The following is a 142018-nucleotide window of genomic DNA, read 5'->3' on the forward strand; positions in this document are numbered from 1 at the left end:
AAAATCACATCAGATTTCAGAGACAGTTTGAAAAAGTTAATCAGTTAATGATTTTGAGTGTTGATTACACGTTGAAATGACAATATTTTGAATATATTGGGTTAAAATATTAAAATTAACTTCTCTTGTTTTTTTATTTTGTTAATGTGACCACTACAAAACTGAACATGGCTTGTGGCTCATTTTTATGGCTAATATTGTATTTCTATTGGAAAGAGATCCTTCTTTTTAAAATGATATTCTAGTTTAATAATAATAATCTTTAAGATGATGTTTTAGTTTCATTAATTGAAGATGTACTTTTTCAATGGCTGTCGGCCTATTTGTTAAACGATGAAGGGGGAAACCCTAAATCTGAATAATAAAAATTGATATTTACGGATCATAAATTGATATTCATTGATCATTATTATTTTTTAATTTTTTAGTTGCAGATGGACACAATATCTTTATTTTATTTTTATGTGGTGCTGAGGATCGAACCCAGGGCTTTGCACGTGCTAGGCGAGTGCTCTACCGCTGAGCCACAACCCCAGCCCTTCACGGATTCTTGATACTCACTTATTCTGGGTGACATGCTTCTTAGTCCAGTGTGCGATCTGTCACAGGATGCTGCAGATTGGGTAATCTGTAATTCACAGATTCATACGATTCCCAGTTTCAGAGGCTGGGAAGGCCAAGGTCATCTGGTGAGGCCCTTCTTGCTCTGTCATAACCTGGTAGAGGCATCACCTGAGGGAGGTGAGAAAGCCCAACTCGCTTTCATAACACACTCACCCTCTGGATCCCTAATCCACTCCTGTGATAACATCGATCCGTTCATGAGGACAGATCCCTGGTGACCAATCACCACCTCAATGTCCCACCTCTCGACCTTGGAGGATTAAGCTTCTAATACATGAAGTTTACCAATTACAATATGTAATAATCCATTCCGTCCTTCCCTGAGGTCGCGCAGGGCTGCGCAAAGTGAGGTGAGGCAGTTGCCTAAAATCACAACAACTTCAAAGAGGCCGAGTTGGGACCCAAGTCATGCTGGCTGGCTTCAGAGCCACCCTTTTAACCACTAATTCCACAGGACAAAGCCTTACCAGGAATAGTGTAAATCCGTCTGAGAAAGCAATGGCCAAATCATTTCAGTTGGTGAAATCTCTAGTACATTCTTACATATCAATGAAGCATCTGGCTCTTTTTTTTTTTTTTTGACTTTTAAAGAGCGGCTATAAACAGACACGCATTTTTTTGCAGCAATTTCAGCTTTCATGAACCCAGCACAGGCAGTGTTTTTCTGACATCCGCCTGCAACGTTATGAAGTTAGCTTTTACTCTTTGCCACTAATTATATTAACTATTTTTAGGGCAAATTGTCAATGCACCATACTTATTCATGCTGCCTACATTTCCAATTTGTTTTTCTTTAGCCATGACTATTTATACCTGAAGTGTTGTGTTTTGTTTTTTGTTTTTTTTTTTTTAGAGACATTCTCATTATTCTGTCAATGGTAAAGGTGGGGCTTGTAATCAAGTTACAAAACACACTGGGAGGGAAAAGATGACATGTGGTTGCCATGGGGATATTATTGATAACTATTGGATTGCTTCTCAAATGTGAATAAAAGGCCACTTTAACGTTTCAAATAATACAGTTGAAGAGGAGGGAGGAATTTGAGGTCACCTAAGGGTCTGTTGAGAAACAAGCACGGGGTGTCAGGCAAGCTTCATAACCATGTGACCCTGCGGCCAGTCTTGTAGCCATTGTAAGCCTCAGTTTCCCCATCTATGATATGGGGATATTAACATCCACCTTCCCTGGTGAATTAAATGAGATAGAGATTGTAACTTTGACCTTTGAAGCTACTTTTATAGCATGGTAGTTTGGTTAATGACTATCTTTATTCTCCAGATGCCTCCAAGGGTGTACAGTGTATTTGAGCACATCTGGCCTTATTCCAACAGGCATTTTTCTCTTCCAATCTCTACCAGGACTCTTGACTCTTCACTTACATGAAGGGGTATAAGGATAGAAAGAAGGAAAACCCGTGAAGTCCCCTCCTTCTATGTGCTCTCTTTCTCTCTCTCTGGGTCACTTTGGGCAGCTCTGGCTATAGAAAGCCGTGCTGAGGCTCATAATGAAAGATCTCTACAGCACACCTCCAACGTCCACTTCCCCAAGGATCTGTGTGTCCACACGCCCCTTCCACTGCACCTGAAAGTATCTACATCCATTCCCTCCTTGAAATCATCCATCTTGGATGTAAGTGCAGCTGTTCACCCTGCTTCCTGAATCTAAGGTTCCTTACCTCCCTTTCCTTCCATGATGGTGGATGAGGAAGGATGGGCTCCAGTTGATAGCTTTCCTAGCTCAAGTCCTCATCATCCAAAAAAATTTTTTTAATGCAGCCCCCATATATCATACTTGTTTGGAGAAGAATAAACCCAAACCTATCAGCTATCCCCCTCTTGGGCTCAGGAGGGAGGCTTCTCATGCAAAGAAAACTTCTCAGGGTCAACCACATATGTGAAGCTAGAATTTAGTTGAGCCCCTGCCGTGTTTCTGGACCAAATAAGATTTTAGAGGGAGGGCAACTGGGACCTAGTGCTTAAGGAGCTGGCCCAAAGGTACTGACAGTATCTGAGGCAGCCTTTCTTCCAGGTTATATTTTTTTCCTTGGGATGAATACACCTGCCTTGTATTGAAAGTCTGGAGACTTCCTCAACTACATACACCCACAGCCAGCAGGTCCAGGCGCATACTTAATGTCTATTGAGTTGAATTATTAGTGTCTCTCTCAGCAGCCAGGAGAAGGGACCACAAATTTCTTTGCTTCTGCATACTTTGTTCTTTACATGGGGGCAGGCACTGTGGGTTCAGTCCCCAGGTTTCTGCTCTTCCTCTCGGAGGTGTGCATGGTGTAGGCGCTTAGGTCCTTCCTTTCTGGACTCTGTGTGACCCCAGGCCTCACCTAGATGCTCCCCTAGGAGCTCTTCCAATTGGTTCCTGGAGAGACCCAAGGGCTAGACCAAGCTGAGCCTTTATTTCTGGGCTTCCTGTGTTTTTGCTTTTGTGCCCACTTCGTCATATAGATAGGACTATAGGCCATTATTTCTGAAATGCATCTCCTATTCCCTGAATTATTCCTTCAATCATTCAGCTATTGAGTCACAAGCACATCCAGGCCACCCCAGACCTGCCCACGCCGCCCTCCTAGCAACAGTCTGCCCCGCCCCCCGTGCCTTTGCCCCGCCCCGTTTCCAGTGCGCACGCTCAGAGCCTCCCTCAGAGCCCCGCCCTGGCCGGGTGCACAAGAGTGACGTAACAGTCCGCGACGCTTTCGGAAGGTAGATTCCTGGGGTCCTACCGATTGTTACTCCCTGTCCCAGCCGCGCCGCTATGGCTTCCGCCGGGGTGGCCGCGGGGCGACAGACCGAGGATGCGTTACCGCCCCCGTCCGAGCCGCAGCTGCCTGAGACCAAGCCGCTGCCGCCTCCTCAGCCGCCGCCTCCCGTCGCTGCGCCCCAAACGCAGCCGTTGCCGGCACCGCGGCCTCAGTCACCCGCGGGCGTGAAGGAGGAGAACTACTCCTTTTTGCCTTTGGTGCACAACATCATCAAATGGTAAGGGCCTAGGAGAGGACGAGCCCCCCGCACTCCCTCTCGCTTCCGGTCTCGCCTGTTCAGAGCTGCGAGAGGCCTGGGCGCGCTGGGTGGCCTCTGTGTCCAGAGATGAGGAAACCGCGACCCCGGACCGGAAGCGGCCTTCGCTGAGACCACCCAGAGTTACTGCAGAGTTGAGCGATGGGCTTAGAAAGAAGCCAACTAATTGACTCAGTGCACACGCTCTGGGGTCCAGGTGCTCAAGTTTGCCCCTTTGCCTTCTTGAGCAAGTTAAGCTCTCAGCCCTAACACGGTTCATACAGGTTGCAGATCCCTTATCCGAAATGCTAGGGATCAGAAGTGTTTCCTACTTTGCATATTTTAAGGATGATGAAGTGTTTGCATATACCTCATGAGATATTTGGGGGGGAGGGGACCCAAGTTCCCAAAAGTAATATATAAATATATATTATATATTACTTAAAATAATATATAAGTATAAAAAGTAATTATATATGATATTTTTTAGTTCACCTGTGTTTTGATTGCAACCTGCCACAAGAATTCGAGTGTGGAATTTTCCGCTTGTGGCATCGTGGAGGCAGCCAATTTTTTGCATTTTGATGCATTTCGGATTTGGGGCTTTTGGATTCGAGAGGCTTACCCCTTACTCCATTTGGTTCCTGTTTTCAACATATACACATCATCTCACCCCAAATTCTATGAGTTTACACAGTAAAACGGACCAACTTTTTAACTCCACAGGGCTTACCATTAGAAGGAAAGATATGAATGTGGATAACCTATAATTTAAAAAAAATGAGAGAGGAAGAGTGTCACAGGAAACATTATAGAAAAAAGAGACACTTACGTTGCCCTAAATGATTAGATTCCTGTACTAACTTTGTTCTAAGATGGTACCAAAGGATGCGGTCTTTATCCTTTTGATCAAAAAATCTCTCTTATCCCCATGTTTGCCTAGGTTATTTTTTAAGTCATTCTTTTGCACTTCATTTAAAAAATATATGTATTTTTTTAGTTGTTGATGAACCTTTATTTTATTTATTTGTATGTGGTGCTGAGAATTGAACTCAGTGCCTCACTCATGCTAGGCAAGCACGCTACCACTGAGCCACAACCCCAGCCCTAAAAAATATGTATTTTTTTAGTTGTAGGTGAACACAATACCTTTATTTTGTTTTTAAGTAGTGCTGAGGATCAAACCCAGTTCCTCACACGTGCCAGGCGAGTGCTCCACCGCTGAGCCCCAGCCAGAAGACTTCACATACAGTCTTGTTGCTTAAGGATGGGGACATATTCAGAGGACATAACATGCACTTTGATATTTTGCTGAAATGGAATTGCCTTTTGCCACCTGAAAATCTTGAGTGTTAATGCGCCAGCTTCTTTAAGGTTTAGGTAGCCTGGATTCACTTGCCATGAGATGGCCTGGTGCTCTCCCCCTACAACTGCAAAACCTTTGTTTTCACATACATCCTCACTTTATTTGGCTTCACTTGGAGTGAAAATATCCATAGGGTAAGGCAGACTGTTCTGTTTTCATCAACATGTGGCAGTGAAGTAGCATTTCTCAGCCGCAGTGAGTTCAAAGCAGAGTACAGATGCAAACCCACCAGTCTCAGATCAGTGCTGTATTATCCAGCCAGAGACTATAGTGCATACCTGTCATCCCAGCTATTGAGGAGGCTGAGGCAGGAGGATTGCAAGTTCAAGGTCAGCCTTGACAACTTAATGAAACCCTATCTCAAAATATAAAGTGCTGGGGATGTAGCTCAGTGGTAGAGTGCTTGGGTCCAACCCCAAAGAGGGGGGTTATCCAGATTAACCTAAATACACTGGTTAAGAAAAATATGGAAAAACAGAAGCACAAAAGCTATGCATTTACAGAGATAGCTTTTGGGCCCCCTAAGCATGTGTGTGTATATGTATATATATATATATATATATATTTTTTTTTTTTTTTTGAGACAGGGTCTTGCTAAGTTGCTCAGGGTCTCATTAAATTGCTGAGGCTGGCTTTGAACTTGCAGTTCTCCTGCCTCAGCCTCCCCAGTTGCTGGGATGACAGGCATATGCCACCACAACCAGCCCTAAGTGTGTATTCTTGAGTTCAGGTAGAGCAGTTGAGTTGGACTGACATTAAAAAGGGAGCAGTAAAATATACTAGAGAGAGCAGATTTTGAAGTTAGATAGTCCTGGATTCAAGTCTGTGTGCTGACACTTGCTTGCCTGATCATCTTGGTAAATAATCTTCCCAGGCTATAATTTTTCTATCTTTAATATGTCAATAATGGATTTCAAACAGTGGATTCAAATTAATAGCTCTGTAATGTACTATGTGGGTTACTTTCAGCAGACAACTCCTCTGATCCCCTTTTTTGCCTGTGAAATAGGAACAGTAATACTTAAGTCATAGAATTGTTGTAAGATATACTCAAGAGTGTACCTGGGAAAGATGGTGGGTTCGTCACATGTCGTTTTGTGTAAAAGGACAGTAAAGGGACTTTTTTAAAAAGGATAAAATCAAAAAGAACAGGACAGGAGGTGATTGCCACAATACAGATGGTTAAGGGCTAACTCACCTACAATTCTGAAGCAGCTGTCTTTGACCATGGCTTTCTCCCAGATCCCAGAAACTGACTGTGCCAGCAGTCTCTGGAAATTGGACATTAAGGAGGAGACTAAGGATAGGAGGATTACTTAGGAGTCTAGAATATTCAGCCACTCCAAGCAGCCAAGAGACTACTTCCCATCTTGGCAGACAATTAAAAGGATTGCTTTTCCCCAAGATTTATTCTCCAGAAGGAATAATACAGGAGTGCCTGGATTGAGAGGCATCTGGCATATTGCAGGGGTAGGGAGTAGCGAGCCATCCTGAAAATAGAGAAAGTTCACCCCCTCAATAGTAACACATCCCTACCCTTTTTCTCCAAACCTGGCTTTTAGCTTGGACAGCCAAAGAGAAAGAGGTTCTTCTTATGAGATGTCTGACCAGCCCTAGTGAAAAGACATTGCAGAAGAAAAACACAGAGGAAAAGACTCTTTCTCCCACCAAAAAGCTGATCAGTTCATTTGAAGAAAGAGACTGTCACTATGGGAAGAAACTAGGATTCAGTCTGGAAGCCTTTGGTGTGTTACGTATTTGAGTTTATGGGCTAATGAGGGAAGGGGATGTGAACTGTGGTAAGGGCAGGGGAGCCAGGGCCAGGAGACCTCAGAAAGCCTGGAGGAGCCAGAGGCTTACAGAGGATGATGCCAGTGATAAGTCTGAAATGAGAGGGAGGAAGGGTGGCATAGGAATAGCGTGGAGGTGGGAAATGAAGCCAAGAAATAGCGTGGACTCTTGGAGCTGACTCTCCAGTTTGGTGGCACTGAACATCATCCAAGCTAGAAGGGAGTCAGGATGGAGAGCTGAAAAAGAGGGAGGAGCCAGGGTATACTATAGCACATCTTCTGTAGGAAGCAGGACTTTTGTCCTATGAGGTTTGCTTGGAAGCCAGGTGGGACATGGGCCTGGCAGGCCTGGCCCCAGGTGATGAGGGCTGGGACCAGACCTAGTCACCCAGGGTGGCTCTCCAAGGTCCTTCAACTCCTCGTTTTTCAAACTTCCCCAACAGTCCATTCTTGAGGGATGAATAAGGAAGTAAACAAAGTAGCAAATATAGCCTTTCCTGTTCTTATAAAGAATTCAGCTGATTATATCAGTCTTTTCTTTTAATTATTTCCTAAGTCACAGTTGCACAGTCAGAAGCACAGACAGATATAACTGCTATGAATACTTAAGCTTCCTTCCAGGGATTATATGTGTTTGTCTTTTCAAATATGTACACAAATGGAGACCATGTGCTTTGTACTGTGCCTTTTCACTCATTAGTCTGCTGTGGGCACCTTTCTGTACTGCACATAGAGATCTGCCTCATTAAGGCCACTGCAGAGAATTCCGTCTCATGGATGTACCATAACTTATGTAACTAGTCTGCATGTGTGCTTTTAGGTGTTTTCTAATTTTTGCTGTTGCCAGCAGTTCTGGGGTAAGTAAGCATCCTTTTGTTTCTCTACATTTATGGTGAGGTAAATCCTGAGCAGTGGAATTGCTAGAGCAGAGAAGGGCACATGCATTTTTTATTTTGATAGCTACTACTTGGTTTACAGTGCTACATCATTTAGCTTAACTCCTCCAAAGCTCAGTCCTGTAGACGGGGCTGCTTCAATTAACTTAAGAATTCTTTTAACCAAAAGTGGCCCATAAATCTGCTACCCCAAAAGCATTAAAAAAAAAAAAATTAAAGTGGTAGATGGATTCCAAGAGTACATACAAATACGAGATGAAAGTGATCCTTCCCCTTGGCCCCACCCAGCTTCCTCCCTCATCCCAAAACTCATACAAGTCCATCTTATGAACATGCCATCACTTGTTAACCTGTTCTCCCCTCAAGGACACTTGTTGTGCCTGGGCTTTTGTGTTGGCCTCCAGTTCTGCAGTTGGCCTCTTTGTCATCCTGTTGATCCTCAGGAGTCTCTGCAGGGGAAAGTTCTAGCAATGGGATATACAAATTTAAAATTTGATCACTATTAGGAAATTCAGAAACATTGTGTCAGTTTGTGCTTCCAAACTGTACTTGTGTCTTCTCCCACACCACTGCTGTCACCATCCAACTTTTAACTTTAGCTGATTTGACAGGTCAGAAATTATAGACTGATCTCTTTCTTTTGTTAATTTAGAAAAAAATCTTTTAATATGCAATTTTATGCATCATTTGTACTTTCCCCTCTTTTTGACTTTTGTACAGTAAGGAAGTGATGCCTTTGTCAGATATTACAAATAATCCCTCAAGTTGTTGCTTCTTTTTCCATCTTTGTTCACAATCTTTTTTTTTTCTTGTGTTTTATTTCATTCAGTGTTGCATAATTTCATGTAGTCAGAGTTGTTAAGCTTTTCCTTTCTGGCTTCTGATTTTTGGCCTTCTGAGGCCTTAAGTCTGGGGATGTGGTTGGTGGTAGAGCTTGCCTGGCATGCATGAGATCCTGGGTCTGATCCTCAGCACCACAAAAAAAAAAAAAAAAAAGGAAAAGGAAAAAGATAAAAGGCCTTGACACTCTAAAATGATAGATATTAATTCCCTTTTCCTAAGACTTTTATGATTGTGGTATATACTTTGAATTTTTGGTGCTTCTGGAACTTGTTTTGGTGGAGAGTAGGGGAGCCAGCTCGCCACCTCTTCCCACAGCCATTTAGTGGATATTCCTTATTGTGCCTGCTGGGGCTGCTGCCCTTATTATGTATTGATTTCCCATATGTTTTCTGATGTACTTCTCAACACTCTGTTCTCTAGTACCAAACTGTTTTAGTCCTAAAATCCTCATGGTACCTTTACTTCCCATTTAAGGTGTACTTGTCCCCCCCTTGTTCTTGCCTGGTTTCCCCTGCAACATCTCTTACCTTCCCAGCCCAGTTTCCTAGTAATGTATCGAGATGGCAGTTCTTTTGATTTTGTGGACCATTTTTGTCTTGAACCTGCTCACTTACTCTCAAACCTGTTGAGACCATTCATCAGCTAGACCTAATCTCATTTTTTAGATCTAATAATCACTTCTTAATTAATCTCTTTGCCTTTAAACTCTCTTCTCTAATTCATCCTGTACATGCTATCAAGTTAGTTTTTCTCTACTCAAAATTCCCTAGGTTCCCCCTTCTCATCCCAAATGGAGCCCAGACCTTTAGCCCTCCACTCAGGGATCCCAGCAGACCACCTCACTTGTCGTGCCTGGACCACCCATTGCAAAACCCAGAACAGGGACTTTTCCACTGCAACTGCCTTTAGGGGGATGAAGTCCTCATGGGAATGCTGCATGTTCTTTAGGGGCTTTCTCAGAGGCCACCTCCTATGCTTGGAGAACTCTGTAAGCCAGACCTCCCCTGTACCCCAGGACCCTGCCTGGCTCCCAGAATCTCCACCTGGGACCACCCTGCTTGGAGTGGGAACTCTTGTTCCTCCTGGCATCTTCCCATAGTTGAATGAACAACTGAAACTCTACATTTATTTTATTTTTAAAGAATAAGGAGCCAGAATCAGTGGCACATGCCAGTAATCCCAGCAATTCAGGAGGCTGAGGCAGGAGAGTCCCAACTTCAGCAATTTAGTGAGACCCTGTGTCAAAATAAAAATTTAAAGAGGCTCTATCCCTATAAGACAGTGCTAGAATGCCCAAGTTCAGTCCCCAGTACTGAAAAACAAGCACCAAAAATAGATAAAAAGAAGAATAATGCGTATAAGAAATATAAATACCAAGTCTTTTGAGACCTTTCTCTGTATATATAAAAGCTCTATAATAAAAGGAGATACATAGTAAAAGAAGCAAGAAATGAGATAAGTGAGACCAGGGAAAGATACAATGACTTTTCCTTTAAATTTACCAAATCTCATCTGAGTCTGGAACTGTGTGTCCCAGCCTAGGAATTCTGAGTTGTGCTGGTCCTGCCTGCTTGCGGGTTCAGCCCACCCAGTTAGAGTAGTCAGTCGTTAGGGGTACTTTCAAACATTTTCCTTTAAAATGTCTGAGGTTGCTAGGTGGGTACAGGGGAGCCATCCTTGACCCCACAGAGGGAATTCAAGTGATGGCACACCAAGCTGTCCCTCCCAGCTGACCAAGCTTTTGAAACAAGTCCTTTTGGAGTGGCAGGTCAGTGAGACCTCAGAGCCCCAGCAGAACCTCCTCCATGGGAACACGGTGTTATTGACCTGCCTCTTCCCACACAAGGTCTGTTTTGATCCTCCCACCCTCCACACCAGCTGAGGCCTGCTCCAGGGCTGAGCCATGGCCCCTCCACACTTATGCAGAGGAGCAGGGCACGCCCACACCAGCAAGGTCTGGGCGCAGCTCCTGCAGCCTGTGCTTCACACCCTTGTCCTTCAGCCCTGTCCCAGGGAAGAGGATGAGTGCTCAGACAGAAAGGGTTGGGTCCTGCTCGGAAGAGCTGCTTCCTGGCCAGCTTGAAGCCTCTTCACTCCTCTGCCACTTCATTTCTGTCCCTTTGATATCACTGACCCAGAAGACCGCAGGCCCCATGAAGTCAGCCTTCCTGGCCAGCGCTTACTTAGCACAGTGGGAGAAATGCTGGGGGCAAAGGGGAGGGGCAGTTCTGGGAAGAGTGGGAAGGCGAGCCTTGAGCCTGGAAGGCTAGAGGCACTTGTGGGTAGCAGTGGTGGCCCCCTCACAGTTCAAACTTGCCCAGTGGGTGTTTTCTGGGAGCTGAGGGCCAGCTGGAATTTTTAAGCAGCAGTGATCTATGCAGGTAGGTGAGGCAGAGGGCATGGAGGGGAGGGCTCAGTGTCCAGGAAGGCAGTGGCAGTGGGCAGTCTGCAGGGTCTCTGGAAGGTAGAGTGGGGGGACACAGAGCAAGTCTGAGAGGACAGCCTCGAGTTCACCAGTGGCATGGGTGTGGCCCACTTTGGATGTTATGGGTTCCCAGACTCCAGGGAGGAGATCATCAATGACAACGGGAAGGAGCAAGCCAGAGGCAGGTAGGAGGGCTGGCAGGAGGTGCTCTCTGCATCCACAGAGCTGGGAGTGGCTATCAAGTCCAAGGGCATTTGGTAGAGCAGCTTTTTTTCCAAAAAAACCTTTTTCAGCAGCAGAACCTTTTGTTGTTACTCCCTGAAGAGAATGCAACATGAAGCAGGAGTGTGAGGCTCCAGGGCTGTTTGGGGGCTGGCCAAACTGGGGCAGAGGAACACAGCTGCTAGGGAAGGAACAGCCAGCACACCAGGAGGATGGTGTGCAGGGAGTGTACGTCATTACAGCTTTTCTGGGGGTTGTTTTGTTGTATTTTTTTCTTTGACATGGAGTCCAAGTTTCCCAGGCTGGTCTTGAACTTTCCATCCTCCAGGTCAGTCCCCTACCCCCAGTAGCGGGGATTACCGGTATACCACCTCACCCAGCTGAGAGGGCAGTTTGGTGATATTTGTCAAAAATTACAGAACTTTTGACCCAGATTTTTCACTGGTGGGAAATTATCTTACCAAAATACTTGCACAATACATAAAGGTGTAGGTATAAAGTGCTCATTGCCATTCTGATAAATTGCAGGCATTCCAAACACATCAACAAATAATTTAGCTGTATAATTTATATATTATATAATTTATATATGTTAATACAGAAAGATCTCCAAAGGTGCATTGTTAAGTGGGGGGGGGGGGGAATAGAACCAACTATGGCCACATTTCTGTCAAAGTACAGAAGAAGGGTATGCGCGTATTTTTATACTGTGTTTTAAAGTGATCTGAAATAGTATGCATTACCTACCAACACAGGTTACCTCTGGGACATGAGATTAAAGGGGTTTCCTTTTTCTAAGTCTTTGTGCCTATCACTTTTGAATTTTTTCCTTCAAGCACTTATTAATATTAAAAAAATACATAAAAGTTTTGGAAGGATGAAGCTACCGAAGTTAACGTAGTAGGAGGAGAGGCTGGAGCAGAGGAGAGCTCAGGACACTGGTCCACAGTGGAGCCACTGGAACAAGGCAGGGTTGTGTAGCTGAGGGTGATGGAGGTTTTGAAGGAGGATAAGAGAAACCAGGTCACATGCCACCCAGAGGTCAAAAGAAGTGACCATCAAGTTTGAGAGGAGGTTGGCTTCAGTTGATACCATGGATTTCTTTTGCTTCTAACTTGCCAGTGGACACACTATCCTGTTGTTGCTCTTTTGCATCTGTGCTATAAAAGAAATCAAAGAACAAAGAAAATGAAGTTGTGATTCTTAAAAGTGTCCACCTAAACCTGTGGTTTTTATGCGTTTGGAGATACATATCCAGGTATCTCTGGCCTGCTGGAAGGACACTCCGAGTACCACCTCAGCGTAATATTTTTGTCCGCTCCTTTAAAAAGCATAGTAGGTGGGACCAAAGTGCCCCGACTTTGCCCTTGTTTGTGTGATTATTATCCTTCTTGACCTAGTCTCGCTCTCTCTTTTTTTTAACCTTCTAAAGTTGGATGATGACTAACATTGAGGACAAAGGCAGGCCCACTTAGAGCTTTCTGCTTTTATTCACTCGATATTTGGGCCTGCTCCTTTTCTTTGGGCCTGGGTATTTCACAGTCATTCTGGCTTGGCAGGTTCCCACTTGGTTCGAGCCAGTTCTCGAATAATAGCATGTGAATAGCGTGTTTTCCTCGCCCCAGGACTTGTGTGCTATTTACTGCACCAACTAGGGCAGGTGAGCAGCTCACAGAGGGGCCCTCTTTCAGCTCCGCTCCCCTCTAGGCAGCTTTTTCTGAAGACCTTCTCCTCTCCGATAAGTTTACTGGATAAAATATGGGAAACTTGGAGATTTGGGGGTTTTCAGAAATAAGCATCTTAAACATGGCCCACTTCAGAATTTTCTTTTGGGCCAGATTAGGCCCTAAAGCTTAGTTTGGCTTCAACAACTGGATTACCATAACTTTCTTCCACATTTTAATCTCATGTATTTTTAATTTGTTTTGTTTTTACTGTTTTGGAAAGTTTTATGTGATGTGAATCAGTTTTCTTAAAGCTGAATTTTAATTTCAAAATTTCCTTGGGACTTAAATTCGTAACAGTGTGTTAGCTCACATGCCATCCAAGTATAATGCTTTCAAGATTCCAGATGGTTTCTATCTGGATTGTGGATTTGAGCTGAGAGTTAAAAGATGCTCCCTGGCTGGGAGTATAGTTGAGTGGTAGAGTGCTTGCCTAGCTTGCAGGAGGCCCTGGATTCCATCCCCAGCACCACAGAAGAGTATTGCTCCCTGTTTGCTTCCTTCCAAACCATTTGCCGTCCTGATGAGCTCCAGTTACCCCTCCCTAGCAGCTGAATTAAGGTCTAGGAGCAGGGGAGAGCTCAGGACACTAGCTCTAAATTTCTAAACTGAGGGCATCTAACGACAGCAAGAAACATTGGCTTGGCCACTCATTCCCTAATAGAGATGATTGATTCTCTAAGTTTCACCTGAATTTAGACCTGTTGATAAATAATGAGCAGATCCTGGTGGCCGTCTGATTCGCAAGGTGTGAGAAGTAGCTGGTGGATCTGCAGGAAAGATAGGTATTCTGTCTGCGTAAGCAGAGAAATGATGAATAATAAACATGAATTAGCACCATCTGGGTTGAAATTCCCCACCAGGGATGAATGTTTATTAAAAAATACATGATCATTGACAGTTTCCCCCACGCGTCTGTGTCTTCCTTTTAGAGAACAGCTTATGGAATTGGCGTTTCGTTTTTAGTCTCAATTGCTTTTGCCAAAACTCATCCACTAACTTCTGGGAAATGCATAGGTGCCACTGGTGGGCCATTTCTCTGATATAAGTTGAGGGTTTTCATCCTTGTTTTGCTTTAATTTAGTAGTGACAGGGAAGGTGGGTCTCTGTGCAACCAATAATAGCTGGGAGATGAAGTGAACGATCAGCCTTCAAAATGAGCTTGACCCTGAGGGCCAGGAGTTTGCATTGCTGTGGTAGGAGAAAGCCTGAATCTGCTGAAAATTTCCAGTATTTATAACTGATGTAAAATGTATGAATAGCTCTGTGGAAATTAGTCTTTATATTAACAGGTTCAAGTGAGCATCAAATCTTGGCTAACATTAGCTGTTACTAGCTGCAAAGTCTCCGATTGGCTAGAAATGGCTCAAGTTAGACAAAATGTGGTATATCAGCATTTTGGTTTGACATGAATCAGTTGATGATTGGTAATGGTTTATTTGTTCAACATAAATTTGTGAACTTATTTGCCAAGCATGCATTTCAACAAATACTTCTTGAGAGCCTGTGGGGTCCAGTGGTCAGGGAGGGGAGACAACTGTGGATGAGGGCCGGTGGTGGACTGAAGAGCAGGAGTGTGCTGGACAAGGGGGTGTTGTAAGAGAGAACTGGTCCCTGCCTTCTGGGGTGCTCGGCCTCATTGGGTCAACAGACACATCACACAAGTGTTCAAAAAAATATCGTAGGATGCAGCCCAGGGAAGCCAGGTGTGGGTGTGAACTGTGAGTGCTAATGACTGTCTTCTGCCCTCCACAGCATGGACAAGGACAGCCCAGATGTCCACCAGGACCTGAATGCCCTCAAAACCAAGTTCCAGGAGATGCGGAAGCTCATCAGCACCATGCCGGGCATCCACCTGAGCCCTGAGCAGCAGCAGCAGCAGCTGCACAGCCTCCGGGAGCAGGTCAGGACCAAGAACGAGCTCCTGCAGAAGTACAAGAGCCTCTGCATGTTTGAGATCCCCAAGGAGTAGAGGCCGCCAGTGTCCAGGACCCAGGGGAAGGCAGGGGAGGCAGCCGGCTTCCTTGCCCACATTTCCTCTGGACTCCAGCTCTGAGCCCGGCCTCACCAGCCACAGGCTGTACATACCCATGTGGCTAAGGCATGCTGACTTGAGCCTCTGCCACTGGAAGCCAGAGGAGTCCTGAGGCAGGGGGGAAGGGCTGCCCTGCACTGGGGAGGGGCCATCTGCTGTGTGTCTGGGTCCCTCCTGCAGATCTGAAGAGCACAGTAGGAAGGAGGCGGCTCCTTCTTGCTTCCTGCCCTCCCGCTCCTCCCACCTCCGATACAATCAGCATGTACCAGGTACATATTGTTCCAGTTAGCAGCCGTTTGGTGAAACATTTGCATAGAATTCACTGGACAAATTAGGCCTGTACTCATATGGCATGGATTTAATATGATTAAAGAAGACTGTGAGAGAATGAGCCTTGTTCTCAAAGGCCAGAGGGTGGGTGGCTTTCTCTCCCCTCTCCAAAACAGTTTGGTTCCTTTTATGTTTGAGCCAGTGAGCGGAGGTGTCCCCTCAGAGCCCCCCCACCCCAGGCTGCCCCTGACTCCAGGCTCCCTCTTCCTTTCCATTTGGCTCTTGCTGCCATGTCTTCTGTCACCTTCAGTTAGTGATGGAGAAGAGCCAACTTTCCATAGCCACAGTGCCTCCTCGGGGATGGAGAGGGCCGGACCTTGGCTGGCAGGCTCAAATAGAGTTTTAGATCCCAGAGCAGATCTCCCTGTGATACCCATTGCCCCAGCTCAGACCATTATTTCCCCTCTGGGCTTCTCACCACAGACAGCCCTGTTGGCTGTCCTGCAAACAAAAGGGTTCACAGTGCACTTTTTGTTGAGAAGGGGGCTCTTAGTGGCAATTGGGATGTCCCCTCAGCCAGGTGTGACAAGGGAGTTCGGGATGGGTTCTGATGGGATGGGCGGGCTAGGTCTAGAAGTTACAAGGCCAAGTTCTAGTTCTTACATGTTTATAAACAGCCCTCACTCCCCCAGCTCCATGATTTTTTTCTGATGGGACACTATGTGTGCTCTCCCCTTCTCTGCAGGGGGTATGACAGCAGTTCTTCCCCTGACTCTTAAGAGTGAGGTGAGAAGTAACTGAATATTGATTGCATCTAGAAATGGGCACATAATCTGCTGACCAGCTCAGGGGCTTAGCAGGTGCCCGTTGACTGGCCTCATTGGCAGACGTACTGGTTGGAGATGTTTTCAGCAGGGGTTCTAGTGCTGTCAGCCTGCAGCCACCTGTCAGAAGATGGCTGGCCTATTGGGAACCTGGGACTGTGCAGAGGAGGATGTCAGGTTTCAAAGACAGGCTTTGGCCAGAAGAGTAGGCTCTGAGTTTAAGTGGGTGGCCACCTATTGCACCAGTTCTATCTTGGGACTGTTATTTAACTGCATCAGTTATTCTTAAAGTTTCAGAGTAGCAAGTGGGCCAGTTTTAAGGCTCTGACCAAATACCTTGAAACATGAAGCATGTAAAAATGCAAGACCTTCAGGGCCGTTCTGGAGTCTGAAATGGAGATGGTGTGTGGGGGGGAAATGAACTTCTCTGTTTTCCATGATTTGACTTGTGATATTTTTCCAATGTATGATTAAAAGTACTTATTGCTCTATTGCCGGGACACCCTGGTTTTTTGTGTTTGCTTTTGCAGTGCTGGGGGGTCAAACCCAGGGGATCATGGTTTTTTATGCCCAGGAATTCATGGTGTATCTTGCATAGTTGAGAGGAAAGTATTCACTTTGCTGAGACAAAGAATAAAATGTGAACACCCTCTGCTCCTTGCCCCTCTCCTTGTAGTGCAGTTAAACAACATAAAAACAGTAATTGCTGGGCACAGTGGTACTTGCCTGTAATCCCAATTACTCTGGAGGCTGAGAGACAGATGGCCATCCAGGGCAACTTCATAAGACCTGTCTCAAGATAAATAAAAAAAGATCTGGGGATGTAGCTCAGTGGTAAGGTACCCTGGTTTCAATCTCCAGTACCAAAAAAGAAGAAGGAGAAGAAGAAGAGCTCTTCCTCACGAGCAGCATCTGTCCCACAGGTGGCCTGTGTGAGCCACCTCTGGGCCATCCCTCCTCCCAGGGAGGTGGGGGGGTGGTTGTTTGGTAACTTTTGGTAATTTGAGGAGGTCTAGTACTAGCAGGGAGTGGCCCTCACCAGAGCAGGGCCAAAGTCCCTTCCCTAGGACAGTTTTGAGTCTCCTTCACAGGGAGCTGAGCACCCTCTAAGAAGCCACCAGTTGTGTGGGTTACTGGGTGGCAGGCACTTGTGCTACTTGTGTCACATTGAATCCCCACAGCTACTCCATGTGGAGGGCCTTCTCTGTGTTTCTCAGGTGATGAATCTGAGCTTTAGCAGGTGTCACTTGCTTCAAGCTTACACAGAGCTGGGTCACGAGTTACAAGCAGATGGCCTTAACCACTGAGGGACACAGCAAGATGCAGAGGTCTGCTGGAGGCGGTGGGGATCTTAACTATCTCTAGTCATGTAACCCTGGGGCAAGAGGACAAGGGTCCAGCACAAGCCTGCTCCCCATGGGTCTCTCTGGTTCCATTTTCTTACTTGTGACAGCCAGGCCCGAGTGTCAAACAGTCTGCATTTCAAGTTTGACCAGCTTCTGTAGCTTGGGTCTGCCCTGTGATGAGTGAGAAATCAGTTCTACAGAAGAGGAAATCAGAGTGTTCACTCAGAACACCAGGCCCAAGGTGACTGGGCCAAAGGAGAATAAGCAGGTAGATGGCTAGAAAGATTTTTTAAGGGGATCCCTGAAATCCTTGTCTGTCCTGATTTTCTAGAAGCCCCTTCAAATGGAAGTTTTTTTGGTTTCCTCCCCCATGAGGCTTGAAGCTGTTTCCAGAAGGGCAGGGTTATTTTCCTGTTCTGGAGAAGGTGATGTCCAAAGTCATGGCAGCTGAAACCCAGCCTCCTCCCTTCTCCCCCAACCCCTTCTAGAAGCAAAGAAAGCCGCGTTTTCCATGTTAAATTATTTTATTTTATATTAAAAAACAACAACAATAACTTTAGAGTTTCACACACACACAGTATAAACACCTGGATAAGATTTTGTTCATGTCCATGTTGACAGCGGAACTACTATTAAAGTGCAAGGTTTCTGTTTTGTTTTTCCTTTGTGCAACTTCACACACACACATGTAAACAAGTCTCTTGGCTATGACTTGACCCACGCACCCCCGACAGTTTTTTCTGGAGGACAGAGGCCTTTGCCAGCTGTTACCAGCAATGGGGAATCACAGACAAGATAATGCCCCCAGGGTCCTGACCCTCAGGCTAAAGCCCGGCAGGACCGGTCACTTGATGCCCAACAGTGGCTGGTGAACTTCACCCCCTCCCTACTCTCTGGTCTCTGGTTAAAAAAAACCGACAAATGCCCCCTCTGCTGGGCCACCATCCACGTTGTGAGGGTGGGAGACGCCAACAGAGAGGCTCAAAGGTGGGGGAGTCCAGGTCTTTGCCAGTTCTCCTTCCTTCCGGAGCAGATGACCGTCCCTTCTCTGTTTGGTGGCGCCTTCACAGTGCGCGAGGCCGGGTTTCGCGAAGGGAAGACACCAGTCCGCGTGCACTCGCGGCCCGGGGCGCGCCCAGGCTGGCCCAGGCGTCGAATTTGACTTACACAAAAAAAGTCCTCCTTGGATTGTGTCGCCGGCGCGGTGGGGGGCTCCTAGCTAATGACGCAGCGCTCCTTGTCCTTGGCCTGGCCGCCGCCGCTGGCCTTCTCGCGGATGTACATGAGGTCGCTGTGCACGCTGGGCCTGCGCGCGAAGGGCGCCACGATGCCGAAGGCGTCCCCCGGGTCGCCGCCGCCCCCGCTGCCGGCCCGCAGCAGCTTCTTGTTCCGCAGCGCCTTTTTGTGCAGCACGTCGCAGTACTGCACCGACACCTTGCGGTGCAGGTCGGGGCTCATCTCGCTCGGCAGCTTGGCCATGGCGAAGAGCGCGCGGAACATCTGGTCTAGGCTGCTGTTCTTCTTGGCTGAAATCTCGAAGTAGGCGCAGCGCTGGGGGTCGTCGCCCACCAGCTGCTCGATCTCGCGCTGCCCCACCTCGCGGTAGAAGTCCCGGTCCCCCTTGTTCCCGCAGATGACCAGGGGCACGTCCACGTTCTCCTTAGTTTTGTTCTTGAGACAAGACTTGGTGTCCAAGATCTGCTGCTTGAGCCTCTGCACCTCCTCGAAGGAGTCGCGGTTGTCCAGGCTGAACACCAGGATGAAAACGTCTCCTGCAGAGCGGGGACAAGGGACGGAGAGGTGAGGGCGGCTGCCAAGGGGCTCCCGCAGCCGCGCGAGGCGCGCGGTGCGCTTAAGCGCAAAGCTCAGCGCTCAGAAGTGGGACCCGCCCGCCCGCCCGCCCGCGCCACCAGCCCGCCCTCGCAGGTTAGCCTGGACGGGTCTCCACGCCCTCCCGCCCGCGCCCGCCGTCCGCTCCGGCTCCCCGCAGCTCACCTGTGAGGATGGAGAGGCGCCGCATGGCTGGGAACGGGTGGTTGCCGGACGTGTCCAGGATGTCGAGCTGGTAGACCTCGCCGCGGATGGAGTAGAACTTGCGGTGGAAGTCCTCGATCGTGGGGGTGTAGGCATCCTCGAAGCGCCCGGTGAGAAAGCGCGACACGATGGCCGTCTTGCCTACCTTGGACGAACCGAGGATGACCATACGGTAGCAGTTCTTGGCCGGGATACTCAGCTCCGAGTCGGTCGGACACATCTTCTTGATCATCGCCGCCAGTTTCATTGGGTGGAGGGGCCGCAGGGCGGATGCGGGGCCGAGAGAAGTGCTGAGGGCTACCGAGGGCGTGAGGGTGGACACGCCGGAGCGGCAGGGGACTCTGCTCGGGCTCAACTCGCCTGCAGATCGTCTCCGGCTCAGGATAGGGCTCAGGACAGGGCTCCGGACAGGGCTCCGACTCAGGCTAACTCTCGAACACAGGCAGCTCGCTCTGGCTCTGCTCCTCCCGCCGCCGCCTTTATATGCAGCCGGTGGGGGCCGCCCCGCCCCGCGCCACCCTGCGCCCTCCCAGCCTCAGTGCGTCACGCCCCGCGGGCGCCCTCCTCTGCTTCCCCGCACCCGCTCCTGCCCGCGACCTCAGCAGCTGCACTGCTGCTGCCCAGTGGGCGCGCGAAGGAAACCGAGTCCGGGCTGGGGGCTAAGGGCGCGCGAACCCACCGCACAGGGCACAGCGGCTGCAAGGGGCGTCCTGGTCCTGGTCCTGGCTGTGCCTGACTTGGTGACTTCGGGCTAGGACCCCCAACACCCCCGCACATACACTTAGTTTTTCTTTAGGCCTCAGTTTCCCCCGAAAATAACGACAATAATCCAGCAAGAGCAGCGTTTTCGGGCTTCGGGTGAGAGCCCCTAACGCCAGACCCTTCCCCTGGGGCGAGCGCTTGTTCCTTGGGGGTAGTGGCCCAGCGGTGGTGGCTTTTGCAGGCTTCCTGAGCTGAGGCCCGCGCTGCACTCTCCGGCCGCCAGAGGGCAGCAGAGGACCCCGCCCGCAGCACGGGGAGCCGGCAGGTGGGTCGCAGGGCTGTAGGTGGGGACCGAAGGGAGCAAGGGGGCGCCAAAATTGGGGCGCAGTACTGAGGCCCAGCAAGAGCCGACCCTACTCCAGCGCTCTAGTGAAGATTTCAGCCTGTTCCTTTCTCCCAACCAGAGACACTCTGTGGCCTGGAGGGGTCCTCAGCCAGGGGCAGTCCCCACCGTTTTCTGGTCCTTGACCCCAAAGATCCAGACTCACCTTTCCTTGGTCCGCCCTAGGTCAGCGTCGTAGCCCCTACCCCACGGCACTTTGGGCTTTTGCAGTCCTGCAGACTAACGTTCCCTTTTGATAGTGGAGGGACCCGGGGCACAAAGCCACAGAAGCGGCCTCCGAGCACTGCCAGCCTCCTGTCCTCTCTGGGCCTCAGTTTCCTCTTGTGGAAGATGGTGGTTCTGACTGGGGGGCGGGGGGGGCATGCAAACACTCCAGGAGGGCAGGACCCGATCAAAACAATAACAATGTGTAGTCAATGGCCCGTGAGTCCCGTGAGTGGAGACTGGCAGCTTCTGGCAGGTTGATCAGTAACCAGAAGTGGGCTGGCTCTCCTGCAAGCCCCAGAGCAGGCTGTCTAGGGCCAACTGCAGCCCCGAGATCCTGGAGGGTCGGCCACTCTGGCTAAGATAGGTGAAGCCGCTCTTTCAGTCTCGTATCTGATTTGGGAGAGACCCAGGAAGTATTAACCGTTCCCAGCACCCAACAACGGGGCTCTGGGTGCCAGCCCCATGTGCCCAGCTCTTCACCGAGTGCCAGTGGAGGGGCTTTCAAAGGCCATCGCAGCAGACCCTTGCCCTCCTCTGCTGAACCAGGATTCTATTCCCATCTCACCATCTCTGTGGAATGGTGCAGGACGTCCACCCCCAGGGCTTACGCAGAGCCTGGAGTGTTTCTTCGGGGTACAGCCCTGTTCTAAATGATGCTGCCCTTCCTCCCAGCAGCCTTGAGTGGTAGGACTATTACTCTCTCCATTTTACAGGAGAAGTGAGATGCAGGAGTCCCCAAGCTACTAACCATGGCGGCCTTACACCCACCAGTGCAGAGGCCTGCCGCTCTGCCCGTCCCTGTTCCTCCGCAATGGCTCCAGCTCAGTTCTCAGCCCAGCAGGGTACCCACCCTCAGAGGATCCTCTGGCTTCCCCCCCAGGTCTCACTTTTGAGGTCAGGTGTTTCCAGCAGACACCACAAAGTGGACCCCCCCCCCCACGGACTCATCAGCCAGATCTAGGGAACATCAGCAGCCCACTGGCCAGCTGGGGCTGGTTCCCCACCACGATTCTTAGTCCTTGTCCCTGTTGGGGCGTCCTCTTCCTCCCCCCCAATCTGGAGTGAGTGTGTCCTCTTGAGCTTGTGAGAAGGAGCCACACCCGGGCGAGCTGCAGGACGCTCACTGCAAAAAGGGGCTTGTCGAGGTGCGAGCGGGAACTGGTCCCCTCCCCTGTGTCCTGTGCTGGGCCCTGACTCAGGATGACTGGCCAGGGCTTGGCGTCAAGGTGGACCTGTGCCGTCATTTTCCCAGATTCTCCAGTCCTAGGAGTGTCCACTTGATAAGAGCGGAGGGTCCAAGAGGGGCAGGACCCAGGATCTGACCCAGCTGCTACCACGGAGACCCAGGAAGCAGGGCCCCACCTGGATCTAGAGCCTTCCTCCCTTCCCTGTGACAAGGCTGAGCCTGATGGCAAACCCCCCGAGTCCCTTCTAACTGGAAAGTGACCGTGGTGGGTCCCAAGCAATCGTCTGATTCTTGGTGGCTTTTAGACCCAACACCCCACCCCCCATGGTGCTCGGTCATGGGGGGCTCCTTCCTCTAGATCAGCAAATTCCCCCAGCGGAGCCCTCTGAGTGCCCCAGAGCCCCTGTGGCTGGCCCCAGGGACATCCCACTCCCCAGACACAGGTGGGCACAGACGGCTCCTTTTCTTTTTTTAAAAAAACGACGATCTCTTCCAAACCATTTCAGAGAGAACCAGAGAGGGACAGGAAAGGCAAAGCCCCTTGTGCCACACTCCAGGGAACCCATCTGTCAAAGTCACTGACTTGCACTACAGCAATTTTCCTGCTCTGAATGGAAGGGGAACTGTTAGCCTACCACCAAAATGTTGGGGTGGCCATGGGGGTGAGAGATGGCCCTCCAGGCAGGAAACGTTGGCCACACAGCCTGATCTGTCAGTGCCTCAGGGGCCCCAAACCCTGGCCTCTCCCCCCAAGGGTGCACAATGGTTGACACCCCTTAATAGCTCAGAGCTGTTGCTTGGGGGCACCCCAAAGCAATTCTCATCTCAGGGCCTTTGCACTTGCCATTTCCAGAAGCCTGGAGAGCTCTCCCTTCAGTTTGCTGCCTCTGGCTTTTAGGTGTTAGGTCAAATGTCGCCTCCTCCTCCGGGAGGCCCAGCCTGAGCACCGTGGCTAAAACAACACCTCCACCATCATGTCACTTCTGAGGTTGGGGGTGTGACATATTCTGCTGTCTGATCATTTTTTTTTTCCTTTCTTGGTCAGTTACTATTCAATCTGTCCAATTTTCTCTCACAGTTTTTGAAGTATTAGTTTGAATCATATGATAATACTGTCTATTAGAAATGGCCTAATGTGGGCAATTCTGCAGGGTTCCACTTGACATGACTTAACAGTCCAATGCAGAACTCTGACGTCAATGGCTGGAAGAGAGCCCGCCGACCCCGGGAGCTGTGTGCCTCCGCCACGTCTTGTGCTCCCACCAGACAACTCTGCTCCCAGCTAAGCTGGCTCTGCCCATCCCAGGACATCCATCCGTCCACACGTCAGCCACACGTTCCTTGGAGCGTCCCTCGTTACTCCTGGATCTGGAATGTCCCTCAAAGGTCCAAGGGTTGAAGGCTCGGTCTCCATCCAACCCAAGGTGCTATTAGGAGGTAGTTGGACCTTTAGGAGGTGGGTCCCTGGGAATGTATCTTTGAAGGGGATATTGGGGCCCTGGTCTCCTCTTCACAGGCTCCTGCCATGATACACTGGGCCACCCCGTAGTACAGACAAGTGAGATCACGAATCAAAATAAACCTTTTCTTCTTTTAGAATGATTACCTCAGGTACTTTGCTACAGTGACGGAGAGCTGATTAACACAACCCCCACTGATTGTGCCAAGCGCAAAGTTAGTCCCAATGAAACCCCTGGTGATAGGAGAGGTTGAAGGCGCGGTCTCCATCCAGCCTTTTAAAGAAGTTATCACTGAGGGAGGGAGGAAGTGCTGGGGAGTGATATTTGCCAAATTATTTTGTTATCTTGTGTGCGTGTCTGAATACGTAACAACAAATCCTATCATTATGCACCAATAAAAAATTCCCACTGAGATGGAAATGTAGAGTGACTCAGACACTATGAGAAACAGTCTAGAAGTTAATCAGATTGTCAGAGTTACGGTATTATCCAGAAATCCCATCCCTAGGTATAAACCCAGGAGAAATGAAAACATACGTCCGTATGAAACTGGACACTAATGTTCAGTGTTATTTATGTGGCTTGCAGGTGCGTACAGCCCAAGTGTCCATCAACCCATGCATGGATAGACAAAATGTCTGTCCACAGAATGAAATATGTTCAGAAATTAAAAGGAAAGAGGTATCAGTACAGTTAGAATGCCACATCAAAGACGTGCTGAAATTTAATCCGTATTGGGGGGTATGGAGGGCAGAAACTTAATTCAAATAGGTTCATGGACTAGAACCTCCAAAACTGTGAGCCACAATCAACCTTTTCTCTTTATAAGTTGATTATCTTGTGTATTCTATTACAGGGATGGAAAGCTGGCTAGTACACCATCCAATATGGAGCTTCCCAGCCTGAGCCACATAAATCTTCATTCTTTATAAATTAGTCTGTGGTATTCAGATTCAGCAATTTTAAAAAACCATACACAAAGACAAATAATGACACATGAGACAACATAGACAGACTTCAAAGTCAGACACAAAAGGACAAATCTTGTGATTCATTTGTATGAAACGTCCAAAAGAAGCAAATGCAGAGAGAGGAAGCACATGGGTGCTTCACTGATGCAGGAGAGCACCCTGGGGGGACAGCGAGGGCACAGGGGCTGCTTCTTGGAGTGATGAAGTGTTTCACAGTGACTGTGTGTAAACTAAAAACCATTGAATAGCCCACACTGAACAGGTGAGCTGTCCGTATGTACAGGAATCCTGTCCCTCAGGAGGCCAGGGTCGGCCATGGATGGCCTCCTCCTCACCCTGCAGACCTGCTGCCACCCGGCAGCCAGAGGGACCCTGTCACCTGCTACTCAGTCAAACCCCCTGTGTGGCTGCAGAACCCAAGCCCCCCCCCAGGCTTTGGGGCCTTGGCACACACTGTTCCCAGGGCTGTCACCCAACTTCCCCGCCCTCAGACCTCACCCCACCCGCAAGAGGGCTCCCCCTAGATTGAGGATGTGGTGGCAATGACATAAATGTGCTCCAGTGACTGTCCCCAGGGGAAGTGCGCCCCGCAGGGCAAGGCCTAAAAACTGTCCCTTGCCTGGTTCCTAGAGAAGCTCCTATCACTGGATGGGTGTGTGGGAGGGTCGTTCTGGGTGGGGGTGGAGGTGACCTGGGAGCTGAGGGACTCTGTGGAGAGGAAGGGCTGCAGCAGGCAGGACTCCTGCCAAGGGGAGGCCCTGCACCCACCCTGACCCTGGGAGGAGGCCCAGGCTCCCTGGAGGGTGTCCACTGCGGCCCTGTGTGCACGGTGGGATCCTGGGTCCCTCGCTCTTTCTCTAAGTGCCCAACCAAGCCATGACCTCGGGGCCTGGGGGACAGTAACTGGGGATGTTAGGAAAGGACGGCCCTCAGACCCTGTCCCGTGCAGTCCCTGAGCCTGACCGAGGGCCTGAGGTCACAGGTGGAGGGAGGGTGGGGGTGACAGGCACAGGCCCACTCAGAGCCCTGATCCCAGGAGCCCTTCTGGGCCCTCCCGGGGGGCCCACAGAGACCCTGCAGAGGGATGGATGTGGGTTTCACACTCAAGGGCTGAGGGTGTCCGGCACCTGGGGTGTTCACCTGTTGGGTCTGGGGCCTGATGTCCAGGGGGCCAGCTGTCGGACAGGAGGTGGCCACACTGGTGCCAGGAGGGGTGGAGGGGGAGGGTTCCCCTGTGGCCACCTCCGTAGTCCTTGCAGCCCCTCCTGACCCCACACTCAGGGTCACCTGAGCCCCACCTGGCACCTGCCCCACCCTGACAGGGCCTGCCGGTCACCCGTGTGGTCGGCAGCTCAGGTGGACACCCCCTGTGGCCACTGCGTGTCCAGTAGCGAGGTGGCAACTCTGGGGGATGGCAATGTCTTCTCCCCAACCAGACTGGGGTGGCCAGGGGCACGCCCACACAGCGCCACCCTCAGGTCTGCAGACTCTGGCTGGACCCACCAGAGGAAGGGGACAGTGAGGAGTGTCCTGGGAGGGCTGGGGTGGGGGAAGGTGCCCGGGGGAGGATGTGGCCACCGCCGGGAGAACCACTGAGTGCCTTTCCCGTGAGGCCTGGACAGCGGTGCCACCTCAGCACTGGGACGATCCAGAGGGAGGGCCTGCCTGGCCGGAACCTCAAGGGATACCCAGGCCCTGCCCCACCCTCCAGGAGCCCACAGCCTGCCCCTTCCCCACGAGGACGAGGATGAGGGTGGAAAGAGACCTGGAGGGGTGCCGGGGTCAGGGGGTCTTTATTGGTGAGTGTGGGCACAGTGGGGACGGAGGGGCGGGGGCTCAGTGGCCACACGGCAGCATGTCCAGGGCCCCCGAGGCAGTGGTTTCCAAGGCACTGGAGCAGCCCACGCGGGGCCCAGCAGGAGCAGTGGCCCAGCACACTCTCCCCGAGCGGGCTGCGTCCTCGCAGTGGGCAGGCCCTGGCAGAGCTGCTGGGGACCGTCAGCTCCTCCGGTGAGACCTGGAGGCCTTCTGCCGGTAGATCTCCGCGGTGAATGGCCTGCGGAGCAGCGAGGGCTTCAGTCGGCCGGCCAGGGCGGGGACCCCGCGCCAGGCACCAGAGCCCTGCCCCTCCCTGCCCCCATGCCGGGGGGACCCGGTCCTTCCTGTCCCCCAGAGCTGCTGGGAGCCTTCAGAGAGAGGGAGAAGCCACATGGGGCCAGAGTCGCCTGCCCAGGTGCCCGGGTCTCGCAGGCCCTGGACGTGTCCCCTCTGAGCTTCCCAACCTGTGGCTGGCGTGGCCCAGTGGGCAGAGGCTGCAGAGCTTGCCTGGCCACAGGGCAAGGCCGATCACACTGACCCCTGCCCTGCCGGCCCCTACTCACTCCTCATACTGGACGGCCACCACGTAGACGAGGGCCACCATCGCCGTCAGCAGCAGGCCCGTGGGACTGGCGTGTCTGTGGGGACAGATGCATGGTCAGTGGGGGCTGACACCGGGACCACTGGGGACAAACGAGCTGAGCTATTTCTGAGCCCAGCTTCGTGAGCTGGACCTTCCAGTGCCCCATCCTCAGGGTCCTGAGTCCTGACCGCCTCTCCATCGGCCTGTCCTGGACGGCTGGGTCCTCCTGGGGCGGAGCCTGCACCCCTTCCCTGTCTCAGGCCAGGCTGGAGCTCGGGACACGGGGAGCCTACTCTCTTGTGCCCAGGAGACTCTTCTGGGGAAGGAAATGCTCCCCCGCCTACCAGGGTCAATGTTCTTAAGAAAGAAGAATTTTCTAGAAAGCTTTAGTGCTTCATGGATACAATGCCATTGATCATTAATATGCTCTGAGTCTTCTTTAAAATGTTGGCTCAGTACCAAAATAAATGAAAATTTACTTCTCTCTCAAAAAAATAAGTAAATAAATAAAATAAAACACCCTCCAAAACCTGGGAAAAAAGAAAAGAAAGCTAGTCTGGGCCCTCCAGAGCACACAGCCCGTGGGCAGTTCCGGCCACCTGAGCCCCAGGCCCTGCCCACAGGAGCATGGCCACAGCCCTGAACGCTCGGGCTCCACTCCCCCCCACCCGAGCTCTGGCCAGGCCGCCTGGGTGGTGGGTACGCAGCCTGGCCCACCCAGGCCCAGCTGAAGCCCCCGCCCTGGCCCGGAGGATGTGAAGCCCCAGGCAGCGCGTGCAGTGGGCCCAGGCCTGGCCAGAGCATCTGTCACGGGCTCTCTGCTGGTGACCAGCCTCTGACCTTGCTGTGCCGGCGAGTGCTGGCAGCTTGTTAGTGACGACATTGAGGAGCCTCTGAGCATCTGCCTCAGGTTTCCAGAAATAGCTGCTGTCAAGCTGTCCCCCAGGCTATTTCTACAGCTCCCTCTGATCCCACCAGCTCCCGCAGGGCCAGGCTGCTGCGTCCAGATCAGCGGGAGAGAGATGAGGGCTTGCCGTGGGGCCCAGTCAGCCCAGGAGGAGGCAGCGGGCAACACGAGCCAGGCCTCAGGCTCTCCCTGGCTGCCCTCCAGCCAGCCAGCACGGGCTCCCCGGGCAGGGGCAGCCCCAAAGCAGAGGTCCCTGCAGGGACCCTCTGCCCTTCCCACTCCCTGGCACCTGGACCTCACAAGTCTGTCCGTCTGGGAGCTCTGGGAGGAGACAGAGCAGATGCAGATACAACAAAATCCCGAGCCCAGGGTCCAGCGGCATCCTCCCTGTGGGCACTGAGGAGGACAGAGCCCCGGCCTTGCACAACATGGAATTCGAAGCCTGCCTGACCCCACAGCTCAGCCCCCACCTCTGCCATTATCCCTAGAGTGGGCTCACTGCCACATGGAGATGTGACACCAGAGACATTTTCGGGGTAGACATGGAGTCTGCCCCCCCTGGGCTTCCCTCCACACCCCACTACGCCTTCTAGAACCAACAGAGCAGGCACCAGGCATCCCGGGGAATGGAAGGCTGGCAGGAGCAGGCTGGCCGGCCCCAGGGCACACCTCTGGTGGCCCCAAGCTTGTGGTATCCCCAGGGACCGGGGGTGGGTGTGGCCTGGCAGCTCCTGTGAGCCGCGGGTCCCGAGCTGAACTCTCTGATCTCGGCCTGTGTCTTCCCAGAGAACCAGGTCCCCAGAGGTCAGCTGGGCTCTAAGCTGGGACTCTTCGTCTCCTCTGCCCCACCACTCACAGGACGTTTTTGGGGTTCAGACTTGGAACTTGGAGTGGCGGAAGGCCCGGGGGCTGGAGTTGAGCCCTCCTCATCCTAGCAGGGGTGGCTTTTCGGCCTCTCTCGCCCTGTGAGAGGGCCACAGGGAGCCCTGTGATGGTCACCTGCTCCTCCTGGCTGAAGAGCCACTGTCTCCTGCTGGGCTCAGGGAGAAACCTGGTCCTTGGCCATGGTGCCCGACTCAGGGCGTCCTACAGGCCGTGACTGACTTGGAGGGGAGGGCCGGCTGGCTGGTGTGACACCAGGTGGACCTGCCTTGGCCCAGTCTCCTTGCCTGTGGACAGGCCCAGGCTCATTCACACGAGTCACCTGTTTGGGGTCAGCCCCTAGGAAAGTGCTCCCCTGCCCACCAGCTGGCTGCCAGCCATCACAGCAGGGTCCACAGTTCCCTCCTGTCGCTCTGTGGCCAGGGCCGGGCCTGCCCTCAGTCTGTTTCCCACCTGTTGTGGGAGGGGCTGCACTGATCCATCTTCACCTCCTTCCACAACTCCAAAATGAAACAGACCCCAGCACCCAAAGGAGTCGCTGGAGGGGCCCCAGGGAGGGGCTTGGAAAGCCCTTTAAGAGCCTTCCCCAGCCTCAAGACCCCGGGGAGAAGGTCCCCTGGCAGCCACTGCACCCAGCACAGAGGCAGGTGGGACCCCCGACTTGCACCTCAGACCTGCAGTGTGAGCAGGATGCCACCCCTCCTCAGACCTCAGCCAGCACCCCAAAACACGCCCCACTGCCCCCAGGGCAGATGGCCCCAGGGCCTATGGGTGGAGTGGGGAAGGGTGTGGTCGGATCTGGGGGGTGGGACAGTCCCGTTAGCCCAGATGGAGAAAGGTATGCACTCTGAAACCCCTTCTTCTTCTTCTCATCGACACCAAGCTTTCCCATCGGAGGCCACCTAGGTCCAGCTTGGCCTCCGGACACCCTAATGTGGAGACCGTCCTGCTCTGCAGATGAGGACACACAGGGCCCAGAGGGACCCAGCCCCTGCTGGAGGGGGCTGAGATGGAGGCCTGGAGAGAGCAGGGGCTCTACACCATGTCCAGCCTCACGTCCCTCAGGAACCCCTCATCCTGGTCCACCGGGTGCCATGCCTGGGTGCTCAGCCATGGGGCCCTGGTGGACGGATGGGCTGTGGGCATCCTGGAAGCGGCCCTGCTGGGCCCTCGTCTGGCAGATGGGTAATGGCTCATCTCTAATGAGCCCTTGCCTCTCCTCAACGCTGTGTGGCCGACGTCCTTGGAGGCAGCTCTCAGGTGTCGTGTTCCAGGGTGACTTTCACTCTGGGCCCCAGACAGCTGGGGACATGTGTATGGGTGCTTCCCTTGGAGAGAAGGGCCACCGAGTGCTAATTCCAGCACAGGGGGTTTGGAGAACAGAGGGAGCACCTTAAGGTGGGTTTGGAAGGCCTGACCAGGGGTGGAGTGGGGGATCTGGGCAGGAGCAGCAGCATGTGTGTGTGTGTGTGTGTGTGTGTGTGTGTGTGTGTGTGTGTGTCGGGGAATCGGGAGGCTGCCAGCAGGACCCGGGGAAGAGGCCTGTCTCACTCTGAGCCCTCCCTCAGGGTCCTTGGTCCTCTGTGTGCTGAGTGAGTCTGGGACAGGCACATCTGCCCCTTATCAAAGTCCACTGCCCGGGTCCAGGCAAGAGGGGCTGTGCTGAAGGCAAGTGGGAGGGACGGTCCTCAGGTGTGCTTATAGGGCTGGGGACCCTGTGGTCTGGGTGTGGGTGAGGGCAGGGTGGCTCCCAGCCAGACCCGCCAGCCCCTTCTAGCTTCTCGTCACTGACCCTAGCGGCTGTGGTCTCAGGAGGGAACGTCTTGCTCCTGATGTCCACTCTGCGAGATCTAATCTTTTGGGGTCCTTCTGGTTTCTGAGAACACCTACAACATTCTAGACAAATAATTTTCAAATGTTAAATAAAAGCAGAAAAGATGCTTCCTGCAAAAAACTCTCCTACAGAAAAAAATGGACTGATCTGAGCTGCCAGGCAGGAGCGGGGAGGGCACGGTTGGCAGAAGCAGGCAGAGGGCCACAGCACAGCCTCCTTCACCACAGGTCTGGTTAGTGCCCACACGGACCACGGCAGACCGAGGTCCTGGGCCCACTTGCACTGGCACAAGGCGGCTCTCTGTGGGAGGAGGGCATCTGACCGCCCGGGTTCGGACCGGCTCCCCTGTCGGGAGCGCCCTGGAGGACTAGGGGCTTCGCTCAGCCAGGGCTGGCTCTGGGCCCCTGGGCAGCTCCGTGGCCCCTCTGGCATGTGGGACCAGCACATTGCTTGGGGATTTCTCAGCCCTAACGTGCCAATTCAGGGCTCAGCACACACCAGCCCCAAGACAGAGGACACTTTTTACATTTTCAAACAGGTGAAAGAATCCAAAGAATATTTCAGGACACATGAAAATGACCTGAAATTCCAACTTCAGTGTCCACACATGAAGCTTCGTGGCCCATGCCACACTGCAGCCCACGTCTCTGCACGCACTTGGGCTACAGGGCACAGCTGAGTGGCTAGGCCCTGCCTGTGGCCCTGAACTCCCTGGCCTTTAGAAGAAAGCTCACCAAGCCCTGTTCAGGGAGGTTGTTCCTGTTGCCACAGATAAGACTCCTAAGAAATCAGAACCGATGTCCTTGGCTCCCTGAATGACCTCCCCCTCGGGGGCCCGGCGGGTGGGGCGCAGGCTGGTACTCACAGGACGGCCCAGCCCAGGTAGTTGGCCGTGCTCCCCCAGTACATGGGGTTGTCCACGATGTTGAAGGGGAATGTGGTCACTCTCGCCTCCTTGAGGATCCCAAAGTAATCACCTGTGGATGAGCAGGCGGGACGGGAGGGTCACCGGGCCATTTACATCCCCTAGACTTACCATTCCTGAGGAAGGTAAGACAGGGCCCTCCATCAGGGGGACAGGCTCAGCACACACAGCATCAGAGGGCCCCCCAGCAGCCGCAGATGCTGGGAGGGTGCGAGTCCCCAGGGTCTGGGTTGCTGAGCCCCACCCCACATCAGCACCTGCTCACCCCTCTATCTGCGAGCTCCCCCATACTGGCCTGGCCCTTCTTCCTGCCTCTGTGACTTTGCAAGTGCTGTCCCCTCTCCTGGGAACATGCCTTTCCCTGCTCTTAGTATTAAGCCCTGGGCACTTCTTTCCATAGCTCCAACCCCCCCAACCCTGGCCAACGGCTCTCCCTCAGGGGGAGACCCAGGCCACCTCAGGCTTCTTGCAGGACTGCTCTGGGCAGGAAGAAGTGACCAGGGATCACAGGCACAGCAGTCATCACAGGCTCCGTCCCGCGGTTCAATAAAGAACGCCCCGCGCCCTCCCGCCTCCTCTCACAGACATCCTGCCTTTGTTTCCTGTCAGTCTGGGGGGGACAGAGCTTCATCTCCGCCAGAAAGTAGGGCAGCGGCATGACAAGGAGAAGCCACCCGGAGGAGGGGCCTGGGAGGCACAGCGCAGCCCATTGTTGGGGACAAAGAGTGCAGGGGGCCTGAGGAGCCACCGGAAGACTGCTGGGAGCCTCCTTCTTCCCAGGAAGCGGGAAGTGGGGCAGTGGGGCCTGGGGGCAGGCGGCGGGGAGAGGCTGCTCTTCGGGTCCTTCCTGGGGAAGTGACCGCCTTGGCCTACATCCAGCGCCTGTTGGGTCCCTCTAGCATTTCTAGACCACATCTTCTGGGGAGGTCCGTCCCAAAGCTGCAGCCACCCAGCACTCTGCCTGGCTCTTCTAACTGTCCACCCACGGCAGCCTCAGGGGGTCCTTCCTCCTCCCCAGGACTCCACCAGCCCTCGGTCTGCAGCCATCGTGTCCATACCCACCCAGGCCTCGACCGCTGTGGGGTGCTGACCTCTGAACAGCGCTGCACCCCTCCTCCAGGAGCCCCAGGGGCTCCCTACCCAGGTCCAGGTAGAGCCCTCCTGGTCTTCTTGCCCCAGCACTGCGAGGGCCACTTCCTGACCCAGGGTTCCCAACCTCCAGTCTCAGTCCCACCAGTCCCTGCTCCTCCAGATGGGTCCCCTTCCCTGCTCCCAGCTCCCTCAGAATGACCAGGCCCTCTGCCTGACCTCCAGTCCTGCCCTGGCTGTGCCCCTCTGCAGCTGTGTCCTGCTGCCCTGTCAGTCCCCCGTTCCTCTGTCCTAAGGCCTGGTCTTCTCCTGCCTGCACCTGCAGACCCAGGTGCGCGGCTCCCCTCTCCCAGGGTTCCCATCTCTGCTCTTCTGGGCGGCTCCCTGCAGCTCCTGCCTGGGCAGGAAGCACAGAACCAAGGGCAGTGCTGCCCCCTCCCGCTGTCCCAGCAAGGCCCTGCCTAGACAGTCAGAAAAGCAGGACTCAGTGCCACCTGATCCCTTTGAGCCTAGCTAGTCCTGAACACATAAACAGTCACACAGAGTTTGGGGCTGGCTCCTGGGGACAAGGCCAAGGTGGATGGGGCACTCTGCACAGGGCAGGACCCCATGGACTGCCACCGGGCCCTGCAGAAGGCTGAGGCCAGGAGTCTGCATCTTGCCGGGTGCTGGAGAGGGAGGAAGGACCACGTTAGGTAGAGCCTTCGGGTGGGAGGCGCTCCCTGTATGGACGGGCAGCTGCCAGCCTCCCTCTGCCCCTGCCCCAGCCTCCTCCTGATGGATTTCCCCTCAGCTCCCAGGCTTCCAAGGAGCTGGAAGCTGCTGTTATCATGGCAGGGAGTGGACGTCTGGCCAGGCCAGCACTGGGCACCCATTCCCAAAGTACAAGAGACATAGGGACTGGAGAATGAAGGAGGGACAATGCCCCTCCACCCTGCACCCCACCCTAGGCCTGTGCCAGCCCTACTGCTGGCCCAAACACAACAAGCCAAGGCCCCATCTGGCCTGGCAGCCAAGCATTCTGGGAGCTCCCCAGGGCTACCCGGGCATGGCTGTGACCGTGCACCCGGGAAGAGTTACCACTGCTTCTGTCCTTGCCAACAGGACCCCAGGGAGAGCACAAGGTCACTGACCAGGAGTCAGATGAAATAGTAGAGCCCACCCCCACCCCCCATTTTAACCACGGACAGGCCAAACCCAGAGTTGGTGGTGGAGCTGGGAGTCAGCTGGGTCCCTGGTGCTGGGCCCCACTCATCCTTGGACCCCAGTGTACCTGCTCAAGCTCACCCAGCCCTGAGTCTTACCTAGAAAGGTTCCGGTGAATCCAAGTGCAAAGAAGCTGGACAGCACAAACAAGGTGCCCACACCCAGGAGCACCAGGCCCAAGCAGAAGGCGGCGGGGTTATCCAGGCCCTCCATCTTGGGTTGGCGCAGCATGGCCTGTGTGAAGCTGCAGGGCAGGGGACAGAGAGCATGTCACAGCACTGGGACAGGTTCCCTGACGTTCTGGATTCTGCTCCATGATTCTCAGAAGGTAGTCAGCCTGGGAGTCACACACTCAGTGCCTGCTGCAGGTGGGGTCCAGGCCACTTGAGAGTCCTGACTGCCACCAGGAGGGGACAGGAACAGGGGCCCAGGCTCACAGAGATTTTGATTTTTCTAGAAGCCAGAAATCCTGACTTGCATATGATATAGCCCACATTTTAGAAATAGGTCATTCATGACAACCATCTGGGACTCTGTGTGCAGACAGCTGGTTCAACCCCAGGACCACTGGTTTGCAAGCTCCGGTCCTGTCCCTGAGCAGCTTGTACTCTGGAGGAAGGTGAGACTCAAAAAAGAAAAGGTGCACGTGCCAAGCAGGTGGCCCAGCAGGCCCAGCACCTGACTGCCCTCTCCTGGCACAGGCCACATGAGGTCTTGGGCACCATTCTCCCAGCACCCACGTGCACTGAGCTGGGGTGGGCTCTGCACCGCCATTTGACTCCAAGACCCCTGCATAGGCCAGGCCACCCCCAGGTGGCTAACTTGAATTGTAGGGCACCTCAATGGCTTCTTAATGTCCTCTTCCACCCCCCCCCAGTTCTCCCTGTTGGCCTTCCTTTGGAGCTACACTATTGAAGGCCTCACACAAAGGCTGTGGGATAACCAGAAAGGGGGTGGCTGTGACGGTCTGTCAGGGGGTTAGGGTGGCTTCTTCAGTTGGCCTCTCCTTTCCTGGAGTGGAAGACCTGGAGCTGTGGGGAACAGGCTCCAATAGGAAGGAGTGGGCACTGGTGAGACAGAGGCACTGGACGTTAGACCAGAGGCACACCCAAAGGAAAGGATGCGTGTGGGCATCCAAGTGTGGGATCCAAACCAGCATCTCCCGTTTCCCCATGATCACGACATTCAGGACAGACATGAAGATCTGCTGCTCACCCACAGCAACTTACACTCACTCTGTGCCGGACACCTTCCAGCAAGGGCAGCTCACCTCCCCACCCCCACCCCCGACCCACCCATCCATCAACCACCCACCTAACCCCTCAACATCCACCCATCCACCTAATCACATATCCACCCACCCACCCATTGACCATCCATCCATCCACCCATCACCCATCTATCCGCATACCTACCCACCAGTGCACTCACCCACCTACCCATCCCCCTCTGCACCCAAGCACCTGTACCGTCATCTGTGCACTCTCGTCCATGCATCACTGAGTGTCTTGCTTGCCAGGCTCTTTTGGCAGAACACATCTGCTGTCACTCACTCCAGCAGTGACAGCAGACTGCTGTGGCACTATCCTGAGGCTGCACTGCATGCTGTCTCCCTAGACTTCTTTCCTCAGCTAGACTTTCTGGCACCCAGCACAAGAAGGCACAGTAGGTGGGCCAGAGAAGAAGGGCCTGTCACCCACACCAGAGCAGAGGCCTGCAGTGACCTGTGAGCAGCAGCGCACGGTCAGGACAGACCCAGCCTGGTCAAGCTGCCCACACCCTCAGTTCTCCACCCACCACCCTTCCTCAGCCCTTCTGCTGCCCGGGCTCAGGGTCACCCTGCAGCTCCAGGCTGAGCCACTGGAATTGGTGCAGGGTCAGAGCTGCCATGGAGCCAGGAAGCATCACCCATACCCAATGTTGTGAGGGGAGGCCTCACCCATGCCCCCCACCCTCTGGGCAGCCCTGGGACCCAGGCCCACCCTCAGCCCGCAGGCCTAGCTTCTGAGGCCACCAGGTTTTGTCACCACCAGCCTTGGCATCCCCCACATTCTCCAAGCAGACAGGAAGGGCACGGAGAGGACCAGGCACCAGCAGGACTGAGCCCTGCCTGGGTCTCCAGAGGCACCCGTGGGGGCCGTGGGTGATGCTAAGGGTCTGGGTTGCTCTGACCATCCAGCCTCCAGGCTCAGTCCACCCGAGCCCGGGGGCAGTGAGGCTCGTGGGGTTCCCTCTGGGCAGCCCTGGGCTGCGCGCCTTGAGTCTCTGGGGGTCACCAGGGGGCTCCTGAGAGAAGAGGGGATGGGGCTCCAGACAGCGGAGTCCCGGCCTCTGCCTTCTCCTCTGAGACCTGGTGACCCCTCCCGTGCTTCCCGTATGACTGCCAGGGGACCTGTGAGGAGGGCCGGGGAGTTCAGGTTGCCAAGGGCCGCGCCAGCTTGGGGCAGTGGTGTAGGGTGCAGGGGGAAGGGAGCCTGCGGCCCAGCTAGGAAGGGAGAAGGGTCCCGGGAAGGGGGTGGGCAGGGGGGCACTCCAGATAAAGGACTGGCCGGCCGGGTGCCTGGGGCTGGAGCAGACACAGGGCGGGACGCGCAGAGGGGTGAGGGCCTAGTGCTGTCTGGAATGGATTCTGGACAAGTGGTGGGAAGAGCAGCACAGACAGCAGTCAGATCACGCGACAGCAGGCGGGTCACCAGGGCAGAGTCGAGGGGGCCAGGAGGCCAGAGGGGCACTCTGGAGGGGGCCCTTCCTGTGACTGTTCCACACTCTCTGTGGGTCATCCTGAAGGTCTCTCTGCCAGAACTCATCCAGGGGAAGCTTCTGGGCCAATGAATGGGCAGTGACGGGCTGCCCCAGTCCCCTCCTGAGCTGGCTAATGGTTCCTGGGCCCGTGGCTGCCGCCCAGGGCTGCCAGCAGGAAGATCAGCCTCCCTTCAGATGCTGGGATGAGGCCAGAGCTCCCCCCAGAGCGCCCTGGGATCACCGCTCCAAGAGTCCTCAGAGCACTCGGCAGGTCCTCCCCGCAGTGGTCTGATCTTGGCTCAGCCAGCCTTGAACACACTGTGACACAGTGGCAGGCTTACTGGAATCGATGCCCAATTAGGCAAGCGGTGTTCCAGCCCCTCCAGTACGCCAGGAAAGCACAGTCCATCCCACCCAGAGAATTAACAGAGGGACACGGAGCCCGGTGGCTGTGCGCTCTGCGGCAGAATGGGGTAATAGGAGCAATTTCCTTTGGAGATATTCTGCACAGGGATGGGGGTGAACAGAGATTTATTCATGTGCCTTGGGTTCTATTTTTAAAACATGGATTGGGCTTCTGGTCACCAATGTGACCTGAGGCTGACTGTATTCTGCTTCCCTGAAATCCCGGAAACCTGGGGTATATGTGGGAGAGGGGCATCGGGAGCCCAGGGGATCATACCAGGTCACAGCCCCAAGGCAGACCTGTCCCCTGTTCCCATCTGAAACTCACAAAAAACACTTCCCTAACCTCAGTCATTAAGTGGGTCTCCGTGTTCGCGTTGCCGGGTGGCATAAACTGGCACTGACTTCGTATTCTCCTTTATCTCAGGGCGAGATGAACTTGCTCTTCATCCTTAGACTAAGCAAGACTATCCATGAAATGAGCAATCTAATGCACTCATTTTCCTAAGATGTACTAAAACAAAAATGGATTTGAACATGTAGTCCCCACAAAGCCACCCGGGGACTTGAATTTAAGGCCAACGTGCTGCACATCTACAGGTCTGAGTGACAGGGCAGCTTTTCATAGTGTTTCCAAAACCCGCAGCAGCCCTCAGAGACTCTCATGTTACAAAAAAAGAAACAGATGGGTCGGGGCCTGGATGGCAGGACCCAGGTGAAGGGCTTCTCCCGCCTCCCCAGACCTGTGGACAGTACAGAACACCGGCCGCCTCGGGGTGGAGGGGCAGGCCCCAGGGTGCGGGGGCTCTTCTTCCCACCGTTCCAGCTGCAGAAGGCAGGCTCTCCCCGAGTCCTGGGCCCCACCTGACCTGGCCCAGGCTGAGATGCACACCCTCTTCTCTCCTGAGATCCAGGAAGTCTGACCCAGATCCCCTTTCTGACCAGTTCTCCAGCTGCCTGCAAGGAAGTCCACTGGTGACTGCCAGAAGACCCCCTGAGCTTCCTGATGCTTTAACAACGCGGCCACACCTCCTCCCAAGGCCACTGGCTGCCAGGCCAGACAGGCAGGAGGAGAGGCTGCAGACTCAGCCCTGCGAAGCCAGCTGTCCACACGCCCCGGACCCCACAGGCCTTCCTCGGGAGCAACACGGTGGCCCCATAGAAGGCAGTGGCTCCAGGCTACCCAGGTCTGGCTGAGGCTGGCTGGCAGGGGGGAGGCCATGGGGAAGGGGTTTCAACAGATGCCCTGAGCCCATCAGGCCTCCCTCCCCATCATGCTCCACAGCCAGAGCAAACAAACCTGCACTAATTGCCCACTTGGGTCTGGACTTAGCACCATTAGCCTCCAGATAACAAGCCAGCTCATCCTGCCCCAGCCCTCCCCAGACCACCAGCTGGTGCAGACCAGCTGACAAAGTGGCCCCTTGGGACGCACTAGCAACTACAGGGCCCTGGCCTCCCTCTGGGCAGGCAGGCGAGCTGACCGCAGAGTGCCCCTTCAGGCCTCCCTGGCTGTGACCTGGAGTCAGTTCAAGTGCATGTGTGTTCTCTTCAACTCTGCGCAGCCCCCCGGAGAACAACACACCGAGAGTGTCCAGAAAAGGCCGATCCATGGAGACAGAAGGAGGATGAGCAGGGGACTGGGCAGAGGGGGCGGGCACCTGCTCATGACAATGGGGCTTTCATTCTGGAACTGTACTAAAAGAGGTGGTTGCACAATGCTGGGAACTGGTAAATGCCACTGAGCCATGTACCTTAATATGGCAGACTGTCACGTGTGCTTTACCAGATATCAGAGCGCACACCTCTAGGTATGGGCCAAAGTGAGGCACTGGGAGGAGTGTTGTGGGATGCCAGGGGGCAGGAGCCCCCAGGCAGGAGGGATCCTGAGCAGAGTTCCTCCCCAAAGCCCCCTCCCCACCCCTGCGCCACACACCAGCCAGTGTGGGGAGGGAGGAGCTGGCTGTCAATTAATGCAGCAGGGGCCAAGGAGGGGAGCAAGCAGGGTGGAAGGACAGAGGGATGCTGGGTCCCACAGAAGCTGAGGGTCTTAGTGAAGATGGGGGCCTACAGCAAATGCCTGGAGGAAAACACAGAACGGAGCAAGATCCAGGGCTTCCGCTGTCTTTTGACCCAGAAAATCGGAAGAGAAAACCAGTCTGTGGCTGCTCATGCACATCTTCTCTTCTGAAATTTTCCTGGGTCAGTCGGACCAACCAGGAGAACAGTATGGACCTATCAGATGGGGACCCCAGGTTCCGCGGATGCTGACATGGAGAGGTCTGGAGAAAAGGGGGCCACGGTCTGCAAGAAACTGGATACCAAATGCCTCCTTCCCAAGATCCCAAGTCCGAGAAAAAGCCAGACAGTCCCTGCCGGAACTTGCACGTCAGAGCTGGGCTCATGTGGGCTTCTAGCTCTCCGAGTACACACGGTGCTGTGGGGTCCTGGAGGAGGAAGGAGGATCCCAGCTGGGGGACCGGCGATGAGGGGTCCTTCCAGGTCTCTGCTAGCATCCCATGCTGGGAAGAAGGTGCCACATCCAGACACAGCAGTGCCCCTCCACCCACTCCTGCATGGGGACCGCTCACATGGAGGTCACTGCACTCTTTGTTGTTGTTGTTTTGATCTGTGTGTTGGTTTCTGATAGGATCTCACTGTGTTGCCAGCCTCTGAGTAGCTGGGACTACAGGGGTGCACCGTGGCACCCAGCTCACTGCGCCATCAGCTGGCCCCCTCGGCGAAAGCCACTGCACACGTCTCCACCATGGCTCTCCTCAGCTTCACTGGGGGTCAGCTCTAGCCAGCTCCAAGGCCACCTCCCCAGCACCTGTGAGGTGGGACAGTCCTCGGTCCCATATGGGCACATGTGCACGTGTCACACTCTTTCCCATCTGGATCCTTCCTGGAAGCAACTATTCCATTTCACAGATGAGTAAACCAAGGCTCAGAGAGGTGGCATAACCTACCTGGGCCCACGAGTTCATCAAGGGCAGAGCTGAGGCTGTCTGGGCACCTGTCTCTTCCTCAGGCTGGCTCTGACTCAGCCAAGTGTGGCATCTAAACCAGGAACAGTCAGAACGGTTCAAGAAATGCACAAACCACAGTGAGATGCCACCTCACACTCATTAGGATGGCCATGATCGAAAAAGCAGAGCAACCGTCTCGGCAGGAGTGTGGTGAATGCTGGAATGCTTGTGGAACGTACGACGGTGCAGCCACTACGGAAAACTAGCAGTTCCTCAAAAAAAACTAAGCACAGTTTTACTGTATGATCCAGCAATTCCACTCCTAGGAACCGACCCAGAAGAATTTAAAATGGATCTCAAAGGTAGAAGTGACCCAAGCGTCCATCCACAGGCGAACAGGATGTGATCTATCATGATGCTGAATGCTGTTCAGACTTAAATGGAAGGAAATTCTGACGCACATTACAACACGGATACAACTTGAGGACATCAACGAAACAAGCTGCCGCTTCCACCTGGGTGGCACGACTCAGAACAGAAAGCGGAATGCAGGCGGTATTGGGTACAACTCTGTGAATATATTTAATGTCACTGAATTGTACCCTTAAAAATTTTAAAGTAAGCTGCCACCAAGGGTTGGCTGCACTCTGTCCCCTGCACACGCCAAGCCAACTGGTCCCAAAGCCATCTGTCATTGCTGAGGGATGACCAAGAGAGGCTAGAGTCAAGCACCTGGAGGTCACACTGCTGCCCTTCCCGGGCTTCTTCCTGACCCTGCTGGTGCCCCACCTGACTCAGGAACTCCTTCCTTCTCTGCCTCTGAGTCCAACTCCCATTTTGGAGCCAAGAGGCCAAGATCTTATAAGTCTAGGACTCGGAATGATCCATCACTTCCTGGGTCCTGGGCAGTAGTTTGCAAAATTTGTTTAGCTACTACCAGAGAGAAGGAGCCACTAGGGTGCACCTCCTCCTTCCCTCACTCCCTCGCTGAGGGCCTGGGTGTCTGCATACCCGTGGGAAAGGCTGGTTGTGGAAGAAAAGAAAGGGCAGAAACATTAAGTAGTTTTGCTGGGCTTGGGCGGGCCCCTGTGGCAGCTGGCTTCCGGAACCAGGCATCAGGTGGGGAAGGGGAGGGGGGAGGAGCAGGTCACCGTGGTCTCCCCTCCAGCAGAGCTTTCAGGGAGCAATGGGCCCCACTGGGGGAGGAGGGTCATCTGCAGCCCAGACAGCCCAAACCAGCTTGGCTGCCAGCCTGAATGGAGGACTCCCTCACCCAGGGAGCAGACACAGAGGGCCTCTGTCTGGGGTCAGCTGCTGCTGAACTGTCCACAGCTGTCCTGGGCCCCACGGGCAGCCAGCCAGCTCCTGCCCCTTCCTGTTCCCTCCCTCCCTGGCACCCTGGCAAGGCCTCCTGCAGAAGTGGGAGCACTCAACTGAAGAGTGCGAATGAGTGAGGTTCGCTCAGGGAGGCCAGGAAGCCCTTGCACACCCCAAAACCAACCAGGCCGCCTGCTCCCCAACCTCCCACAGCTCTCTGCTCCCCACCACACTAAGGTGTAAACAGATCCCACCTTACTCACCCCAGCTCCCCCCACTCTTGGCTCAGACCACCCCACCGAGGAACTTGGGTGCACATATGCTATGCTGTGGCATTCGGTGGACATTAACTCTCAGAGTGGCAGAGGCCTGGGAAGAACTCAAGGGACACGGGCAAAGCTGGGTGATGTTAAAGATGGGAGTGGTATGCGGAGAAGAGAAGGACCTGCACGTGTTGCTATGGCACGGTCTCCACCAAGCTCTGCCCTGTGAAGCCAGCCACCTGCAGGACAGCACACAGGGGTTCCAGGGGGAAGCAGAATCACCTCCTAAAGGACAGCCCAGGCAAGGGGACCAGGATCCCTGGACAGGGAGGGGTCCGTGCTGTGCATCCTCTCGTGCTGTGGTATCAGATGGGCTGTTTTAGGAGGCGGTTTCTGTTTGGCTGAGAGGCACACCCAAGGGCTGTTCCTCCTTGTCCCCGCAGCAGGAAGGGACTCCATGTTTATTGCAAAACTTTTGCACTTCTAACCATGTCCTACTCCTGGGCCTCTGTGACTCCCCAGCTGTCCGGGGGGGGGGGTTCCTGGGGGTCTGCAGCGGCTGAGAGCAGTATCTTGGTAGCATTGGACCAGGATGCAGGACCGTGTTAAGCGCCTGCCGGGTGTACTGACATCAGCTACGTGTTCCTAGGCTCTGCAGGGAAGGGGGTTCTCCTCCCAGGCAGCTGAGATGCAGTCGCTGTGGGAGGCAAGGCAGACTCAGGCCTGTCAGAGACTGGGCCTCTCCCCCTCGAGCCCCAGGCAGCCTCTCCCCCGGGGACCCCTGTGCCCTGGGAGGGAAAGCTGGACCCATCCAAACCCTGGTGCTGGCACAGCTTTAGTGAGACCCAGGGGAGAGAAGGCCAGGCCAGAGCAGCCAGGTAACTAGTTTACCTGTTGGGAGGTCTTAGGGAGGGCAGACCTCCAAGGGGTCACAGGTCAGCCAGGCTCAAGCCCAGGCTCCCACACTCGCAGTGCAGGTTCCTCCGCTCTGCATTTAATCTCACTACTTCAGGATCACCTGCAGGTGAGTCCCTGGAGACACACTAGCCAACAAGAGAGGTTTGATCCTAACAGTCTGTCAATCAGGGCATTAGGTATGAAAACACATTAAAGGGGCTGAGCAGGGCGTCCCAGACCTGCAGGGGCTGAGCGGGAGCCCAGGGGAGCTGAGCCCTGTTCAGGTAGGGTCTCTATCGTGTGCCATTGGGGACCAGTTCTCTGGCAGGTACCACAAGCCAAACCATGTGAAACCAGACAAGGCAGGGGAGTGCGGAGAGAGCCTGGCAGAGGTCCTGCCCTGGCAGTGGGGCAGAGGTGGCCTGGAGTTGCAGTGCCATGGCAAAGGGAGCCTGTGGGGTGGGCAGGGTGTTGATGTGGTACGGGGAGGCCAGATGGGGACTGGAGTGCTATTCTTAGTGCCATAGGGGTGTTGCCCAGGATGATACAGTGTGATGTTCATCCTAACCAAGTCACTCTTACAGCCATGTGGAGGCCTGGATTGAAGGCCAGGAGCCACCCAGGATACAGCTGTGTCATCCACAGAGAGGGAGGCGGCAGGAGGGTGGACAGCGAGGCGTGGATCTCCAGGGCAGATCCAGGGCTGTGCAGCCACACTGAGCAGGGAGATGGTGGGAGACCATTTGGGATGTCTCCGACATTTACAGTTGGAGTGAGTTTCTCTGTACCATGATAGGGCTCAGCAGGAAGTCAGAGTTGAGCAGGACGCAGAGCCCTTCCTGGGGACAGGGCTGGGTGGACAGGGCTGGGCTTGCTCCCAGCGCACCACAGGCCAGCCTTGGGGCTCTTCATCTCATGAACAGGCTTAGCTGACACCACAGTTGATCATCCAGTGCCCTAGGGAGAGTTTAGCATGGCTGACCATTCCTGGTGCTCGGTGATGGCGGCTGATCTGTGGCACTGACCAGTGTTTCTGGACAGTCACACAGTCTGGCCAGCGGGCAGTGGGGTTATGTGGCCCAGGGGGCTCGGCCCACTCATGAGGAGTGCCTGATCCCAAACTGGTTCCCTAGGATCCTTCAGCCCAACGTACTTCTCAGCCTCAGTGTCCCCGTGGGGGCTCTGTGTAGCCAATGGTGGCAGTCTCCTCCCACACACCGTCTGCTGGGATCTGGAGGGCCCAGGTCCCCACTGTCCTGTGGATGCAGCCCATCCTCTGTACGTAGGGACACTCCGTGGGCCACCTCCCAGGTGGCAGGGCTGGGAAGAGGCCCATCTCCCTCTCCTCCTGTGAGCCCAGCCCAGTGGCACCCGGCTTGTGACTGCCCCTTTCCTCTGACCTGAGTGGATCAGACCTCTTCTCACAGAGCTGCGAGACCCACTACGTCTTGCCAAGCCCCACTTTCCCCACCTGCACAGTGGGCCCCCTCCCGCCTACGGACCAGAGATGTGAACGTGCTGTGGTTGGTGAGCACGCAGGCTGAGCGGGACCGAGGCCTAGAGGAGGTGTGGCCCACCCAGCCCTTGCCCTGTCATAGGGTGAGCAAGGTTTCCCTGGAGAAGCTTTTTCATGCTCAAACCAGGGCGGGTGCCATGGGACCCACTTCCTCTGAGCTCCAAGACCCTTGAGATACTCACAGGACTTGGAGACCAGGGACAGCTTCAGGCCAAAGCCAGGAGGCACCAGCCAGGAGCCAAAGCAGGGGTAGAGGCTGACCCAGCAGGACCCTCCCCACCCACCCTTGTGCTCCTGGATCACAGAACAGCCCAGCCCACAACCATGGAGAGAAGACATGCAGGGTGTGCAGCTAGGGTGCCCTGCCAGCAGAGAGGGAGCCCTGGGTGACACACTCACGGTGAGTGAGTGTGAGGAGCCTGACTCGACGCCCATGCCCACTGCCCAGCTCCGGCACGCCAGTCGTGGAGCACAGAGCAGGCTGCTCCATGTGTGTGCCCTATGCCTGCAGAGCCACAGGGATAAGAAGAGTGGGCAGGACCGGGCAGCCCATGGCCTGTCTAAGCAGCTACAACTCAGCCCCCAGTGACCGGTTCCCCTGGAAATGTGGCCAGGGTCACCAGAGCTTCTGAACTGCTCTCAGTCAGACACGGGGATTCTTAGGCCACTTCCTCGTGTTTTTAAAGCACCACAGGGGCCACATCCAGCCCCTGAGCCACCAGGTGGCTCTCGCAGAGCCCAGAAATAGGACCCCAGGCCCAGAGGCAGGGCCATGCTCCACTCGGCACAATCCCCGTGACTCAGTGCTACCATCGTCCCCGCACAGCCTGCGTCCCCAGGGTACCCACAGGACAGGCACATTCAGGGATGGCAGAGAGTGGGGTGGCCTCGAGTCTGGGCAGAAGCCTTCAGTCCTGGGCCCACGGGGCTGACCTTCATCATCTAAATCCGGCTCACCCACTCTCGCCTTTCTCTTTCAAGGCAGGAGGGTAACATGTCCCAAGCCCACAGACAGACTGAGTGCTTCCTTGTGTGTGTGGTAACCGGGATTGAACCTAGGGCCACATCCCCAGCCCTTTCTATTTTGAGACAGGGTCTTGCTAAGTTTCTGAAGCTGGCCTGGAGCTCGTGACCGACCCTTCTACATCAACCTTCCCGAGTCACTGGGATTACAGGCAGCTGCCACCACACCTGGCTTTGGGTGGCCTCCTGACACGGATTCACACCTAGGCCTGGGAAAGGTCAGACTCTGGCCCCTGGGGCTCCCAACCTGGGCATCTGCCCCCTGCCCAGCAGTTCTTGGAAGGGACTCTGGGGCTCTAAGCCTGGGGACCACCTGGTATGTCTCCCTCTGTTTCTCCAGGTCCCAGACATGAAGATCAGACAGTGGAACAGTCTGATGCACAGTGTCTCCTTTCTGGGGTCCCTAGGATCCCTCTGCCGGCAGAGGCTGTGCTGGGGCACGAGGCCCTGGAGAGCCGAGCTCCCTGTGCGTTCAGATACAAGAGTCCCCACGTCGTAGCAGCCCCCTCCGACGCAGCCCCCTCCGACACAGCCCTCCAACTCTGGGGCCCTGGGTTTTCACCTGCACAAGGCGGGCCAGCCTGGGTGGCTTACCAGTGTGAGCGCAGGACATTCAAGAGCAGGATGACGCCACCGAGGGAGTAGCAGGCCAGGTAGGGGGATCCAAAGGCCCTGCTCAGCTGGCGGGTTTTCTGTTCCCATCTTGCAACCTACGTGACAGGTAGAAAGAAGGGGAACAAAGTGTGAGGGTTTATCAGGGAGAATTCAGGGCAAGAGCATGGGGTGGGGGGCAAGTCCCCCTCTGTATTCCCAGGTTCCCGAATCCCCAGTGTCAAGGAAGGAGAGGCGCGTAGGAGCACCTGCCCCCTGCCTCAGCCAGCCAGCTAGGCCTCAGGGCCAGCTTTGCAGGGTTTCTACACTCCCTTGGTCCCATTATGTACAATTCCAAAAAGGCCCAGCAGACAAGAGAAGCAAGGAGAGCCAGAGGAAGTTCTCGGAACAGTGGAAGCACCCTGGGTCCTGCTCCTGCCCTGGAGACTCCCCTGGAGTCCATCCAGGGAAGGAATGGGAAGCCCCTCCCCATCTCCCTGTGCTCTCCGGAAGGCACCGGTTCCCAGACTTTTGATTCTTAGCCACAGAATCCTTTTGCTTCTTCCAATCCATCACGTCTGGAACCTCCACATTCAGAAATGGACAGGGCAGGGAAGCAAGCACGGGGTGCCCCTGCCTTTCCAAGGGCCTCGCTGGTTGCCTTCCCCAAATGTCAAGGCACAGATGCTAGCTTCCCCACCTGGGCTTCTGCGGCCCCGCCAGCCCAGTGCCCGGATGAAGGCACAGGGCAGAAGGGAAGACAAGGGGGGAGGTACATAGAACATGCAGAAGGGCAAATGTGCAGTCTGGGGTTCTAATTAGGTGAGAAGTCCCTTCTCTGGGTGGGGCACTGAACCCATACATATGTGCCTGTGCATGTGAAGAGGGTCCCTGGCTTGTGACACTTCAACTTAGCAATTTTCAAACTTTATGATGGTATAAAAGGGATAGTCTGTGTCTTTTCTTGGGCTATCAATGTGTAATCTGACCCTTCCTCCCGACACTGGGCAGTGGCAGTGAGCCACAGCTCCTAGTCAGCTCCGCGATCACCAGGGGGAACAAGTGGTACCCTACAGTATTCTGGGTGACAGTCTTTTGTGGATACAGTAAATGACACAAGCTATTCAACACTTTATGATAAAACAGGTTTTGTGTGTTGGGTGATTTTGCTGACCGTAGGCTGACTGAGTGATGGGAGCATGTTTAAGGCTGGAGAGACGGTGAGGCTGTGTGAGGCTGTTCGGTAGCCTAAATGCACCTTTGCCTTCACAATGTTTTCAATTTGCAATAGGTTTATCAGCACATAGCCCCTTTGTTAAGTCCAGGAACATCCATTAGGAAGGATCAAGGTCTCTGGCTGCCGATACTGCCGCCCTGGGGCGCTGTGGGCTGTGACACACCAGGGCCAGCCATCTATCACCATCCTGGCCCCACGGAGAGTCTGTTTGCTGCCTCGCCCAGCTTCCCAGATGGACCTGCCTTTCCCAGAAGCCAATCAGTTGGCAAGTGATGACTAGCTCAAGGCCCTGCCCATGAGCTGGCCCAAGGCCACGACTCGCTCTCCAGGAGGCAGCTCTAGTCCTGGGCCTGTCCTTGGAGCTCCTGGACAGCAGGGCTGGCGGGAGGGGCATGGGCCCACATTTACGGGAAGGAGAGCGAGGTGGGAGGTTCCAGGCCTGCCCCTCAGTCAGCTGTCAGCTCATCTGCAGTGTTCTAGAAGCTAGGCGGCCCTTTGTCCTGCCAGGGAGGAGCCGCTGCTGAGCCCAAGGGAAGCTCAGTCCCCTCTCTAGAGGGGGTCGGGGAGAGGCGCGGTGCTGGAGCGCACAGGGTGGGGGCATCATGGTGCCTGGGGCCACCAATGTCACAGTCCTTAGGGCCACTTCATGTTTTCCCTTTTAGCCCAAACTGGCAACCATCACTGTGATCTCATTCCAGAACACTTCTGTCATCCCAAAGTGAACCCTGCACCCCTCAGCAGTCCCTCCCAGGTCCCTTCCCCATCCATCCCCTGGCAAACACCGGTCTGCTCCCCGTCTCCACAGATTTGCTATTCTGGACATTTCCTATACCACAGTCATACAACACATGGCCCTTTGAGTCTTGCTGCCTTTACTCGTTTTCAAGATTGACGCGTGTTACGGCACACATGTGTACTGCATTCCTCTTAGTGGCTGAATATTATCCTGTTAAATAAAGACACCGTTTTCTGGCTATCATCAGTTGATAGACATTTGGATTTACACTTTTTGGCTATTACAAATAATGCCACTGTGAACAAGGTTTGTGAGGGACTGGGCTGTAGCTCAGTGGTAGAGCGCTTGCCTGGCATGTGTGAGGCACTGGGTTCGATCCTCAGCACCACATATAAATAAACAAACAAAATAAAGGCATTGTGTCCTTCTAGAACTACAAACATTTAAAAAAAAAAAAAAGGCTTTCCTGGACATGCATTTTCCTTTCTTGGGTACATAGTACCTAAGAGCAGCTTTTTATTTAGACAATCTACTTCATTTGCCTTTGAAGACTCAGCCCAACTCAATTAACGGGCGAGTGCCTACTGGTGTAGGCCAAGGTGCCAAGGGCTGTTGAAGCTCCAGAAATACATAAATGGGCCAGGCCTGCCTGGGGGAGCCGAGTCCACTGGCCAACAGAGACGAGTCTCTGCCTGTGTGTCTGCTCCTGCAGGCAGATGGCAGGACAGACAGGCCCTGAATCTGGAGGGGTGTCGGGGTAGTCTGACGTCTGTGCACATGACGGGGTTCCTTCTGGAGGGCTGTGGGAGACGGGGCCACCTCCAAGGCCACAGCACGGGGTACAGAGCGCCTGTCTTCACAGCATGAAGACCCTGCGGAGGGCCTGAGGTGCCCTCCCTGGGCCAGAGGAAGCAGCCTGGCTTCCAACTCGCACTGACTCAAGTCACAGTGGGAGACATGTCCAGAGAGAGGTCTGTAGGGAGCTCCAGGGAGGGGAGCAGTGTGTGCCCACCCAGGGTGAAATACCGCTAAACAATGCCACGGTCACCATCCATCCAGCGTCACACAGCCAAAAAGAAGTGCAGCAGCAGAACTCTTCAGACCCCCGTCTAGACCCTTTCTCTCCACCGAGGCCTGTGAGCCCATTTGCTTTTCAAATGAGTCACACTGGCACACGGTGTCCCCTGGTACATGATCCTAAGACATGGTTTTTGAGTTCACTAGAGTTTTTCTCTCCCACAGAGAGGCCTGTGACCCTTCCCCAGGCCCTGGTGCCACAATGGTCAGGCCCTGGTGCCACAATGGTCAGGCCCTGGATCTGGTGTCCAATTTATCCTCCACACCCTGGGAAGCCACTTCCTCTCTCAGGACTGTCATCTACAGATCAAGGAGGTGGAGGGTGGCAATCTGAGTTGCCAGCTTACCTTATCCAAGGAATGTGACTCCTCCTTTCAGAAATGCAGCCCCGGGAGCTGGGGTGTGGCTCGGTGGTGAAGGACCTTCCCCCATGCAGGAGGCCCTGGGTCCCCACCCCAGTACCACCAAGAGGAAAGGACAAGGAAGGGCCTGAAGTGCCCTCCCTGACCCCCCTGAAGGGATGGGCAAACTGTCCAGTGCTGGCTGCAGAGATGTGCTAGGGAGGGCCTGAGGGGACTTGTCAGGGTCATGGTGACACCCGGGAACCTGCACAGGTCAAGGGCCCTCCATTAAGCTAGTTGTTTGCAACTTTTGAAGGTGACCTCTAGGACCAGATGAGAAGGGCTGCCAAGGTCATTTACCCCACAGGGCCACCCCTGTCCCCTGAAGGCAGGTCTCTTCTCCTGATTGAAGAGGCCTCCTAGATGTGTCCCAGGACACCCAACTGTGAAGGGGTGTGAGTGGGCAGGCCCTGGCCTGGAGCCCCCAGTCCAGCACTGGGCCGACTCTCGAGTCACAGTGTCCTACAGGGCGGCGGGAGGGAAGCCTTCCTCCAGACTCGGCTCCAGGTTCCCAGGACTTTGTTCTGGTGACAAGGGCTAATGTGCTATTCTCAGCCTCTCCCACAGAGTGAGCCCCACTTTCTTCTCAGTCTAGGAAAGGGTGGGCGATGCTCTTGCAGAACAACCTCATGACAGTCAAAGACCACAAGGAAAGGGGAAGAGGAAGCGGTCAATTGGTGGATCGTGAATCCCATGAACAGCCGTCATCTGCCTCCCGGCTGGCCTGGCTGGCTTTTTATTCGATCACTATTATTTCAAGGCGATCAATAAATCACCAGCCAGTGCGACTCCCGGGTCTGAGGTTAATTTCCCTCCCTAGCCGGCAGCCCCACCATCCCCTCTTCGGGCGCCCGGCTGCACACTTCATCCAATTAAGGGACCGGAAGCAGGCAGAGAGCTGGAGACCAGAGCCCGTCATGAGGGTTGGGTGTGGGTGACGTAGGCGCTCTCAGCACGTGGCAGGAGGAGGAATGACGGGTGCTCTGCTCTCACTGCTCCTAGGTTTGCTCATCATCCCCATTTCCAGAACCCCATCCCATGTCCAAACTCCTTCCCTCTTTAACTATGCAAGTCCCTCTTTAGGACTGCCAGACAAATACAAGCTGCCCCAGATAAATGAGAATTGCAGAAAAACAAGCAATTTTTCAGTGTGAGCTATTCTGAAAGTCACATGGAACTCGTTTTGTCATACAAAAAAAAAATCATTTGTTGTCTACCCAAAATTTATATTTCTTGGAGATTCTAAATTTGTTTTTGCTGTGGGCAGCCCTGACCAGGGGGTCCCCAGCTCAATTCCATCATGGATAAGACCCCCAGGATCTCCAAATGTTGATTCATTTTCTTTTTTCACTATTTTTCAAATCTCTCCCACAAGCCAGGCATGGTGGCACATGCCTGTAATCCCAGCAAGTCGGGAGGCTGAGGCAAGAGTATTATAAGTTTGAGGCCAGCCTCAGCCACTAAGAAAGGTCCCAGCGGCTCAGGAGGCTGAGGCAGGAGAATCAAAACCAGCCAACTTGGTGAGGCCCTGTTTCAAAATTTAAAAAAATAAAATATAAAAAAGGGATGGGGATGTGGCTCAGTGTTTAAGCCCTGGTATCAAAACAGACAAACCAATAAAAGAATGGGGGAGGAAACTCAATGGTAAAGCACCACTGAACCAGGTTTAATCCCCAGCACAAAAGGAGGAAAGCTGAGATGCAGTAGAACCCAGGATGCCATCCTAGTGGTGATGGCCACAGCCAGCTGAAAAGTCCACAGGCAGATCACCCAGCTGCCAGCTGCTGCAAACAATTCAGGTGAAGATCTGAAACACATCCTGCCCCCTTCCCAGGGTGGGGGGAGGATCAGAGCAGGCAATGGATAGAAGCACATCAGCATTTCATCCAGGCGCACGAGCATCCTGACTCTTCCTCGGTCTGTGGCTCCTAGACAGTGCCCTGTTGGCCTCTGACCGTCCAGCCACGCTGATGATGCCAGCCTCAGTACCAAAAAAGGGGAGTGGGGCGGGTTGGGCGTCTTCAGTGGTAGAGCATGTGCCTCGCATGAATCAGGCCTGCGCTCCATCTCCAGCACCAGTTACGACGATGATCATAGGGCTGGGGGGTAGCTCAGTGGTAGAGCACTTGCCTAGCATCCAAGAGGCCATGGGTTCAAACCCCAGCATCACAAATAATAATAATGATTAAGTCAATAAATAAATGATAAAGTCAGTAATAATGATAATGCCTGGCCACGGTGGCACACGCCTGTAATCCCAGTGGCTTGGGAGGCTGAGACAGGCGGATCGCAGGTTCAAAGCCAGCCCCAGCAATCGTGAGGCACTAAGCAACTCAGTGAGACCCAGTCTCTAAATCAAATACAAAATAGGGCTGGGGATGTGGCTCAGTGGTCAAGAGCCCCTGAGTTCAATTCCCGGTACCAATAATAATAATAAATTTTATCTAACAATTAAATATTCTGAGTTTTCAGATTAAAACCCAGGCTTCCATCTTGTGGTGGAAATCTCTATGATAGGATCATGGTGGGCCTGCCACCCGCATGGCTGGGGATGGAGCAGAATCAGTGTCTCTGCTGTAGGGGACTGTGCTCACTGCTATAGTCTGCGACTTACGTGTCCCTCAAAGGCCACTGTGTTCAAGGACTCATCTGTGAAGTGGCACTGTTGGAAGGTGGTGGAGCCTTCACTAGGTGGGGCCTAGAGGGGGGTCTTCAGGTCACTGGAGCGTGCCCTTGAAGGAGCCAGTGGAACGGCAGCCCCTTCCTCTTTGGTTTCCCTGCCATGAGGTGAGTGGTCTGGCTCTGCCGCCTGTCCCTGCTGTGATGTGCCACAATGGGGACAGCTCATGGAATGAAACCTCTCAAACCGTGGGCCAAAGCCAAACTTTTCTCTTTATAAGTTGATTGTCTCTTGAAGTCACAGGAAGCTGGCTGACACATTCACTGTGTGAACTGATGGGCTCATGGTGGCTCCTGAAGCTACAGGCACATGAAGTGCCCACCAGGGAGCTGTGCCAGCCACTGCCCACACATGCCCAATGCAAACAGCACTGCAGCGGGCACAGCACAGTGACCTCACACTCCCGGGGTCTCCCATGTGTCAGCCCTGCCTGCCATGTGCCTATGACCACACCCTGGCAGAGTGTCATTTCCCTCAGAGTCCACAGAGAAGGAGAAATCTGTCTCCAGGAAGTTGCTGAAAATGGGGGCTGGCTCTGCGATTCCCTGTGTTAGGGCCAGGAGCCGCCAGCATGGCATGGAGACCCGTCCTTCCACAAGGACCGCTAGAGCTGCTGGTTTCATAGGAAAAGGCCCAAAGGCTACCTGTGTCAGCACAGAGTATCCTTGGATCTGGATACCCTTGGATCATGGAGCCAGTCTTTACAAATTAGGTGACCTTGGACTGTTTCCTCTGCTTGAATAACAATAACATCCATCACAGAGTGTTACCCTAGGATTATAGAAGATCCGCAGGATGTGCTCAGCCCAGGGCCAAGCAAGCCTCTGTAAAAGGAGCTGCTTCTATTATTCACATACTGTCGTGTCCTTGAGAGACCATGGCTCAGGGATGCTGACAACCCAGTGGTACATGGCAGAACCAGGTAGGTCTCGGGTCCGCAAGGCATCCTGTGATTTGGTGCTCACCGCCCAAAGACAAGAATCAGTCTCCAACTCAAGAAAACTGTAATAAGGATGCTTTTGTTTATATGTCATGTGTGTAATTAAATAATGATCATTAAAGCCAAGTGTGCATCATTCATTGAAAATACCAATGCCTCAGGTGTCCATAAGACGAAGCAGGAACCAGGGGAGAGGCCTGGAGCTGACTTCTCCGATTCTTTGAGGGCTAGAAAAGCATCAGGGCAGCTACCTTCTGAGGACCAGCCCCTTTTCTGGAGACATCCTCTTAGTTGCTTCTCCATATCTTATATGTCCTTGAACTGAGAGCTGATGAGGGTGGATTTTTTTAAAGACCCCATTTGAAGGGAGAAAGAGTCTCCTTCACATTCACTGAAGGAGTAACTTGAGCACCTACACTGGCACCCAGCAGGCAAGCATTTACTTCTGATTCCAAACACCTGCTCCTCTACTGTCCACACTGGGCAGCTGATCTGACCTCTCATCCTCAGTTTCCTGGTCTGTGTAAAGTGAAGCTAACAACATACTGCCTCGGAGTGTGACCCTGAGGATAAAGGAATGACTGCACGTGTCTGGAATGTGACAGACAATCATGTGGGATAGGACCATGTTTTCATTTTAGTGTAGACAGATGAGTGGGAGCTGAAGCATGAAAAAGGCCAGGCTATTGGCCAGTAACAAAAGTTTTATGTGACCTAGGGTCACCAGGGAGATGACAGAAAGCCCAAGCCACACTGGGACACCAGGTGCATTCGGAGCCAGGTCCTCCCCCTTCCCAGCCACCCCTGAGTGACCTCACAGAGCTCCTCCTCTCCCACTCTGCTTCCTTCTATTGCTAAATTGGCCCAAAGCCCAGCTCTAGTCCCAGGATCCCATCTGAACTCCCACAGCCAGCCTAGGGGTCCCAGCCGTGCACCTGGGGCATGCTGCACAGTCTGTGACCATCTCCAACTGAAGCCCTAGACTCCAGGCTGTGTGTCTGCAACTTTTGCTGGGGAAGAGTCGGGTCTTCATTAGCTTCGAAGCGTCCATAAGAACCAAAGAGAGAGCCTGGTCCCTTCCATTCAGATGGTGCAGTCGGATTCAGCACCCCTGCTTGCTTTCTGCCTTCCTGCATTTGTCCCCAGCTCCTCCTGGCTGCAGCTGGGCCTTCTCTGGTCCCCAATCCTATTCACTCACTTCCCATCCCTTGAGCTGTCCCTGAACATCCTAACAGCACCAGGCTCCAGGCAGCACCTGCTTATGCCTGCCACACTCCCCTGGTGAATTGTGGCCATGGTTTCACAAATCAGACCCTGGTTGACACACCCTGCCTCTGTGTGCTGGAGCTGCCACTGAGGAGGGGCTTGGGGACACAGGGAGACCACAGGTTGCACATCCCAGTGAGCCAGGCCTCTAGGGTGAGGCTGGCCAGGAGGAAGTGGAGACTGTTCAGGAGCCCTGAGGCCCCATGAAGAAGGCCCCCAGGGAACGGCACAGTGTGAGGCTACAAGACCACAGTCCCTCCTGGGGGAGAGTGACACACAGGGGTCAGAGTGGGGGAGATCCCCTGTGGGCACTTACCTGGGTCTTCTCTCTCCCACATCCCAACCCAAGCCCCCTGAAACACAGGCTCCTTTGGAGCAAGAAACTCAGGGCTCCTCTGGCAGCAGGAGGTGGGCTCTGGAATCTGTTGGGGCCCACTGGAGGGTCAGCCTGAGGCTGCCAAGGCCACCAGATGGTCCCACCAGCCCTAGAGGGCCCAGCAGCATGAGAACAGCTCATCTGAGGTGCACTTCCTGTCTCACCTGAAGCAAAGGTTGACATGACACCATCAAAGACAGCAGGTGCACACAGCCAGGTGTGGGGCCCAGAGCCCGATCCCTACTGAGCTAGGTGAGCCCCTGGACTAGCAAATGACCTCTTGCCCCATCCTCCCTTGACCACCTGCCCCCTCTCTGCTTCCACCCCAAGTAGCCTCACTTCCACCTGCCCTTTCCCTGACGCCCAGGTGCACACCGTCCTTCCAGGTATACAAAAGCCTAGGCTCCCTCTCGAGGCCTGTCCCAATCTGGCCAGCATATCTCTTCGTCTTTGGAGCAGTGAGCCTGTGCCCAGCCTCCTCCAGTGCACAGTAACAGCAGCAGCAAGGACAGCATCAGTGACAATGTTCCCTGGCACACAGCTCAAGTGCCCTGTCACAGGACACAGCTCGCCCACAGCTTTTGACAGAAATTACCTGCTGTTTCCACCAGCTTGTAGAGCGAATCAATGTCCAGGTACACTACTCAAGGTGTCCCCCTGCAATACAGTCACATTTGCACTTGACTGCCTGAGAGAGGGTCCCAGATCACACTGGTGCAAACACCACTGCAGCAGGCACAGCACAGTGACCTCACACTCCCGAGGCCTCCAGTGTGTAAGCCCAGTGTGTCATCATTTATCTGATAAGAGACTCATATCCAGGATATAGAAAGAATTCTTAAAACTCAATAATAACAAAATAAATGTGTTTCCACTAGAGTGGCTAAAGATAAAAAGACTAACCACACCAAGGCTGGGCAGGAGCAGAGCAACTGGGAGTCTCAGTTACTGTTGATCAAAAAGTAGAAAGGTCCAGTCTCTTAAAAAGCTAAACACGCATCTACTAAATGGCCCAGCCACTCCACTCCTGGTATTTTGCTGAAGAGTGAGGAAAGCAGCTGCCTAAGCAAAGACTTGAACATGGATGTTTCCAGCAGTTTTATTCCAAATAGTCAAAAACTGGAAACAACCCAGGCGAAGGAGTAAACAAACTATACTTATCCGGTCTGTGTATAGATACTTTGTATCCATATGATACAACACTCTACAGAAATGAAAGGGAACTATTGATACAGTAACAGTCAATTATTTACAAAAAAGTAACAATGCAGGCCAGGCCAGGTGGAGATTGCCTATAATGCCTGTGGGGAGGCTGAGGCAGGAGGATTGCAAGTTCAAAACCAGACTGGGCAATTTAGGGAGGCCCTAAGCCACTGTGTGACTCTGTTTCACAATACAAAATAAAAAAGGCTCAGTGGTTTAGTGCCCCTGGGTTCAATCCCTGGTTGAACATATACTGGATGATGCCATTTATAAAAATACTTGCAAATGCAAACTACATCTATCGACAGAAAGCAGGTCAGTGGTAACTTAAGTAGGGGAGCAGGCAGGATGGAGCAAGAGGGAGGGACCACAAAGGGACTCAAAGACACTTGGGGGGCAATGAAAATGTTCACGATCCTCATGGAAAAGAGGTGGCTTCTTGGGTTAACCTCACTTCACATAGGTGCTGTTTGTAGTATTCTTCAACAAACCTGTTTAAAATGAAATTATTAATTTTTGAAATGTGGTAAAGTATCACAGTTGTGGTTTTTAAAGTCCTTATCTATTAGAAATTCTATATTTCAGGACTGGGGTTGTGGCTCAGCAGTCCCTGCGCAAGGTGCTGGGTTTGATCCTCAGCACCACATAAAAACAAATAAAAAAATAAAGGTGTTGTGTCCAACTACACACACACACACACACACACACACACACACACACGAGGTGAAATAACATGGTGTCAGGATCTGCTTTAAAACACCCTGGCAAAAGAGAGGGGAGAGGAAGGGGGAGGAGAGACGGGACGGTGGCCGGGGAGATGGTGCAGAGGATAGAGGAACAAGGGACACACAGCCCCGGCATGAGCTCATTCCTAACAGGTGCAGTGGTGGAGGGGTCAAAATAAAAAGTGAAACAGCAGTGTGGACCAGCTGTCCAGGGACCACGGGAGCTTGGCCAGGTCCCCAGCTTCCTTCAGGTTAAGGTCCTCATTGAAGAGCCAGGGAGGGCTCCCCTCTCCCCTCAGGTTCTGTGGGGGTGTTTTATAGAAGATCTTGCCCAAGGGCACACAGGGAGCAAATGGATTCAAACCAGGGTCTGGCTCCAGGTGTGGCCCCTCCTGGGCTTGGCCCCCAGCATTCCCAGGGACTTCTAGCTCTGAAAGGAGGGCTCTGCAGTGACCCCACCCCACCCCCAGGACACCCTGCTGTCCACCCAGCCCCGCTTCACCTCTCAGTACAGAGATGCCCACCCAGGAGGCCTGGCAGCAGCTGCACTCGGGCAGCGCCACATGACCCCAAAGCCTTCTGACGGACCAGCTGCCTGGAGGGAAGGGTTGAGCAAGGACAAGCAGCCAAGACCACACTCGATGAGCCCCATTTCCCCTACCTGGTCCCAAGTCTCCGTCCTGGGCTTCACCCAACACACTCGGGCCAAGGTCAAAGGCCTCCTACACCAGCCCCTGGTACCTCAGAAGAGCCAGTGCCTTGGGTCCAAAGCACACACAGGTGCTTCCCAACCTTTCCTCCTGGGGCTAGGAGGGCCTCAGGGTCCCACTGTCACCTCCACTAAAAATCCACACTCCACTGCGGAGGACAGATAGAAGGGAGCATTCGTGGGAGCACCCCCACCCTGCAGGTGGCTCCTGGGGACTGGTAGAGGGATGATGGCCAGGAGCCACCCCTTCCTGACCTGGCAGGGAAGTTCTCAGGGCTCCCTTCCCACCACCCTCCCCTCCAGAGAGCTCTTTACCCCTGGGGGCTTCTCCTCTAGATGAGGCTCTATCCTGCACAGTCTCCCTGTAGGCTGGTAGAGGCCATGGCCTTGTGGGATCCAGTGTGGCTGCAGGACTCCCTTGCAGGCCAGGGAGGGCACGGACAGACAGGATGTCAGCCATGTGAGAGATCTAGGGCAGTGACGACGCACTTGACCCCTTTCCTGCTTATAAAGATACCAGTCCCTAACATTGGGCCAGTGCTGCCCTGGAAAGAAGGGAGAGAGGAGGGCACCCTGCAGACCGCCCAGACGCAGAGCCCCACAGCTACCTGCCTTGGCCCTTTCCTTTCTGCTGAGATCCCCCACGAGGGCAGATCCTGTCCTTAAATGTCCTCAGGCCCACCCTTACAAGAGAATCAGTGGCCCAGCGATGGCAGAAGGCTGCAGTTCCTCCCGACCACAGGCCCAGTCCTGGGCCCCAGAAGCCTGCAGCGAGCTCTTCCAACACTGGCCTCAGACAGGGTCACACTGTGTGGACTGCTCTCCTGTCCACTAGCCATGCTCCACCTGTGGCCTGCTCCTCTGTTCCTGATATTTATCTTTTGGGGGAAACAGGAGGAAAGACAAGACAGGGAGGGGGAAGAGGAGAGCCAAGGGCCACACATGCCTCCAGGGACCAAAGGCCCCGCCCCAGGGCCTGGCAAGGCAGGTGAGCCTCTGACATGTCCCCAAGCTCAGCCATCAATCTGGCACCCAGCCCTGGAGCTGCAGAGTGGGGAGGGCAGACAGCCACGTCTAGACTGTGGCTCTGCCCCTTCCCGTGGGTGGCCTTAGATGAGTCCCTTATTTTCTCTCACTGAGTCTGGATCTCCTGGGAGGGGATTTGAGGTGGGGGTGGTGCCTGGCCCAGGCCGGCATGGGCCATTAGACAATTTGGTATCCTTCAACCACCTCACCTTCCAGAGGACTCAGGGAGTGTTGGTTGACTTTGACCTGAGCTGGGCCTTCTCCTGGGTCCATCCTGCCACCTGCAGGGGATACCCAGACAGAAAGGAACACTCAGTGGTCAGCTGGTCCACAACCTCAGGAGGGGACAGCATAGCTGCTAGAACCATGGCGTGGCCCAGCCTGACTTCTGATTCCCAGCCCTCAGGGACCCTCAAGTCCCCAGTGGTGGATGAAGGGTGCTAAAGAGCCGGGTGCCTGTGCACACCTTGACAGGGAAGCCTGAAGCCACCTAGAGACTCTGCCACTCCACTGACGCACTGTGGCCTCTCCAAAGCAGACAGTCTCGTGCACCCAGAGAGCCCCAGGCCAGGACAAAGGGAGGCCGCGCACGTGAGACACAGTCCTCACTGAGGCAAATCAAATAGACACTAGAAATTTCCTTAATAAACACAGTAAAGAGGACAAGAGCGCTCACTGCTTTATCAAAGGATTCGCTCAGATCCATTGAAATCTGAGGGCTTTTCTACTGCGTTTATCCTGTCTGGTTTCTATGTAGCTTTTTTAGACTTTTTATTTTAAATAAAAGAAGGCCCATCTGTTCAAAGGTACTGGAAAAATAACCCAGGGGTGACTCTTCAACTATTAACCAAGTGCAGGGCAAACCCCGGGTTGCCTTCTTTGGTCAATATTTACATGGACTTCAGCCTGCCTTGGAGAGGAAATTTGAAAGTATCTGGTGAGCGACAGGCTGGTTGTCTGGATACGCAGGGTCCCGATAAGCAGCCAGCAGGTTTCCAAGCAGGGCTTTATGAGCATCCCTGGGGGGCTCGGGCAGCAACAGACACTGGTCATATCAACATCATCCTGCTAAGAGTGTCTACTGTCGGCAAAATGGTTTTCTTCCCCCTGAAGAAAGATTTTATTTTAGAAGAAGGGATTTTAAAATCTTTAGATCAATCCAGGCAAGGTGGTACACACCTGCAATCCCAGCGGCTCAGGAGGCTGAGACAGGAGGATCGTGAGTTCAAAGCCAGCCTCAGCAAAAGCAAGGCACTAAGCAACTCAGTGAGACTGGAGCATGGGGCTCAGGGCTCAGTCTCTAAATTAAATACAAAATAGGGCTGGGGATGTGGCTCAGTGGTCAAGTGCCCCTGAGTTCAATTCCAGTACAAAAAATAAAATAAAATAAAAAAATAAACTTTAGGTCAGATTTTGAGGCAAAATTTACATACAGTAAAAATGTATGTAAGGGTGGCTGCTACCTCCCAGAACCCTGCAAAGATGTTCTTCACACATCCTTTTAAGTGTACAGTTCTGTGATTTGGACAAATTAATACCATCACATAGACAACATGATCCATACAGGGATGGATTCATCTAACCCTTTAAAAATCCCCTACACCTGAGCAGCCAGGCCCTCCCCACCCTGTCCCTGTCTTCTGTCACCACCACCCCCCTTTTTCTTTTCCAGCATGCCCAGGAAATAGAATCATACCTTCTTGACCCCTTTCCATTGCATGATGCCCCTGCATTGTGTCCAGGGTGTGGTGTGGATCCATGGCTTTGTCCTCTAGGGGCCATGGCAGGCTCTGTGGTGCGCACGCACCATGGCCGGCTGGGGTGGGACTGAACACTTTGCAGGAAAGTCCGCAGATGGGTTTGCACGTGGCCTCGAGTTTTCATTTCTCCTAGTGGGTGGCTGGCTGCCAGCTAATCCATGTCCAGCCCTCCACCCAAATGGCCATAGGGTGTGAGCGACTCAGAGGACTGCTGAGCAGGGCAGCTGCTGCCCTCCTTCTGGAGCTCAGAGGATGGGGCACAGCTCCATGATGAGAAGTAGGGCACCACCTGAAGGACTGGGGGCAGGAACGGGCATTGGGGCATGAGGTGGGGATGAGGATGGTGGCAGGAGGCCTGGAGGGGCCAGGTGGGGAGCAGAGCAGAAGACCTCCCCCTCCCCAGTGAGAGGACGGGCAGCATGGGGGCCCATGAGGCCGACTCAAGGGAGGGTGTCCCAGGTGAGCTGCGTGCGGGTCTGGTCTAGCACCTGCCCCCGCAGCTCCGCCCAGAGCATGGGGCTCGGACACTGAATGCAGCGGCACACAGGATGTACAGCAGGAGGAGGGGTGGGTGCTTGATTGAGCCAGGACCCCCCAAACCAGCAACTGAGGCCACAGCCACCTGCTGATACCAAGCAGATCCTGTCACCTGTGGTGTCTGGGCAGAGCAGGAGCCAGGGGACATTCAGAAGAGGTCCCACATCCAAGAGGACGTGAGGCCTGGTCCCACCCTCCCCATGCCACCCCCTCACCACCTCCCTCAACAGCCCCCGCCAGCACAGCCCCTTCCCCCAGCACAGCCCCTTCCCCCAGGACTCAGAAGAGACAGGTGAGAGTACACCTGGAGAGCACCTCCCACCAGGAGGGCACCTGGCAAGCAGAGGAGTCTCCCCAAGTGTTCTCCTCTGAGCACCTTGAAGCAGACAGGAGGCACTCGGTATATGCTCACTGACTATAAATATGAATGGGCAGGGAGAGAATCCACTGCCTTGGACTTATCTACCCACTTCCCTCTTTCCAACCCACACCCGCTGTACCCAGATGCCCGGGCAGCTGAGGAGCAGGCTCCACTGTGTCGGACAGGCCCACCGAGGGGCTTGGAGGCTGAGGGTATAACTGAGTGATTATTCCAGCTGACAGGATTGCTGCTGATGTCAGCAGAGCCGTGCTCAGCCTGCTGCTGTCTGGAGTGTCACGTGAGGCAGGTGCCAGGCACCAGGCTCCAGGCTGGCTGCTCCCTCCCAGAACCCTGCAAAGACGTTCTTCACACATCTGCAAGTGTGATGGCTTCCCAAGGTCACCGGGGATTGGTCAAGGCCCCTGATCCAGAGCTTGGGCTCTTCTTGCTCCCCTAGCTTCATGCATCCCCACGACCCAGGCTGCTCATCCTCTGGGGCGAGAGCAGCATGGAACCCTCTGTGGTTCACCAGGGCCTGGGCCTGTGGCCGTGGACATGCAGCTGTCTCTACTCAGCCAGGCAAGGGAAGTCCAGCTCCCAGGAAGGAAGGCACAGGAGGCCCCAGGATCATCAGCCGTGGGGGTAGAGACACTCAGATGCCACAGGGCTTCATCCTCAGGGCTTGGTCCCCAGCCCCAACTTCCACAAGCCAGCAGCCACACCCTGAGCTTGGAGTCTGGCCTGCCTGGACTGCTACACAGTGAGCGCAGAGGGCTCGAGGCCTCCAGAACTAAACAGTGTGGTCTTCATTGTCCAGACAAGGACTCTCAGCTTCAGAGATGAAGCTCAAGAACGTGCAGCTACTGAGACAGGAAGGCGACTGTGCCCAGGGCACCTGCAGCGGGAAGTCCAGCTTGGTCTGCCACTGCAGAAAGTTTCCTCCCAATTCCTTCCCAGAGGAACAAGCTGCTGGGCCTGACTCCAAGGCCAACCAGAGAGGCCATGGTCACCTGGTGCAGCCCCTGTGTACCACCCGCCCGGCACTGCCTCCAAAAGGTCCTAAGGGGCCAGCAAAGCTCCCTGGGTGTTAGCATGGGGCCCGGCGGGCACAGCTAATCTTGTTATTCTTGAAGATAAGCACTGTGCTGAGGAAAAGTGGTTGGCCTAATTGAGAGCTCTTGCAATTAATCCAGAAAGAGGCGCTAGAGCAGTGTCTGCGGGCTGCTGTCACACCAGTTCGTGGGACCATGGCCTGGAATGGCCGGTGCCAGCTCAGGTGAGCCCTCGTAAGTGCACCACGAGCTCGCAGCTAACTGCAGCCTCCTGGGATCACCTCTGGGGCCTTGCCTCAGTGCCACCTCCACCCACCTGCCTGGCTGATGCTTCCCGCACTGGGCGCCCATGGGATTGGTGGAATATCCTTGGCCTTCCAGGGGGATCAAGCTGAGCCACAGCAAGGGCACCAAGGTCCCGAGCAGGGGCTGCCTGTGTTTTGGAAGGTTTTCTGTCATGTAAGAAAGGACAGCTTGGATCTTCCAGAAAGAACGGCAACCACAATCCCAGTGTTTCTCTCACTGCTGGGCTTCTGGAACTTCTTCAGATGCACAAGGCTCTGCAAGGTAGTGGGGCTCAGAGCTCCCACCTCATCTCGTGGAGAAGCACACAGGCCACACAAGGGCCTGCAGGGCTGGGCCCCTCTGCTGCACCACGCAGCTGCGCTGTCAGGGTGCAGGCCGGAGGCCACCCCACAGGATGACAGGAGTGACCCCTCAGTCTCTGAGAGGCCACGTCGTCTGTGCATCTTAACGCTGGAAAGGGCTTAAGATACAGTTCTGCTCTGATTTGCTGCTTCCGTGGCCAGAAAGCTCTTCCAAAGAATTCCTGCTGTGGCTCTAACCTGGAGTGTCCCTTCACTCCCCAGCCCTCTGCCTCCCCTCCAGTGCCTTTCTCAGGCCCGTGGCTGCTGTGTGAGCGCATTTCCGTTCTGCCAATTGAACAAGTTGAGATGACAGGGTCAGTATAGGACCTGTCCTTCCTCAGTGCCCCAGCCAGAGCTGCCTATGGCCCTGAAGAGCTACAGATGGATGTGACCACCCTTTGAAGGGGTCCCTGAAGGGGCTCACACTACCTGGAACCAGAGTGGGAGATGGCTGCAAGGCCAGTTCACATGGAAAGGACAAAATCAGACCCCCAAACACAACCTGAGCTTGATCGTGCAAATGATTTTTGAGATATGACCCTAGTGACTCAGTTACTCATGTTAATGAAAATCTTTGTCAAAGGACTCCTAGATTGAGCTCCTGTTTTGAGGCATCTCAATAATACAGTCTTGCTGGAAGAAGTCTCTGTACCTCCTACGGCAACCGTTGAGGGCACAGGCATGGCTGGCGATGGGGAGCAGGGTTGGGGTCAGGAGGGCTGACTTCAGTGGGTATAGAGCACTTCCCAAAATCCTCCTGGCTGCTACAAGGAAGGGACTTTCTCTTACACACAAGTGGGAGACAAAGGCACACAGAGGTTAAATAACAGAAGCCACACAGCTGGGGCGTGGGAACACTGTGCCTGCCCCCTTCCTGCTGGCTCTTCCCAGGTCCCACCCAGAGGGCTAGGGAGCTGGAGGAGCTGCCCTCACAACTGAACCAGCTCTGACTCCCCAGAGCTCCCCGAACAGAAAAGACACTTATTTCAAAACCACAGCAAAATAGGGCCTCCTCCTCCAATTCCTGACTCCATCCATGGGTGAAACTGGGGCAGAAACACCAGCACTTTAGCTACCACGCTCGTCCCCAACCTCCCTAGCTACAATGCATCCACCAAGGGACTCAAGGATGGGTTCTGGGAAAGAAGGGGCAAAGATGTGTCCCAGCCATGAAAGGTGAGCCACTCCTGGCTGTCCTGCTCCAGGACGAGGCCAGCGTGGGCCCCAGGCCCTCATGACCCAGACCTGGCATTTCCTGTTCCAACAGGCTACTCAGTCCCAGCTTCCCACCTGGGCAGCCATTATGAGGCTGTGCGGCCTGTGGGTCCCTGTGTCTTTGCCAGGATGAACCCCTGTGGTGTTAGTCAGCTCTGAATCACAATCACAGATATCAACCGCAATTGACTTACAAAGAGAAAAGGCGCTGGCTTGGTTTACAGTTTTAGGGGTTTGAGGCCATAGTCAGTTGGCCCCATTGCTTGGGTCTGTGGAGGGACCTCATGGTGGGAGCAGGGGAAAGGTCAAAACTGCTCCTCCCATGACCAGGGGATGAAGGAGACAGAAGGGGCTGGCGTCCTATAATACCCTCAAGGACATGCCCCCTCAGCCTGAAGACCTACCCCCTCTAAAGGCCCCACCACTTCCCAAAAGCACCAAGCTGGAGACAAAGCCTTTAACACGTATGTGTTGGGGGCCACTTTTCCAAGTCACTGGACCTCTCCAGGGCAAATCCAGGAACTGGGGTTGTGAGCAGGGCTGGAGCCAGGATCTCAGAGATGGAATCAGCCCACTTGACATGGTGCAGGACAGAGTGGGGCCATTCAGGAGCGACCCCACCCACCCATGTGTCCCCATATAAGGCCTAACTACAAACAGACCAGCCACCCCCAAGCCTCCTACCATCTAGCATCCAAGCCCACCTCTGACTTGGTTTTGCTCCCCTGTGCAGCCTGGGCACCCAGGCACCTCATGGTCTCGGGCACCTCTGCCCGCCTGCATCGTGCTGTGCTGCCAGGTCGGGACACCCTGCGTCACCCACCCTGGAGATCCCAGCCCCAGGACCATTTCTTGGATCAGACACTGTACACACAACCCGGCTCTTCTGTTCTGAGCCCCAGTCTCAGTTCCATTTCCTCCTCCAGACACTGTACCTCTTGACAACAGACCCAGAGTGACTCCTCGTGTCCCTCTGAGGGCCTGGTACATCCATGACTCACTCATGCCTTCCATTCCAGAACAACCCCTACTCTTGCTGGCTTCCAAACTTTTGCTCAAAATGTTCTCTTTTGAGATAATGAAGTTGTGCTGAAGTAGGAAATGTCCTTAGTTTTAGGAATACTACACTGAAATGCTGAGGAAGGACATGTCCGGGGGTCTATGATGTCAGCAAACACAAGATGTTCTAGAAGCCCAGTGCAGAGTTTATTTTTTTCTACTTTTCTATGTGCTTCAGATCTGCCAGTTAAACCCCCCTCTGCCTGAAAATCATTCTTTCCCTGGCCTGGTCCTTCCTGCTTCAATCTCTCTGTCCCTCAGGGTGCCTGTCTCTTTCTCTCTCTCTCTGCATCCCCCTGGCCACCCTGCCTGGGCCTCACCCCAGCATGCCAGCTTCGGAGCTCTGCGTTCTCTGTACCCATCTCGCCTCCTCAGCAGCCTGTGACCTCACTGGGAGAGGCCAGGCCTCTCACCACCTTTCTGGAAGTCTGCAGCAGTATTGACTGAATCCCTGACCAGTGAGGTGCTCAAAGCCAGTCCACTCCTGCATTTGCAAAGGACTATGATGACAGTGTTACCCGAGGCCACCAAAGTCATTACCCATGGAGTAAAACAGGAGATTTCAGCACCAGTGAAGACCACATGCCCAGCCAGGTGGGGCATGGCCTACTATCACCACCCTGGCCTGGCAGGGCTCACCTCTTCACCAAACCCCGGGGGAGGACCAGCAGCCCTGACCCACCAGGCACAGACTCACAAGGCCTGGGCTCCCTTCCAGGGGTCCTCTCCACCCCATATTCAGAAGCAAACTTCAAACCAAAGTGGGCGTCACCTAGCCCATCCAAGGGATCAGGGTGTGACAGGATCTCAACAACCCTCAGTGCTTCTGTCTGCTAAGACCACCGAGGCCACCAGAGGAGGAGACAGCACCCACAGGGCTCTGAGCAGCAGTGTGAAGCTTCTGGAAGTTGGCTTTGCCTCCCCACAACCTGACGGGCCAGCAGCCTCCCCCACGGTTCGCCCTGGAGGGAACCTGGCCTCCCGCTCCTGCTCCATGAGCACTCTCCAGGCAGAGAAGAAGCACAGCAGGACACCCAGGGACAGGCAGGTCCTCAGTAGCCCCCCAGGGCTCTCAGCTTGGAGGCAGTCCGCCAATTGCCAATGAGCTCTGCATAATTGCTGAGATTATATGCCCAGGAAGGCGCCTCATTATCCTCACAGCTGCAGTCCCAGAGTCGCTGGGACAAGTTATTCTGTTTGCTGAGTGCTGACCCAGTCCCCTGCCCATGGGCTTCCTTTTCCTGTTATTTTAAGAGGACAGAAAAGAAAGAAGTGGCCGGGGACTAGGTTCTGCTTAAGCCCAAGTGACTGAAGGACAAACCTGCAACCAGCTAAGGACATGCCTTTCTGAAGTGCCAAGTGGCCTCCCACCCTCCACCCTTCAAGCACCCTCTTAAGCAAGGTGCCACTCCTCCTCAGGGCATCCAATGTTCCCTATTAGCAGCTTCACTGTTGATGCAGGATGATTAAGTCAATGAGAAGTGATTCCACAGGCAAGGAGGTCCGACCTGCTATTTCACACCTGCCAAGGCAAAGCAAGACATCTGCAAACCAGTCCAGACCTGTCCATGAGCATCATGCAGTGGCCTAGGTCTTCCTCACTGCAGAGCCCCCAACCCTGCACACACCTGTTCTTCAGGCCACCAGGCAGCAGCTGCCATGGGACAAACTGGGGCACTAAGGAGAACAGGCCAGGTGCCCTTGGGAGACCTCTTGTCTGCAGGGCACAGATGCCACATTACGACCAGGGATGGGGTAATGGGAGGAAGAATAACTTGGGGTTGCGGCTGTCATGGGGGGCGATCTTCATACTCAGTCCCAATGAGTGAAAAGGAGACATCATGTAGAACACAGAAGGGCCTTCCAGGCACAGAAATGATATAATTATGATATGCAAAAGTCCTGGTGCAGATGGGCATGGTAGCACACACCCATTATCCCATCAACTCAGGAGGATCATAAGCTCAAGGCCAGCCTGGGTAACCTAGCAAGAAGCTGTCTCAAAATAAAAAATAAAAAGGGGTAGGGATGGGGCTCAGTGTAGAGCACACCTGGGTTCCATCCCCACACTGCAAAAAATAAAAGAAAAAAAAAGTCCTGGTGCATTATGGCTGGTCCCCTACATGGTTCCCATAGCCCAGCCTGTGCATCTGTGCTTGTCTGGAAGGTGACGCCCCCTCCTGCCCAGTGACTCGTCCCCTGGGCGCCTGGGCTCCGGTGACCACCAGTGCAAGGAAGAGAAGCTGAGAGCGGGTATCTCAGACCTCATATTTAGGGAGCAGGTGTCTCCCCATGACAGAAGCCAGAGCCCAAAGGAAGGCACCTGAGAAATCAAAACCACCCTATGTCCACAGGTGAACTCTGAAGAAATAGAGTCACACGTGGCTCAATGACAGGGATAAACTCTGAGATGCATCAGTGGCATCATGCATCATGTTCTGTGGGAACATCCCAGGTGGTACAACCTGGAACACATCTTGGCTACATGGGCTAGCCCACTGCTCCTCGGTGACGACAAACCTGAGCATCGCGTTAGTGAACTGAACCCCGAAGACCACTGAAATACCATGGTCTCTATGTCCCTAAATACATCTAAACGGTTTAGGAAAGGTGCTGCAAAAACAGCCAGCAATAAAAATTTTTTCAGCTCCATTAAAATATCATGTCGCTCTCTATGTGACAAAAATGTTACTGTGTGGTGCATTTTACAGTGTGACAAAGGAAAATGGGGTATGGGGGCTGGAGAGGCAGAAGAAGGGAACACGGCAGCTGAGAGCTGGGACTGGGCCAGGAGTGGGCCAGGTGGTAAGAGACAGTTTACAGAGGGTCTCCCCTAGTCCCTCCAGGGATGAGCATGTCACGCCAGAGTCCCTGAGGGCTTTAGAGTGGGTACAGGCCTTAACGAGCCAGAGGCAGGGCCTGTTTGGTCAGCGGGCTGGGGGACCACCTGGGCCATAAGATGCCCAAGCCCTGTGCCTATGTCCAGGGGCACACTCGTCAGGACTCCTGCATCGGGTCCCCACCTGGGTAGTGGTGCAGACCTTGCATGGTGACAAGCAGCCACAGCAATTTTTTGAAATAATCTTTTATTCTGGAAAACTTTGAGATTTCCAGAAAAGCTGCAAAGACAACACAGGGCGCTCTCCATATGCCTCTGCCCAGCTCCCTGAGGCCAATGACTCACAACCAAGGGTCAACAGCTAGAGTCCACCACAGAGACAATCTGTCCAGCCCAGCAGATGGGAGGCAGGTCCTCCTCGGGGCCATATGACCATTCTGAGCCCACAAGCCCAGTGGGCACCTGCACGTCCACACCACGCCCCGTGCTCCCTTCCAGAGACCGTGCTGGCTGGGGAGGGGGCACGCACACGGCAGAGGGCCACACAACCTGCCCGTCTTCAGAAAGAACAGAAAAGACAGCCTGCTCACAGAAACCCAACCCTCCCACCTCCTTCACACAGTGGTGCGACTGTCCCTGAAAACCCATCTGACAGGGAGAGGACAGCACGACTGGGCACAGGGACTCTCTCTCCCCTCTAGGGACAGCCTGGGTTCAAAATACCATGTTCTATGCTAATGAGGCCCCCCACCCGCCAACGTTTCCCGAGACTCTGAGAGCACAGGGACGTTCACAGTTCTCTGTCGCCCAAAGGGAGGGACAAGACAGAACAACATGATCCTCGACTGTCCCAGGGGCTGCTGCAGCTTGGGTTCCTGGGATGGCCCTGTACGACTCCCGCGCCACCGATCAAATTGAGTTTGGAACAAGAGACCTACCTGCATTGGCTTTGCAGATACAGGGCTGAGCCCTGATTGGGAGACTCCTGTGGCACTCAGGGGTCAAAGATCTCATGCACGAGCCCCACCAGGACAGTCTGCTTCGGAATCCAGGGTCTTGCTCCTTCACAGACCCACTCCCTCCCTTCAACCATCATGCCCAGAGCAATTCCAGACTAGAGGTAGGCGCTGCATGTATCTACCCACGTGGGCTCACAAGTAAAATAAAGAGGTTTACTTTGGCACTGTTTATAGTAGTCAAAGTTGAAATCAAATGGCCATCGGTGGGAGTATAGATTATACCTGCATGATGAAGTACTACACAGCCATGTAAAGAGTTAAACAGATCAGTAGATGCTAAAGTGAACAACCTCTAAAAACCACTGAGAGGTGGGGTGACTTTAAGGATCAGTTAAAACATCCATTAATTAGAACACTTTGGAAGCACTAATGTCAGTTACTACTACTGTTAGAAGATCATCCCAAAGGAAAATACAGAGAATGTCATGCTGCCACACAGGTAGGGTAAAGGACAGTTGTCTGTACAGAGATGCTCCCTACAGAGACTTCTCAGGAAGCGTCTCCTGGAAAAGGGGCTCAGGAGAAAGAGAACTGAGGGAGCTATTTGGCTATACAGCTTCTGGCACTATTGGATTTTTATCAAGCACACTTATTATCTACTTTAATATTTTAAACATAATGACTACAGAGATCATTAAAAACAATAAATTAGCTCCACTGGTGAGAAGATGGCCGTGTGTGGCGGCAGGCGAGGTTGGGGGGGTGGGTGTTGACGGTGCAGCTTGAGGCCCAGCAATCCTGGTTCAGGTTCATGTGGATCATGCTAGGTCTACACCAAGGGTGCCAGTGAGAGCCGGTGCAGAGGTGGGCAGCATCACCCTGCCCTGGGTCACAATGCCTTCACTTCACACGAGTCTGACAACCCAACCACCTGCCCAGGGCACTCACTGCACCTGAAGCCAGAGTCAGGAGGGGGTAGGGCTGCACTGGGTCCAGACGCTGGGACACTGTGGCCAACAGAGCCGGCAGACACAGCACACACACACACAGGGTCCTGAAGGGCAGCAGCACCAGGGCCACCAGCAGGGGCACAAGGGTGTGTGTCCCAGCGGAGCCCAACCAAGCTCTGGACAGCACCAGGGAGCTGCTGGAGACCTCTGTCAACATGGAATGGCTGGACCAAGGAGGCCGGGAACCTCCAGGTGATCAACTAGGAAAAGAACCAAACATCCGGGGGCATCGGGATTCCCACTAAAAGCTAAGAGAATTCTCTGATGCAAAACTGGGTCAACGGTGGTCTTGTGCTGGTGGGGCTTCTTGTCTCACCCTAAACAGCTGCCACCGTCCTCTCCTCCTCCCTGAGCCACGCACTCTGCCCCTGTGGGGAGACAGCTCTTCTCTGGGGACAGCACAGCCCCTCATCTGCAGGGACCTGGCCGTGTGTGGCGGCAGGCGAGGTTGGGGGGGTGGGTGGGTGGTCACAGAGCCACACCTGGGCCCAGGCGGCCGAGGGGCCCAGTGCCACAGAGGCCACCTCAGGCAGAAAGACAGCCATGGCCACCCTGCAGAGGGATGTGCTCTCCCACCCCGTGGAACGCCTTGACGGTGGTCAACAGGGGTCAAGGACATGCAGTCGGTTTTCTTTTTGATTATCTTGCTGCCATTTTGACATGGAGACCCAAGGTCTAAAATTAGGCCACTGGATCTCACACCTGACTTTCCAAGCTCCCTGGTGGCAGAGGTGTAAATCCACACTTGGGGACAGTGCCTTCTGAACACTCTGCTCCCCTACCCTTCACCTGGTCCCCTTCCCACCCCAGCCAAGAGCCCTGCAGGGGACCCCTGCTCACAGTGCACTTGGGGAAATGCCGACGGGCTCCCATCCAGGGGTCCCAGTGCCTCTCCCACCTCCCCAAAAGACCCAATGTCCACCTTTCCATGGAAACGGAGAACACAGGTGCCACCAAGGTGTGAAGATGCCCAGCAGGCCAGGGGATTAGAAAGGCTTTGATGTCCCCACACACAGTGTTCTTTGCAGACCCAGTACCCTCGGCCAGCAAGGAGTTAATGTCACTGCCTCCTCCATCCAGGCCTCTTCCATCCAGGCCAGAGTCAGAGGCAGAGTCAAGGTCAAGGTCAAGGTCTCTATCAAAGCTCCAGCAGCCCTCAGACTTGCACCCTCACCTCCATGTCAGTATCCCGGCTCGGGACGGAACACCTGGGCTTGGCTGTGGAAATGGAGGGGTGCTCGCATGCCCTGGACTCCCCATTTCCCCTCCCACCCATACTCTCCCTTTTCCCTGGGGAGGCACACCTGTGCTGACGGCCACCTCGCTCTCAGTGGTGCTGCTAACACCTTTGTCCTACCTGACCTCTCAAATGCACTCACACCCTGGCCCCTTGTCCTGGAACACGCCTGATTCTGCCCACTCTAAGCCCACAGGTGTCCCCAGGCCCCTGAGACACCTCGTGTCATGATCACCTGACCACGAGTAGCAGGCTGCCCCGGAGGTGTCCTGGCTTCCCCTCACCCCCCAGTGTGGCTGTTCCCTGGAGAGCCACTTGCAGGGACTTTCTCCCGGGTCCTTCATCCACAGCCACTCAGAATCAAGTGAGGCCTGAGGTTCCTGGCGACTCTGTGCCCAGAGAGCCAAGCAATATCTAGAGACTTCTGTGGCTGACTCCCTTCAGTTCCCCATGATCTCCTGCCAGATTCCGGCCACAGCAGGTGAGTGTGTGGCTCTGGGGAACCACTCCTTCCCTCCACCTGCCAGCAAGTCATAGCCACTCCCGCCCAGCACAGGCAGTAGGTGGGGCTACTCTGGATGGGAAGGTCCAGAAGCTTCTCTGGGAGTGGGTCTGGGGTCTGCAACCTGGCCCACAAGCAGGGGCCAGCCTGGGGAAGAGCTGGGAGAGGCAGACAGAGGCCACCCTGGGGCCTCCTGGCTAGGATCCTGCGGCTGATGTCGCGGTGTTCTCAGGGCCTCTGGGTCCCCCCCCATGTGTCTCTCTCACTGACACACCTTGTGCACAAAGGTTCAGCTCTCAGTATAAAGGAGATGGCACTGGGAGCACTGGGAGCTGTGGTGTCAAGTCAGGTCTCTGTCCTTGGTAAACAGGGGTGAGATGCTTGCAGAGCCATGAAGGCACAAAAGGTGACAACACTCCAAAACCATTGATGCCCCCCGCCACGGACACACACCCCAATACCCTGCTTTTGAGCCAACTGTCAGCTTCAGAGGCGTACATGTCACATCTCGGTGGGCACCGAGCCTCGCTGGCTCTGGCCACATTCAAAGCTAGCAAACCAGGGCTGTGAGCTGTGCAGGCCTCAGCAAATGGAGCCCTTAATTGCAGGATTTCATCAGTAACAACCAGTGGCATTTTCAACCGTTTTTTTTAAAATACCTACAGCACAAAAGTGAAAGAGGGAGAGAGAATAATCCCTACCCAGTCACTCACTCAACCAACACTCACAGGCCCTGCATGGCTCCATGCTCTCTAAGGAGGGGCATGAATCCCACACACATGTGCGTGAGTGTTAAATCCCGCACAGGAACCAGCTTCCTGGATTCTCACCACAACCGACAAGCACTACAACCCTTCAGAATCTCTGCAGAATCGGTTCCAGGATTTTCTACGGAATATCAAAATCCCCAGTGCTTAAGTCCCTTCTATAAAATGTCACAGTGTTTGCAGAGAACCTATGCACACCCTCCTATATGATTTATATCATCTCTAGATGACCTATACTACCCCATACAATGTCAACGGTAGGTAAATAGTTGCATTGTTAGGAAACAGGTAGAAGCAAGAAAATCCAATTTCTTTTAGAATTTTTTGATCCAAGTTCGGTTGAATCTGAGGGTGTACAGCCCAAGACTGCAGAGGGCCAGCTTTATTCCCACTGTGCCCATTTCACAGAAGAAACTGGACCACAGCTGTAAGGTACCTCCCCAAAGTCTCCCAGCTGGTAGGTGGTAGAACTCTGCCCAGTACAAGGTACTCCACCCACCCTCAGGAGGAAAGGGGCTGTCTTGGCAGAAGGCAGAAAAAGGGACATGCCAGGCTGACCGGGAAAAGAGAGGCCACACACTCTCTCCTGCCTCTGGGAAGCAGAGGAGGCCGATTCTCACCAGTGCCATCACAGTCCAGCCCTGCCAGTGCCCGAGCAGACCAGCATCAACAGAGACAGAGAAGAGCCAGAAGAGCCAGGCATGGTGGTGTCTCTCCGTGTCCCCGCTACTCAGGAGGCCAAGGCAGGAGAGGAACTTGAGCCCGGGAGTCTGAGGCCAGCCTGGGCAACGTAGTGAGACTCAATAAAGAAGAAAGAAGGACCAAAGCACATCTCAGCAGGACAAGGGCCCAGGTCAGCACCAAAGGGTGTTAGGTGACATGCAGGCCTGGGGACAGCAACAAGCCATGCTACCAACTTCTGGCAGAGACAACTTCTGCCCTGGTGAGGCGGTGATGGGGACAGGGCCTGGGGAACTAGGAAAGGCAGTTCTTAGGAAAGCATTAGCTCCTGGGCCCATGGGACGCCAAGCTGACCCGAGAGTCAGTCCTGTCCCTCCTCAGGTTTGTAAGGACATCTGTGAGCTCAGGGCCAGGGAGGGCCAGGGATGGGCCAGGTCAGCCACCAGCTGCACACAACAGAATGGTGTGACCCTACTCTGGGTACAACCAGAGAAGTCAAAAATTGTGCTCTATTTGTGTACCATGAATTGAAGAGAATTCTGCTGTCATGTATAAATGATTAGAACAAATAAATGAATTAGGAAATAAAAAAGGTCCACCTGTCCAAGGCTCCAGGCCACCCCAGCGACAGGTATGGTCTGTCCATCTCTCCAACTCCGACCACCCCACCCTTCCCAGGCACTGCCCTTAACTACCCTTTGGCTGCTTATCTCCCTGTGCCCTGAATCCCAGCCTGGTGCATGTAGGGGACTCAGTGACAGTGTGTCACATAGCCAGGGAAGGCCAGGACACACTGTTGGTGCCCTCTTCTGCCCTTTATCTCCCCTTCCTCTTCCCTCCACAGCCCTTCCCGCCTCCCCCTCCTCTGGACCCTACTGACAAATCCCATAGGTGCCTGGAACCCAGGAGACCTTGCGCGATGGCCAGGACCCATGTGCACCCCGGTCACCAAACATCACTGGGCACCAGGGGGACGGGACCGGAGGACCACAGCCACTCACACTTCACCCTCGCCGAAACTGGAGTCTGCCTGCTGCTGCCCACGGGGTATTTCACTGACCCTCGCCACAGCTGCGACAGGGGGAGCTATGGCTGACCTGTTTCACAAGTGAGGAGACCGAGGCACGGAGCTTGGGTTCAGCGCCCTGCATTGCCCCGCGGTCACTATTAGCCAGAATCGAGGCAGGCAGGTCCCGAACAGGGTGAGAGCAAGCCCTCGGGCCCACCCCACAGGGAAGCAGACGGTGAGGCGACAAGGGGAAAGAGCCCGACGTGATGGCTGCTGCACAGGCTCCAGCAAGGCTCTCATGACCGTCTGCCCACGGCAACAACCTGCCAGGCAACCGCCACGGAGCCTATTTACAGATGAGAAAACCGAGGCTCAGAGAAGCCAAGCATCTCATCCAGGTCCCCCCACTAAGAGGGGGTGGTGGCAGGAGAGATGGTGTGCTCAGAGGCCAGATGAGATGTGAGGACACCGCTCTGCCAGGATCCTGAGGACGGCAAGGGCAGGACTCGGGCTGCAGGACGCAGAGGCCCCTCCACACGCAGCCTCACGCGGCTGCTCCACATGCAGCCCTGCCTACAGGAAGTCCCGAGTGCAGGCAAAATATTGACACAGGCGAGGCTCACGAGCCTGGAAGTCAAGCCGCTGAGAGTCAGAGCCAGGCACGTGTGGCCCCCAGGCTCCAGGGGGAGGGGACAACAGGGCTTGATTGGCAACGGGTGCTCCTCTTCCCGCCCTCAGGGGCCCCAGTGTTCGGCTCCATCTGGGTCAGGCCATGCTGCCACTTGGAGCCATGTTTCCGCCTTTGCCCAATTTGACTTGACTGTGCCCCAGGGGTGCAGGGGTGTGTGTGCACTCAGGTGTATGGGTGTGTGCAAGAGGTAGGTGGGAGGGGGAGCACAAGAACAGGATCCCCACTGGCAGGGCCATCTCTGGGCTCACAGCTGTGTGACCAAGGCAAGTCAAGGAACCTCTCTGATCCTCAGTGGCTGCTTCTGCAAAATCAGGAGTTCACCCCTCAAGGGCCAGCCAAAACAGCAGCAGTGGCAGCAAGGGTAGTGGTGGCACTTATGATCATGACATTCACAACAGCAGCAACTGTCATTACAGAAAAAGCACTGCCCCTGTCCCTATCACAAGCTGCTCTGCCCCTCCACTACAGCCTCAAATCCCTTATCTCACCCTCAGAGGCTAGTGAGGAAGGGACATCTGAGAACAAAGGAACTGACCCTGACTCAAGCCAGTCCCTCCCCAGCCCCTACCCCCACCCCAGCCCCTCAGGAGACCCCCTTGGCCTTCAGCCGCCTCACTTACGGCCAAGCCCAAAGTCTCCACCTGTCTGACAGGAAGTGGAGGAACCTGTGCAGGACATCTGTCATTGTCACTCCTGTCCTCATTTCCCGAAGGGGAGCCCCTGTGGGTGCCAGTGATGACCCCTGTCCTGAATGCCCTGGACAGGACAGCCTGGTGAGGGGGCACCAGGGGAGACACAGGGTGGGCACCAGGCGGGACCTCAGCCCAGGGGCACTGACTTGGGGTCCTCCACACAGGGCCTCCGCGGGGCTCCACCTGCCGTCAGTCAGGTCCCCTCCACCTCTGCAGGGGAGGGTGGGTGAGGGGCTCCAGACCCCACCAGGGCCAGTGCTGCCTCTGACCCCAGAGCCCGCGCCTCTCACCCTCTCCCACGGGGCTCCACTGGGGAAACTATCAGACATCACTTTGGCTCCATTCCCCAAGGGGACTGCCTCCAAAATGAGCAGGGAGGTGTCAGGAGGAAGTGCCGGGAGATGGCAGGAAGGAGCAGAGGGAAGGCCAGGAAAGGGACTGGAACCTCTCTGGCAGCGGCTGGGATGTGGCTCAGTGGTACAGCTAGGGCCTAGGACGCCAGGCCCTGGGTTCCATGCCCAGCACTACACACACACACACACACACACACAAATAAACAAACAAAAAAACAACACCAGAAATCAACCCAATTAACAGTGAGTCACAGGACCCTTCCTCACCTCATTCGCCTGGTGCCAACCCGACACAGCACTGTCTATGGCTAGGGTGGGCAGGAGAGGGAGAGGCCGAGGCTGTCGGTGGCCTACGGGGGCTGGGGTTGGGCCCACGCTTCCCTGCTGAGCGCCTCACCAGGGCTGCCCCGGGAGGTAAGGAGGTAGAGGGCAGGGAACAGATGCTGCTGAGGACATGCGTGACCAGGTCTGTGCCACACACACCTGGGCTCGGGCCCCACCCATCAGGGCAGCGTCCCTGGGCCCAGGTGTTGTCGCTGCTCTCACTGCAAGCCCCTCTCCCACGAGCACAGCCCTCAGAGCGGGACCAGCTCTGCCCAGCCTCCCTGGAGGGCACGGGTTCCTGGACAGGGGAACCCCTGGCTCACAACCTGCGCAGGGCCTGAGGCCTGAGCCCTGGGCCAGAGTTCGTAAAGCCTGGCTGTCACACGCTCTTCTGCGTGGGTCTTGATTGCAGGTTCTGGAAACATTCCTCACTGGCTCAGACTCAGCTCTCAGGATGGACAGATAAGACACTTTGGAACCAGGGGAATGGGAGGGGACCAGGAGGCACCATCAGGAGAAAATGTCACCTAATACCCATCCTAGGGCTCCAGAAGTGGGACTGGCTGTGTAGCTAGCTGCAGCTGACTTTTCACTGGGCACTGGAGAGAGGGGCCACTTGCCCACTGCTGGCAGAGACGGGGTGCAGCTGGACTATCACGGGGACTTCAAGCTGCTTCTCCATCTGCCACAATGGAATCTCCACCCCTGCCTCCATCTGTGTCCATGCCCTTTCCCATCTTCTTTGGATGGATGGGGGTCCAAATGTTTAGAATTGGAAGGATATTGAGAGATAATTCAGCTCAATTACCTTTTTTTTTTAAACCCAGGAAACCACAAGCAGACCAGGCCAACAGAACTGGCCCAAATTCACAGCTAGGTGATGCAGAACAAATTACACACGGCAAAGGCATCAAGGCCAGGGGCACAGAAATCCTTCAGGAACATCTGGCCAGCACCTGGCCAGCGCCTAACTGCTCACCTGGTCCCCACAGAAATGCCAAGGTGGGTAGACCTGTCCCCATGTGACCCCCACGGGCAGCAGCTCACCCTGGGAACACAGCTACTCGGGCACCCCCACCCATTACCACCTTGCTTCCACCTCCCACCCCAGGACCTCCAAAGAGGCGTGTGCACCTTGCTGTTCCTGCCATTCAGACCAGGACCGTACGTCAGCCGCGAAGGCAGGGACTTGGAGGATATGGTGTTTCAGGGACAGTGAGGGCCCTCTGCACTGCACACAGTGGGGCTGCCTCCCCAGAGTGCAGGAGGGCTCCACCTGGGGTCCCTTTCAAAAGTCCTTCCCGGCAGGATGGCCCTGTGGCTGCCTCTATACCAATCCCCAGGCCTCTCTGGATTTCCCTTTCCCATCAGGGGCCTGGATTCTCCCCCACACACTTAGAGCTAGGCTGGAAGCTGACTCTAGCTCCTCCAGAGGCCTCTGCCCACTGCCCAGACACACCCCCAGCCTGTAGGTCACGCAGGCTCCACAACAGGCCCAGGCACCCAGCATGGTGCCAGAGTCCCCTCTTTTGAACAAACTATTGGAATTGTCTCAGGGTCTGGCAACATCACATAGTGCCACACTGTGTGGAGGGTAAATTCCTCAATGGGGCAGTGTTGGGAGGTGGCAGTGTTGGGAGGTGGTGCCTCGGGGGAGGGTGAGGTTTCTTGATCTAATTCATGGAAGTGCGATGGCTGCATCTCACCAGAGGATGAGCTACCAGGGACTGGGCTGGTATAAAGCAAGGTGACCCCTCAGGTTTCGCCTCTTCCCCACCAGGTCACTGCCCTTCCACATCCCACCAGGAGTCAAGCAGGAAGTGACCCTGATGCGGAGCAGCTGCAGGCGCCTGCTCCTGGACTTCCATCTCCAGACCAGGAACCCTGTAGCTCCCCCATCTCAGCTATCCATCACAGCCACAGGTAACAGATGAGGACACGAGGGACCCTTCCCTGAAATGCAACTGGGTCTCAGGGCTCCAGTCCTGAGGAGGCCCTGCCCCTCCCACTGAGCCTCCTCGTGCCAGCCTGGCAGGGAATGAAAAGAGCAGGCAGGCAGGGACAAGGGCCAGGAACAGGGATGCCACCTGGGCATGGTGAACCCAACAGCAGCCAGTCTCTGTGCAGCCCCGTTGCCTGGCCAGGAACACACACCTGCGTCAGCTCTCGCGTCTCCAGGTCCCCTCCTGGCTGACTCCAGAGAAGTGTGGTGACTTGTCCCAAGTCACAGCATAAGTCAGCAGTGAAGTGAGACAACCAACACCTTGGAAATTTCCTGGGATGGATTATTTTCAGACAGGGTCTCACTATATTGCTGGGCTGGCTTTGAACTTGTGTTCCTCCTGCCTCAGCCTCCGGAGCTGCTGGTATGACAGGAGTGAGCCACTGCACTCAGCTCCACAGACTCCTGATTGGTTCCAAAAGAAGATCCAAGGTGGTGGGAATGCAAACTGGTACAGCCATGGTGGAAGATGAGGTCAAGGGTTCTACAGCACAGGAAGGTGACTACAGATTACACAGTTTATTACACAATTTATAAGTCACTAGAGAGAAGAACTGGAAAGATCCCAACCCAAAGAAATGACCTGTGTTTAAGGAAAAGGGAGCATTCACTACACTGATTCCATCAGTATGCACTGTCTACCAAATTACCACACTACACCCCATAGATGTGCATAATTATCATGTATCAACTAAAAGAAGACCCAAGAGTGGAATAAAGCAAAAAACACAGCCATAGCCGGGTATGGTGGCTCATGTCTGCAATCCCAGCACCTCGGGAGGCTGAGGCAGGAGGATCCCAAGTTCAAAGCCAGCCTCAGCAACTTAGCAAGGTCGTAAGCAACTCAGCAAGACCCTGACTCTAAATTTAATATTAAAAAGGGTTCAGGGGCTGGGGTTGTGGCTCAAAGGTAGAACACTCGCCTAGCACAGGTGAGGCACTGGGATCAATCCTCAGTACCACATAAAATAAAGCTATTGTGTCCACATATAACCAAAATAAATAAATAAAATTTGTTTTTTAAAAAAAAGCATTGGGGGGGCTGGGGATGTGGCTCAAGCCGTAGCGCACTCGTCTGGCATGGGTGCGCCCCGGGTTCGATCCTCGGCACCACATGCAAACAAAGATGTTGTGTCTGTCGAAAACTAAAATGTAAATAAAATATTAAAAATAACTAAATAAATAAGAATCAAAAAAGCGTTGGGGGTACTGGGGTTGTGGCTCAGTGGTAGCACACTTGCCTGGCATGCATGAGGTGCTGGGTTCGATTCTCAGCACCACATATAAATAAATAAAAATAAAGGTCCATCAACAAAGAAAAAAAAAAAGCATTGGAGATGTGGCTCAGTGGTTAAGTGCCCCTGGGTTCAATCCCTGGTAACAAACAACAACAACAAACAAACAAACAAAAACCAAGTCAGGATCCCTGACTCCTAAGACGATTCTGGCTGCATCTCCTTGGTTCCTGCAGAGTACTCATGAAGTCCACACAGTGTACTAGCTCCTTTTAAAGATGGAGAAAGAAGGCACAGGAAAGTGGGAGAGGACCCACTGTGATCCAGTGCTCCCAGCTGAGTTGGGAGCCACCATGCCCAGCTCCGTCACTCCCCAGGGCCACCTGGGGCTCACCTTCCAGGAGGGAGTGCCCTTCAACCGTCCACCCCCTCCAACACGTCCACCCCCTCCAACACTGGGCGCGGCCCCAGCGTCCACCTATGCCTCACACTGGAACAGACCATCACTGCAGGGGACAAAGACACAAGGGCAGAGCCAGCATTGCTTTGAGTCAAGGCTCAGGGAAGCCTGGCGAAAGAAGGGGCAGAGGCAGTCAAGTGGGGAAGGAGGGGACGGGTCTTTTAGGAAGTAGGATCAGAAGGTGCAAAGGCACAGAGGAATGAGAGGAGACCAGGCCTGCAGGATGGCAGGGAGTGATGTGGCCAGAGCTCTGCAAGATGACACAGGGGGTGTGCCTGTGGGAGGGGTCCAGGTCGTGAGTGCACCTCAAGCCATGCCAGTTAATCTGAAGGCAGCCAAAATCTACAAAGGGTTGGGGGTGGCGTGGCTCAGTGGTAGAGCACTTCTTAGCAAGTGTGACCCTAGGTTCTATCCCCAGCAACTCCCTCTGCCCCCAAAAACAAAAGATTCAAGTTGAGGGGCCAGATCTGCTGGAAATCACAGGAGAAAGTCATAAAATTCTGCCCAGTCCCCTGGCCCCCATCCCCACCCCACCCCCCATGTGAGAAGAACCCAAAGTGATCAACACCAAATCCCACAGTGAAGTGCCCTGTCCACTGCCTCCTGGGGACACCCATTCTACCCACAATAAGATGTGCAACACCACTGTAATGCCAGAACCAAAAACCATCCTGGAGGAGGGATGGACCCCACTCCCACCCACCCAGCAAGAAATTCCTAAGAAAACTCCCAAACTGCAGGTCTGGCACGTGGGGGAAGGGAGGAGCTGACGGAAGACACAGAGCTCAGTGGGTCAGCCCCAGCCGGTGGGGAGCTCGTTCCCCGCCTCCCTCTCTCCCACTTCACTTCCTTCTGTTTTTCTACCATGTCATTCCCGAGCCATCCTGGCAAAGGCTGTGAGCTGACCCAGTTCGAGACACCTAGTCTGTACACATCACCACGTTATCACCACGTTACCACCACGTTGCTCGGACACTGCAGTTCTAAAGTTAGCCCTGGCTCCCGGCACCCTCGTGGCTCTCCATTCAGAGGAGATATGGCCTGCGGGGTGGTGGGCAGGGCTGTTTGCACGTAAAATCACATGTTTGCACCTGGCTCAAAAAAGATCACACACTCATAGACCCTGGATATCTCACACTTGAACCAACATCCAGGGTTAGGGGGCAAGGCTGGGACTCTTCTGACAGAGTGGCCAGTCCCCAGCAATTGAGGTTGATGTTAGATCTGCCATTAGTTCTGGAACAATTCAGCAGGGAGCGAGACTCAGATAGGGATCGAGGACATGTGGGCATGCCTCGGTGCCTTAGGTGACATCAGTGTGAAGGGATAAATGGCTGGCTAACTAGTGTTCCCAGAGCCAAGTTCTCAAGCTCAGCGAGCCAGCTGGCCACACTCAGGGAAAAATCTTCCCACTGCTGCAGGCCACCCCAGCCAGCCAGCCAGCCAGCCAGCCAGCAAGACGTGCCCTGGCCCGGGAGCACATCTTCCCAAAACACAGGATCCAAGCCCAGTGGGTAATGGCCATGCCCAGGAGCCAGGTTTCCAAGCCAGATGGGAGCAAGGATCCTGACAGTCTGGTTCACGCCCCCTCCAAATTCCACTGCCCATCTGAGTGAGATACACTCGTACATGTGCGCGGAGCACACACACACACACCACCACCTCCAGTCTCAGGCACACAACCAGTTTGCAGACCAGCATTCAGTGTCTTCCTTCAGGGATCTCAGGGCCCGCTGCCCACCTGCCAACCTCACACATTCCCCTTCTGTTGTTTCCTGGACTCTTATCTACCCTTCTCTCCTCTAGAAAGCTTGGGTCAACTTAATCCAAGGCCAAGAAGCACCATCCCCTCTACAAACCCCAGGTCCCTCGCCTCCAACTTAGGACCTGGATACAACCTCTCCTGAACCCCTCCAGTGAGCTCCAAACAAATCCTGACTTTCCTGTTCCACTCTGGATGTCCCATCTTACCAGTTCCAGGAGGGCAGAGTAACAGCCCAGCACAGGGTGCCCCAGCCTGGATGGGCCTCAGTAAAGAAGGGGATCACAGTGTTTCAAAGCTGGAGGGTCTCACTTTACAAATGGAGAGAGCAAGGCCAGGAGAGGGGATGTGAACAACCAGGGGTCTTGGGCTGACACCCACAGACTGCAGGCTGGCATCTGGGGTCATAAATGCAGGCGGCAGCAGCAAAGGCACAATGAAGGTGGAGGTGGGGTGGGGGGAAAGGCAGGGCGAGGGCAGACAGGGACACGCCCAGGACCACACCCCACCTCCTTGTCCCTTCTATCACTGTGACCTCCATCATTGTCACCTCTTTCTTGCCATCACCCTTTCCCTGATGTCACCTCCTCTTACCTCACTGTCATTTGTTCCCCACTCCTGGGAACCAGGGAAAGCATACCTGCCCTTGCCCACAGCGCCACCTGCCGTCCAGCCACCCCAGAGCTCCCCCAAAGCCCCTGCCACCGGCTCAGGACCACAGGAACCAGGGGGCCAGACATCCCACGATGGAGACCCTGCCCATCAGCCCAGCAGAGCAAGCTCCGCAACTTCTTGGAGGAAAAGGACACCTCTTCCCAAACGAGCTCTCCATCAAGTGTGACCCTGGGTCCTGATTGGCCCAACTGTCGGGGCTCTGGGGACGCAGGACTCTTGAGCTGCACTCAGGAGCACCTCTGGCCAGCGGGCAGGTTGGCCATCCTGAAGCAGGCCCAGGACCCGCCACCCTCACAGGGCCTCACCTGCAGGGCCCTGGCTGGGATACATACCCATGGCAGCCAAGCCAGCCAGCACTCCCCTGTGAGCACCTGAAGCCTCCACACCCCTCAGAGAGACCCAAGGCGGGGGCAGGGTGGGAGTGAGGGAGCTTCGAGGCAGGGGCTGCAGGCCGACCCTGAGACAGGGCTGGTCCTGCCAGGAGGGAGCCACGCAGGCCTGGAGGGACACAAGCCAAGCTCTTTAAGAGGACATTCCACAGTCGGGGGAGCCTCTCGGTCCTCTCCTTTCCTGTGGTCCGGGCAGAAGTCTTAATCGGCACCGCCACCCCTCCCTGGGGGTCCTAATATAGCAGGTAAAGTACACCCAGCGCCGCCCTCTCCCAACCTCCACCACAGTTTGCCATGGTGGCCAGACGTGCCTTCTCCAAGGCTGGATGTCTGTGGTCAGCGAACCTCTGATGAAGACACCAAGACTCGTGCAACTTACTCTCACAAACATCAGGAGCCCAGGAACACTGCTCAGACCCCAGGCGCTAGCTCCCAGGGGTTCTGACTCCGGGAGGAGCTCGGGAGCTGGCCTGGCAGGGCCGTCCTGGCTGACTCTCCTGGGTGCCAGATTGTGCCTATTACAAGCCACTGCTGAGCTTCCCTTCCCTGCAATCCCAACTCTTTTGACAAAGCCAGGGGGTGCACAGGCAAATGTCCCAAATGGAGGTGGACCTTGGCACAGGATGCCAGAGGCATGCCTTGACTCCCTCCCTCCCCTGGTGAGGAGCCCAAGATAGGCTCGTGAAGCCAGTCACAAGGCCTGAGCATGGTCTGTGCCAGGCACGGTACTGGGCCCTGGGTGCCACGGCTAGGCAGTGAAGGGCCCTCCCTGACAAAAGGTCAGACAGCAGTTGCTACCCGGGGCACAGCACACCCAAAGGGGGATACGAGGCAGAGTAGGAGCTTTGGGACACTCTTGGGGTTGGCGAGGAGTTAACTGTGGCACCAGGCATGGCAGCTGTGCCATGGGACGTACGTGGTGGGCACTCAGATCACCTGAGCCACCGTGCCCTGGGAGGAGACCTGGCGATGTCTGCAGGCAGTGCTACTGACCCCTGGTGGACAGAACCAGGCACATGGCTGAGTATCCTACAGTGCATGAAGTAGGGTCTGCAACCTTGACCCAGAGGGCAGGGTGGAGAAAGGCACCTGATAAAGGCTACCACAGGTCTCCAAGGAGCCCTGGATGAGAAAGGACAGGTCACCCAGGAGGAGGCTGGGACCCAGCATGACTGAGGGAGCAGGGAAGGGCAGAGGGGCTTCCCTGACCAGGCAAAGAACTGACCCCTCCTCCTAGGAGGCAGGGGGCCTTGGAGCGTTGGACACTTGGGGCGACTAGAGGGAGACGGGCTGGAGGGAGACAGACCTGGCTGATGGGTGCAGGGCCTGAAGCAGGTGGTGGCATCTCTTGACAGGTGGAGTCTGTGAGGGCAGACTGAGGGGACAGGGGAGAGGAGGGCGTCAAGGCGTCCCCCTGGCACCCAGAAAGGTGGCTTTTGTGGAGACAGAGAAAGGGCAGCATATCAGGGGGTCCATGGCCAAGGTTCCTGTGGGGCCTGGAGAATCCCAGACGCAGCCAGAGCCTGGACCTGGGCTGGGTGACAGACCAGGCCACAGAAGGAGAAGTTCCTCCTGGCCCCTCGGCAGCACCCTGGCCTTGGTTCCCCACCCTCGCCACAGCTTGCCCTCCATGTGTCTTTGTACCCAGGGAGCAGAGACTGCTCGCTGCCCTGGGAAGCCAGCCAAGGACACACCAGGCCTGGCGCACAGTGGGGCCTCAGCGAGTAACTGCCCACAAGGGGCCATCAGGCAGAGGCACAGGAGCAGAAGAGAGCCAGGAGGTAGCAAGGGACCCAGAGAGCCTGATGTTAAGGACAGCAAGGCCACAGTGAGAAACTGTCCCCCAAAGATTCAGCCAAAGACAGGCTGAAAAGCACCCTTGGGTGTAGCATTTGCCCTCTGAAGGCCTTGGGGGTAAGAGAGCAGAGGACACAGCCTGGCCATGGTGCAGTGAGGAGGGTGCAAGGAGAGGCCTGGTGGGGACAGAACAGGACTGGTGCTGGGCACGGGTGAGAGACTGCCCGTGTCAGGGTGCTGCAGCTGAAGAGGGCAGCCCACCCTGCCCAAGGCCGCAGAAGCACTCCACCAGCCGCAGCCCGAGAGCCAGGCAGTGTCCTAGAACAGGAGCCCTGGTCCCCAGCACCTGGGCCTCAACTGCTGGTCAGCCCCCGGCTCCACTCCAGCGCCCTTGAAAACCCCACAGAGGTCCTGCTGCCGAGTGCGGCTTTCAGCTCAAGTCCACCCCACAGTCTTCCCGCAGCCTACTGTCACCTCTCCTACCTGCCCTCCACCCGCCCTCTGTCTGAGGCCAGTGGGTGTGGATGCCCTTGCCCCTCCACTCTGCATCACTGTCTCCTCTGACCAGAAAGCTCTTCCTCAGGCACCTGGGGGACCCTCCCATGGAAGGTCAAAAGTCATCCCTTTGAAGAGGCCTTTCCTGACGACCCCTCCTATCCTTCTGTCTCTTGCCTGCCATGTCCCCAAATAGCAAGGATGTATGTGTATTTACTTACTGTCCCCTTCAGAATGCCACTGTATAAGGTCAGAAAGGTGCGCCCCATGCCTGGGACAGTGCCTGGCCCTCAAGTAGGTCCTCAAGAAATATCTGAAGAACAAATGAACCTCTGTGCTGTGGCTTGGCTGTGACTGGTTAATGGGCTAGAAGCTGGGTCCTCAGTGTGGGGAAGTGAGGCGCCTTTGTAAGGTGGCGTCTAGTGGGAGGCAGGTCCCCAGGTCATTGGGGAATGCCCAGAGAAGGGACTGATATAGTTCTCGCAGGATCTAGTTAGATCAAGAGCAGGCTGTAAAAAGTAAGGCCACCCTCAGGCTTGGCTCCTTCAGCACAAAGCCCTTTCCTTTTCTGTGGCCAGAGGGCGCTCAGCAGGATGCTGACACCAAGCTGTTTCGAACCCACCACCAGAATTGTGAGCCTAATAAACCTCCTTATAAAGTACCCAGCCTCAAGGTATTTTGTTATAGCAACCAAAAAATGGACTAAGGGGCTGGGGCCGGGGCTCAGCGGTAGAGCACTTGCCCAGCACCTGTGAGGCACTGGTTTCAATCCTTAGCACCACATCTATAAATGACAAAAGTGTTTGTTTGTTTGTTGACTAACATCCTTCTCAAACCCCACCCTCCAAAGGGGATATCACAGCAGTGCTGTGAAAGTCCACTGAGATCCTACATGAAATGCAGCAAGTGGGATGCCTGTCTGTGACCAGGCCCCTGGACATGGCCATCATTAGAATTCAGTAATGATTCAGGCTGGAAGCTCAGTGGTAGTGCACACCTAAAATGCATGGGCCCTGGGTTCCATTCCGTACCACATAATAAACAAACAGTTCTTCCAGTGCTTCCACAGCCAGACTCCTTTGTTTCTCAAGGTAGATTTTCAATCACCACCTCATCACAGAGACAGGCTCCAGCCCCTCCCCAGCTCCTCTTTGTGCTTTTTTGGTTTGGTTTGGTTTGGTTTGATTTTTTTGTACTAAGGATTGAACCCAGGGGTGCTTACCACTGAACACATCCCCAGCCCTTTTTTATATTTAATTTAGAGACAGAGTCTCACTGAGTTGCTTAGGGCCTCACTAAGTTGCTGAGGCTGGCTTTGAACTTGCCATCTTCCTGCCTCAGCCTCCTGAGCTGCCGGGATCACAGGCGTGGGCCACCAGGCCCTGCTCATCCCGGCTCCTCTTGCCTCCAGATTTCATTCCATGGCTCTCCCAGGGGAGCAGCCCACTGAACCGCAACATTATGTCGCTTTCTCATTCTGAAACAACTCTGAAGAGTTCGTTCTTTCTACCACTAATGACCACAATCTGTTCCAGTGAATAATTTTTTTGAAAAAATGAGACAAATCAAAAACGTATGACCAAAGTGGGGGGAAAAAATCCACCTATGACAAACACACAGACAAGAAACTGCCTCAAATCTTACTGCACCTTGACCCCTTGCTATGTTGGATATCCCTGGGGGCCATGACACAGCTTCAGAATGAAGTGTGCAAGAGCACACAGTTGGAAGGGCCAGCAGAAAATGGCCAAGTATACCCCAAGACCCACTGGACATTTGGCTGCCCAAGTCCCCAGGGTGAGGAGACCAGCACACACTCCAACAACTGCTGGCCAGCCAGGCCTGTAGGAGCAGAGGACAGCGAGGCCGGGCAGCTGTTGAAGCCCAGCAGTCTTCTCCTGAGAGAGGCTGGACAGGAAGGAGCATGCACACACCCACCCACCCCTACACCCACACACCCCAGTCACTTAGGGCCATGGTATCTTCTAGGTGGGATCAACAGCCTGTTGACTCTGCACTCATTCCCTGTACCTGCTATAACAGATGGACACAGACACAGTGGCTAAAATGACAGAAGGGTCTTCTCGCCTGATCTTTACCCTCCAGGGTCTCACACTCTGGCCATGCGTGCACAGGTTGAGAGCGAGCACAGGGGGTGAGGGACGGCAGGGACGAGGCTAAGGTGCCAGGCCCCACAGACACCCACCCTGGCTGGGGAGGCCACGTCCGGAGATTAGGACCAACTCTGGCACATCCAGCCACACACTCGGAGACCAAGGTTCTCAAAAGGAAGGGGGGGTCTCACTCTTCCCGCTGGCCTTAGTCCCACCTCCAGACCTCCCTCTGAAACCCTCTCCTGAAGCAGGGCCAGTGTGTTCAGGACAACAGGGACAGCACATTCAGGATGTGGCCACTCTAAGATGACTGGCCCTGCCCCCACACACTGCCACTCTCCCCAGATGGAGAAGAGGCCCAAGTCATAAACCAGATGCAAAACACGTCATGCTCTGCCCTGGGACCAAGGGCTCACCTTAAATGAAAACAACTGGGAACAGTGTGCTGCTGACGCGGATCTTGGCCTTCTGTAGATTAGCCTCAAGGGTGATCACAGGGCGTCCACAGCTCTGCAGCAGCGGGCCGAGCACTGGCTGAGCCCCGGGACCACCAGCTCGGCAATATGGGACAGGACAGCCCTCCAGAGATGGCCGCAGGAGAGAGGGCCACACACCCCAAAAGCTTAATCTGCGATCTTGGTGGGGACACTGCGGGAGCCAATGGCCTGCCCCACCCACACCTTGCTCCCAGGGCCCAGAACTCACTGCCCACACACCCTGGCCCTGCCACAGAGCCCTCAGGCCTCTGGATGGGTCCCCTGGTGCCCACAAATGAACAGGGTGCAGCCAGCTCTGTCTTCTGATTTCAGTCCCGTCGGCTTGTCCTTGCCACCCACACCTCCTCCCCAGCCGTGCAAGCTACTTCACAGGAAGCCACGTGTGGGAACAGCAATGTTTATGGAGCCCACCAGGAGGAGGGGGATTCACAAGAAAATGGCTTGATAGTGGGACAAGGCAAGGAGGGGAGGGAGCCCTACAGCCCCAGCAATCGACTCCCTGAATATGACGGCTACTAAGGAAAGGGGGGTGCACGTGAAGTCCTACTTGCCAGGCAGCTCTCTGCTGCAGGGCCTGTGGTGCTAAGAGGGCCTGTCCTGCTGCCCTCGGCCACCCTGACGTCAGCCCAGGGCAGGCCTGGCAGCAGAGTTGCCGCTTGGGCCTGCAAGGCAAGGAGCTTCCCAGTGTACCTACACGGGGTGCTGACCATTGGTAGAGGAGGGCAGAGCAGAGCCATCCAGTCACCCTGGACAACAGTGATCCTCTCCGTGCGAGGTCACCCTGCTGGACGGTGTCAGGCACCAGGTACTTACCACATTCCAGAAGAGCGGATTGAAAGCGATGGTGAGGGCTGCCGCCACAAGGCTGGAATCCCAGGGGTTCATGTAGCCCAGCAGCCAGGTCATCACGCAGAGGTCTGCCTGCAGGGACAGAGCAGGCGTCAGCAGGAGGCCCGCCCAGCACCACCCAGAGAATGCCAGGACCCGGGAGCCCCCAGAACTCAGAGACAAAGTTATCCTCTGGGAACACGCTGGGAGGCTTGGGAACATCCAGCCCAGCCAAGGTTACCACGCTGCAGTCTCATAAAACAAGATAAAAAGCCGAAACCTAATCAACTGTGTCGTGCCCTGTCGGGAGGGCAGCCAGACTGGCAGCTGCAGAGGTGTGCATGGGTGTGAGGAGCAAATGAGTGGTTCTGAAGCCTCCTCAAAGGAAGAGGCACCAGAACTGGATGCCACCTGGACCCTCTGGGATGAGGGCTCTCAGAGGCCCCAGAAAAACCCGAGTGCCCAACATACATGAGGAGAAGTGCTCATCCTTACTAGAAATCAAGGAAAAGGAAGTTACAACTATTGCAATGTGTGCACATTTATAATCCCAGCTACCCAAGAGGCTGAGGCAGGAGGATTGCAAGTTTGAGGCCAGCCTCAGCAACTTAGCAAGAGTGTCTCAAATAACATTTAAAGGAAAAAAAAGTGCTGAGGGTGTGGCTCAGTGGTAGAGCACTTGCCTAGCACGAGCAAAACACTGGGTCCAATTCCCAGTACTTAGGGGAAAAATAGGAAAGACTTAATGAGAGACCACAAGAGAGGTCTTGCAAGCCACAGAGGCATGTCCCCACATCCCAGGAATTCCACACACAGCGCCAAGAGCATGTGCAAGAATGTTTCTGGCAGCTTCCAGCAAAAATGACCAGGAACAGTCAGAGACAATCTAGGTGGGGTGGGGGCTGTGGCTCTGTGGTAGGCCCTGGGTTTCATTCTCAGAACAGCAAAATAATAATAATAATAATTATAAAAATAATCTCAGTGCCTATCAGCGGAAGAATGAAGAAATAAAACATGACCCATGTATAAAGTAGCTAAGCCACAGAAGTTAAATAGGATACATCTACATGTGACAGCATGCTCTTTCTCAGAAACATAAAGCCAAGTAAAAAGAGTTGCAGCATTCAGAGCAGATACAAATTTTTAGAATTTTTTAGAAAACAACACAATATAGTATTAAATATTCTTTCTGTGTGTGTGCTTTAAAAAAAGATGAGAACACGGTGTACTAACTTCGTGATACTGGCTGCCTCTGAAGCAGGGCTTCTCAACCTCTGCATTGTTGGCATTTAGGGCCAGGTCATTCCAGTGTGGGGTGCTGCGCTCCTCCCCCATGTGACAACCAAACGTCCCCTGGTAGCAATGATCCCCTGCAGTTGAGACCCCGGGGCCCAGAAGCCAGACGAGGGAATGGTAAAACACTTTCAATATCGATTTCTGGTTGTCATCGTGACCTTCTCCATGATGTCTCTAATGTTTTATTTTAGGAGTATATTCTCCGTGGCCTCCTGCCTTTCCCCCAGAGCCTTCCCTGATGGAGCCTCACCTCCTCACCTACCCATGGCTCCCACATTCCAGCATCCACCAGAAGGAAGAGTCACGCCTCCTGAGATGATTTTTATAATTTATTATTATTATTCTGAAAATGATGAATCCCTCTGCACTCAGACCTCCCACAGCCTGGCTGATGCCACCTGCCACCCCAGTCACCCAGGCAGACTCTTTCGCAATGACTTCTGCACATGCCTGGAATGCCCTCTGGACCCCATTCCCAAATTCCTACCCATCCCTCAACACCCACCTCTCTCCTCTACCTCTCACCCAGGACACCCTCTTTTATGTCTTTATTGTACGTGCATCACAATTATTTAATCATTATCCTGATGTAGTAGCTCCAACTCTGTGTGTGTGTGTGTTAGTTACTGGGCTCTTGACAACTCAGGGTGCTCTACCACTAAGCTACATACCCAGTTCTTTTTTTTTTAAGGCAGGGTCTCACTAAGTTGCCTGGGATGGCTTTGAACTTGCCATCTTCCTGCCTCAACCACTCAAGTCACTGGGATGTAGTAGATGTAGTAGCATGCACTACTACATCTGCATGGACTATTCTTTTATTGATTATAAAAATCAAAAAAAAGAGAGAATAAAATCATGGGATCTGAAGGTCAATGGATGGCGTTGGAGAAGATGATGCTAAGTGAAGTTAGCCAATCCCAAAAAACCAAATGCCAAATGTTCTCTCTGATATGAGGAGGCTGATTCATAGTGGGGTAGGAGGGGGACCGTGGGAGGAACAGATGAACTCTAGATAGGGCAGAGTGGTGGGAGGGTAGGGGAGGAGGCAGGGGATTAGCAAGGATGGTGGAATGTGATAGACATCATCATCCAAAGTACATGTATGAAGACACGAATTGGGTGTCAACATATACAAACAAGAGATATTAAAAATTGTGGTATATATGTGTAATAAGAATTGTAATGCAAAGAAAAACAAAGTACATGTATAAAGACATGAATTGGTATGAACATACTTTATATACAAAGATATGAAAAAGTGTGCTCTACATGTAATAAGAATTGTAATGCTTTTGAATATCAAGCTCTTGTTAATTTTTGAGACCAGGTCTCACCAAGTTGCCCAGGCTGGCCTCCTAAGCCTCCTGAGTCACTTGGATTGCAGATGTGCATCACAGAACCACAGCTCAGGCCAGGGGCGCAGCTCAGTGATACAGTGCTTGCCTAGCACATGCAAGGTCCTGGGTTCCAGCACCAGCATCATTAGGGAAAAAAAAAACAATAAATAATAACCCACAGGAGTTTTCTTAATAACTCTATGGAGGAAGATTTGATTGTTAGCCAGAATGCACTTTAAAAGGTGAGTTCTCTAAAGAACCACTGTTCTTCTAAGCCAGAATTCTCTATTCTTCTGTTCTCCCACCCTTTGGTGAAAAGCAGTCCCCCACAGGGAAGATCTGCAGGGGGCTGCAGTCACTTCTCACTAAGCAGAGAGAGGAGAGGAAAATGTGTTCCCTCCCATCCCCTGTGAGGCAGATGCCCTCCTCCTCGTCCTCCTCCTTCCCAGAGGTAGAGGGAGGGAAGCAGCCCAGGGTTCCAGGCAATGCGCCTCCCAGGGGAGCCTTGGGGATGCCCTGGTAGCTGATTAACTATGCCAGGCTCCAGCTGAGCATGCGGGTGCTCGGGCTATCACAGCAGCTTCTCAGGCGCCCTTGGAGCTGATGTACACTTGGGCCAGGATAACCAGTTCACCCGGTTGGCACCAGGTGGCCGTGACAGAGATTGCAGTGCCAGCAGCCTGATCTATGCCCTGGGCACTGGGCTTCGTGCCCCCTGGGGTTTCCAGGATCCTTACCCTGAGCCACAGAACCAGAATGCTCTTACACAAGCCCAAGAGAAATGAGGGGACAGTGCAGAGTTTCAGGGCAGAGTCCCACCCAGCTGGGTGAAAGGGAACAGCAGGAAAGGTCTGGGGACACCGAGCCAGGGCATGGGAAGGCTTCCGTTCCTCACCAGTGACAGCCTGAGAAACAGCAGGGGGAAGAGGAAAACGTGACAGGAGAGGGGCACACGGGCCTCTCCAGGGCTAGGGAACTTCCCTCCCCTCCCTCCCTCCTCAGCAGCAGAAGTAGGAACCCTCCCCCTTCCCCAACAGGCCCTGGGGACAAATTGCTCTTGCAAATCTAACTCAATGCCATCAGCCAAACACTGAGCTTCCACTAAGGAGACCCTTACTTACTCTGCGGGGATCAAAGATCAACAAAATGATCCTGCCTGTGGGGGTCACTAATGCCAATTGGTGGCCAGTAAGCTGAGCACATACCTTATTTCTTGCAACCCATAACCACCCTAAAAGAAAAGTCCTGTTGTTTACATTCCCACTGCAGATAAGAGAGTCAGAGGCTTGGAGAAGCCTCTAACCCTCCAGGTAGGGGCAGAGCCAGCCCCCACAGAAGCTCCATAGGTGTGGGTCTCAGCAACTAGGGGAGGCCCTGGCCCCACCCCAGCCCCCCAAGTCTGTGTTTCTTGGCCCCAAGCACTCCCAGAAGATGAAGGGAGCAAGGAGAAATATGCTTCTTTTGACTTCTGTGGGAACCCAGGTAAAGGAGGGAAACTAAGGCACTCAAGTAACGTGGCTGATCCCATAGCAACTGACATCTGCCCAGGTTTTCCAATGAAGGTCAGACTGGTCCAAACTAGCATATGACTTCACCCCTCCCTCCTCCACCCAGGTCCCATGCCCCTGGTCAACCTGCCCCTGGAAGGAGGGACTCCAGCTGGTAACCTGGGTTACCTTGAGAATTTGTGTTGCTAAGAGAAGCACCTGCTTAGCAGGAAAGAATGACTAATGGTTGGGAGTGGAATTCAGGCAGAAGAGACAGAGCAAGATCACTTCCTTATTACTGTCACTTCCCAAAGTCCACTAGGAAGGGTGGACCTCCCTCCTGAAATTGGATTAGCAGGAAGAAAATCCCAGTCAGATATGAGCAGAGCAGGGGTGTGCCGGGACTCTGCCTCCCAGCAAGTGTCAGCGGCCCCCTGGGTGGCCCCCTGGGTGGCCCCCTGGGCAGCCCCCAAGCCCGTGGGCCACCTCATTCCTGGGCCACCTCATTCAAGCAGCCCAAGTCCCAGCTTTCTGCTACCCAGTAACTCCCCCTCAAGGTCACAGGCTGCAAGGACATCAGAGGTTGACTAAAGGAGAGGGATGACCTACCAGAGCCAGGAGGAAATGTCAGGTGAGCTCCAGGGATGACTCAGGTCACCAGGGTCACTGACGAATGGGCTCAGTGATGGAAACCCTGCAGGTTTGTAAGGAAGAGGCTCATAGCAATTTCACTTCATTGAGGGCCCTGGGGACTCTTCAGAGCAATGTCCTGCTGTCAGGAAATTATTTGCAGTGGGTCAACAGCACCTGAGGTACAAGCCACATTGTGACATCCAAACAAACAGCAGGGGCCCAGGAGAGTCAAAGTCACATCGATCTCATGCAAGCAAACAACTGACCACTTTGTTGCATGTGCCATATACAAAGGACAGGAGGAGGGTGGGGACTGCCCAGAAAGGGGCAGGGGCCTCCAACAGGACCCGTCCATACTGCAAAACATGCCTCTTCTGCCCCTCTTCACGCAGCAGGCATACCCCTTCCATCGTCACGGCACGTCATGTCACGCCACTGTCTGTCAGCAGACTCAGGCCATGTTTATTGGGCAGCCTTAGGTTCAAGTCCCACTCCTGGCACAGACCTGAGACCGTGCCAGAGTCTTTCTCCAGGCCTACCCCTGGTAGGAGTGGGGGCGATGTCTGGTCTGAAGTCAACACCCAGACCCTTTTCTCTACACTGGGGGCCACCCACCTGGCTGAGGAAGGACTCTGGGTCCTGGCACCTACAGCCTGGGCTGCTTGAGCAGGGCTCCACCCATCCCTGTTCCCCAGAGGGACCACCCATGGCCAATATGAGCCCAGGTTTCCCTAGAGTGAAACGGGGTGCTGAGACTGGCCACCCAGGATCATGTTCTGGAAGAGGCAAGAGCAGGTGGGAAAGTGCTGGGTGCCAAGGTCAGTCTGTCCCCTTCCTCCGTTTGCTTCACCTTCACACACATGTCACCTTCCTCTCTTTCTAGGGGGACCCTCTGAAAAGACACACATCCTAAAGCAGAGCCAGAGAGAGGACATGGACCCGAGGCATGTCGGTACAAGCTGGAATTTGAGGGCAAGCAAGCCCTGGACGGCAAAGACCATCACAACAGGGGAGGTTTAGGTCGGCTTGTGAGAAGTCACAGTACCAGTCAGCTGCGGATGGTTCTGGGAAGAACCATCGCTTTGAGGTGTTCCTGAATCCCACCATAAAAGAAAAAAAAAAAAAAAAAGAATGGCCCCAACACTACCTTAAATCCAAAGAAAACAAGTTTTAGGCCTGTGGGTGAAGGTGAGTGACAGTCTGGCCCAGCACAGAAAGGCAGAAGAGGCTGTGACTCCTCAGGCACATTTTGCAGTCCTGGTGGGCCCGCAGCAATGATGGTTTGATCCCCAGCCCCACAAAAAATAAAAAGCAACAGCAACAAAAAATCTGAAATGGTTGCAGATGCACCCAACCCCACAAATCCATAACTCCCTTCAGGAAGGTGGAGATACTGATTGATTGGTTAAGTCATTCTTCATTCATCAAGATGTCCTGTCCATGCCCTTATCACCTTATCAAGGGTCCACGTGGGTTCCTTTCCTGGTGTAGGAACCAGGAGAGACCTGATCTCCTCTACCTCTTCCCAGCTCCTCTCCTGCATTGTGAGCTTCAGGCCCCTTTTCTATAATGTACCTTCCAGGGCCCAGGACAGAAACTAGCAGGTTGGTGGTACTGCATACAGTTGCCCAGCTACAGGTTGGAGACCACAAGAAAAAGCCAGCAGCCTTCACGGGAAGTTAACAGCATGACAACCCCAGCCAGGGGCTTCAGTGAGGCTCAGGACAGATGGACAGGAAACAGAGCGCCCGGACAGGCAACCCCCAACCCTGGGCAAACCTCACGAGCTTTGGTTCCTATCTGACGTGGAAATGAGAGCAGAACCTTCATCATGAGACTGTCAAGGAGATCAGACAGACAACACGAGGAAAGTATATGGCATGGCGTCTGGCACATTCAAGCTTGATTGATGTGAGCTATTACCACTATGTGCCCACACGTGAGCCAGGGAGGTTTGCCTACTTTTCAGATTAAAGTAGGTGAAACCTAGACAGGAGGGGAACGAGGTAGGAGAATCACTTGAATCCTGGAGTTCAAGGCCAACCTGGGCAACACAGCCAGACCCCACCACCTTAAATTTTTTTTTAAGTTAAAAATTTAACAGCATTAGCAGGTGAAATAGACAGATCTCATAATTTTGGTTGAGGACCAACACTCCTCTCTCAGTGATGGATAAAATAAGTAGGCAGAAAATAGACAAAAGAACAGTGCCACTGGATTAAATCCACCTTGATGGTATACCCACAATACAGCTGCAGCTCCAGCCAGGCGGAGAGGAAACAGCTTGTATTAGTAAAGAAATATCCCAAATCAGCAATGTGAACTTTGCCCCTAAGAAATTAGAGAGTGGTGCAGTGTGGCACAGGCCTATAATCCCAGCAGCTCAAAGGCTGAGACAGGAGGATCACGAGTTCAAAGCCAGCCTCGGCAAAGGCAAGGCACTAAGCAACTCAGTGAGACCCTGTCTCTAAATAAAATATAAAATAGGGCTGGGGATGTGGCTCAATGGTCAAGTGCCCCTGAGTTCAATCCCTGTACAAAAAAAAAAAAAAAAAAAAGAAAGAAAGAAATTAGAGAAAGAGAAGTAAGTTAAATCCAGAAAAATAAAAAAAAGAAGAGCAAATACCAATCCAACTGAAAAATAGAATAAATACAGGGGGAAAAAAAAGTCAAACTCAGAGCTGGGTCTTTTAGGGAGGGAGGTTTGGGGGTTTTTTTGGATTTTTTTTTTTTCAGTAAAATCAGTAAACCTCTAGGCAGACTGATCAAAAGAGAGAGAAGACATAAATTACCAAATCAGAAATCAAAAGGAGCCTCCCTACTGACCTCATAAATATGAAAATGATAAGAGAAAATTATGAACAACTTTATGCCCATAAACTCAATAATGCAGATAAAGATGAAATGAACCAATCCTTGAAAGACATCAACTACCAAGATTCTTTCAAGAAGAAATAGCCCTCCATCTATGAAAGGAACTGAATTCATCCTTTAAAACCTTGACACACCCACACCAAAAATGTGCCAGGCCCCAGTGGTTTCAAGTACCCATGGTTTCACTGGATGAATTCGACTGAACATTTTAGTAAGAAATAACAGCAATTCCAACAACCTCTTCCAGAATATGGAAGAGGAGCGAACGCTTCCCCATTTGCTTGATGAGGGCCAGCATTATCTTAACACCAAAACCAGATAATGACATTACAAGAAAACTGCAACTGATACTCGAAGGATAACATGGCAGGACCCCGTGGGGGTCACCCCAGGAATTCAGAGCTAGTCCAACACCCAAAACATCCATTGAATTCCCCCTGTTAACAGCCTAATGATGAAAAACCATACCACCATCTCAACAGCAGCAGGGGAGACAGGAGCTGAGAGTTTAACTTCGGGTGACTTGCCCAACTCCAAAGAGCAAAGGAAGTCTGCAACCCTGGTCTGTCTTGACCGATTCAAAGACTCCGCAGGTGTGTATATATGTAAAGGCAAACTGTATGTCCTTGGAAATACCACAAAACAAGCCATCTAATATGATTTTAACTAAAGTGATAAAAACAAAAGACTTTTTAAACAATTGTGTAACAGGCCAACATCTTTCCTGGAGAGGACTTTCAGTGGCCGGTGAAGGAAGGCCGGGTCGCCAGCCTACAGCATCATTGGGAGGTGATGGAGCTTTTGGGAAGTGGGGCCTAGTGGAAGGGAATCAAGGCCCTGGGAGTGTGCCTTGGAGGGAACACGGGGATCCAGACCCTCCTGTCGGTCCTGGCTTCTGGCCTTAGTGAGGAAAGTGGGCCTCCTCTGCCACAGGCTCCCACCGTGAGGTACTGTGCTACTCCAGGTCCAAGGCAACGGGGACAAGCAACCATCAACTGAACTCTGACTCTGTGAGCCAAGATCAACCTTTCCTCCTTTTAAATTGATTATTTCAGGTATTTTGTCACAATGACGGGAAGCTGGCTGACACTGTAGTCAAGACGCCCCGTATCTGCCAAAGGGATTGGTCTGCAATGGTGCACCCAACTGAGCCTAATGCAAAGGGGGCCTGTGCAGGTGGCGGGATCTCTCAGCTCCCTGCATTCAAGGCCTTTGCCTTCTGAAGACCACCCTCAAATCGTGCTGCACTTTATAATTGATAATGCTTCTCCAGACCCCTTATCTCATTTTGGACTTTGCTGTAGCACTGTTCCTACCGGCATCAAACAGATCCCAGAAATTAAAGTGCGCTTTGTGACACCTGAATTCATGACATCATCATCCGCCTGCTCCCATGGGCAGAGGAGCCCTGGTGGCTAAGCCTGAAACAGGACCACCTGGACCATGCCCTGGCTCTGAGAAGCTCAGGGTGCTCTGCCAGCCTCGGTACCCCAGGAAGCCAGCCCCTGCATCCCCCTCTGGGGCCATCCTCTGAGTCCTAGAGGTGCCCTTGCTTGTGAACAACAAATGGGCAGGTCTTCCTCCCAGCTACCTTCGGGCCAGCTTGCTGCATGTAGCTGACAGGTTGAAAAGCAGGCTCTGGGATCTCACAGCAGGGAGGGCAAAAAGAAGGCCCTCAGGGCTGGGGCTGGGGCTCAGCGGTAGAGCACATTCGGGGCGCTGGGTTTGATCCTCAGCACCACATAAAAATAAAATAAAGGGGGCTGGGATTGTGGCTCAGCGGTAGAGCGGGTCCCCGGGTCCCGGGTCCGATACTCAGCACCACATAAAAATAAAGGCATTGTGTTGTGTCCATCTACACCTAAAAAATAAATATTAAAAAATAAATAAATAATAAATAAAATAAAATAAGGTATTTTGTCAAACTACAACTAAAACAAAAATATTTTTTTAAAAAAGGCCTCAGTCAATGAGTCTGCAGTGGACACACTCCTCACTCCTATGGGTGACTTTCTTACATTAAAAACAAACCAAGGGCTGGGAGAGTGGCTCAGTAAGTAGAGCACTTGCCTAGAATGTGTGAGGCGCTGGGGTCCATCTTTAGCACTGATCACTAATTAATAATGAATTAATTAATTGCAAAACCAAGATTACAATGCCAGCTGACACCTGGTTAAGGGATGGAAGTTCCCAAACAGGTTCACTGGGCACTAGTGCGGTGGCCACCAGCTACATGTGACTATGGAGTGCTTATAGAGCCACATGAGGAAACATATATTTTAACAGCAGTAAAATACAGCTGTCCCTCAATATTGACAGAAAATTGGTTCCAGCATCACTAAAGCCACCCAAATGTGCAGATGCTCAAGTCCCTTATATAAATAGTGTGATATAACCTACAAGCATCGTCCCACATACTTTACATCATCATCACTAGATGACTTATAAAACCTAACACAATTAAATGCCACTTAGTTATGTGGAATCATGACAAGAAAGAAGTCTGCACGAGTTTAGTGCAGACAAGATTTTTACTTTTTCAATCAGTGATTGGTAGAATCCTTGAATGCAGAAACTGCAGATCCAGGAGGTAGACTGTATCTTGGTAAAATTATTTTTTTTCTGTTTCTTTTTACGTAACATGGCTGCTTTGAAAAAGAACGTTGTTGTTGTTTTGCAGTACTGGGAATCAAACCCAGGGCAGGCCTCATTCATGCTAAGCCAGGGCTCTTCCACTGAGCTAGCTAACCCCCTGCCCCAAAGTTTACATGATATATGGGACACATGATGTTCCCATTGACAGCACTGAGAACCTACAGCTCAGATGCTCACAGGGTTCAGAAAATTCTTGAAAGTCTTCTCAGGCCAGGAACTGGCATATTTTAAACCCAGAGATTATGATTGAAGGAAAGCAACCACAGAACACATACATAATGTTATATAAGTTGTTGCTGTTTCTTTAAGAAAAAAAAATCCCTTGGCAACAGGAAGCTTAAGTGAACCAAAAGCGCAGCAGTGGAAAAAACAGAATGTTAGCCAACGAGGGTCACCCTGACCTGTCCCCCTAATGCGCCCAGTCTCCAGCCACACAGCCCTGTCAGCCTTCCCCTCTGGAGGGAAGAAAAAAGGTCAGAAAAGCCCTCCTCACACACGCCAGGTAATCGTCACCACCTACCCCTGCACCTCTGGCTTCCACTCCCCCACCACAGGCCAGTAACCACCACCTAGCATTCCACCCTGAAGATGATAGCCCCCTTTCCAACCAGTGCCCTTTCTATCTGTGATGTATTAGGGTAGAAAACACGAATCACAGAGGCTGGGGGTGTAGTTCAGTGGTAGACCACTTGCCCAACATGTGCAAGGCCCTGGAACTGATCCCCAGTATTGCAAAAGAAAGACGAATCACAGCCCTGTGAGCCTCTAATGGCCATCGATGGCAGAAGACTCTTAAGGATTTCATCAAACATCACATCAGTCTTCCCCAGGGAGGATCCTGAGGGTACTTCCTGGGGCTGGTGATGACCTATCTTGCTCTGGGTGGTCACAATAAATAGGTTCACCTCGTGAAGATACAGAAGGTGTACACATGCAACCTGCCACTCACCCACCTGGATTTGATGCTTAAATGACAAATTTACTAAAATAAGAAAACTCGTCTTCTCCCTGTCTTCTATTGCTCTCCTTTCCTGTCCACATCAACTGTCCTGCACACACCCTCAGGACCGACTACCAGCTTTCTCTTATTCCCTCAAGGCCTGTGCACCTGCTAGCCTCCAGCAGGAAATCCTACCCCACTGGTTTATCACTCCCGCTGGGATCCCAATCACTTCACTACTCTCCACCAGGTGCTCTCTCCATTGACCAGTTTTATCTCCTTCAGAGAACAGTTCTTTTGTTTCCAGGCCTAAAAACCCATCCTTGCTGTCCTAGAACAAGACACTCAAGAAATGCTAGCTGTATCAGTGAAGGAATGAATAAGAACACAGGTGAGGAATGCAGGAAGGGAGCAAATAAACTAGATAAGATCTTACAGCTTCCATAAAGAGTTGGAAGATAACCATAAAGAGTTGGTTAGGGTTGTGGCTCTGTGGTAGAGCACTTGCCTAGCATGTGCAAGGCACTGGATTTGAGTCTCAGCACCACATATAACTAAATGAATAAAATAAAGATCCATCAACATCTAACAACAACAATAAAAAAAAGGAGTGGTTGGTTAAAAAAAAAAAGTGAATGAACAATCTAATAGGAAGCAAAGATTTTGCAGGAGAGCAAAATCCATTGAACCAGGAGCTTGGAAAGACGGCAGAAAAGGCAAACTCTCCCATGACTTTGCAGAGGGGCAAGCAAGTCCCCAGGCTCCAAGACCCATTCCCCCATCCCCATCCCAATACAACACTTTCCCCTCCTCCAGGAAAGAATTGCTCTGCAGTCCCTTGGAGGGGTCAGGATTCCAAACACTTCTTGGTGGCTGCTGAGATGGAAGAGGAGCAGGGATCCTCACAGTTCCCAAATATCCACATGCTCTCGCCGTCCACACAGCATGCCCCCAGACACACAGGCTCAGCCTCCTTCACAGTTACACACTCGTTGATACAGCCTCAGTCATGCATGCACTCCCAGGCACACACTCAGAGTAACTCAGCCCCTAAAATTCCAAAGATTTACATAATCTCAGAGACATCCTTGCATACACACAACCTCCGGAACTCCCCACCCTCTGACACACGAAATCTGGGGCTGATGCACAACTGGCACACTGGTACACTCAGGCACACACGTGCCTGCCCACCAGCCAACTTTCTGGGATCCAGCTGCCATGCCCAACACGTCCCGCCCCCGTTGCCTGGTAACAGCGTGGCCCCGCCCAGCAAGCGTTGGAGGCGGCGCCTGCCCGCACTCCGCAGGCCTTGCCAGTTCTTCGGCGGGTGTTCGTGGCCGCCGGGTTAGACCAGTACCTGCCTAAAATCAATATTGCCGAGGCCTCCGCAGCAGTCCGGCCCCGCCACCGAACTGCTCATAGTCTCGGCTCCCCGGCTCGCGGTTCCTTTAACCCGCGGGCCGCCTCACGAGGGAGAACGCGCGGGGCTTCGCACGGCCACTAGCTCCTGGAGGCGGCCCCATCGCACCTGGAAGGCGCCACCAGCCGGGGCGCTTTCTCGGTAACCCCAACTTCTCCCGGCCTTGTGGGAAATGTAGTTCCCGTTCGCGTCTTGGCGGAACTCAACGACGGCGTCCCCAGGAGCCGAGGACTACAAGTCCCAGGGACGGTGGCTGCAGAGCTGGCAGGTTCCGAGGTGGCCACGCGGCAGTTTCCCTCGGATTCCGCTAACAGCCTTGTCTCTTTGGTCCCCGGCACCGGCAGCAGACCCGCCAGCTGACCTGGCCTACCTTTCCTTGGCTGGCGGCGGTGGGTCTAGAGGCCAGGGGCCGCCGGATGTAGGTATAAGTTGCAGCTCTGGTCAGCCACTTGCTGAGCTGACTTTGGCCAGCTCGTGCTCCCACTCCTCCGCCTGTCTTCGGAGATTCACTTGTCCCGGGTCGTGTAGGCCCAGCACAGCTTCCTGCCATCAAAGTAGATCCTCCTGACTCGGGACTCCCGCCCTCGTGGCCCCCAGAATCCTTGCTCAACCAGAGACCCCCCCCCCCGTTGCACTCCTTCGTTCCTTCATTCATTCCCTCATTCAAGTCTGTGTGCTGAGAATACTGTGGGGAGCAATGCAATACCAGTCCTTGTCATCTCCTGCCAATATGAAGGGTCTCCAGTGCAGCCTCTGAGCTGTGGGTTCTGTTAACACAGGTGGTTGGAGACTTTGCAACATAACTAGGATGAGGCAGGCAGACCAAGGAGACAGGAAGGACACTGGCCTTGCACTTGCTTTGTGACTGAGTGCTGCTTGCCCTTTCCTCTGAAGATGGAAATAGGTACAGGTAAAACTCATACAGGAACTGACCCAGGACCAGTGCTTCATAAGCATTGGTCATGGACAGGACTGGGTACACAGGGCTCAAGGACTGAATGACCACTGTTAAAAGGATCAGGAGCCTTACCTTGCTCAGGGTATCCAAACAGGGCCTCCTAGGGTCAGAACCATGTCTAGGGAGCTCCCCACCCCAGCAGAATGACTCTAAATCCCCTATGTCCACCACATGTCCACTAAAGCCCCAGTTCTCTGACCTATAGACACTCTTTTCTTTTTTTCCTTTTTTATTTTTTAATTTTGTTTTGTTGTTTTTTTAACCTTTTATCTGGGAACAAAGAAAGCTAATTGCCAGGTCACATCCTCTACTCCCAACCCCACCCCACCCCACCCCCACCCCCCACCAGTCTCCCTTTGTGAAAAGTAAACACCTCCTAAAAAGCCGGACTTGGATCTTAAAATGTGATTGGAATTGTTCTAAGTAAAAACCTCCTGCCAGATACTTATGGTCAGAAATCCTTGCCCGGACCCTTTGAAAGCAACCAGATCTCAGAGCTTTCAGAGGAAATCCAGGCCAACTTTTCTTGCTTGCTGGAATTTCTTCTGCACCTTCCCTGGCAAATGGAAAAGCCACATCTACTTACATGCCCCAAGTGATGGGGGTTTACCATCTATGGAGGTAGCCTGCACCACTCTTACCCAAGTTACCATATGAGAAGCCACTGAGGGCTAGGGATGTGGCTCAAGCGGTAGTGCGCTCGCCTGGCATGCGTGCGGCCCAGGTTCGATCCTCAGCACCACATACAAACAAAGATGTTGTGTCTGCCGAGGACTAAAAAATAAATATTAAAAGTTCTCTCTCTCTCTCTCTCTCTCTCTCTCTCTCTCTCTCTGTTTTTTTAAAAAGAGAGAGAGAGAGAGAGAGAGAGAGAGAGAGAGAGAGAGAGAGAAGCCACTGATCAGGAATATCTCCAGTGGGCTCCAGGGTAAACCTCCAGATGGCTTCTCTGGCACTATCCCTTGGCACTGGATGTGGTTGTATTCGATCCCAGAAGTCATTAAAAGGGGCTTTTATTGCTAAAATTAACATATGCTGATAGGTGGCTTTGGGTAAAACCTGAAGATTTCCTTACTCAGAATCTATTTTCTGTCTATAATAGATATCATAGTGTTTTGGTTTTGTTTTAAACTGGGGATTGAACCCAGGGATGCTCTGCCACTGAGCTACATCCCTGAAGCCAGATTTAAAGAAAAAAAAAAAAAATCGGGTCTAATAATGAGTACAATAAAGAAAATGGAGACCTTAGTGAGAAAGGAGTCCGGAAACCAGAACACCTGGGAAATTGACATGTGAATGTCCCCAAGGCCTGGAACCCATCCTAAAGAACTGTTAATGAAGTAGCTCCCAGCAAACAAGGAGGTGCTAATCAACCACCTCAGGCCCTTCCTGCCCAGATTACTGCAGACGGCCCCATCAGTCCACCAATCTCCCACCTTTGGGCCTTCCCACCTGCATTCTATCACTGCAGGATAGAGGGAAACAAAGGACAGGAAAGTGGGAGGACAAAAGACCTAGATATAAAAAGGGAAGACCTCCCCTTTCCACGAATTCCACCTTTCTGTTCCCCTTCTTCCTCAAGTCTTTTCTACTATCCTTTAATAAAGCCTTCCACTTTCCACTCTACACTTGCCCCAGCATGCTTCTCTGGTGTTATACTTCAGCATTTGGGGAGGCAGTAACACCCCTAGCCCTTGTTTTATTTTGAGGCAGGGTCTCACTAAATTGCCAAGGCTGGCCTAGTACTTGTGATCCTCAGTCTCCCAAGTCATAGGGACTATTGGTATGCGCCACTCAATTTACAGTCTCTTGAATGCATTTTTTCCAGGTACCAGGCAGCAAGTTCAGCAGGAAGCAGGGTGGGAGCTGGGCAGGACAGTGGCATCTGAAGATGTTTGCCCTGTTAATGATTCCCCATAAATACGCCTTTCCACACTGGGCTCCAAAGAAGCCTCTTCCCCAGCCCCTCTTCCTACAGGTTGGCAACAAAGTGTCACAGTGGTCCACTTTATGCTTTGAATGTAGCCCTTGCTGCTCTGCCACTGCAACTTATTTTAAAAATGGACCATTTCTTTCTCTTCCTCTCTAATCTCTCCCCCTGCCTAATCTTAGGGAAACAGGATTACCTTTATTTCCCATTTTTGGCACATTTATCTATCTGTCCCTGGGTACACACCCACCATAGGAAAGAAGTAATTCAGACTCTGGGGATGGTACCAGAAGATCTCAGAAAGGACTGTTTCCCAAATTAACAAGTGAGTTACAACTCCAACAGAGAACACATAAGGTGGAATGTAGCCTTTGCATCACCTCTTTAAAAGCCCCCAGTTCCTGCTGATGGGACACAGTCCCCTGTGTTTTTCCTTTGCAAGCAAAGCAATAAACGTTTTTTTTTTTTTTCCTTTTTCTCAAAACTGTGTCCTTGTTATTGGATTGACATTGAGAAGGACTGAGCTTTCAGAAACAAATGCACAGGAAGTCACCTGATGCCAGTCCAGGGAACCTCACAAACCCACTGATGCTGGTGGGACTTCTCTGGCCCTCAGCATCTATAGTGCACAAACCCCAGCTTTCTTGCTGTCCTCCTTGCTGCTTCTGGAGCACCCCAGGCATAGGTTCACCCAAGGGCCTTTGCACATGCTGTTTATTCTCTCTGCCTAGGATGTTCTTCCCCAGATATCATCACAGCTCCCTGACTCTGCTCAGATATCACCTTTCCACCTTGGAGTCCATTCTGGACTCCCCACCTCCATACACATTCTCTCCCACTTCCCAACTTCTCCCCACACCCCTTCTTGCCCTTTAGCAAACCTGTTTTATGTGCTTATTTATTTTGAGCAGTCTCAGTCTCCCGGACTAGAATGCACGCTTCCTGAGGGTGGGATGTCTTCTGCAACTCTGTCCAGGTACCTGGCCTCCTGCCTGACACAAAGCAAACAGTCAACAACCCAGGAATGAATGGTTCTGCCACACCCATCATAGGTGACTTAGGCAAGTCACATATTGGCCTCAGTGACCCCCAAATAGATCAAAGCCCCCTCTTGCAGTTGAAGTTCCTAACCCTACTAATTCCTGGCAGTGTGGCCTTGGGAAAATAACTTGTCCTTGCCCTCTGTCACAGAGTAGAAGAGAAAGTTGGCCTTTCACTATTGCTTGATCCTCCCTCCAGAGCACTAGATGACACAATGCACCCAGCTCTTACGTGGTAGTCAAAACCCATCATGTTTCTGCTCCCTTTTTTTTTAAGATACCTTTTTTTTAATATTTATTTATTTTTTAGTTATTGGCAGACACAACATCTTTGTTGGTATGTGGTGCTGGAGGATCGAACCCGGGCCGCACGCATGCCAGGCGAGCGCGCTACCGCTTGAGCCACATCCCCAGCCCCAAGATACCTTTTTTTTTTTTAATATTTATTTTTTAGGTATAGATGGACACAACACAATGCCTTTATTTTTATGTGGTGCTGAGGATGGAACTCTGGTCCCGCCCCTGCTAGGGGAGCGCTCCACCGCTGAGCCACAATCCCAGTCCTCTCTGCTTCTTTTTGTTGCAGAAAGCTCAGTACTTTTCACCAAAGCTAATCCAATAATAAAGACACCGTTTTGAGAAAAAGGAAAAAGAAGGCTTATTGCTTTGCTTGCAAAGGAGAAACACAGGGGACTCCTGTCCCAGAGGCTGTGATTCTGTCCATTGGCAGGAACAGGGGGCTTTTATAGAGATGAGTGATGCAAAGGTACATTCCACGTTATGTGTTCTCTGTTGGACTTGTAACTCACTTGTTAGTTTGGGAAACAGTCCTTTCTGAGATCTTCTGGTACCATCCCCAGAGTCTGGATTACTTCTTTCCTATGGTGGGTGTATACTCAGGGACAGAGAAATGTGCCAAAAATGGGGAAGAAAGGTAATCCTGTTTCCCCTTAGATTAGGCAGAGGGAGAGATATTAGGAAGGAGCAGGGTAAGAGGAAGAGAAAGAAACATGTCCATTTTTAAAATAAATTGCAGTGGCAGAACAGCAAGAGTTATATTCAAAGCATAAAGTGGACCACTGTTACTTTTCTCCACTGTCAATTTCTGTATTTCATTTCTATGGAAAAATGGGAGACATCTCCAAGCTGTTTCCTCCTGAAAGTTGGGGGAAGTAACCCAAAGTCCTTGTTCTCTATCTGGTGGAGTGTGGATCGATCGTTAAGGGTATTCAGCCACAGTGGCAGATGGCTGGGCAAGACATACATAGGGCAGGGGATCATGCCAAGACAACAATAAGACAGCAAAGCATTACTTTTTTGTAAATTATTAACACAAAGGCAATTAGTATTCCAGCCAGTCTCTGAAAACCATGAGGACAGTAACTCACAATTAAGTGAAAAAACAGATCGAGTTTATCAATGTAGTTTAGAAGATTTGTAGGTCTGTGAACAGATTCTAATCAACTCAGGACCAATTTACAACTCTAGAGTCCAAGCCTTCTTTTACACCTCCAGCTTTACTTACTTTTGGTAGGGCTGACATAAGTGTACATCTTAAGTTACATTAAAAAAAAAATGGTTTTCCTTTTAAGTGTCCATGTAGGACGCTGCTTAGGCTACATACTATCTGCCAGGTATTTAAGACTAAGTTGGTCAAAACTGACCTTGTTGTTATCTACACTTCAGGGTCAGCTGAGATTCCTCAGAGATCTCTCTTAGGGACATATGAGAAGCCTCTTGGATCTTTTAGCTTTTCTCTACCAGTGGTACCATCTGCCAGGATGGGTTAGCGTCCTGCTGACCATATATGTCTTCTCTTGGAAGCATCAGAAACATTTCCCTCTCCAATGACCCTCCTCTTTGCAGAATCTCCGTTGATTGGCTTCCTGTTCTCTAGGATTCTCTGGATCTCCCTGATCAGCAGACCAGGTGGACTCACCAGAGTTGCAGAGCCCAGAGAGGGGTCCCATCGTTCTCTGGGTCTTGGCTGACCTTAGAGGTCAAGGGCCATAATGTTGGCTACTTTTTCCTTGGCCCTTTTACTTTCTTGACTTTGATCTCCAAGTTTTTGGTTTTAGACACCCAGCAAACCAGTTTCACCAGTCTTAAAGAGGGAATAAGAGGTTATAACTTCAATATCTATAATTTCACAAATGCCCTTTCATTTAATCGGGGTTAGTATTAGTACTGGAAGTCAGCATTATATACTATCTGTGGGCTTACTATCTCCCATTAACCCAGGCTGTGTTTTGATTTAGAAACCATACCTCCGCAAAACACTGACAGGCAACAGTTCTATATTAAAGTTTGCAAGGAAAATGAAATAAATTAAAAGAGCAAAAACATATTTAGTTTGTGTAATAACTATAAACAGAGAAAAATGACTTTTATAATCTTGAACCTTTACTTATACGTTATATCCCAAGTTTGAGATCACAGTAATCTTTACAACAAAAATCAATCTTTTGAACACAACTTCAAATAAGCTAAAGTCTAGCCTATTTTGGAGCCATTTTAACATGGAGTAAGGTGGGAGGCAGAGCCTTATCTCAGGTAAGGTGGGTCTCTTCCCAATTAACACAGTACAATGTTACACTTGACGCTTGAATCAAAGACAGACTAAGAGAGCTTTTAATTTTCTTTTTGTGGAAAAAGTGGCAGAATGCTTCCATGTTATACAATGTCACCTTTAAACAGATCAGACTCTCCTTAATACCTTCTAAAAGTACATTTAACTTCCAATTCCAGTGTGAAGAGTAACGCAAAATTGTATACATAACTTATTGACAACGGGTTACTTTATCCAGCTATAAATCAAATACATGAATAAATACCAACCAAATTTGTTATTTCCATACAAACCCTAGACTTTTGTTACAACTGGTTTTAAGTTTGGAGAACACCAACTTGGCAAAGTGCTCTCCTAAGCTTCACATTTAACTAATTTAACTTTTAAAGTACAATTTAGAATTCAGAGTGCACAGTAACAATAATCACAGGTCTGAATGGGTTAACAAAAATCAAAGGGTAGCCTTAAATCACTAGGAAACAGTATTAATGAGCAGGAATTGGCTTAGTCAAAGCAAACAGATATAAGACAGGTCTTAAAATGACAGTGTTGAAGCCAGAATTAGACAAGCAGTCAGTGTAGATAGGTAAATCAAGTCAGGTCGGATCAAGGAGGCCAATTTTGAGTGAGTCCGGAAAGTTGGAGACTGACCCTGAGGGATTGAAATGTTAATTCCTTCAGAGCCCTTCCCACATCCTCATCAAGAACCTGCCCCTGCTCTAACCTGTTGCCAAGATAACCCATCCCAGAAATTGCCCCTCCCTACAGGGAGCTATAAGGTTGTGTGCCTAAGGTTAGGGAGAGGGAGAGATTGGAACCTGGAGAGAGGAAGAGACAGTTTAAAAACAAGTGGCAGAGCGGCCAGGGCTAGATTCACAACCTAAGTGGGGTGCTTTTCTCTTTATGCTACACAGCCCAGCTTACTGTGTGGGGTCTAGTTTAGAATTATTTCCTGAAATCTGTCACCAGACACACTGAAGATACAGACAGTCAAACTGTTGAAGCCAGATTTAAAGTTAGGTAGTCAGTGTAGTTAGGTAAATCGGGTCTAATATCGAGTGAAATCTAAAATGGAGGCCATGCTGGGAATGACTCCGGGAAACGCAGGACAACCCATGGAATGTTAATGAATTCCAAAAAGGCCCTAGGCCAAAGTCCACCTCAAAGAAGTATTAATGAACAGCCCCCAACAGATTTGGAGATAGCCCATCCCAGAGAAGTGATAAGCCCATCCCAAAAGTCCTTCCTGTCCTTTTGGCCCACCTGTGTCCCACCCCTCGGGCCCTCCAACCTACATTCCATCACCAAAACTATAAAAAGGGGAGACAACCGCACTTCCACGGATTCCACCTCTTGGGTCCCCTTCTTCCTCCGGGAGAAGTCTTTTCTGCTGTCCTTTAATAAACTTCTAATTTCTACTCTGACCTTGCCTTGGCGTGCTTCTCTGGTGTTATTCTTCAACATCTGGGAAGCAAGGACTCGTCACGGGTCAACATACAGTAACATACCGCTGTTTGTGCTGCTGAGAAGTAAAGTTCCCATTTCACTGCATAGACAACAGCATAGAGTATTATCATTCCAAGAATGTTTACATTAACTTAAAGCTGAATACTTAGACATTATTTTATTTGGCTTGTTCCTTTTGTGTGTGTGTGTGTGTGTGTGTGCTGGGGAATCGAACCCAGGACCTTGTTCATGCAAGGCAAGCTCTCGGTCCTTGATCACATACCCACCATAGGAAGGAAGTAATGCAGACTTTGGGGATGGTACCAGATAGGACTACCTTCCCAATTCACAAGTGAGTCACAACTCCAACAGAGAAGTGGCCTTTGAGTCACCTCTGTGAAAGCCCCCTGTTCCTGCTGATGGGCAGGATCACAGCCTTTGGGACAGGAGTCCCCTGTGTGTCTCCTTTGCTAGCAAAACAATAAACTTTCCTCTTTCTCAAAACTGTGTCCTTGTTGTTGGACTGGCATCGGGGACAAGGACAGAGCTTTCAGCAACAAATTTGGCACCTGAGGTGGGACCCGAGAAAGCGTGGTTTTGAGAAAAAGGAAAAAGAAGGTTAATCACCCACTGTAGGACCCCCACACACACCTGGGCTCTAATCCCTGAGCCACCCCCATGTCTGTCCAACCCCATGTTGGACAGACATGGGGGTGGCCTATGGAGAGATGGCCTTTATTTGTCAGCTCCGACAAATAAACTCTTGTGGGTACCTCTGCCTGGTCTCCGTCTTCTTCTCGTTCACTGACATTTGCTTTATGTGTTTCTATTTAGTTGTTTTTTTTTTAAATGAACTATTTGAGGATAAATTGCAGATTATTTTTTTAAGAGAGAGAGAGAGAATTATTAATATTTATTTTTTATTTTTCGGTGGACACAACATCTTTGTTTGTATGTGGTGCTGAGGATCCAGCCAGGCGAGCCCACTACCGCTGGAGCCACATCCCCAGTCCAAATTGCAGATTCTTCATCCCCAATTCTCTTCAAAACAAAGACCTTCTTCTGTGGAACCCCAGTACAGAGATCAGTATCCGACGGTTTTCATCAGGGACACAATGGTGTCCGTTTGCAAGCTGACCACATTCACTTTTTTGTCCATGGACCTGATAAGGAGCATTTCTTTTCAGATGCAGACTCCAGTCCAGGATCACCTGCGGCTGGCCTTTCACCTGGATCATCCCTGGGTCTTTCTTTGCCCTTCCAGAAAGGGCATGGACCCTTTGGGAGAGCACAAGCCAGGTACTTTACAGACTGCCCCTTGAGTGGGTTCCTCCTGATCAGCTGCGTGCTCTGCGTTTCTGAACAGGAATGTCGCCTAAGTGCCGCTCTGTCCCGGGCACTTGGGAGGTCTTGTCACAGTGAGCGGTGATCCCGGGTAAGCAGCCTCCTCTGCAGAGCCAGGTGGGGTTGGCTATTTACTTTCCTCTGAATGACTGCAGCTGTTGTTGTCCTTATTGATTGCTAAGACTCCTGGGTGCGCAAAGCCCCTCTCGCCCCCGGAAGGCAGCTCAGACACAGCTGGGTCTCAGGGATCTTGGAGGCTGACAGCCAGGGGAAGCTGTCTTCCCAGCCCCATGCCAGCAAACCCTGCTGCTTCGTGGATGTGACCTTCTTGATGCTGACATTGCTGCCTCCCTCAGGAGGCCAGGCAGGAGAGAAGCCATGCATGCTGAGATGGCAGGAGGAGAAAGTGCTTCTGCAGGAGCCAGAGTTCCCCCACATCAGGCAGCCCCAAGGGGTCCTCTTGCTCCCAGTCATCTTGGGGTCTGGTCTCCACTCCTCCACCCTGGACGCTGCCTGTTCATCTAGCACAGGTGAGAATCTGTCCAAGTGGGGCCACTGGCATCAAGTAGGGCAGTTCTGTGCCCTGTGAGTAGTCTTCTAATGTGCTGAAAGGGTAAAGTTTCTAAGCTGGAAAGCTTGAATGTAAGATTAGGTATTATTAAATTCCTCTGTTACACCCAGATTCCTGAGATAGTTAAAACAACGCCCTACTGGCCATTTAGCCTAGGGCCCTGTGCAGTTCCTCACAGGGCCCGGACCAATCAGTTTGAATGTGTAACCCGCTTACGAATGACCAATCACCCCCGCCCGATCTGTTCCCACCAATAAATGTGCCAATCACGTCTCAGAGTTGTTGTTCAATTTCCCCGCGCCTCATGATGATTTGTTCTGATGTATGCAAAGCCTCTCGCCCTCCCCAAAAAGTGTACTTAAGCTCTGTTTGAACCTCTGCTCGGGGCTCTAGGCTGCTCTCCCTTCTTGAGTAGGCACAGAGTCCCAGCGCGCTGGAATGGATCCCCAATAAATCCCCTTTTGCCAATTGCATGGAGTAAGTCTCTTGTGTGGTCTCTCCCTCCGATGCTCCGCCGGACCCCCCTTACAGTGCGAGATATTCAGCATCTCAAGCCTCACCCATGAAATACACCCCCCAGTTGTGAATAGCTAGATAAGGGCTGAACTTCCCATGTGCTATGCACTTGGTATGCATTATCCCATTTACACCTCCCCCCCATCCATTGATCCATTTTATAGAACAGAAAAGCGAGGCCCAACGGGTTAAGCCATAACCACCCTATCTAACCCTGTCCCACCCTGTCTACCTCCATGCACTCATGGAGACAAGGCCACCCATGAGTCGGGATCAGGTTTCGGGATCAGGTTTCGGAGTTCAGGCTGAGTGAGGGATTTGGACTCTTGTTCAGCACATGATCACCCCTCCACCCTCCCCGGTCCACTGTGGGCAGAGCTTAGTGCCCAGTGGCTGGGCCCAACTATGTGACTTGCTTTGTCTACTGGAATGAGAACCAACCAGAACATAAACTGAGGGCTTAGATGTGCTGTGCAGCTTGGTGCAGCTTCGGGGCTCCAGTGACCTGTCCTATATCCAGGGTGACCCACAGTCCCTATAACCTTGGTCCAGAGCTAGTACACGTGCCGGAGACTGACCTAAAGATGAATCGGAACCACCAGCCCAGCCCAGACTGTACTCATCAATCCGCACTCAACCTGCAGACCCATGAGCATAAATGCATGTTGCTGTCAGCCACTGAGCCAGGGACCGTCATTATGCAGCACTGGGGCAGCAATGGCTGACAGATAAGACGCTCCTGGGTCCTAGGACCTGTGTGACCACTTATGAGCTGGGGAGAGATGGAGCCAGTTGTTTTGCTTCTGCAGGCTTTTGTTGACCCATCTATATAATGACTCAGTGATAGTCCTGATTTTAGAAGCTTATTGTAGGGTTGAAGGTAACGATGCCTAGAATAGAAACTATTTGGTCAATGTTAGGTTTTTATTGTTACCATCACCACCATTATCACTAGCTGTGACCCTCAGGATCCAGCAGGAAGCCCACACCTCCACCCAAGCATTCAGATAGTCTGAGGTTAATGAATGGGAGCAGGGCTGGGGTGTGGCTCAGCTAGCCCTTGCCTAGCACACACAAGACCCTGGATTCCGTCCCCAGCCCGAGAAACAAACCAACCGACCCATGAATTGGAGGAGAGTCAGCCCTTAAGAAGGTGGTTTCCAGAGCACCTTCGCCTGACCCCTGGGTTGCTCCCCATCCCCTGACGTACCCTGGCCCAGCCCCAGGCCCCACCCAACTCCCTTAGCAAGCATCTGGAGTGGGCTTGGGGCTACCAGATGGCCAAGGGCCTCATGGGGGAGGCCTGGCCAGATCAAAGTGATCCACAGACCACAGGAAGTTCAGAGCCAGCCCTACCCTCTGGACAGGTTCTACCCTCCCCCGGCCCAGGGTTTTTAAAGTGACCCGCGTTTCAGCACAGTGCCTCGCCGTGAGAGCGAGGGTTAGTGTTTGCATCTGTGTTTCCATGTGTGTGTTTTGGTGCGCATGGTGACTCTTTGTGTGTGTGCATGTGTGTGCGCACACACCAATGGAGTGTGTGTTTCCCTAGGTTTCTCAGTGTCTGTTTCAGTATATGAATCTGTGTGTCTATTTCAGAGTGTCTCTCAGGGGGTTGTGTCTATTTCAGTGTGTGTCTGTTTCACTGTGTGTGTCAGAGTGTGTGTGCATGTCCACACTTGTCTGTGTGTGTGTGTGAGTGGGTGTGGCTGTTTCACTGTGAGGGTGTGTGTGTACCTGGTGTGTGTGAGCCTGTGTATCTCAGTGCCATTGGGGTGGGTATGTGTGTGAGTCGTGGGGGGGAAGTGTGTCCATGCTGAGAGCCATTGCCAAGTAGGAATGACACATCGAAATTTCCTTGCCAGCATACTCCATGTTGCTTAGAGGAAGGACTCGTGGAAATGGACTTGCCTTGGACATTCGCTGTGACATTGCATGTATGTTTGAGAAAGGTGACCCTGCTCAAGGACCAGGGTGGATCCGGGTTTAGGGAGGATCCAGGTTTAGGGTGTATCCTGCAGGTTTTAGGGAGTATCCCGCTCTTTGGGTTTAGGGCGTTCCCAGTTTAGGACAATCTGGGTTTAGGGTGGTTCCAGGTTTAAGGTTATTCCTGCTGGGAATAGGGCGTATCCTGCTGCCTGAGTTCCCGTTGAGTTCTCGTGGGATTCAGAAAGTATTTGGGATTAAAAGCCTGGTGGAGTATGTGAATTTGGGAGAAGAACGTGGATTTCCCCAGAACGTGTTTGTAGAGGGCCGGTGCGAGTTCGGGAATAAAGAATTGCTGTTTGAATCTACAAAGCTGTTGAGTGGCTCGTGATCTTGTGCCCAGCCAGACTGCGGCATGTCCATGTCTCTGTATATGTCTGTGTGTCTGCAGCAGTGGCCAGACTCAGCATTGCTGTCAAGAGATGTCCAGGAGCTGACCCCACAGCAGATCCACTGGGGTCAGCCAACCTTCAATTCATCCCAGCTCTGCCACCTACTCGCTGATGACCCAGGGCAACTGTCCCCACCCCCAAGCCCCATTTCCTCATGGGGTTGTTATAAGTATTGAAGACAACCATCCCCGCCTGGGTCTAGGCGGGTGGACTCTGCTAACCTTGGGCTAGCTCAGCACTCCCAAAATGAGGAAGGCAGAGGCAACGGGGTGGTCTCATGACAGAGCTTGTGTTTGTCACAAATGTACATATTCTTCTCTTGCAGATGACTATGATTGCAAAGTAGAGCTTGCTTTGACATCTTATGGCAGATGACAGCATGCTGCCACCCTTCTGTGGACTTCCCATAGGAACACACGTGAGATCTCACGAAGTTGTCCGTGATGGCCTTGAACTTGTGATTCTCCCGCCTCAGTCTCGTGAGTTACCGAGAGTACAGGCATGTGCCAATGTGCCTCACTTTGACCTATCCCCCATCCTAATCCTGTGCACAATAATGAAGAAACATGATAAAGTGCTGAAAACCAGAATTAGAAGAAAAAGGGGCACACCTTGAGCAAAGACCCATGGTAGAAAAACTTAGCAAAACGTTCTTTACTACTAAGCCTCGTTGGTATCTTCACGGACAGTGTCCCAGGTGGCGTAAGAAACCAAGTCCTCCAAAGGACAGACAAGATTGAGATTCTTGGGAGAATCAAAGAGGAATGTCATCCTGTGTCTCATTTGCCATTTGAGAAAATGCAATCTGGTGTATTCACTAATATGTTGTAAAAAAATAAAAATAAAGCATCTTTTCATTGTCGGAATATGTATCTATTGATTCCGGTTTTGACATTTTTATTCAGAGAAACCTATTTCATCTTAGTGGCCTCTTGAGATATGGAAGTCCACACTTTTTTTCTTTTATGTCTAGTATGAGTACTTTTACATCATCAGCCAAACATTTTTATTAGTATCAATATGCTATGAGTTTGTCATGTAGCAGCTTTTCGCATTTCTCTTGGGAATTCTAGAGGTGAGACTGCTAGGTCATGTCCTAACCCTCCTTAGTTAGATGCAGGCTGGTGGTAACTGGCACTGGGCGCGTACAGGGTGTCCAGATGCCCGGCAGCCTGTAGGGGGCAGCGCAGGGCCCAGGGCCACAGACTGCTCAGGGCCCTTTTATGTTGAGTTTTGTTCTTTTAATTATTGGACCTAATTTTTAGAGCACTTTTAGATTTGCAAAAAAAAAAAAAAAGTATGAGTGTTAAACACAGAGAATACACTACTTAAAAGTGTGCAGGGCTGGGTGTGTCGCTCAGTGATAGGGCACTTGCCTAGCATGCATGGGCCCAGGGGTCCACCTGCAGCTCCGTTAAAAAAAAAAAATTGAGATAAAAGTTACATAACATAAAATTCACCCTTAGATTTAGAATTAGGCATTTTAAAGTGTAAATTCAGTGGTTGCACCATTTTACAAGAATCCCAATGTGTTGGGCTGGGGATGTGGCTCAAGTGGTAGTGCGCTCGCCTCGCATGCGTGCAGCCCGGGTTCAATCCTCAGCACCACATACAAACAAAGATGTTGTGTCCGCTGAGAACCACCTTCTTATAGCACCAGGTTGTGTTCTCTCCCCGGGAGGGGAAGGGACAGGACACATCCCTGAACACTCCCCCCACCATCCTGTGACAGATTCCTTGTAAGAACAATGTATAGAATCATCCCACCTCAACACTTAAACTCAAAGTGGAGTAGCTCACGGCAAGCTGTTGCTTTAGGTATAGCCTGAAAGCTGCTCTTCTATACATCATGGAGTAGCGGAGAGGAAACAGCCTGCTCTCCACGTGAAGCTAAGTTGGGAGATGGCCGAGCCCTCCCATGCTGCCCTCTGAGGGGCCAAGTGGTTGCCCACACTCTCAAATGTTTGCTTGTCTTCTTGGCCACACAGGAGACTCCATTTCCCAGCATCCCTTGCAGTTAGACGTGGTCAGGTGATGAGGTCCAGCCAATAGAATGTGAGAAGTGAGGAAGTGATGTCACCACTTCTGGCTTGGCCCCAAGACCCTCCAGGGACCACCCTGGCTCTCTCATTCTCTGTCTCCCAGCTGAATGAGAAGATGACCCTGGAGCTCAGGAGCAAGCAGAGCCAAGAGGGAAGGAGTCTAGGTCCTTGAATGACTGTGCCCACCAAACCCATTTCCTCGTGGAACCTGCCCACCCCCCAAGGCTCTGATGGGAACCACCCATAGGTCTTTATCACCTTGAGCCCTGAGACTTTAGATTTCCTGGTTACAGCAACAATTTTATTTAACGAATTGCTGTCTTGGGTCAGGAGGAACATCAAAGATGAAGACCAAGTTCCCCTCCAGTTTTTCAGAGCCGACGACACCCTAAGATGCTGGGTTGATCTGAAGAATTCCACCCCGTCCCCCATTTAAGATCTTTAGTCGTTTTTGCCAACCTTGGCAAGTGGGTTCTCCAGAGGTTTAGCCTGGCATTTAGAAGTTAAGGGATTTTGCCAGGTATGGTGGTTCATGCCTGTGATCTCCACAACTCGTGAGACTGAGGCAGGAAAATCACAAGTTCCAGGTCAGCCTCAGCAATTTAGCCAGGCCCTAAGCAACTTAGACCGTTATCTCAAATTTGAAAAGTTGGTGGGGGGCAGTATGGCTCAGTGGTAAAACACCCCTGGGTTCAATTCCAGTATAAAAATAAAGCTAAGGGACTTCTGGGGGGCGGGTGTAGCTCAGTGGTAGAGTGCTAGCTTACCATGCTCAGGGCTCTGGGGTCAATCCCTATCACTGCCAGAAACAAAAAACGTTAAGGGATTTTTTTGGGTACTCCACCAAAGCTTTGGCTTTGGAGGCACAAAATGGCTGCCACAGTTCCAGTCATCACACTCGGGTTCAAGGAGAGCCATTGTTTAATCACTCAGCTCCAGCTCCTGTGTGGGCTAGACCTATCAGGTGCTCTACTTCAAAACTGTCTTTCTGTCTCCTTTCATCAGGACAGCAAAATCTTTCCTAGAAATCCACATAAGATCATTGCTTGGCCAGAACGGGCCCAGATGACCAGCAGGAGGGGCTGGAAAAATCTGATTCCCAGATGCACGACTGATTTAGAACACCGACTCACGAAGACTTCACAGAGCACAGAGGAAATAGATATCAGCGAAGGCTGCCAACCTTGTGGGCCTTGACTTCCAGAATCCCTGCTATGGTCTCGATATAGCTGGTCCCCCAGACCTTCATCACTGGAAGCTTGGTTTCCAGGGTAAAAGGACTGAGAGGCAGTAGGGCCTCTAAGAAGCAGGACCTTGGGGCTGGGGTTGTGTGGCTCAGTGGTAGAGCACTTGCCTAGCCTGTGCGAGGCAGTGGCACACACCTGTGATCCAGTGGCTCGGGAGGCTGAGGCGGGAGGATCACAAGTTAAAAGCCAGCCTCAGCAATTGAGTGAGGCCCTAAGCAACTTAGTGAGTCCCAGTCTCTAAATAAAATATTAAAAAGGGCTGGGGAGGTGGTTCAGTGCCCCTGGATTCAATCCCAAGTACCATGAATAAATAAATAACTCGGTCTCTGGTGTTTTGTTACAGTAACACAAAACATTCTAAGACAGGCATCCTCCTCCTGGAGCCAAGAGGGTCACCTCAGCCTGTGCACTCAAGGACCACCAGGCCGGATCTTCCCCATGCAGGAGGATAATGACAGGAGAGTTAGTGGCCTGTGACCTACCCTCCTACCCACCTGCTGCTCTGTCCAGGCACTTCTTCTTAGGAAGGCTTTGTGGTGGCCACCACACCCTGCCCAGGTGACCTTTTCCACCCAGTCATTCTGGTGGAACTGAATTCTGTTCCCAGGAGATGGAAAGAGTCCAAGAGTGACTCTTCCAATATAGGCACTGGTCAGCGGTTTCTACAAAATAAGACACATCTCTCAGCACCCTGGTCACTCATACCCACATCTAGAATCCAGAATTCCAACAAAATAAAATTTAAAAAGAAGCCAGGTCGCAGCGACGCATGCTTATAAAATCCCAGCAGCTCAGGAGGCTGAGGCAGGAGGACCATGAGTTCTAAAGCCAGCCTCAGCAAATTAGCGCTGTCCTAAGCAACTTGGCAAGACCCTGTCACAAAATAAAAATATTTTTTTAAAAGGACTGGGGTAGAGCGCTCGCCTAGCAAGGGTGAGGCACTGGGTTGGAGCCTCAGCACCACATAAAAACAAATAAATAAAAATAAACATATGGTCTCAACCTAAAACTATTTTTTTTAAAGGGCTGGGGATGTAGCTTAGAGGTAAGGGCCCCTGGGTTCAATACCCAGTACCAATCAAAGAAAAGAAATGAGGAAGGAAGATGTGCTTCTGATCGTCTATGGTTTAGATCTGCCATCTCCCTCAAAAGCCCATGTTTTGAAAGCATTGATTCCAATAAGCAAGGTGCAGAGTTGGGGCTTTTAGGCACTGATGAGAGCTCTGACTTCATCAGTGGATTAATCCAGGAAATGGATTAGTCCAGGAAGTGGATTAATCCAGAAAATGGATTAGTCCAGGAAATGGATTAATCCATTTCTCTAAGTTGATCCTATCTGGTACTTTGGTCACAGTGATAAAAACTGACTAACATCATAGCCATTGTCTCACGGGACCCTAAAGTCAGGCCCTGGAGGTAAATGGGCTCTTGCCCCATTCCGCCCCACACAGGGATGTCACCTAGAGAAGTGTCCAGAACGTGAGTTCTGTGTCCAGATCAGGATCCTCTGCCAGCCTGGTCCTTCTGTAGCTTGTACTTTCCTCAGTTCCCCCATCTGTAAAATGGGAGAGAGAGGGGTGCTGCCTTCCTAGACTCATGGGGAAAACGCAGGGATTCATATGTGTGAAGTACCCAGAAGAAGGTCCGGCACCAAATGAGCCCGAGATGTGTGCATGCAAATATCACGGCACCCACTTTATAGATGGGGGATGAAAAAAATTCACACGTGACGGTGTGTTTCCTCAAGGTTAAGCCACCCGTTAAAGGTGGAACCAGGGGCTCAAAGCCAGGTCTCTCCGGCCGTGGCACCCATACTCTAAATCTGTCAGGCTGACCCCCAATGGGCACAGGTCACCAGATAATAGGAGAGCAGCGTCCACATGCATACAGTGCAGTGGGTCCCCTAGGAGACCCCAGGCAAAGCCACCTCTTTTTTTTAAGTTGTCGATGGATTTTTATTTTATTTATTTATTTTTAGGTGGTGCTGAGGATTGAGCCCAGTGCCTCACAGGTGCTAGGCCAGCTCTCTGCCGCTGAGCCACAACCCCAGCTCTAGCCCCTAGCACCTCATTTTGCAGCACACACCCCACTATGTGGCTCTCTAAGCCTGTGTCCTCAGCAAACCTCTCCAGAGGGCTGTTCTTCAAGGGATCCAGAACATTCTAGAGAAATCTAGAAGGCATGGGAAATAACTTTGGGGGATGAGAGGGGGATGAAGCTCCTGCCATAAGCTCCTATTCTTCTTGGTTCACAGAACTCTGGTCTCACTTTGCTCAGCGACATGCCTGACGAAAAGGAGAACCCATTTCCCAGGCTCCCTGACAGCCTGGTGGCCAATAGCCAATAACTCGGAGGTCTTCAGTGGGACTAATGAAGACCCTGTTTAAAGAGCCAATTAAAATAGGAATCGGGCCTTTTTGTTCTTTCTCCTTTCCTCTTCTTACCTACAAAACAGATGTGATGACCGGAGCCCCAGCCGTCAACTTGGACCATGAGGTGACTTTAAAAATAAACACATAAACAGAGGATAGTGGAGCTGACAGTCCAGCCCTGGACCTTCCCACCAGTCGAGTTCTGAGCTTTTACCAGTGACGTGAGTTCAGGCTTTTTACCATTTCTTTCCTGATGGTCCAAATCAAGACGTCCACAGTTTCCAAAGATTAATCCACCCTCATTGTCACCTATAAAACTCAGATTCCTTCTGTGACCGACGGGCCATTTCCATACCCAGAAAATGAGCCCTTCCAGTGCCTGATCGATTGACTCTGCTGCAGAATAAAGGAAAGCTTGCTGATCTGTTGGAGGTCTGCTTCCGTCACGGTTATTTATATATTTTTTATTATGGTGCTGAAACCATGTTGGGTATTTTTGCTTACAAATGACAGATATGGATATCACAATGGTGGATCTCACATTGTTGGAGCCCAATCCAAATGTGTGTGTGTGTGTGTGTGTGTGTGTGTGTGATGCACACGGGATTTGACCCCAGGGATACTTCTTTACCACGGAGCTACATTTCCAGTCCTTTTTATTTTTTTTTTTATTTTGAGACAGGATCTTGCTGGCCTCAAATTTGTGATCCTCCTGCCTCAGCCTCCCAAATTTCTGGGATTTCAGTCACGTGACACCAAAACCTACTAGTTTGATGATCTTAAAAAAGTAAATAAAAGAGATTTTTTTTTTTTAACAGCAGTTTTAGGTTCACAGAAAAACTGAGCAGAAGATACAGAGATCTCCTTCCCGACACAAGCACAGCCTCCTTCATTATTCTCAGACCCCACCACAGAGGTTACATTTGTAATAATTAATGAATCTGCATGGAGACATCATTATCACCCAGAATTCTTAGTTTTTTCTCAGCAAAAGAAACAATAAGAGAGATAAACAGGGAGCCTACATCCTGGGAACAAATCTTTACTCCACACACTTCAGATAGAGCCCTAATAACCAGAATATACAAAGAACTCAAAAAATTAGACAATAAGATAACAAATAACCCAATCAATAAATGGGCCAAGGACCTGAACAGACACTTCTCAGAGGAGGACCTACAATCAATCAATAAGTACATGAAAAAATGCTCACCATCGCTAGCAGTCAGAGAAATGCAAATCAAAACTACCCTAAGATACCATCTCACCCCAGTAAGAGTGGCAGCCATTAGAAAGTCAAACAACAATAAGTGCTGGAGAGGATGCGGGGAAAAGGGCACTCTTGTTCATTGCTGGTGGGACTGCAAATTGGTGCAGCCAATTTGGAAAGCAGTATGGAGATTTCTTGGAAAGCTGGGAATGGAACCACCATTTGACCCAGCTATTCCCCTTCTCGGTCTATTCCCTAAAGACCTAATAAGAGCATGCTACAGGGACACTGCTACACTGATGTTCATAGCAGCACAATTCACGATAGCAAGATTGTGGAATCAGCCTAGATGTCCTTCAATAGATGAATGGATAAAAAAAAAATGTGGCATTTATACACAATGGAGTATTACTCTGCATTAAAAAAATGACAAAATCATAGAATTTGGAGGGAAATGGATGGCATTAGAGCAGATTATGCTAAGTGAAGCTAGTCAATCTTTAAAAAATAAATACCAAATGACCCCTTTGATATAAGGGGAGTAAACAAGGACAGGGTAGGGACGAAGAGCTTGAGAAGAAGATTTACATTAACAGGGATGAGAGGTGGGAGGGAAAGGAAGTGAGAAGGGAAATCGCATGGAAATGGAAGGCGATCCTCAGGGTTATACAAAATGACATATAAGAGGAAAGGAGGGGTAAGACAAGATAATACAAATGGAAGAAATGATTTACAGTAGAAGGGGTAGAGAGAGAAAAGGGGAGGGGAGGGGGGATAGTAGAGAATAGGACAGACAGCAGAATACATCAGACACTAGAAAGGCAATTTGTCAATCAATGGAAGGGTAACTGATGTGATACAGCAATCTGTATACGGGGTAAAAGCGGGAGTTCATAATCCACTTGAATCAAACTGTGAAATATGATGTATTAAGAACTATGTAATGTTTTGAACGACCAACAATAAAAAAAAAAAGAAAAAAAAGAAGTGTAACTGAGGGGCTGGGGCTGTGGCTCAGTGATAGAGCGCTTGCCTTGCCCATGTGAGGCCCTGGGTTCGATCCTCAGCACCACATAAAATAAATGAATAAGTAAAACAAAGGTACTGTGTCCATGTTCAACTAAAAAAAAAATTTTAAAAAGAAAGAAGTGTAATTGATATGCTAGAAAATAAATGGAATCACAATAAAAATCACAAAAAGGGACTGTGGCTGTGGCTCAGGGGTAGAGCGCTTGCCTGGCATGTGTGAGGCACTGGGTTCAAACCTCAGCACCACATGAAATATAAATAAATAAAGTTAAAAATAAATAAATAAACAGAAAAAAAAACATATTGATTTTTAAAAATTACAAAAGGAAGCTGGGTGCAGTGGTGCCTGCCTGTAATCCCAGCCACTATCCACAGTATCAAAAGAAAAAGAAAAAAGGGGCTGGGGATGTGGCTCAAGCGGTAGCGCGCTCGCCTGGCATGCGTGCGGCCCAGGTTCGATCCTCAGCACCACATACAAACAAAGATGTTGTGTCCGCCGAAAACTAATATATATATATATATAAAAGAATCAGAACAACAGATGAAAAGGAATACAAATACGGTAGACAGCAATTCAACTATATCTCTAATGACTTTGAATGTCAATGGTCTAAATGCACCGATTCAAAGACAGTTGTCAGAGTAGATCAAAAACACAAGACCCAGGGCTGGGAGTGCAGTTCAGTGGCAGAGCACTTGCCTTGCACATGTGAGGCCCTGGGTTCTATCTTCAGCACTGAAGAAAAACACTAAAAAGTAAATGGATGCAGGAAAACATCCTAACTCATCCTATGAAATCTTATTACCCTGCCATGGTAACAGTAATCAGAAAAAAGCAAAACTAGCTTTACTCTAATTTAATGCAGAGTAGACCTCAAAGCAAGGAAAATTATCAGGCATCAAGGAAGGCATTACATATTGATGAAGGGATGAGTTCTCCACAATCCTTAATGTGCATATGAGTAACAACAGAGCAAGGAGAAATACATGAATCCATTATTATAGTTGACTCAAGAGCAGCCTCCATCAACCAGATATGATTGACATCGGTAGACCACTTCACCCAATGACAGAAGCATGCAAATTATTTTCAACCTCACATGAAATATACACCAGGATAGATTACCTTAATCGGGAGCGGTGGCACCCACCTGTAATCCCAGCCACTGAGAAGGCTGAGGCAGGAGGATCGTGAGTTCAAAGCCAGCCTCAGCAATTTAGCAAGGCCCTAAGCAACTTAGCAAGACCCTCTCTCAAAATCAAATCAAATAAATAAATAAATAAAAAGGCCTAAGGATGTGGCTCATTTTTAGAAGATAGAAGAACAGAGGAAAACATCCTAATTCATCCTATGAAATCTTATTACCCTATACCAAAACCAGACAAAAGATCTTACAAGGAAAGAAATATGGATTAACAAAAAAATCGAATCCCACTAAAGCCAATTGGTATTTATCCCAGGCCTGTAAGACAGACTCAACAATTCAAGAACTAAATTGATGTGGCCAGATGCAGTGGTGCATGCCTTTAATCCCAGCTACTCAGGAGGCTGAGGCAGGAGGATGGTGAGTTCAAGGCCAACCTAAGCCACTTTAGCAAGACCCTGTCTTAAAACAAAAACAAAAGGGTTGGGGCTACAGCTCAGTGGTAGAGCATTTGCTAGCATGTGTAAGGTGCTGGGTTCAATCCCCAGCAACCAAGTCAAATTTATCAATGTGGGCTGGGGATATAGTTCAGTGGTAGAGCACTTGCCTAGCGTGAGGTACAAGGTCCTGGGTTTGATCCCCAACATTGGAAAAAAAAAAAAACCCTCAAATACTGAAGTCTATCCCATCAACAGGCTTCATTCATTCATTCATTGACTCATTCAGAAAATTCGCACGGGGGTCTCCTGAGCACCAGGCACCAAGTCTCTTCCCTGTCCATAATAGTAGCCAGACCATTAATGAGCCCCAGTGAGCTCTGTGTTCAGACAGGAGACAACCGGGAGTCCACAGAGGACTCCTAACCCAGTCTGGAGTCCTGGAAGGGAATTCCAAGAGGAGGGAACAGCGTGTCCAGAGGCAGAGAGGATGAGGATCCTGGAGTCTTTGGAACCTGAATCAGGAGATGGGGCCAGGCTATAAAGGCAGAACTTCCACTTGTTGGTTCTCAGCCAGGGGTGTTCTGCCCCTTGCCAGAGGACATCTAGAGATGGTTCTGTGCACGAGTCATTCGGCCTGCTCCTGATGGGTAGAAGCCACAGGACAGGCCCTGGCACAAAAAAGAATTATCCATCCCACTGTGGAGAGTGCAAAGCCTCGTGTTCAGCTGGGAGAGGTCAGGGTTGGGGCGGTGGTATGGGGGGTGGGGGAGCAGTGGGGCAGCTTTGTTCTGATGGTGTATGAACAACAGCCCCCAAGATTCAGGCAAGAAGGTAATGAACTAGGAAGTCCAGACATTGGAGCCGCGGCTCCCCAGCTGGTGTACAGATTTGTCAGGTGCAGCTCCAGGTGCCTAGAGGCACAGAAATCCCTGCCCTTGTGGGGCCATCATAGGCTCAAGGGACTAATGGTTAAAACATTGGGGACAGCTGGCCGTGGTGGTGCACAGTGACTTGGGAGGCTGAGACAGGAGAATCGCAGGTTTGAGGCCAGCCTCAGCACCTTACAGATGTTCTAAGCAACTTAGTGAGACCCTGTCTCAAAATAAAAAAATAAAAAGGGCTGGGGCTGTGGCTCCGTGGTAAATAATCCCCAGGTTAAATCCCTGGTGACCCTCAAAATACAATAAAATTAAAATTAATTTCAGGGACCTCTGGTGGAGAAAAATAAGATAGGGAGGCAGGTAGGGGCAGGGTTGCAATTTAAGGACCAAGTCACTCACTGGGATGATGATATCAGTAAAGTCTTGAAGGAGCATCAAGGCAGCCACAGCAGCCCAGATGTTCCTGGCCTTCAACTTAGGGATCATCACAGGCACCAATGAACATTCTAGAATAAGCCCTGATACTGCCCAGCCAGGGCACCAGCAGTCAGCAGTGGTCAGTGGCCTTTGGCAGTCCAGTGGGTGGTCTGCACCCTGCCCCCAGCCAGAGGGTGATGGAGGGTTGTGCCTACAGGGTGGCAGGAGGGAGCACTGAGGCAGAAATGGGGAGCCTGTGGGTGGGATGAAGGCTTTGAGGACAAGAGAGGGAGGAACCCTGGCTCCGAGGGGCCAGGCCCACGGTCGACCCTGGTAGAGCCTTGGGGAAGCAATGTTGGGGGCAGGAAGGGGAGGAGGAGGAGGAGGGAGGGGAGGAGGAGGAGGAGGGAGGGGAGGAGGAGGAGGAAGAGGAGGGAAGAGGAGGACGAAGGGGAGGAGGAGAAGAAGGGGGATGAGGAGAAGGAAGAGGAGAAGGAGGAGGAAGAGGAGGTTGAGAAGGAGGAGGAAGGGGAGGAGAAGGAGGAGGAGGAAGGAGAGGAGGAGGAGGAAGAGGAGGAGGGGGAAGGGGAGGTTGAGAAGGAGGAGGAAGGGGAGGAGAAGGAGGAGGAGGAAGAAGGGGAGGGAGGGGAGGAGGAGGAGGAGAAGGGAGGGGAGGAGGAGGAGAAAGAAGAGGAGGAGGAGGAGAAGGAGGAAGGGGAGGAGGAGGAGGAGAAGGAAGGGGAGGGGGAGGAGGAAGGGAAGGAGGAGGAGGAGGAAGAGAAGGAGGTGGAGGAAGGAGAGGGTGAGGGAGAACAGGAAGGAGAGGGGGAGGCACTAAGAAAAGGAGATCAAGAGGGGAGAGGAGGAGCAGAAAGCTGCTGCTGTGTGTGGTGTGTGTGTGTGTGTGTGTGTGTGTGTGTGTGTGTGTGTGTGGCGGGGGGGGGGGCAGCCTGCCCACCTCACCTGTGCCATTTGGTCGGTCCATAAAGCCGGTGTGTGTCCCAGCACTCAGGAGCAGCAGCCGTGACGTGGGCAGAGCCCCGAGCCCCACCTGCCTCCTAGCTGGAGACAGGCTTTGGCCACCCAGTCACTGGACAAGCAGAAGGATTTCAGGCGGGGTCAGTGTGCTGCTGGGCTGGGCTGGGCTGGTGTGGAGCATGGCACAGCCCTGCAAAGGAAGAGAAGAGGGAGGGACCCGGGGGCCCGAAAAGGACAGGGGCCATGGGGGGAGACGGGGACACAGCCCTGCCAGGGCTGGTGGTACTGCAGCACCTGGGCCATGCTGGGGGCTTGGGGGCCATCAGTGTGCCCTGATTTTGTCTTTACTGTGGTAAAATACACAGCGTGTTGTTGTAGCCCTTTAAAAATACACAGTTCAGTGGCATCTGGCACATGCACAATGCTGTGCGAATGTTACCATGATCTAGCTCCAGAACATCTCCACCACCCCCAAAAGACACCCCTGGACTCATCAAGCCATCACCCCACCTTCCTGTCTTCCTCCTGGCTGGCCACACCAGTGGGCTCTGCGTGGGGGTGGACTTGCTCTTCTGCACATTTCCATATAAACAGAATCGTGCAGTGCGCGGCCTTTCCCATCTGGCTTCTTTTGATTCACTTTCTTAAAGACCTCTGGGGCTGCCCCAGGGAGAAGAGTCCACACCACACTGTAGTGGAGGCAGGGAGGCCACAAGGAGGCTGTGTCCACCATCTGATGAGGGATGCTGTCCCCCCGGGCTGGTCAGTTTCTCTGCTTGCTGGGATGGACATCAGCAACAAGGTGAGCACGCCTGCCCACTCAAAACTTCAGGGGACCCACTCACCTACCTGCTTAATTTCTGGGACTCAGAGCTACCATGCATAGTTGCACAAGTTGGACACTGTACAACCCAAGAGGAGTACATCAACACAGACTTGGACCCAACTGGCACCCTCTTAGAGTTAGACAGTGTCACCTATGCAGCGGCAGCCGTGGCCAGCGTGGAATTATGTCCCTAAGGAGCTCTCTGGAGAAGAGAACAGAGTGTTGTGAAAAACGTGATGGTTTTCTCAGCCTCCAAAGGTCAAGTGAGCTCTGGCATTTAAACTCAGCTGCCGGTCACCGTGTGTCCTGTTTGCTTCCTAGGAAAAAAAGGCTGGAAATGTCAGCTCTGAGGGACACCAGCTGCCTCTCCACACAACAGCCACCTGGGAGCGGTTAGGTTGCCCTATTCTTTGGGGGCAGTGGGGGATCCCCCCAGGTCCAAGGCCACCGCCTCCCTCTACTGCTCCCAGGCGTGCACACAGGACCGGCTCTGGCCAGGCAGGCCCCCTATCTAGTTGGAACATGGGGCCAGTGGACAGAACCTGCCGAGGCAGCCTTGTTGGGCCCTGTGAGCCATACACAGCACCCAGGGGGCTGCAGGGGGCACGGCGCAAACACAGCCTGCCCTCCCTCCCTCCAGAGCCTGAGGCCTGGATTCAAGTCTCAGCTGTGCCACTGGCCGACTGTGGGAACCTGTCGGGTCACTTCACCTCTCTGAGCCTTGGCTTCCTCCTCTGTCGGCGGGAACTAGGAGTTTCTCAGGCTGCTGAAAGGGACCAAGCGGGGAGGGAAGGCCCCTGGCCCTATCCCAGAGTTCTGATAGCTCCTGTCTTGATCCCTGTACACACACACCACACAGACACACAACACACACACATAACACAATACATACAACACACACAGCACAACACAACACACATACCTAACACAACATACATACATAACACACAACGAGCACACAACAACACAACACACACAACACACATCACACACAACATACACATACAACACACAACACACACAACATACACATACAACACACAACACACACAACATACACACAGCACAACACACAACATACACAACACACATGACACACACAACACAACACACAGCACACACAACAACACAACACAGCACACACAATACACACAGCACAACACACAACATACACAACACACAGTACACAACACACAAACATTACACACACCACACACACCACACACCACACAGAACACATACACAGCATAACATACACTCACCACACACAACACACAACACACACAACACACACAACAGCACAACACAACACACGACACACACAACAAAACAACACACAGCACACACACAATACACATAGCACAACACACAATACACATAGCACAACACACAATACACAACATACACAAAACATACAACACACAGCCCATACAACACAATGCACAACACACAATACACAACAACACAACATACACAACACACACACCACACAATACAGACAACACACCACACACACACACCACACACACACACAGGCTCTCTCTCCTAACCAGGTCTTACAGTCCTGGTCTAAACCTCTGTCCCCGCCCCGGGCCGTCCTGGGTGCACTGTGTGGTCTAGGGTGGTCACTCAGCTCCGTCCCGGCCTTTTCTTTCCTTGTGGGTCGGGCTCTCCCCAGGCTGTCCAGGCTGCTCCTGGACTTGCCATCTCAGGCTCAGCCTCCAGGGGCTGATCACAGGTGTGCGCCACCATCCGGGGCTCCTGCTCTCCTTTCCTTTTTAAGAAAAATATCAAAAATGCAAAAAAAAAAAAAGAAATGGAAAGGGGCTGGGGATGTACTGAGCTGATGGACGGAGTGCTGGCCTACAGTGTGTGAGGCCCGGTCAGTCCCCAGAGGGACCAGAGAGAGGGACAGACACAGAGAGAGCGAGTGCAGGAGAGGGGGGTGGAGGGAAAGAAAAAAAAGGGCAGGGCACTCAACGGCCATATGTCCATCCCCAGAGAAGCCACCTGGCAGGCGGCAGGCAGCTGTGACAGGGCCACCCCTCCCGTGCCCCTCCCCGATACTCCACGGGCCACTAAGGGCTCTTTGGGCCCAGGTGAGAGTGGGGGTCGGAGGACTTGGCATTGCCAGGGGCGGTCAGGAGCACCTCCTGGGGGTCATGGCCATGGGTCAGGCAGATGGACCCTGCTGGTGATCTTCCCACCTGGGGAGCTTGGAGGTACCTCTCGTCCTGGGAGTGGGTGGAGGCTGCCTCACAGAGGGGAATTGTGGGTCTGATGACCCCTCTGGCTGAGCTGTTCACTGAGTCTTTGGACTTCGGGAGGGTCCCTGGAAGGTCCCTGGAGGGTCCCTGACTCTGGACATCAGGGCCTGTGCACCTCTCTGGGCCTTGGATTCCCCGTCTGTTAAACAGGGGACGTGGTCCCAGGTGGCCTCTGCTAAGAGACTCCCTCCCCCCGAGAGCCACCTTCGGAGACCTTCTTTGCTGATGTGAATTTTGGATGGACCTGGATTGGGCACCAGGGAGCCAAGCTTCCAGAGGCCCGTGGCCAGTACCACCCAGAGGACACGACCATGTTTGAGTTTCTGTTCCCCTCTCTTGGAGGAGGGGAAGGCCGAGAATGTGGGGGGACCAGCTAGCACCCACCAAGCTGGAGAAGAGGCGGGGAGACCCCAGCTGCTCTGTCACACGGAGTCAGCCTGCCTGTCCTGCTGAGGCAGACTCGCGGCTGCGACCCCACCCATGCCAGACAGGCGCTCTATGGGGGAGCTCTGCCCCCAGTCCTGCTTCTTTAAATTGGTGTCCAGAGCAGCACAGGGCAGAGCTGAATCTGCAGAAGGAGAAAGACAGAACCTCTGAGGCTGTCCATCAGCTGGGCCTGGCTCCGAGAGCCCTAGACGAAGCCAGGCAGGAGAGATATTGGCTTCTCTCCTAAAGAAATGACCTTATCCCCCAATTCCCCCTACCTGGAGCATACCCGTTTTAAAACTGGGGAGTCTAGGATGGCCTCTATCCAGGTGGAGCATCCAAACCAGAACTTTAAAATGCTGTGTGGCCTCAGACCAGCCCCCAGCCGGGCCTCGGCCTCCCCACCCTCTGAGCCACTCCCCAAGCCTTATTTATTCTTTATTTTGAGACAGGGTCTCACTGAAGTTTCTTAGTGCCTCACTAAGTCACTAAGTTGCTAAGGGTGGCCTTGAACCTGCGATCCTCCTGCCTCAGCCTCCTGAGCCACTGGGGTTATAGGTGTGTGCCACCACCCCCAGCAGGAAGGACCCTTCTGATTCCAGACAACCTGGAGTCACTCTCCCACCAGTGGATGCAGCCAGTCTCTGACTCAGCTCTGGACTCCTGCTAGAGGCCCCACCCAGGCTCAGGCTGCTCCTGGCTACACACACACACACACACACACACACACACACACACACACAATCCCACCAGCTTTCACAATCTTTCTCTAAATGCTCATCCTAAGCCAGAAAATTTCACTGCTGCTTTTGTTCTTCCTTCTTAAGAAAAAATAAATATCTAGCCAGGGCACACCTGTAATCCCTCGACTCGGGCGACTCAGGCAGGATAATCACAAACTGGAGGCCAGCCTTAGCAACTTAGACCCTGTCTCAAAATCTTTTTTTTTTTTTTTAAAGGATTGGGGATGTAGCTCAGCGGTAAAGCACTGAGGTAAAACTGATTAACACTTGGGGTTTAATCTCCAGTACTGCAAAAGGAAAAAAAATAATTGAAAAATAGAAAGACTGATTAGCAGGTATAATCCCACCACTCCAAAGTAATAATGGTCCACCTTTTCAGAGGTGTCCTGTGTATGGAACAGGGAGTTTCACCACTGAGTCACATCCCAACTCTTTTCTTTCTTTCTTTCTTTTTTATTTTGAGACAGTCTCGCTAACTTGCTTAGGGCCTCACTAAGTTGTTGGGGCAGGCCTTGAACTTGCAATCCTCCTGCCTCAGCCTCCCGAGTAGCTGGAATTACAGGTGTGCGCCACCACACCCAACTATAACTGTCCCATCTTGTCATATTGCTGCCCCTTCTCTCCTTTGCCCGGAGGTAGGCACCCGAGCAGGGTAACAGGGAGGCAAGGCATAAGCACGAGGGAGAATCCTGTGCCCACATTGCCCACTGACAATGGCCACTGTGCATCCCATGCTGATGAGTGAATGAGTTCCAGTATTTCCTTATACATCCATCAGTCTGTTTGATCCCTTCTGTAAATTGCTCATTCACGATTTTTCCCATTTTTCTGTGGGCTGTTCTGTTTTTTTTTTTTTATTGATCTGCAGGAGTTCTTTGTGCTAGATACAAATTCCTGGTTGATTGGTTGGTTTGTGGATTTGTTGGTTTATTGTGAAATTTACATCGAATATTGGCCGTTTATAAGTGTCTGATGCCGTGGCATTTAGTATATTCACGATGTTGTACAACCACCATCTCTACCTACTTCCAACACACTCCATAACCAGACAATGCCTTAAGTAATGCCTTCCCTTCCTTCCTCCCGATCCCCCATCTCCTAGCAACAACAGCCAGATCTCTGTCTCTGTAGATTAGCCTATTCTAAACATTTCCTATAAGTGGAACCATTCTGTGTGATCTCTTGCCTCTGGCTGTTTTTTTAAACTTAGCATCATGTTTCTGAGGTTTATTCATGTTGTACCATGTATCCCTATTTCATTCCTTTATATGGCTGAATAATATTCCATTGTATGCCTGTACACCAATTTGGGTTTTGTTTTGTTTTTTCCATTCGTTATTCTGTGGATGGACATTTGGTCTTTTTCCATCTTGTGACTATCATCAATAGTGAGGCTAGAAGCATTTGGGTATGAGTATTTGTTTATTTGTTTTCAATCATTTGGAGCATGTATGTTTTTTTTTAATGAAATTTCCCAATAATCTTGCCCTAAAGGCAATTATTTATTTATTTTTTAATATTTCTTTTTTAGTTTTCGGCAAACACAACATCTTTGTTTGTATGTGGTGCTGAGGATCAAACCCGGGCCGCACACATGCCAGGCGAGCGCACTACCGCTTGAGCCACATCCCCAGCCTTGGAGCATGTGTGTTAGTCAGCATCATTTTACTATCACAAAATACTTGAGAAAAATCAACTTGTAAAGAGAAAAGGTTATTTTGGCTTATACTTTTGGAGGTTCCAGTTTGTGATCCACTGGCTCCATTGTTTTAGGCCTGTGACAAGGCAGCACACGGTGGTGACATGGCATGGTAGAGCAGAACACCTCACTTCATCACTGGGGAGTAAGAGAAAGAGGAAGGGGTGGAGTCTCAAATCTCACTGGAGGGCAGGCCTCCTATGATCTACCTCTCAAGGGTTCCTCCACCTCCCAATAGCACCACCCTGAGGACCAAGTGAGGCCTGAATTGAGTTGTAAAAGTTCTTTATATATTCAGGATCCCAGATACCAGATGTCTGATTTTCAAACATTTTCTTCCCTTCGATGGGCTGATTTGTTGATAGTATCGTTTGATACACAAAACCTTTTCATTTTGATGAAATCCAATTTATCTATTTTTTTTTCTTTTGTGGCTCAAGTTTTGATACCATATCTAAAAATCTATGCCCAAATCCCAGGTCAGGAATACTTGTACCTATGGCTTTTTTTTTTCCCTGGGTTTTATAATTTTAGCTCTTAAGTTTAGATCTTTGATGCATTTTGAGATAACATTTTTTTATATGATGTGGGTGTGGGTGGGCGTTGATTCTTTTTTTGAGTGTGGGGGAGTTTCTGGGGATTAAATTCAGGGGCACTTGACCACTGAGCCACCTATTCAGCCCTATTTAGAGACAGGGTCTCACTGAGTTGCTTATTAGCACCTCGCTGTTGCTGAGGCTGGCTTTGAACTTGCGATCCTCCGGCCTCAGCCTCCCATGCTGCTGGGATTCAGGCATGCACCACCACACCTGACTTGGAAGTTGATTCTTTTGCATGTGGAAATCAAGTTGTCCCAACATCATTTAATTGTGGAAGAGACTTTTTTCTTTCTGTCACTGAATAGTCTTGGTACCTAAAAAAAAAAAAAAAAAAAAAAATCCATGACCCACAGATGCATGGGTTTATTTATGGACCCTGAGTTCTGTTTCACTGCTGTATCTGTCTCCCCACATACCAGTGCCACACTGTTTTGATTTCTATAGCTTTGTAGCAAGTTTTGAAATCAGAAAATGTAAGTCTTCCAATTTGTTCCTTTTCAATGTCATTTTGGCTATTTGGGGTCCACAGCAATTCCACATGATACGGAGGATCCACTTTTTCGCATCACGTTCGTTACTACCACAAAACACCTGAGGCCATTCGTTTATAAAGAGAAAAGGCTTATTTAGCTCACAGTTTGAGGTTCAAATCCAAGATCAGGCAGCCCAGTGCTCTGGCCTCTGAGGAGGACTGTGGATAACAAGGGCAGGAACCCATGTCTGGGTGAGAGGTCGCGCCATGAGCCAGGAAGTGGGGGGCGGGGCGGAGGCAAGTAGGGTCCCACAATCTCCTTCTCAGGTGCACCCCCAGGGACCTCAAGAGCCCCCATTAAGTACCAGCTCTTAAAGATTGTACCACCTCCCAATAGTGCCACCCTGGAGACCAAGCCTTTGATACTGGGGACACTGATCCAAACCACAGCGATGTGGCATCCTCAGGAGGCCCAGATGCTTCCTATCTGTGCAGTGAAATCCAGGGTTCTCTCCGATATGTGTGCACCCCGCCCCCCTGGCTTGATATCTGGGGCATTCGACAGTTCCTTTTGTTCACGGGGCCCTCCTCTTTTGATTCCTGCAGGGGAGAGAGGTCTGTCCCATGGAGCAAACTCTGGGTGCCCATTCACGAGCCCTCCTTCCCCTAGGTCTGTGGGCCCCAGCTGGACACCCATCTCTAGGTGAATGGAGTGGTGGTGGGGGGCACTGTGGAGTTCCTGCAGCCCCGAGGACAGATCCCGATGTTCAGTTACAGAAATCAGCCACAGCATGAGGCACAGCCTCACACTGGCTTCAAGCCACAAAGTGTCCTTCTACCAATCTAGACGCACAGCTGAGGAGGACCTGATATTGGACACTTTACATGGAAGCCTTGGCAGGAGAGGGGACAGGAGTCGGGGGGTGGGGTGGTGGGGTGGGGTGGGGGTTGAAAGCACAGGAGGAAAACAGCAAAAATAAAATCAAACGAGAGGCGGCTTCCAACAGACCCCGGATAATCATGTGCCAAGACTGGACGGGCACAGGCAGCCCAGAGGTTTCAAAGGGGGAAATCAGATGAGGCATGAGGGGCTCCAGCCAGGACCAGGTCCCCCAAGGTGAGAGACAGGGCCCTCTGCTGGGAAGGCGGATGAGGCTGTCTCTCCCCTACCTGATGAGTCCTGGGGTCTGAATGTCAGACCTCGTTTTCATGCCAAAGAAGGCGCCTCAGAGCACTGGCTATTTCCCTGATGTAGAAACAGAAGCCGGAGAAGGACCCGGGAGGCCCACACTGCCCCATCCGGTGGGCCTGGAGCCACTCCTCCTGCCGCGGCCTCTGATCTTTCCCCTACACGCTGCCCCAGAAGCAGGCTCCAGACAGGAAGCCCCTGGGCCAAACCCCAGGATCCCCTCTGGCCACACTGGCCCCATGCCCAGGCTCAGCCCGGCCCCCCAGAAGGGCCCAGTGATGAAAGAGCTGCTCTTTCCCTTCCTCAGCAGCCTGCCAGGAGGTGTGGAGTATCAGCCAGAAGTCCCGGCAGGAGGCACAGCCCCCCTGAGACCCGGCCCAGGCACCCGCCTGCACCCACTTCCTGGGTTTGTTGGACATCTGCGTGTTCGGCTGCCTGGCTCTCCCACTCCGTGTCCCCGCCATCCTGCCATCTCATCCTCTCTCCCTCTCTCTTGCCCGGTCCTCTCTTCCTTCCACCTCTTGTGCTGCCCGCCACTCACAGACAAGCCGAGCTGCTGTCAAGTCCATCTGGAGAGCAAGAAGCCCTTCCATTGTAGGGAGGCATTGTGACAGAAAGGGACCAGGTGGCCGCTGGGAGGCAGGGTGACCAGGAGGCCCACAGGGCAGCTGAGCCCTGCCGAACCAGACCCACTTTGTAAAGAAGCCAGGCAAGAGAAGGCCAGGCAGCGAGGGGGGGGTGGTGGTGGCATGGGACGGGAGACTGAGATGGTCCACCCCATGTCCCCTAGTGCCTACTGCACATTTGGCCATTAAACAAATAGAGGTCCCGCTGTAGGGAAGGGTGGCTGGGAGGGCTGGGGACCTGGGCGAGGACTGCCAGGGTTAGGTAGGAGTTCAGGGACATCCAGATACAAAGGCAGAGACAAGATGGCGATGAGTCATCCTGTCCCTGTTCACAAAAAAATTCTGTTACCATGACAACTCCCGCCACCGAGGACTGAACCCCCATGATAACCCCCTTCACTAGTACAGTCGTCTAAAGTAACCAGTAGGGGTAGAGAGGGTGCCTTCTGATTATTATTCTAAAGTAACCAATTGCCCCAGTCCAGCTGCAGCAAAATAACCGGGGGTGACGAGGAACTTGTGTACATTGATACAGCAGGAGTGGGAGCCCTTTATTGTAGGACAGGAGGGGTATATGTACATTCCACACAGCTTATCTAATTAACATAAACTCGATACAGCAGTCAACCAATCAGGAATCTCCACACTGAATGGCTTGCTGGCATTACTTCACAAACCACTCCCCCTGGCAAAATGCCAGGCGCCATCCTGACTTGTTTCCAGACTCTAACAACCAATGGGGGGAAATTGGACCCTATGCTAATCAGGGGCCCTAAGGTAACCAATGGGGACAACTGGGGCAAGGTCTTCAATCGGGTCCATATGGGGAAGAGAACGCCTCACAGCCCAGCACAGGAGACAAGAATTTCCGGACATCTGGGCCCTGGGCCTCCCTCCCTTGCCTGGCCCACTCTGCTCCACCTTACGGAGTGAGACTTCCACCGTCACCTTCAGTGAAATCTGCCTATGACTTCTTGGTGTCTTTCTCATTCTTTGTTCAGGACACCAAGATCTGGACCCCAAGTGGACACCCCAACTATAACACTAGGGGTCAGCCTGGCCACCCGGGCCTGGTTGCTGGGCCCCATCTCCTCCTGAGTGGTTTCAGATACAGGATCCTTCACGTCCAGGCCTGGCTCAGTGACCGGACACCCTGAGTCCATGCAAGCAGGAGGATGCAGAGGGGAGACCAACAGTGGCCCAGAAACCTCACGCATCCTTTTTTTTTTTTTTTTTTAAGAGAGAGAGAGAGAGAATTTTAATATTTATTTTTCAGTTTCCAGCAGACACAACATCTTTCTTTGTACGTGGTGCTGAGGATCGAACCCGAGCTGCACGCATGCCAGGCGAGCGCGCTACCGCTTGAGCCACATCCCCAGCCCCACCTCATGCATTGTTTTACCTGGACCTCAACTCTGTCTACACCACAGGGTGACCTCTGCCCTGGGCACAAGGCACAGTTGCCTGTCACCCCTCCCAACAGCAAGTAGGTGCCCAGGTCCCTAGAAGAAGACAGTCCTTGTGGCTCCTTATGAGAAATCCTTTATGTGACATGGAAGGACAGGTGCTCCATTGAACCCTCAGGCCAGCCCTCGGAGGCTGGGGACCAACGTTGTCCCTGTTTTACAGATGAGGAAACTGAGGCTCAGGGTTGAGGGGGCCGGGGCTCATGGTTTGCACAAAGTCACACGGCAGAGCCAGGATATGACCCAGAGCCCCTCAGGGAGGTGTCCCCCACACACTGGGCTCTGAGAAATCTCGTGGTCAGCCTCGGCCCAGCAACCACAGGCTCTCCTACGGGGAGCTAGAATGTTCCAAGTTCCAAAGTTACCAGGAGCCTGGCTAGAAGGGCCACAGGCTTCTCATCTTCTTTGATTTTCCTCCGTCGGGGGGCCCTTTGACTCTCTAGACCCTAAAGATGGAGGATTCCAGTCTGGAAATGGGAGACCTGGCCAAAATTCTGGTTCGGCCCCCAACTCATCAACCCAGGCAGGTCCGTCCGGGGCCTTTCTGGACTCTATGGGTCATGTTAGGTTGGGCTGTCACTCAACCTAACAATGGGGGTCTGATGGCCCACTTCATCAGCCTGACTGCTCCAAAAAGCAGGTTCTCAGGGCTCACCAGACCTCCTCAGGATGACTGTGCATTTTAACAAGTTTCCCCCCAAAAGCTCAATATGTACATTACAGGTTCCAGAAGCCCTGCTCTGGGATCGACTCCTAGAAGCAGAAAAATCCATCTTCAGCTTCTCTGAATGCAACCAGGTATTTTTATACCAGAGACTGAGACTGCAGGGGCGGGGGTTATAAAGAAGGGAAATTTATTTCTCTAGTTCTAGAGGCAGGGAAGTCCAAGATCAAGGGGCCGACAGCTTTGGTATCTGGTGAGGGCCCGGTGTCTGCTTCCAAAATGGAACCTGAGCCCTGTGCCCAGGAGGGGAGGAGCATGGTGTCCTCACACGGAGGAAGGACGGAAGAGAGGGACTGTGTTCCCTCCAGAGCAACATTCATTTCTTGGTGACCTAAACTCCTCCCATCAGGCTCCGCCTCCCCAAGCTGTTGCTGTGGGAATTCAGTGGTAACCTAGGAAGGCAGAAGGAAATGCAAATGTTCAAACCACAGCAGCAGATGCACCACCGGCTTCACTCCCCCAGAGCAGAGTTCCCATTGCTCAGCTTCTTATTTTTTTTTCCAATACAGAATATACAAAAAGATCCTGTAGTACCCTTCAAGTAATATTCATTCTCTCTCTCTCTCTCTCTCTTTCTTTCTTGTTAGCTTCTTAATTTTTATCCTCCTCCCAAGGTATGTTATCCATTCAATCATGCTTGATGCTAAGTGCACGTTTGGAGGGGAGTTCTGGGATTAAACCCAGGAGCACAAACTTAACCACTTGAGTCACATCCCCAGTCCCTTTTAATTTTTTTTTTTTATGTTAAGACAGGGCATGGCTGGGACTGAAGCTGTGGCTCAGTGGTAGAGCTCTTGCCTAGCATATGTGAGGCACTGGGTTCGATTCTCAGCACCACGTATAAGTAAATGAATAAAATAAAGGTCTACACATCTAAAAAAAATATTAAAAAAAAAAAAGACAGGGCATTGCTAAATTGTCGAGGCTGGCCTTGAACTTGCAATCCTCTTGCATCCGCCTCCTGAGTTGCTGGGGTTGCATGTGCCACTGCACTGGCTCAGTGAACATTGTTTCTAATATGTACAAAAAAGAAATTCCAAACCACACAAATGTCTTTTCTTGTATCACTGAAAATCACAGCCCACACATCCCACTTCTCCACGCCTGCTACTGTCTCCTCTCTGGTATAGCTCAGCTGTCATTCCACAGGAGAGCTCTGAGGGACAGGTTCCTCCAGGGTGCACAAGGCAGAGTAGGATGGGATGCAGGAGACACTCCAGAAAGGTCTCTTGGGGACTACCCCTCATAGCTCTGCACCAGGGTGTGGTTGTGGGGTGGCCCAAGACAGCCATTCCCAACCTCGCACCTGCTGAGCCAAGAGGCCTGGCTCTCCCTGCAACGGGCTGACTTAGAGCATCATCTGGGAGCAGGTGGCACAGTGGATCTCAGCATGCCCTCGGTGGCTGAGGGAGTCCCAGGTGTTGGGGAGGCTCAGGAAGCAACCTCTTGGGACTCGAGTGTGCTGCCCTTGGCTCTCGGTGCCTGGCAGGAGCCCTCCTGGAAACAGAGAAGACCAGGCTCAGCAGCTCCCTTGGTGTCTCGCCAAAGTAGCTCAATCCTGACAGCTTAGTCCTGACCTTTGGGGGCCTGGAAGTCACTGTACTCCCCAGCCCTGCACAGAGAGAGCACTTGTCTGGATGTGGCCTCGGAGCCTACATATTCTGGGCACTTTCTAGGAACCCCCAGTCCAAGGACTGTCAGCAAAACCAGGGAATGGCACCAGCTTTAGGTTTGCAGTCCTGCCCTGGGAAGAGAATCCAGCAAGTGAGCTCAGGAATACCTGCATCCGAGGACCCTTGAAGGATTAAATAAACAACACAAGCAAGTGTCCAGTGCAGCGAGGCACACAGTGGAGTCTCAGGAGCAGACCCTGGGACAAGGACTCCAGGGGACACCCCTGTCCCCAAGCACTGGTAAGAAAATGAGGCAGTGAGATTCTGAAGGCCAAGTGCCATTAGGGACAACTGGAGCTCACGCCCCACAGGGGCCTGGAAGGTCAGTCACCCAAGAAGGACTAGGGGGGCTGTGTTCACTCTCTGCCCCGGATCATCGGCTGAGGTCAGCTCTAGTCAGGCGTAAACCCCTGGGCACTGGAGCCTGCCCCTCTCCCAGCCTGAGAGAGGCTGCCGAAAAGCAGCCACTGGATCTGAGACCTCAGAGCTGCAGTACCTCGATCCTCATGCTGCAGGCAAACTCTGGACTCAGGCCGAACCCCGGGGGCTATTCCCGACTCTGCTCCTTGATGGCTGGCTTGCTGACTGAGCTTCAGATCCTCTCTCTGTCCGTTACTTCATTTAAAAATGGAGCCTCCTAAAGCTATTGGAGTATTTGATGAGCAAATTGCACTGCACCTGGAAAGTGCTCAGTAAACGTGAGTGACTGTCCACACACGGTGACTGTGAGGGGTACCCAGAAAACCTTTGTGAGGAGGAGCAGCTGCCATGGGCAGAGGTTGGCAGCCAGCATGGAAAACGCAGCCCAGGTGCACATCTGCTGCGTTCTGCACCAGGCTCAGGGGCCATGGGCCAGGAGGCACCTGTCAGAGGCTGGCCTGCACCCAGGCCAGTGGGCTGATCATCTCCAGCATGGTCCCACACCTGTCCCCACCGGCTTCCAAGAGAACAGACAGCCTAATGGAGCAACGGGTTCCATGGAGCATTCTGCCTGGGAATCAGGCTTCCAAATCGCAGAGAGTCCTCCATATCATTGGCTCAGAGTGAAGATGGGCTTCCTTGGGAAGCCAATGAGACCCTGACCCAGAAAGGGGCTGGCACTCAATGACCAGAGCGGGAAGGGGCTTTTCCAGTGTAACACAGCAAGAAATAGGCAGAGGTAGAGCAAAATCCAGGCCCTGCCGACAGTGAGTCTCTCGTTCATTCTCTTATTTATTTATTTGTTTATTATTTTTTCCTGTACTGGGGATTGAACCCAGGGATGTTTTCCCACTGAGCCACATTCCCGGCTCTTTATTTATTAATTTATTTATTTTGAGACATTGTTTCACTAAGTTCCCTAGGGCCTCACTAAATGGCTGAGGCTGGCCTCAAACTTGAGATCCTCCTTTCTCAGCCTCCCAAGCTGCTGGGATTACAGGCCTCTGTCACCACATTCAGCATCTCTCGTTTGTTCTTGCCCTGGCTGCCTGATGCTTCCCTCATTCACTGGTGACACTAGACTATTATGCTGGGGAGCCCAGTAGCAGTGAAGAGGGCCCGCTGGCACATATCAGCACCTGTATAGAGCCAGGGCTGAACTGAATCAGAGGCTCAGCTCTAGTCAGAAAAATAACCAGCACCAAGTCCTTGCTGTGCATGCCTTAGGGCTGTTGGGGATGCTAGTCAGCACTATATTGCTAGCCACGACTCACAGGGAACGTTCACAGAGATCTGTCAGCAGCCTGTTCTTTGGTTGGTTGAATAATAATCTGTCACCTGCAGGATTACCATGTGTCAGGCTCTGGGCTGGAGCCTGTTGGGCCATCCATCAGTCCCCTGCAGGCCTCTGTCTCATTGTCCCTGTACCACCCACCTTGGATGCTCTCTAAAAAATGTACCCCCCCCAACGTTGTCCACATACTGATCCTGGAAATTCAGAAGTTTCCCTTATGTGGCAAAGGGGGAGTGGACTTTGCTGGTGTGATTAAGGATTCTGAGATGCAGAGATGAGCCCAATTTATCACGATGGGCTGCATCTGCAAATCACACCTATCTCCCTAACAGGAAGGCAGACGATCCAGGTGGTACACACCTATAATACCAGCTCAGGAGGCTGAGGCAGGAGGAGCACAAATTTGAGGCCAGCCTGGGCAGCTTAGGGAGACCCTGCCTCAAAAACAAAAAGAACTGGGGATGCAGCTCAGTGGTAAAGCACCCCTGGGTTCCATCCCCAGTATGGGAGAAAGAAGAGGAGGAGGAGGAGGAGGAGGAGGAAGAGGAGGAGGAGGAGGAGGAGGAGGAGGAGGAGGAGGATAGTGGAGGGAGATGTGACATAGGCACAGAGGAGAAATGAAATGAAGACAGAGCAGAGAGAGATTAAGACACTGACTTTGAAATCTGGGGTGATAAGCAGAATCCTGGAAGCCTGTAGCCATCAGGAATGGGAAAGGGCACGGGTCAGGTTCTCCCACAGAACCTCAGGAGGGAGCCCAGCCCTGCAGACACCTTGATTTCTTCCCAGAACCACGGACCCCATTCTTCTGGACTTCAGAACTCTGAGAGGATCCATTTCTGTTGTTTAGGGTCATTTTTTTTTGTTTTGGGGTGCTGGGGATGGAACCCAGTTCTTTGAGCATGTTAGGCAAGCGCACCACCCCTGAGCTGCACCCCAGTCCCTGTTTGCAGTAATTCATTAGAGTAGGAAACAGACACACTCCAACTCCTGTGGTCTATGTCATTCCCAGCTAGAGTGTATGCCCTGTGAGGGCAGGATTTTTGGTGTTGCATCACACCTCATACAGAATGCATGCATGAACAAATGAAGGAATGAACAGACCCACTATGTTTCCATTGTTCAAAAATAACCATAACTATTATATAAACGTGGCTTAGCTGGGCATGGTGGTGAGTGTCTGTGGTCTTTCCTACCCAGGAGGTTTAGGCAGGAGGATTGCTTGAGCTCAGGAGACCAACAAAGCAAGACCCCATCTCTAAATAAATAAATAAACACATGCAAATCAGTTTGTTCCTTTGGGCTGTGTGTCTGTGTGTGGGGGGTAGCTCAGAGGCAGAGCATTTGTCTAATATGTGCAAGGCCCTGGGTTCCATCCCCAGTGCCACCAAATTAACAAATAAGGAAAAATGGGCTTAGGTATATGCTTAGAAAAAATCCTGAGGGAATCCACACCAAATTCCTAACAGCACTTACCACTGGGGATGTAAGTACAGACAGCTTCATGTTCTCTAATAACACATTCGAGGGATTTAAGAGTCTCGATTGATATTTATCAGCAAACCAAATAAGAAGGCCAAACCACAAAGAGGAAAGGCATATCATTTTTTTACCCCCCCCCAAAAAAAAATAATTTCCTATGGAGTCAGGGTCAGGAAGAATCTGCTAGAATGAAAGCCTTTAGCAGAAAAGAGAAACCCAAGAGTTGCAGAAGGCTCATTGGCCTGAGAGCCACTGCATCCTCCAAAAAGCAATTGAAGACAGCTAAGGGGACTTGAACGTCCATCCAGTGTTAACTCAGACGGGAGAAGGGACCCCAGAGGCTCTCTGGAGCCACTTAGACTCTGAGAGCCTGGCTCCTCCTGAGGCGGTCATATGCCATTAAGGAGCACCGCTGTGTTTTATTGACTACCTGCTCCATGCCAAGCACGGTGGACCGCTTTGAATCCTCTTGGCGAAATTTCAATATGGTGACAGCCTCTGATTTCCAAGGAGGAAATTGAGACTCAGAGAGGTAGCTTGGTCAACAGCACAACTGCAAAGATGGCAGTGGAGACTGATCTGCTCGGATCCTTCTCATGAGGCCATGCAATGCCCTGCCAGGTCTGAGCAGATGCATGGTGGTCTGCAAGGATCTTCCATACACGTGGGATGCTTCATCTGGCCACATCTGGGCCCTTAGACCTTGGTACCTCCCTTCTTCAAAAATGCTTGAGTTCGATTCTGCCCCAACGCCAGGCAAACAGTGCCACCTGGTGGAAGACAGGGTTACTACAGGCATCATCATCATCATCATCATCATCATCATGAGCTGCCGGGAAATGATCCCCAAGGTGCCCATGGGATTCTAGGCCAAGGGCAGAATTATTTCCTTTGAATCCATAAGAGGAATAGGAGAGAAGGTCTAATATATTATCACAGACGAAAATCAGAGGACTGGGCTGGGGTTGTGGCTCAGCGGCAGAGCGCTTGCCTAGCGTGTGTGAGGCACTGGGTTCGATCCTTAGCGCTGCATAAAAATAAGCAATAAAATAAAGGCATTCTGTCCATAAAGGGCAGGGATACCTCTATTTTTCTGTTTCTTCTGCCTGGCAAGCTCTCCCACCTGCCAGGGCTGGAATTTTCTTGTCATTCAGGTTTCAGGTTTCAAATGTCACCTTTTCAGTGCAGTCTTCCTTGACCATTGGGGGTTAAAGCATTAGCTGGTGGACACAGGGCAAGCCACCATTCATCCGACACTTAGAGGGCTCATTCACAACCTACTCCTCAGAGACCTCCTGCTGTCTGAAATCACAGTGTGCATTTACAGT

General features: G+C 52.5%; 3 protein-coding genes across 5 annotated transcripts; 1 reads left to right on the forward strand and 2 right to left on the reverse strand.

The window, feature by feature from the left end:
- Positions 1-3319: 3319 nt before the first annotated feature.
- On the forward strand, positions 3320-16521 carry Med9 (mediator complex subunit 9). The gene is made up of 2 exons (XM_026408700.2): positions 3320-3615; positions 14655-16521. Exons 1-2 carry the CDS (start codon positions 3392-3394, stop codon positions 14869-14871), a joined length of 441 nt encoding a protein of 146 aa, XP_026264485.2. The 5' UTR covers positions 3320-3391; the 3' UTR covers positions 14872-16521.
- Positions 16522-17924: 1403 nt separating this feature from the next.
- On the reverse strand, positions 17925-19827 carry Rasd1 (ras related dexamethasone induced 1). The gene is made up of 2 exons (XM_026408709.2): positions 19370-19827; positions 17925-19146 (listed from the first exon to the last, which is right to left on the reverse strand). Exons 1-2 carry the CDS (start codon positions 19653-19655, stop codon positions 18590-18592), a joined length of 843 nt encoding a protein of 280 aa, XP_026264494.1. The 5' UTR covers positions 19656-19827; the 3' UTR covers positions 17925-18589.
- Positions 19828-26097: 6270 nt separating this feature from the next.
- Pemt (phosphatidylethanolamine N-methyltransferase) lies at positions 26098-100389 on the reverse strand. 3 transcript variants are annotated; one of them, XM_026408703.1, is made up of 7 exons: positions 100212-100389; positions 87615-87718; positions 45308-45423; positions 33680-33825; positions 31227-31338; positions 26719-26793; positions 26098-26393 (listed from the first exon to the last, which is right to left on the reverse strand). In XM_026408703.1, exons 2-7 carry the CDS (start codon positions 87705-87707, stop codon positions 26336-26338), a joined length of 600 nt encoding a protein of 199 aa, XP_026264488.1. In that variant the 5' UTR covers positions 87708-87718; positions 100212-100389; the 3' UTR covers positions 26098-26335. The 3 variants fall into 3 exon arrangements, with proteins under 3 accessions (XP_026264488.1, XP_026264486.1, XP_026264487.1); XM_026408701.1 differs by having other exon boundaries at positions 87615-87722; XM_026408702.1 differs by lacking the exon at positions 100212-100389 and adding an exon at positions 92359-92522 and having other exon boundaries at positions 87615-87722.
- Positions 100390-142018: the final 41629 nt, after the last annotated feature.

This window comes from Urocitellus parryii, chromosome 7 (genome assembly GCF_045843805.1).
Source record: "Urocitellus parryii isolate mUroPar1 chromosome 7, mUroPar1.hap1, whole genome shotgun sequence".
Classification (NCBI taxonomy): Eukaryota; Metazoa; Chordata; class Mammalia; order Rodentia; family Sciuridae; genus Urocitellus; species Urocitellus parryii.

Bases quoted from the DNA above. Each gene is read 5' to 3' on its own strand.
- Rasd1 (XM_026408709.2), bottom strand. From the start codon at position 19,655: ATGAAACTGGCGGCGATGATCAAGAAGATGTGTCCGACCGACTCGGAG. The intron at 19,147-19,369 runs GTGAGCTGCGGG...CCCGCTCTGCAG, and splicing joins GCGCCTCTCCATCCTCACAG to GAGACGTTTTCATCCTGGTG.
- Med9 (XM_026408700.2), top strand. From the start codon at position 3,392: ATGGCTTCCGCCGGGGTGGCCGCGGGGCGACAGACCGAGGATGCGTTA. The intron at 3,616-14,654 runs GTAAGGGCCTAG...TGCCCTCCACAG, and splicing joins GTGCACAACATCATCAAATG to CATGGACAAGGACAGCCCAG.
- Pemt (XM_026408701.1), bottom strand. From the start codon at position 100,274: ATGAGCAGTTCGGTGGCGGGGCCGGACTGCTGCGGAGGCCTCGGCAAT. The intron at 31,339-33,679 runs GTAAGACTCAGG...GCTCATCCACAG, and splicing joins ATTCACCGGAACCTTTCTAG to GTGATTACTTTGGGATCCTC. The intron at 26,794-31,226 runs GTGAGTACCAGC...CTGTCCCCACAG, and splicing joins TACCTGGGCTGGGCCGTCCT to ACACGCCAGTCCCACGGGCC.